Source organism: Pezoporus occidentalis, unplaced genomic scaffold (genome assembly GCF_034315485.1).
Source record: "Pezoporus occidentalis ecotype Australia unplaced genomic scaffold, CSIRO_AGI_Poc_V1 ctg196, whole genome shotgun sequence".
Taxonomy (NCBI): Eukaryota; Metazoa; Chordata; class Aves; order Psittaciformes; family Psittacidae; genus Pezoporus; species Pezoporus occidentalis.
The window spans coordinates 525836-670014 of record NW_026913811.1 but is presented as its reverse complement, the minus strand read 5'-3'; the positions used below and the strand labels follow the sequence as shown (position 1 = coordinate 670014).

The 144179-nt window shown below is 41.3% G+C and overlaps 1 protein-coding gene across 6 annotated transcripts; it reads right to left on the bottom strand.

Annotated features, from left to right (window-relative positions):
- Positions 1-34654: 34654 nt before the first annotated feature.
- Positions 34655-131212, bottom strand: ZNF462 (zinc finger protein 462). Of its 6 annotated transcripts, XM_062617427.1 has the most exons (14): positions 130319-131203; positions 88480-88731; positions 82412-87888; positions 81413-81577; positions 79601-79704; positions 76211-76329; positions 70467-70658; positions 56342-56603; positions 50970-51106; positions 46830-47053; positions 44322-44457; positions 41097-41177; positions 38667-38781; positions 34655-37466 (listed from the first exon to the last, which is right to left on the bottom strand). In XM_062617427.1, the coding sequence occupies exons 2-14, from the start codon at positions 88697-88699 to the stop codon at positions 37265-37267; spliced, it is 7434 nt and encodes a 2477-aa protein (XP_062473411.1). In that variant the 5' UTR covers positions 88700-88731; positions 130319-131203; the 3' UTR covers positions 34655-37264. The 6 variants fall into 6 exon arrangements, with proteins under 6 accessions (XP_062473411.1, XP_062473413.1, XP_062473409.1 ...); XM_062617429.1 differs by lacking the exon at positions 70467-70658 and having other exon boundaries at positions 130319-131204; XM_062617425.1 differs by lacking the exon at positions 41097-41177 and having other exon boundaries at positions 79601-79875.
- Positions 131213-144179: the final 12967 nt, after the last annotated feature.

Below are 144179 nucleotides of genomic sequence, written 5' to 3'. Positions count from 1 at the left end.
AAACACCCTGAGGTGGCCTCCCTGCATGTGTTCAGTTTAGTTACCAGTCTTCATTGGTAGAGGAACAGGAAACTTGGAAATGCATTTGTAAAATACCAGCAGGTTATTGGCTGATGTGTTCAAATTGATGTTTCGATCAATCAGTCCAATGATGAGGACAGGAACACATGAGCAGGTACTCAAAGGGTTAAATTTCCTGAGATTCATGTGTTTGGCAGGCAGCTTGGATAAAAGTAGGTTCCTTCTCCAAACAGATTTTTCCCAAGCTTTTACAGCCCACAGGTCAAAAAAAGAGTGAGTGGGATGAGGGAAGTGATGCAGCCTGAGCAGAGTAGAATAAAGAGGTGTAGGCTGGGAGGCTGCTGCTGAACTACCCTAAGCATCATCTTCCAGCTGTCAAGAGGATTTAGGGGAAAGGACTGGAAAATGCAGCATGACTATCCCCCAGTATTGGAAAGACAGGAGCTGCCACCCAGGCAGCACAGGCTGACCTGAGGGTTTTGAGTCTGGAGCTGAGTGAGTGCCTGATTCCCAGAAGGGAAGCTCCTGTACAGATGACACGAGCTGCAAGGACTCTGGTGACATTGCATGGAAACAGCAATGAAGCAAAGGGGACAGGGATTAAAACCAAGTAAACCAGAGATTCCCAGTACCCGAATCACGAGTTTAACATCCAAGTCTGCGTTGTTATTATTTTGTAAATCTCAGGCAGCAAGCCTTGGCCCAGATGGTGTTCCTCCTACCAGTCCCATTTGTACACTGGAATTAGAGGCTCAGAAAGCAGGACTGTCCTATTTCCTCCTCTATTCCCCAGGACACTGTTCCTACTGTGTAAGGAGGCCAGGTAGTGGACCTGAGGTTGTGGATGGAGCCAAGCCAGGGTGAGTCCAGGAAAGGCAGAGGTACAGATGTGGGGCCAATGTCGGGTGAGAAGTCATGCTGGACAACGGCCATGGGGACAAACACAAGAGCTGGCCCAGTGCTTTTCACACTCATTGATTCCAGAGAGAGGCAGGAAAAAATGCTTCAGGAAACTCTCTTCCCTGTAAGAGATTTTCTCCTACTGCTTCTCTCAGGATGGGACTTAATCCTGTCCTGCGCTAAGATCATCTACACAGATTGAAGAGGAAAGGATGAGCAACATAGCTTTTTAACTGACTGAAATAAAAACTGGTGAAGTTCAAGTGCATTCCACTTTCAGTCCGTTAGGAAAATGGATCCAAAGGAAGTGAATAGCAGACTTTCAAATGCCAGGAGTTTCAGCCTAACTTTGATCTCTCTGAAGTCAGCAAGAATTTTACTCCTGGTTAACAATGGGAACAGAACGAAGTTGGGGATGAGCAAACCCCATCCTTACAGAGCAGTAAATGTTCTTTCCCTGCAGAGCTGAGCAGAACCATGTTTCGGATCATCAGCAGGAAAGCCTGCATTTAATGTCAGCTGAAGGGGAGAAAGTGTTAGTATTAGAAACCTCATAGAAACCCTGGGATGTGGCAATGAAACAGGAGGCTGTGCTGAGCAAAGGATGAAAAGATAAACTGGGTGAAGATAATGTTCACACAGACTCTGACAAAGAAAGATGGAAGGAGGGAAAGAGGGAGCAGGAAAGCCTGGGGGACAAAGGACCAGACTCTGCTCTTACCTGATCTGAAACTAATCCTGCTGAAGTCTGTGATAAATGAATGTATCTCCCCTGGAGCAAATATGGGAAGGACAGAGCACTTGCCTTGTCTTCTGTTTGTCACAGGGGAGTGTATTTATCACCTATCAGGTGTCATAGCTGGGCCGCACAGATCTGGGTGCAGCAAATAACTGATCTCCTGGAAGGAAAAGAAAGTAAAACCCAAGAAGTGCCCATTACCAAACCAAGAGGATGACATTAGTAAGACCAAATCGCATACAACCTAAAAACACAATGACACTGACTTAACATCCACCACTATAAGGCATCCACAGCCATTTTACTTTATATAGTTGCTACTATCTAAAGTTACTACTTTTCAATACTGTCACTGATAAGGAATTAAAGAAAGTAAAATCCAGAGAAAGAAATGCATTGCTTGCCTCTTTCTTTGTAGTATTTGTAGTAGTGAATAGACCTCTAGTGGCAACAGTAAAAATATCCTATCAAGTATAAATAAGTTCTTAGTCAAGAGAACATGCTGATAAAAAACATCTGAACAGAAGTGAAGATGAGGAACAGGCACCTTGAGTAATCAAATATATGATTTTTGCTTGGAAATAACAATATCATAATTATGTTTTGTGTGCTATTAATTGCCCTGTGGTCTTTGCTAGAGCAAATAATAGTGTTAGTTGTGAAAAACAGTGGAAAGTGTATTCCTAATAGCTGTAATTCATTTTATGCCTCTTATAATGATTTTTGTGTGCAATTGCATTGAGATTAGATTTTGTTCTTGAAGCTGAAATTTATACCTTTAAAATATGAAAGTCTGAAACAGTACAGATTAGTGAAGATTTAACCCATATTCACAGCAGGAAGACAGCATTGTAGAGTTGCCCAGCTGAAAGTTTTGGAGTACTTTACAAGACGAATGAAGTGGGGAAAGGTTTACATAAAAATCTGAGTAAAAAGAATTCTGATTACTTCTTCTTGCCTCTCATTGCAGTAACACACGTGTTTCTCACTGGGAATAGCACTGGCCCATGGATTTATATCACTTAATGGTTCTTTGAAAACAGGCAGTTTCTGTGTCCTTTCCCAAAGAGAATTAGAAATTTAAAATCCTAAGTCTTAGTCATTTTCAATTGAGTGCTAAGTTCGCAAGAGGTTAAGTTAGCTTTGAAAGTTACAGTGAAGCACCTGAGATTCTGTGTTTAAACCTCCAACCATCAAAAGTCCCTGTTTTGCAACTAAAGAAGAAATGCAAGTATTAGAAGGATACTGCTACAGCAATGTGTGGACTAGGAAGGGGAGGCAGAATGAAAAGCAAATACACAGGGAAGATGGAAAAAGATAACCTAACAGAAATGTAAATACAACTATACATAAGTATACACGTACTCTAAATATTTAAAGTGTACCTTTGTGCCAATTTGGCAATATGCCAAGGGATATTGTCTAAATATGAATCACGGATTTCTGTTTGGCTTAAAACCAACATTTTAGGGTCAGGTTGTAAACCGCCCCACACACAGTCCAGAAGAATGCACAAGGCTGGCTGTTCCATGGTAGGTTGGTGTCTTCAGTAGTGACTTCAACTGGTCTCCCCACCCTACTTGTTAATGGTACTGCTGCAGGGTGGAGTAAAGGTAACCCAGGTCCTCAGGGCTTTGTGGACAACAATGCAGAGCATTTTGAGCCATGGGAGGGGTTGCATACTGTTCCTTCAGTTTTGCCTCCTGAAGGCCCCCAACTGGGTTTCTCAGAACTTCTTCAGTTTGGCTACAAAATCTTTGAATGTCAGAAGTTTTATTTCTGATATTGACCTCAAAAAACAAATCCCCACCTGAAATAATTCTCCTTTGTGCTACCAAAGCAGCAAAAAGCAGCCACCAAATAACAGAAGAATAGGCCAAGATTGTCTTTATCAGATTACTAATTGAGATGCTGTGAGAGATTCTGTTGCAACACGAACAAGTCTTGAAGAAACTGTAATGAGCCCAGCTCTGCATACTGCTACTGTGCTTCAATGGAAGGATCTGAATACATCATGCTCTTCATTTTCTTTTCATCAGAGGGGGGTAGTTGAAATATACCTTTTTTTCAGGTTTAGAACTGCTGCACCAAAGGACCAAACAACCCCATATGAAACACCCACAGGTGGAACAGAGAGCTGAGTTGGGGTGTTGGGTTTGCCCCCATCCACAAATGCCACTGTCCTTCCCAACTTGCAACCCAGCAAGAGCCAGAAGATGCGTCAGCTACCTGTGGTGTAAGCAACACCGCTCACATTGGGATTACGCAAGCACCCACAATTCCTTAAGTGAATAACTACTTGGCAAAATATTTGCTTGTTTGATTGCAGACACTGTCCTGCACAGTATCCTTTCACAGGAGGGGCTTTTATGGTGATGTCTCCAGCCATGCCTGATAAAGTGCATAAGTTGGATTTCTTTTGGTGTGGGAACCAACTCTGAAATGGGGCAAGTGTCTGGCTCTCTCAGTACTATTAGCTCAGTTCATCTGGCTGTAGACACAAGGAGTCAGTCTACACCTTCATCTTAGAGATGCCAAGTTGTCTCTGCAGCTAGAAAGCGCCAGAAGTCTTAATTCTTACTTTTTTCTCACAGGAGAATAAATCCAGACAGTGCAACCTTACCTTTTAAAATTTCCTTGTGCTTTTTTTTCTCATGTCTACTGGAAATTAATAATATCACACTTGTCATTTTCTCTGGTGTCTTCTCACACTTGTCTTCTTGCTGGTGATTAAGTATTGAGGTGGCAGAGCTAGCCGTAGCGAATAGCACACACCCCTGCTCAACTACAGTGAGTGGTTCAATATGTGCAACGACAGGCTGCTCTTCTCTTCAGCATGGCTTTCCCTTTTTACTACTCCCACAGCACAGAGGGGTGGGAATGGAGCATGGCTGCCCCATTAGTGACTCCTAAAGAATAGGAAGGTCTCTCAGCAGGTCTGTGACTGCCTTTGTGACAAGCTCCACATCTCTGTCCAAACTTGTGTCAGGACTGGCACTTTGCTTAACCCTGCTCCAGTCTTTACTGAATCTGGATACTTGTTTTATTGTTGGTCTCCGTTTTTTATTTCTGCTGAAGTTATCACAACAACAATAGGTTTCTATCCTCTCTCGTGTTGCATTTATTTGATTATGTGCTAGTGGATAACTGAAAGGGAAATAATAGTATATTCAAACTTAATTTTTATTTAAAGTTTGCTCTTTGACCTTGAGGGAGCCACATCACATGCATAGCTCTGCCAGCCAGAGAGCTACCACACTCTGAAGGCTGCTGTTCTTCATCTTATTTCTGACTGTTCTTCATCTTATTTCTGACTGTATCACTATTATCTAACTGTATCATTATTGATTAATCAATAAAGTAGCCCAGACAATCCTTAACCCAGGAACATGGCCTCCTCATGCTAGGCTCCACAAAAAGCACTCTTCTTCTCTGAATGAGCTTGAAGCAGAGGTGTGGGTGACAAATAAGCTTGATTTCAGGCTGAGAGCACTTCACAGAGCCACATGGAGAATAAAGTTTGGAGCTCACACCAGGTGTCCTAGTAGAGAGCTGGTGTGGCAAACCTCTCCTTTTACAAAGCAAAAAGAATAGGCCAGAACAAGAACAAGCCTTTTCCAACATCTTTTGCTAAGTTTCTTCATGGATAGGATCCCCAGCAAAATAAATCTTTCAGGAGCTAATTCTCTCCACTGTCAACCTCATGCAAACTAGGAATGCCGTCGGGCTGTAGTAGACAGTGGGGGCACACTGTGGAAGCACAGTTCCAGGTGGTGGTTAAATGATTCCCATCCATGATTATTTTCAAGACTTTCCTGGCGTGCCTTAGGTGATGTGGAACTGACATCATAGCTGTCCTTATCCAAACTCAGCATAGTCATTGAAGAGGAGGGACTGAGTGGACAGTCCCCCTCAGCCCCATGAAAAGCGAATCTGAGATGCGCTCCCCAGAGGGGGTGAGAAGCACACCTGGGCAGGTCTGAGGGAGCTCACACTGCTGCTGCCACTTTCGCTTTGTAGAGAGGATGTGTTTGACCAGTTTGAAGGATGTGGTGCAGATTGAATGCTCATTTCTCACCATCACAAAGTTATTGTTAGACAGTGTGCTCTAGCTGGGTGGATCTCATATCTCCCACCCAGTCACTGAAAATGCAAAACCTAGTCAGACAAAGAGTTTAGGCTGCAGCTCAAAGCAGCTTCAGATGCAACTCACCAGGAAGGAAATTTTTAGAAGGAGGAAAGGGAGAGCAAGCAAAATGGAGCCTACTTTTGATCCATTACTGCCTAAATATCATGTTTTGATGTCTCATGTCCAAATGACATCTGCTACCAAAACTCTTTCTGCTTATTTATTTGCTTTCAAAACTCAAGTCTCAAATGAAAATAAATGTTTTAATTCAAGACTAAACATTTGGTGTCTCTAAATCAGTTTTTCCCACTACTTCCTGTTTTATAAGGGAACAGTCTAACAAAAGTTTTGCGAATTGTCACATGGCCAGTAAAACTAAAATAAGTGTAAAGACCTATTTTTTTACAAAGTTTCAGGGTAATCAAATTCTAATATAGCTAAGACGCTGCAAGTTTCAGCATCTCTTGTCCTCTCCTTATCTTCAACCACATAGCTATTGTCATATGCTAAAATACACATGGAAGGTCTGCATATTCAACGGTGTCAAAGAGATGTAGAAGAAGCCCCATTAAAAAACAAACAAACAAAAAAAAAAACAAAAAAAGTGGGTATAAACCTGGATTTAAATCTGCAACTACCTGACTAAATGTTATTTATAAACCTTATGTGACCCTCCACTCTTTAGAGATGTAACAAAATGAAAAAACAACCCCTACTTTTCTCTTCATGCTGTCTGCCTTGCAGTCTATTCTATAAGACTGTGATGCATGTCAAACATCATTGTGGGGTTGGTGGTGTTAGAGACGTCACCGTATGTATCTCTAATACCCAAATAAGGCTTCTGAAATCTATTCAGGTTTCCAGCTTCTTCAGAGATGTTAGAAAGAAATATGCAGAGGTTGCCAGCCTCCTCACAGGAAACACCCTTTTTGGTATTAGTTTGCTGATAAAAGTTTACTGAATTCTCTAGTGTTAATAAGATATTAAAGTCTATATTTGCACTGTAATAATAGTTAAAATACCAACAATGGGAGTCTGTCTGTGTGTGAACAAGTCCTTGTATGACAATTAATGTAGTAGTGAGGTTTGCTCCTAGAAACAATTAGGATATGATTGGACGACTTGATCCAGAAGGCATACGGTTTATTTATAAGGAGGTGGAGGGGAAGAAGCACCTACTTTCAACATGCACAAATTAGAGCATGAGAACAGACTACATTATTGCACTGTAATTGATTGAACAGTTTAATGTCTATTTTTAATTTAGTTCTCATCACAGGGAGAAAATCACCTAATCATGAGATTTCACAGCCTCATTTTTACCTCTACAACTCCTTGTGCAGCCAAATGATGCCACCTTCAATGACATAACTAAAACAGCCCTCATTTGTTGCATGAAACACTGCCACCAATATCTCCCTTCTCCTTGTGGCTTCATTTGCGTGAGTCAGCTTCTCCTACCGCTGATAATAAGTTAATGCAAGGTACAACTCATCACATGGTGGTAGGAGTATAATTTGCGCACAAGAGAACCAGAGCTGTTGGAGATAATTTAAAAGATGCCCTGGGGACAGTCAGCTACTGGATTGCATGCTAAAGCTTCCTCCTCTCTGCCCAGCCAAAAGTTGTCTCAAAAAAGCCTACAGAAAGAATAGCCTGGGGATTAACCTGCTCTTCTGGGAGAGAGACACCAGTTCATGTCCTTTGCTATGCCACAGGCATCCCTCCTGACTGAGGGCTGGATTCACTGATTACCTTCTCCACTCTTTGTTGACTGTAAAGCAAGATGACCATGCTGGACTGTTAGAAATCCAAAGTTAGGGTAAGATCTATTCCATCTAGTTCCATTATGTGATTGTCTTATTTATGAACTAGAAGACAAAGCATTTGCATCTTCCCAACAGTTTCTGAGATTAAGAAATTGAAAGAAATCTTGTGATGCGCACAAACTCATAGTACTATAATAGGGGCTGTAAAGACACAAGCACAAGGAAGGTAGGTAAGGTCTCCAATATGTCTCAGATAATTTGCTTGAGGATTGCATATATCCTGAAGGGATGAGGAGGTCCAATGAACACCCATATTTCCAGTGCTAGGAGGTGACTGACATTGTGCAAAGACAGTACTAGATGTCTGAACGTGGCTGTGATGCGAAAAGTGTTGGTCTTAAAAGACCTGCTAAACTCCCTCCCACCTGTGCTTGGGCCTCTTGAACATAAGAGCAGTCTTTTCTTTTGGTCTTGGTGGTTACCCAAAATAAGGCAACACCATTGATACTGTAATTATACAGTATACTTGTAAGAGCACTCCTACTCTTGCAAGACAACAAGGAATCAAACAACACCCTAAATCCCACAGTCTGAAAATTAAAGGTAGCATTCACTGAGAAGAACAAGATGAGCTCAACCACCTGAAAGAATCTTTATGTTCATTATAGGCAGAAAATAACTGGATTCAAAGAAATTCCCTTCTCTTTGACATCCTCTCCTCACCAAGAAAATAAGCTTCTCAGGTACCATGAGAAATTAGGTCCGCACCACTGGTGTGGATCAGATCAGCTGAAGCCTGGTGGCCTCCACCCCAGTCATTAGATTTGGTTTGTGTCAACAGTGGATAAGGCTGGAAACTCCTGCAGGAGGCAAGCTACATTCACAGTGCGCTGATTTTAGCTGACTGGTATCTCCTGATACCTGACTTGGTATCAGAGCAGACTTGTGAACAGTAGTACATTTTGCCATTGGGCCCTTCAGCTACTAATTACTGAATCTAAAGCAACTCTCCCATGGAAAGTAGCACATACTACCCCAGTCCTTAGTAGAGCCTGAAGAAAATTTGTTATTACTGCAGACAAAATACTAGATAGACCCTGTATGTTCTTCATGTATTTTTAACTGATTCTGCCTGCTGCACTGGGTGTGATGTAAGGACGTTACGAAGAGTTAGTTATGCTGGCACCAAATGCTTTTCCCAAGCAATGATATCAGTTACAGCTTTGGTGTAGTTATCCAGCCTAAGTTTGAAAGGACAGAAATCTTACCTACATGCTTTCCAAGGGTGGTTATTTACGAGACCAGAGGAGACAAATTCCCGCAAACAACAAAAATGGAACTCTTGAAGCATATCTGGATGCCTGCGTGATATACTTAATTGAGTCAGAATCCCATGAGAAATCAAGCTTAGCTACTACTGCATCAGGAAAAAGTCCACGTTTTTCTATAATGAAATATGTACTTCAGAGCTGAATAAACAACATGATTTCAAACTGACAGGGTAAACTGGATCTTAGTGCATTCCATTAAAACAGTAGGTGCCACTGCTTAAAGAAGCTTGGAAATTGTGCAAACTGGTTCAAGTCCCGAAAAAGTTGGAGGTTTCTTACATAATGAAACATCAGCTAAAAGAATCAGTAATAAACTGGTGTCTTAGGCCATATCTTTGTCTGGTAGAATATGCAGACATATCCATTATCACCTTTTCTCTTTTTATATGAGCCCCTCCACCTCTGGCTCTTGCACTAAGAATGAATTCAAGAATCAAAGGAATTCATAGGAGCAGTGGGGAACAGAAAAACCTGTATTATTCATACAAAATACTCATGGTAACAGATAGTCTTAGGCAGTCTCTGTAATTACTAGTGAATATTACAGGACATTTTGGACCACTGTCAAGTACTAAAGAAAGAGAAGGAATGACACTTTAAATGTTTGTCACTTTTAAATGCTGAGTGAGTCACCATACTCTGGCAGTCTGTGAAAGTCACATTCCTGGTTATATGGCTTGGTGAGGAAGAGTTTCCTAATTTCTTTAACGATTTTGGTGAGACCCAAAGCCAGCATGAAACTTCAGCTATAAACCAGGTCTGCATCTAAACTCTGCCTCCTTTCCTTACACAAATCTCTGTTCCTGTGATCCATGTCTGAAACTGTCATTTTGCTGCATGGGGCAAACTTGAGACATATTTGTGTACTTCCTTTTAGGGAGACTATTCAGTGAAATGGAGATTACCTTGCATAATAAAAAGTCAATTTGCAACAACATTCATATAAACCTATGATCAACATTTCACTATTCAATATTTTAACTGACTTGAGAGACTTCAAAGTAGGTTCATCCATTTGTAGATAGTGAGAGGAGGGCCTGTGGGATTTGATAAACAGGCTGTGGATTCAAACTGATCTTCACTAAATAGAAAATTAATCTGGAAAATGATTTTTAAATTAACTTGTCTTAAAAATTAATAAAGAAAATCAGGCAGGAGTAATCAACACTACAAATACAAGATAAAAATACCTGGGGGTGGGTATAGCTGGCCACAAACTAAATGTAAGCCAAGAGTGACATAGAGAATATGTGCCTGAGTACAGGAATACAGCTGTTATGTCAAAGACATCTGGAGTCATCCCTCTACTTCTTCACACTAGAAAGACTTTATGTGTGTTTCCTCAATGGGGCATTTCAGGGCATTAAATTTCAAGAAAAATGAAAATCTATTGCAGTAAATGCAGAGGAGATGGAAAGGATGGAAATCACAGCCTGCAAAGACAGACTGGAAGCATCGGTGGTTGTTCAGCTGGGGGAGAGCAAAGGAAGGTATGAGAGCACTCCTCAGATATGTCCCAGGCTGCTCTGAGGAAGAATGGAATAACTTGTTTTCCATTTCCATTGCAGATGGAACACAAAATTACACTGTTAATTGCAGGAAAAGGTCTTTAGCTCCAGCTTCAGGAAACAAACATTCGAACATCAATAACAGCTGAGCCCTAGAGCATAGATGTCACGCCTCCAGCTTTGGAGAGCTCAAAGAAGTGACTAGACAAACATTCATCTTGGATAACTAGGGCAAGGCTGAAACAGCCTTGAGGCACAACAATAGAGTAGATACCTCTTCCAGACCTGTATTCTGTGGTTTCTTGATGACAAATTGAATTTTTAAATAAATCACCTTCATCAGAATATTCTTTTAGTCTTCACTGTATGAATGATGCTCAGATTCGATTCTCCATTTTTCTCAGGCGCATTTATACATTTCATATTCCAAGCAACCTGAGAGCAGACTTTCCTAGCTGTCTAATTACTGCAAGCATGTCCCTTGTTTGGCAACTGACACAGCTGAAGATGGTAGCATTAGAGATGTGAGGTGAAAGTATCCTGAAGTCTCCAACTACACGGTGATGTTACTTTTGCTGAATAAGTTGCTCAGTGTGAGCCTAACCCATAGCAAAATCAAAAGTGAGGGAAGAGATCTGCTGTCAGGAATCTGATCTGGCCAGCCTGACATCTCTGCTGGAACAAGCCTAGGGTGCTCAGCATGAGTTACCACAGCTCAGCTGGTACAGGGCACCTCCTCAAGCCATGGCTGGTTATGTGTTTGAGCCCTGACTATCCTGATGTTACCTTCCCCATTCTATTTACTCATGAAAAGCCTGAAAATCCTAGGGCAGTGGTGTTTGGAAAGACTCTACCCCTCTCAAAATTTTGGTGCTGGATGAGAGGCAGAGGCCTAGATTTCACTTATATTTGGTAGAGACTAATTTTAATTAATGAGCCTTTATTCCTCTCCCTAAATATCCTCATGATTCAACTCCTACTTCCAGTTCTTGTGAGTCTAGTAACTGGGAGTGCCCAACTGGGAAATTATGGTTTTGCTTGCCAACTGCAGGGGAATCAGTGTGAAATCAACAGTTTGAATCCTTGTGGATTGTGTTCCTGCGATGAATCATTTCCTCTGTGCTGGGCATTCAGATGCAAGATCACACACACTAATTTAGATAAGAAGAAACCCTGCAGAAGGGCCATGTGATAAAAAGATCCAGAAACCAGTGATGAGGGGACAAGGACAGAGTCAGAAGTAGAAAGGGGTAGGAGGAATTTCCTGTTGAGCATGGAGAAAGAGAGGAAAAAAAAAATAGCAGCCAGAAACCTACAAAACATATGGTTTACCCCAAAACTGATATTCATTTTTTACAATTCCTTAAGTGACAAGAGAGAGGGATGCATACATTGTATGGAGGATTGTCAAACCATTACCCTATCCAAAGCAATTTCTGTTAATGGAAAGACACCTATCCACATTAGTAGTTGTGGTGTTTTTAAGGGCTTGGTTTAATTTGTGGCAATTGTTGGGTAGGAAAATTTCTGTTCCATCCATCAGTCTGTGTGGATAAGGGCCCACATCCTTTAGCTGCTGTCCAAAAGCAGTGTAGCTCATGATCGTCTGTACAGATATGCTTCCCCAACACAAAGCTTAGCTGGCTGCCAGCAAAGTTCCCTCAGTCTAATTTTGGACTAAAGATAGGAGAAACATTCCCAACAGAGTTGCTGTGGCACTTGGATCAAAATGAGTGTTATCAGGGGAAGGGGGAGGAGGTATCAAACAGCTTTTTTCCTAGTATCTCTTCTTTCTCCTTATCTTTTTATCTCACAACCTGAAAAGTTGTAGCTAAAATATGGAGGATTTTTGGTAGTTGTTTTGTTGGGTGGTTGTTTGTTTGTTTGTTTTAAGAAAAAGGTAAGCAGGAAAAAAAAACCCTCCAAAACACTAGCTCAAAAACCCTAATAAATTTTCTGCTTTGGGACTTTCTTTAGAAAAAAATCCCCACTTTTAGGAAACCACCTTTTTTGGTTCAGAAAAACACCCAGCAACTCCTTCTTTCCCTCCAAATACAGCATTTCTCATGGTCAATTATTGTCATGTTTAAAGCAACTTGATAAATATAGTAAATATCAAGTACTACCCCAAAAGGGTTATTTCTTCTCAAGAATATCAAAGCTTTGAAGCTCTTCTTACACCACATTTGATACTATCAGTATTACTTCATTTCTCTGGCCATGGCACATAGCAACGTCAATCATTTTGGCAGCTCTTAAGCAAACATATAGGTTCATTTACACTTTTCTGCATGTCAGCCACTGAATCTTATTTTATTGTTGGGACTTATTTGCAAAGCAGGTTAGTGTTACTACCTACCTGCCTTTCAGACACCCTTGTCTCACCCAGGTCTCTCAGAGAGCTTCTCTCAGTATAAGCAAGCCAAGACTTGGTTGAATCTCTCTTCAAACTGTGATACTGCTTGATATAGGTTTTTTAGTTGCCTTTAGGCTGCCCCTTTTCAAAACTGAATGCACCAGTACAAATAGATCAGAAGAGCTCAAAGCTTTATAAGTGCTTGCTGAGCAGTATGTCATTTATATTCCCCTCACTTTTAGAAACCCTTCTCAGGGCTTTGTTTGCTTTTCAAATGCTGCCAAACATTGTCCAGATGGTCTTAATGTCACATCACTGTAGGCCTTTTATTTTCTAGTCTGTATTCTGTTTTGTCCTTCCTTCTAAGCTAATGTCTCTAGGACTATTTCTGGCCCCTTACTTCATTTCCTTTCCCTTCTGTACATCAAGCTGGGTGACTCACACTCATCCGTCCAGGAAGCCTCATATATTACCCCAATTGTTTTTGACTGAAAAGAGAAGAAGAGCAGACACCTCCAGACAATATCATTTACACTACCCCAAAGTAGCTCACCAAGGGTTTAGGTACTCAACACCAACTGCACACACACAAGGCTGTCCTAGGGTGTGAAACAGCACTGACTGCACCTCCGGGAATGTGCTTTGGAGAGGGAGCATCTTGCCAGGACCCTGCAGTTATCATGCTGCTGTATTTTTTAACAGTACCAGGAGATCCAATTCTCACCTAAACACACATGCAAAAGGTACCCATGGATGCCAGCAGAAGACAGTATACAAATGTCCAAGTGCAAGCATTCATCTGAGATTGCTGCAACGGCAGAGTAATAAGGAAAAGCGCACACAATTTTTGGATCTTAAACTCAAATTAGTGGACACTTTTCTCTAGCATTTTCCTTACCAACATGATCATCAGAAACCTTAATTTCCTCTTTCTTTTTAGTTTCTGTTCTGTATTACAAGCAGCTATCCACTTAAAGATAATTCCATCATAATGATCCATTTCCCATTCCTTTAGTCCCATTCCTATTGTCAGGGAAGAAAACTTTAATGCCTTCTACTTCTTACTTCCAAATTCTGAAATGCTGTTTTTTTAAGCCCATTGCTTTCATCATTGTCCTAGTTTTGATGCTGCCCTGTCTGCTCAGTTTTAAAACCAAATCACTTCCAGAACAGGCAGCTCATTCTCTGGGATGTTATCATCAATATCAGCAAACATGAAGGCAAAGAAGTTATTTAAGCCTCAATGAAAAGCTACTCCCACTCTTCAGAGGTGAAACAGAGGAGACTTGTGGCTTTTGAAAACAAGGCTGTGCACGGTGACAACCGAAAGTTGTAGATCCGTTTGCAACCCTAACTCATGAAGGCAGTGTCCTGGCTTGCTGTTAAAAGAGCAAGAAGGCCAGGTCTCTCACCTGTTTGCTATCAGGCTAATGTTGACACACTCTACCCAAGCCTCTAGTAACTGAAATGTCAGGTACAATGACTTGTACTCAGTCATCTGAACTTGTTCCTACTCTATAAATTCACGTATTGAGATGAAATGGCAGAAGGATGGTGCAGCTCTTCATTCAAAACAAATCAATACAGTGTGAAACAATACTCAGCACCTCAAGCGGTTCTATTTTGGTGACAAGGTGGGATGAAGCAGTGTATCTTCAGTGAAAGTCTGAAGTCTGCAAATTTAAACACTGGGAACATGAGGCTTATTGTGTAACTAGGTCTGAACTTGTCATCCGTCTTGCTGTTAGGTGGCCTACTGCACTCTGACCAGTTTTATGAGAGACATCAGGTTTGCTGACTCACCAGTTGGGTATCATTCAGAGACATTCAAACCGGTACCAACCAGCCTCACTCTGGCATCAGAATAACTCCATCAGTGTCATACCCAAGCTAACATAACTAATGGAGCTGAAAACATGTTGTAAATAGAATAGTTGATTGACATCACCTCAGGAATTCCTGTGTTGTGTTCAATTGCTGTCAGACTTTGTAAGACACCAAGCCAAATTCTCATATTACTTATCTGCCAGTCCAGATAAAATCCCCTCTAATTCCAGGTAAATTCATTTGGAGCCACGTACTGCTATGCTAGATAGTTCCCAATAGGAGAACTTGTTGTTTGCTCCATCACCCAGTTCCAGAACTACAAAATCAGCCCAGAAGCTCTGCAAAACTTTTAGTGGGAAAAAGCGTTTGTGTGCTTAATAACTTAAAACATGCAGCAAAACCTTCTGCAGCCAGCAAGCTAACAACGTGGCAAGCTGCTGAGGAATGCAAGACCTGCATACAGATTAATTTTGATAAGGAAAGAAGCTCTTTCATTTCAATCAAAAAAAAAGTTAAATCTACTTCACAGAAAACCCAGGCTGACCTGATTTTTAATGAAAGCACCCAATTCCCATAAATCAAAGGCACCTGCAATCATCCAACACGTCTCTGAAATCAGGACAAATCTTGGGCTTGTCTGATTTCCAAGAATAATATAATACAGCAAATGCAAACCAAAGGATCCCCCCCCATCTTACCTGGTAATCTCCTGAGAGCCATCCCATACATCCTATCACAATGCTGTCACCTGCCTGATGGGATCAAATAGCATCCAGGTTAAAACTGGTTCAACCTAGAGAACAACTGTTCCAAGCTCAGTGGGCTGGAAAGTGGAAGCTATGGTGTTCCTTTCTTTTTTTGTACATTCACAATGTGACCTTAGGCATAGTTTTCATGCTGAGAAAATGAGAGTGAAGCTCTCAAAGGTCAACCAGCACACTCCCTGCCCAGCAAGGAGATCTGGGACCTAACAGCTGGAGCCAAAGAGATGGCTACAGGAGCTAATCAAAGCCGTATTTAAATCAAAGATAGATTTTACAAAATTTAAAGGAATGCAAAAATATATCCTTTTTTCTTTTTTTAACCTTTCCAATCCCACTCCCTATTTCTCACCAGCTTCTGAGTGGCAGGGAACTACAATGATACTGGCTTGGGACTGCAGAAACCAAAAGCACAAAAGTTGGCTTTGGATTTATCAGTCCTTCATTTCTAGAAAGCAGAGACAGCAATCCTGACAACTGTTATAAGAACCCTAAACTCTAGAAATTGTACTGTGTTGTTCTATTGCATCTGGCCTGGCTCAGGATCCTGGATCCAGCCATCCTGGATCCTGTGCCAAGGTTGCAGATATAGCCCTCCGGAAGCAAGCATCAGCATTAGTGCAGGTGTTCAACATGAGAAAGGCATGTGTGGGTGAGGAAGAGTACAGAAACAACAAATCCATTGGTCAGTATAGGCCGCCAGCCGGTGCTCTCAGCACAATAGAAACCCAAACACTCTGAAGGGGGTTTTAGAAGATTCCATGGCAAAAAAATTTCAAGGAAGGATTTGGAGGGGAAGAGGGAGCAGCTTTGCAGGCAGTGCAGCAAATGGGGGAGGTATGGGAGTAAATATCAGGTGCCTGTTTAAAAGCCTCCCAAGCAGGAGCGTTGACTAAATGGGCTGATATGCAGAACCTGAGAGTCAGGGGAAGCAGCAGTCTTGTGTCTGATGCTGGGGAGAAAAAGTAGCTAATGAAAAGATGCAAAAACAATTAAATAGCTGCAAAAAACAATTAAGTAGGTAAACAGCAACTGCAGGGTGGTCTGGACAGAAATCAGTAAGGCAAAGTAGTGTTTGTTCAGGTCAGAGAAATGTTTTGGTAGTAATTGACATGCAAGAGTTTTATTTGCATGGGTGTGTAGAAAAGGTTGAGGTGTTATGCAGACTGAACAGGCTAAGTCAGAACATGGCCTGAATACACAAGTCTAGTGAGAATCCCAAATGAAAAATACTTATGAATGTTTTTCCCCCACCCTTATTATTGTTATTGTTATTATTACTGGTAATGGTGATTTTCATTGTTATTATTACTTAATCGATTCTAATGGTTACATTTATTCTCCATCTGCCAGGCAGCTGCTGCAGAGCAGGGATCCTCTGTGTATATGCATCTACTTTGGTGACCCAAGTAATTATAGAAGTGCCTCATAGCTTTTTTCTTCCTTAGGCATCCCTGAGGCAGCAGGGTAGGGGTTTGGTCTTTAACTGTGGGTCATCACTAAATTGTTTCCTGAGCTCCTGTCACTCCTCTGTAAAGATTAATGGGAGTGGAGTGAAAGGCAGTTTTCCTCTCAGACCTTTCACTTCTGTCGCTTACAAAGGAGGATGAACACATCCCACGTGGTCTCAGTACTTGAGGTAAAGCACAGACTGGGCAGGTGAGAAATAAGGAGCATGTCATTGCATGTTCAGGCGTGCTAGATGGGAAGGTCACCAGCAAACTGAGCACACAACTCCAGCATGCTTCTCCAGGCACTTCTGAGAACAGAGCTATACTTAAACAGGGCAAGGCTGAGACTTGGTCGGGGATATCTCTTTGTCAAGAAGTATGTATTTCTTGTTTTCAAACCACCAGAAGCAGAACACAATGCAGGTGCCACCATTCTCCTGCCACGAGTTGAATCCTTTGCATCAAGTAGCACTCAACCTCAGGCAGCAACACTTAGATGCAGTTGAGTCCATACTACTCATTCCACTTCACATACAGATACTCAGCACTATTACATGAAGCCACTTAGCTTAGCAGAAGCTCCAGCAGTGCTCTATGCTTTTGAAATGATGCATTCAGCAAGATCATGGAAGATCCTCAGTTTTTTACATTCCAGATACTAGGGGGAGCGACTCACAGACCTTCTCAGATTTATGAGCCACAATCCACTTCACTGCAATCACCGTTAGAAACATTTAAGAGCTAGATCTAGCTAGCTATTTATAGAGCGACATCTGAGCACCTTCCAAATCACTGAAAAATCTCCAGGCTGACTCATTTTGTCACTGGAACCAGAGGATGGAATTTCAAAGTACCTGACCATGCAAATCTGCCCCCTTGCATATCCAGCAGGATAGCAAAGGGTAGTGCGTGCCTCTGGGTAGATTCTTTGGGGGCACAAAGGGAAGTAAATCCATCAGAGTCAATGGAGAGGTGCTGATTTATATCAGTGGAAGAGCAGATGCCTCGGGGGAACTTTGCAAATGCTTTACTCACACATTCCAGTTCATCAGGAAATTTCTCTTGCAAAGACACTGCAAGATGCATGTGTGTGCATGTGTGAAGATAGCAAAGTTGTTTTTTTTTTCTGTCACTGGGTGGGAATAGCTTTTTCCAGGCTGCTTATGGACTGTATGCCAGCTATTCAAACACTAGGTCTTTCCCTACCTTCCTGTTCCATGCTCTGGTGTCCCCACCTTTCCATGCTCATGATCCTTATTAAGCCTGCACTTACTGGACCCCCACCTTTCTCATTTTTCCATGGCCAATGCATCTTCTTAACCTCGTGTTCTGCACCACCTACATACCACATCTCTGTCATCCAGCACTTGTCCTGGCAAAGTATCAGGCACCGCAGCACATGATATGGAACAAAAACTTAATGCCACAGCTGCCCACATTGGAGGTCAGCAGCTTCTCTGTCATTGCTGTAAGCTGGGAAATATTCAGGAGGTGTCCTTTCACTGCATTGTTCTTTCTCTTATTGTAAAACTCTCTCAGTAGTACTCAGGGATTTATTGTTTTTATTCAGTCCTCCTGGAGATAATTTGACAGAGCTCATAATCTTTTTGGGCACCATCACAGAGTATAGCAGGAGGTAAATGCTGACCAGCATGGGTGAGAAAGGAGATGCTGACAAAATTTCTGGGTGTTTGTGCAGTCTCCTTCACTGAGAGGAACAGGACACAGACATGCAGTTGAGCAAGGTATGTGAGGGAGCATTACAGTTCTGGGCATTGTGTGATCCTCATCACTTCCTGAACAAAGGAAACATCTGCATAACAAGAAAGAGTATTTAAGAAGACCAAGTCCACTGACTGTTGAAAACTGTTCATTGCCCTTGGTTATATCCCTGGCAAGGCACAGAGGAAGGAAAAAACTCCAGTTTTCAGGCAGGAGGTGGTGGTAGGAGACAACTGCTGTGGAATGCTTACATGACTTATAAGGCACGCTCCAGCTCTCTGACACCTTGGTATTTTTCTGCAGGATAGTGTGAAGTGCATGCACGTCTTCAGGATCCGGTGTTTGTGTGACTCCCTGGTACACTCTGGGCTTCAGAAGGTACAAAACTGAGCCTAGTGAGGTCATGGAAAAACACCAGGGAAACGATGCCTGACATGCTCTGCCTTTCCTCAGCCTGTGCTGTTTCTGTAATCCTGACCTCATCCATTTCTCTGGTGTCCAGACTGGATCCAGAGATGGTAACAGAAGCTTGTCATCTCAGTTTGCCTGCCACTTTACCAAGCTTCAGAGAAGTTGCCAGTGTGAAGGCACTGACTCCCTGCTTCCTCTGCTGATGTGGCTGAAACACCATCAACTTTAATGCTTCCTTCTCCCTGAGCCTCTGCTCCAGGTCCACAGCAATGAAATAATACGACTTTACTCCCTCCTATTTCCTCTGCTCCCATTAGACATCCACACTCTGTGTACTACCTCTAATAGAAATTGGAGAACATGGATTCCTATTGAAGAGCATCTGTTTCTCTTTAATTAAGTCTCCAGTTGTTAAAGGGTATCAAGTGTGCCCTGTGCTGAGACAGGCAGATTTGTGGGACTTGATGAAACAGGAATGCACAAAACTGGAGAGGTCTGTTAGGTTGGGGAGAGGCAAGAGTACCACCACCAAGCAGGGACTGTCAGAGGACCTGCTTAGATAAGACTCCCTGCTCCCTCTGCGGCTATGCTACACGCTGCAGGCTGTGGCACCTACAGGAGGGGAGAGCAGAATTTAGGGTCATATTTATCACACACACAAGGCAAAATGTGATCAGACTCTGCCAGCCTGTGTTGCCCCTCCTCATTGCTCCCCACAAAGGGAGGCAGAAGCCTCTACCCCCAGGCAGTGGGAAGAAACTGGAAGTCCACAAGCAATCCAAGAATGGGTGCCAAATCCCAGGGGAAGAGCAGTACCAGCTCTGCGGCAGATCGGAGCCATTGCTCCCCACCCAGGAGGTTGCCAGCGCAGGCAACTGGTGTGATATGCCTCACATCCACAGAGCAAATTGCTGGGACCCCTCCTAATCCTTCACCACCTTGAGATCCTCCTTTGGTTCCTCATACATGCTGACAAAGAGTTGGAACCATCAAAAAGGTGAGGGAGCCCTCCCAGAGAGGAGAAAGGAAATAGTGTGTTTAGGTAAAAAACTAAAATCTTCCATTTCAAATGGAACTATCAGCAGCTTATTGCCTACAAGCAAAGGCCTTCCCTTTCAGGACTTCCAACAACTTAAACCAATTGTTTTGACTCACAAGGAGATTCCAGCCAGAACAATGCTCTTGAATGGTAGGTTTTGCATTTGTTGAATCAGCATCTCACAGCAGAAAACTTTGCCTTTGGAAAGTTTCCAACCACCTCTGCTTTGAAAACAGTGCTTTAGGGCAAATCACACTGCCACATCAACACTGAATCATAGTTCAGATGGAGATAGAAACCTAGAGGATTTCCAGAGTAAGTTGTTTCACCACACCCTTGCTGAAAAATCTTTTTTCCACTTCCAGTTCTTGCAAAGGGCAACCAGCATTGTTTTAAGTGTTTACATGGTTGCTCTCTGTGAAATTAACATGATCATTCTCACCACCATAGGAGCTTCTAGGCAATGCAAATAACTTGCAAGGGAGAGTTTTAGAAGCACTAAAAGCAACCAGGATAAATGGTTAAATTTAGCTATAACCCCAAAGACAAACTCTATTCTAACAAACAAGCTTAAACTGTAGATTTTGTGGAAACACCAGAATATCAGCTATTTCCAAGTTTTGTAAAAGCAAGTTGCTTTGAGCACATATTCCGTTGCTCTTTTCTCTTTCATGCATCATTCTACGGTCTCTGTTCTATCAGAAGGTAGGTACTGAGAAGTAAGCAAAGAACTACCTAAAATTGTGAACCAGGCTTATACAGGGCATTTGATGATCATCTGCTTTTCAAAAGTCACCCTTTGCCAGCCTTGAACTTCCAAAGGAATTCACTTTCACCGTATCCCTGCTCCATAGGATAGCATTGTCTCCACTGACTTCACCGTGAACCATGGTGTGGTACAGAAGACTGAGCACAGTTCATCAGAATCTCAACTCCCAAACCTGAACTTTAAGACTGTTTTCTCTCTTTCAGTTGTGTGCAGCAAGTCTCAATATGTCATTGTCAGTGGGAAATATGTAACCGCACTGAGGGAGGAAAATAATGGGAGACATGAAAATAACTGAGACAATGCAGAACTGCCAGAACCATGGCTGCTGCTCAGGACAACTTTAAGGTTTGACATTATGCACAGACAGGTAAATTTTCATTTCTATATGCATTTTCATTTGGGCACAAGAAGTAGCTCAAATACACAAGCCACTCTTTTTATTATCATTTCGTGGAGAAAGTGTGAAAACTGCATTTCACTAGTGACTGTTTCTGGAAGAGGGAGAAAACTGGTGAAGTCCCCACCAAACTCTCTAAAATGGGTTAAATGAAGACACTCCGTCAAAAATATTGAATACACCATGATAATATAGGGAATTACACAAACCCTTAGCCTGCTGGAACCTCTTTTAAATTAGGTTTTTCAAACTTTTCTAAAAGCTTCTGTAGGCTTTCAACAAAAATAACAGAAGCCTAGACACAAAGTATTTTTTTTTTTTTCTCCATGCTGAAGAGTTTAAGGAAAAAACAAAACCAAAAATGAGACAAAATGGGGGAAGCAGTTTGAGCACCAAGGCTCTACCTGTTTCTGGGCAGCTAGCTCCTCATGCTCGTGCTTGGCCTGAGAGCCTCAGGGCTTCAGCAAAACTTTGGATCAGGCCTTAAACTCTGTCAAACAGGTTCTTGGCTAGTCTCAACCCATGCTCCTTTGTTAAGTCTTCAGCACCCCGTAGGAGAAAGAACTTTGCCTGTTGCCTTGTGCTGAGTGACTTCCTACCGCTTAGTTCAAGCTGGAGCAGCAAAGCCCTGAGCCTCTGCTGAAATACACAAAGCTGCCTAAGGGACTGAGTTTCCCAAGTCTTGTTAAAATCAATGTCTCAATATCCTCCAGGCTGCCTGAAAAGTTTTGGCGAAGCTTCATCAGTAACATAGGATGAAATATACCATTTTGCAATGGAAATATTAATTAGTTACTATTTCTGAAGTGGAAATCTTTCATGTTACTGTACCTCTGTCTTTTCTTATCTGCAGTATGGGCTTTCTAGCCCTCCTATCTACTCCAACCAATATTTAACATAAACCTGGAGTGCAAAGCCGGCACTGACATCTCAGAGGATGAGCCAAGTGACTATCATTCAAATATTTATTTCATGAGAAGTCAGAACATTTTGCACTTTCCTCCACAACTCTTTCAAAAGCAGCTCATTTCTTCTTCCTGGAAGAGTGCCCATTGTTCATTTGACGCTAAAGATAGGGCTTTGCTGTTTTCTTTTAAGTCAGCGATTGGAGGGTGGAGAGCAAAGAGGGAGTTAAGCTTTATTATGCTGCCTTGTCAAAAGGATACAACATTATGCAAAAGGAATGATGTGGAACAAAAAATTACTTTCTTTTCCATGCATTCTTGCTGGCATACAGATTTCAAACGATATTCTTCCTTTGCTTTGCCCGGTAGATTGGATTTCAGATGGCTGTGTCAATTAAATGGTAGGCACTTTGTGTGCCTTGCTGCCTCAGTCATTTAAGAAGCAGCAATCAGTTTTCTGTTGCCCTCAAAATTTCCAAATTAATGAGGCAGGAGGGTGGTGCTGTTTGTCTGATTTTAAATCTATCTTGAATATGCATTTCATCTCTTTAGTGTTGGAGTCTGGAATGAGCACTATTCCCTCAGAGTAAAGACATGCAGAGTGTTACATCCACAGAAGGGTAAGTGGGGCACAGAGGCACTGAGTGATTTGCCTGAGGTCACACTGTGATTGCATGAAGAAACAGGGAGTCAGGCTTACAGCTTCCTTATCTTTGAACTGGAGGCAAACACAGAGGGACTGTGTGATCTACCAAGAAAAAAGAGGACAGCTGTTTGCTTTTCTCTGTGGCTTCATAGGATAAACCAGAAGGCACTGAGTGATGCCCCTCCTGATTTGTGTTTTTCTTTTTTACAGAGTGTCCCTGCCTCCCAGCTGCTTGCCTCACTGCAGCACATTGTGCAGTGAAAGGTCTGAAGCACAAGTCTTATTGATAAGTGGCTGAGGGATATAGGGGTGTTTAGTCTGGACAAGAGAAGGCTCAGGGGGGACCTTATCGCTGTCTACAACAACCTGAAAGGAGGTTGTAGTGAGCTGGGGATCGGTCTCCTCTCACAAGTACCAAGCCATCGAACAAGAGGTAATGGCCCCAGGCTGCATGAGGGGAGGTTTAGATTGGATATTAGGAACAATTGCTTCAGTGAAAACACTGGAACAGGCTGCCCAGGGAAGTGATGGAGTCACCATCCCTGAAGGTATTTAAAGGATGTGTCGATGATATGGCTTAGTGGTGGACTTGTCAGTGCTAGCTATACAATTGAACTTGATGGTCTTTTCCAATCTAAATGATCCTATGGGTCTATAATAGCAAATAAAGTGTTTCCTTCTGTGTTTTCATCATCCTTCAAAGTGGAATCCCTTATGGCTGAACAAAGCTTGCACGGTGCACAGTGGGGAGTGCATGGCAGACTCCTAGTGAATTCCAGAGCTGAACATGATTAGCTTCCATGTAGCTCTGAGGAATTGTACCAGGAAATTACTAACACTGTAAATTGTCTCAAATATGCACTTACTAAAGCCTTTAAAGAGCAATTACTGTATGTTAACTGAACACCCATCAACTGTAAAAACAGCAGTTATGTGGGTTTAATAAGTATATAAAGGAGAAAATCTCACCGCCCTGCAATTAATTTTAAATCACATTCAAAGTGTAACTTGTACACTTATTGCTTATCAATACATAAAACATGTACAGCATGTTAAAACATTTAATTAGCATTTACACAGGCTAAAAGTTAAGTACCAAATTATCACTAAAATACTGTTGAGCTCTTCATTAACCATGTGAAACAACCCCCCCAACAAGCAATGCTCAAGTCGTTCCAGCAAGTAGGTGCTTTCAGCTACTCTTCAATGATTTTATATCAGCAGTGTCCCATGCTCTATCTTTAACAGTCATCTATTATCCAGTTTCCCTGTCTCCAGAATCACCTTTCTTGTAATACAGGACATTCCCAAGAAAGCCAGAAGGAAAAGAAAGGATAGAAGGATGAGATGCTCCTGAGCAAGGTCTTCGGCTCTCACCTCTGTTAAGCTGTATTTAAAATCTAACCAGTAAAAGCTATGTTTATAGCGATTCACAATGCGGAGGACTTTATCAGTAGCTATAAGCAGATCAGGAGAGAGAGGAGAGTAAATCTGCAGTGAAGGTCTGCACCTGAAAGAGAAGATTAGTGTAAATGATACCAGGAGGCAGGCCTGTGCCAGAGGCTAAGAGGGGAGCTGAAACTGGAGAGCTGGAGGCCAGCACTGAAAGGAGGAAACCGAGTGACTAGGTATCACCAGGATAAGAGTTTGAAGAAGTACAAAAAGGAGCTGAGGGGACCCCTTAGAATTGCAGTCAATATGGATCCTTACTAAGGATCCCAGAGGGAAGGAAAATAATTGCCAATATATGCCACTGGGAACTTCATCCAATCACCCAGTCTGTTGACAGAAGGAAACCACAACACAGAATTACCCTTTGTTTAGTCTAAATCAGCTGCCAGAATGCACATACACCACATGAAAGGCGAAACCTGAACATGTTCCCAGAATGTCTTCCTTAAAAAACCATCTGCTGCCCAAGCTAATGTTACCGTCCTCCCCATCACAATTAGTTTTGAAAGGATAAATTCCATTTTCCACGCAAGATAACATCCTCACCTCAGCAACTTGGCAGCCGTAAGCAGCATAGCTTAAGGCTGTCAAGTGCAGTCAAGAAACAGTTTTCTTTGCAGACGCTCTCAACTGTGCATACAGAGTCACAGGAGAAGCACAGGTGTAGAAGGGGTTTGCAGGCATCTAGCATGTCCCATCACTCTTCTGAGTCTGTGAAAGGTCATGGACTTGTACCACTGACCCAGAGAAAAGTAGGGATTGCTAATGGTCATCACAGAGCTGTCAGCAAGCTGGATGGGTTGTTGGAGAAAGACCTGTGCTGTTGTGCTTCTCCACTTGCAGAACGATGTGGTAGAGAAAGGACATCCACCCAGCCACCTGACTTCTATGGGACAGGTGTGTAAGTGCCTAGTAGAGGTGAAGATCCAACAAGAGAGGGTCATGTCTTGGCCTCATACACACAAATGCATGGCTGCTTCTCACTAGAGTGGATAGAAAAACCTCTCTTTCCTCAGAAGTGTCTTTTAACAGACCCCAAGGAGGTTGGCAGATCTCTTCCCCCTCAGAAAAAGGGTGTCTAGTCACTAATTTTTCCTGAATTCCTTGACTGCATTTGATTGCATTTTTACTCACCTTGATAGTAAATATGAATTTATGATACCCCACCAGCTTCAAAGATGATCATACAAAATTCAAAAAATTGTGTGCCTTTCATGCACAGAGGTTTAACTTAACACACTTCCCCCCTCTGATATAACAATACCTGTGCACTTTCTAATAATTCAGATTTAAATATGAGCAGTTGTGGGACAAAAAGGTGGGTAGCTCCTTGCAATGGGTTGACCTTGGCTAGTGACCCAGCTGCTCAATTGCTACCCCTGCTCAAAAGGACAGGGGGAGAAAATATGTCAGAGCTCATGGATCAATGTAAGTACAGGGAGATCACTTTCTGTCATGGGCAAAATGGACTCGTCTTGAGGAAATTCACTGGGGTCCCACCCATGGGAGACAGTCCTCTACAATCTTCTCCAGCATGGGTCCTTCCCACGGGGTGCAGTCCTTCACAAAGAAACTTATCCAGCATGAGTCCCGCACAGGGTCCTAGGTCCTGCCAGAAAACCTCCTCTCCATTGACCTCAGTACCTGTCAGGAGCTTGCTCAAGCATGGACTCCTTTCCATGGGCTGGAGCTTCCTTCATAGCACATCTCCCTGCTCTGGCACAGCCTGCATCACTCTGGCCTGCATCATGGGCTGCAGGGGAATCTCTGCTCCAGCGTCTGGAGCACCTCCTGCCATCCTTCTGCACCGACCTGGGGGTCTGCAGGGCTATTTCTCTCACATGTTCTTATTCCTTTCTCACAGCTGCTGTTGCACAGCATTGCTTACCCTTCCTTAAATGCTATCACAGGGGCACTGTCAATATCACTGATGGGCTCAGCTTTGGCCAGCAGCTTCCATCTTGGAGCCAGCTGGAGCTGGCTCTGTCTGACATGGAGACAGCTTCTTGTGTCTTCTTACAGAAGCTACACCCTCCACTACCCAGGCCTTGGCGCATAAACTCAATACACTCCCAATCCCTGGAAAATGATTCATGTCTTCAATAACCATCAGCAAAAGTACCAGCAATTCTGACAAAATCTAACTTGAAACATAACTAATTTGTGTCCTTACCAAGTGTTTGGACAATACAAAACTGCTCAAAGGAAACAAATAGTTTGGGTAAGGAATGCACTTCTCCTCTCTCCTGGATCTTGAAAGTCATTGGAGAAAAATCATACAATCACTGAACCACAGAACTGTTTGGGTTGGAAGGGACCTTAAAGCTCATTCAGTTCCAACCACTTGCTATGGACAGCGACACCTTCCACTAGACCAGGTTGCTCGAAGCCCCATCCAGCCTGGCCTTGAACACTGCCAGGGGTGGATGGAATTTTTAGTCTATGACACAGCAAGTCAGGTCTACATTCATTGTTCAGGGAGTGTTATCCTTGCCCTGGCATGTGTTGCCAAGTTCTGAGGTGGGTTTAATGTCCTTCTATGCACAAGAGCAGAGTTCAGTGCATTTTTCAGGGCTGCACCAGTTTTACAGTTAGCTTCATCTGGCAGGATCTAGCTCTATCATGCAGACAGTCCCTTCTGGTTCTACATTCTTATGTGAAAGAGAAGGGAAGGTCTTCAGGCTAAGACCATGGACAAGGATCCTACTTTGCAGAATTCCCAGTTATGATAGGCCTCCCCAAGACAAAATAATTTCCCTTTCTTCCTATACCAGCTCTTCATCTAGAAAATGAAGATATTAAAACCTCCTTCTGCTCTGACAGTAAGCCACCACTCGTTTGTCCTTTAGATGGTAAGAAGGTAAAGAGTGAAGTGTTTGTGCTCTGTTCATACTGCAAGCTCTTCAGGCACTACAAAAATACTTGTGTGACATGATTTCTTTATGCTGTTGTCATGTACAAAAGATTAGTGCCTTGTTCCATTTTTTTATTCCATTCTCTAACTCTAAATTACTCTTTTTGAGAGAGCGTTAGTGACAAAGGGTACTAGCACAAAATACTTACAGGCTCTTGCTCAAATTATGACTACCATTAGTGAAAAGAAACATAAGAATTAAAATAATTGAGATACTTCATTAACAACGGAAGCTTTCCTAGAGCTATGGATCCTAGCACAAAATACTTATGGGCTCTTCCTCAAATTATGACTGCCATTAGTAAAAAGAAACATTAGAATTAAAATAATTGAGGTACTTCATTAACAACAGAAGCCTTCCTAGTGCTATGTATCCTCCATGAAGGGGACCTTGAAATGGTTGTAAGAGACATTTATTTTATTAAGCCTTTGTCCATCACTGGCATATAAACAAGAATTAAGGTTTAGGAATTTTGAGTGGAAGTTTCTACAACTCTTCCTGCTTTGAGAGGACTCAAAATGTAAATATTATAGATATAATGAATGTTATTTGTGACACAGAAAAGTTAGTCAAGAGAGGACTATCACTACCTTTAAAAGAAAGAAATCCCAGCCTGAAATTGGACACAATTGGGACTAACTAATGCTGTGCTGAAAATCTGTTGTTGAAGAAGCAAACAGGATTCCTCTCTGCTCTGAAACAGCTAAAGATGTCTAGAAAACTAAACAGAACAAAGCAGGACAGCAATAAAACAGCTGCACAGAGAGGTTATTTAGGAATCATCAATTTAGATGTTCAGATTAGAGATGGATGTGAGCCACAAAATTTTGATCAGGATTCAGACATGGTGTAAGTAAGTTTTCAGTCTGACACGACCTACCAGGGCTGGGCAGTATTCAGCTGCTGACTTTTCCAAAACTTATTTACAGTTCGGATCTGAGAGGATAGCTTGCACCAAGCTCCAGCTCCAGGAGATCAGACATGTCAGTACTGAAAAAAAAATACTTGCCTTGTACCTCACTTCATCCTCTGCTTTGAGGTCTGTGAGAAAAAACAGTATGTCAGTATGGATGGTAGTAACAGATAACCCCATGGACAAGAAAAAAAAAAGGAAGAAATCATATACCCTGGCTCTCTGGTTTTGCATTTTCTGATTTAGATCATCAGCTTTCAGATGACAATAGAGATCTGGAAAAGAGAAGCATAATGGCCAACTTTGAGATACTTCAGTCATCTTGATAAAAAGACAAACCAAATACATGTGCATTAGAACCAGCCATGAAATTGAGAAAGAATGACTAAACCACAGTAAACTCTCATAAAGCAGAAACTCAGCTAAGTGCTGGAGAACAGCTCATCTGTATGACATCCTTGTGGTTTCATTTACAGCCTTTGCTAGTGTTCATATCAGGATGGAGCTCTCTGAAATTGAATCTGAACATTTTAATTGAGAAATCCTGAAGGCTTATCTTAATCAAAGTTCCCCTTTTGCATGAAAATAGAAACTATTGGCTCTTTCCTGAACAGATTAACCACTGTGAGTACAGCACTTTGCGTTCTTGACTGATGGTGGTACCTGATCATGCTTCTACTTGAATGCAGTGTGTAATCACAGAGTTTGCTCTCAAGGATGAAACTGAGAAGAATGTCTACTTTTTTCCCTAGGCAAAGACCAAAAGATCTGCAGCAGGTGACTGAAGTTCTCTGTTGCAGGTGAATGAAGACATCCCATGAGACTTTTCCATGTCTGAGATTACAAAGAAGTGCCAGGAGATTCTGTTGGTCACCAGCACACCTATAATAATAACTCCAATATTAAGTCCTAAATCCATACCTTGTGCAATAGAAAGCATGATTTTCAGATGTTCTCAAAAACACTGAGGTGCTAAAGGGTGCCAATGGGCCCCCTGAGACTTCCAAAAATCCCACACTGCCATTATGATTGTTGAAAGGCAAGGAGGCCACCAAGGAATTAATGATGTGTTTTCTTACTTTTGCTATTATGTGTGTAAATACCATATTAGTTTGGAGAATTTTATCCTTTTTCCCTCTTCTATATCTCACTCTAATGCTTTGCCAAACTGCACAGTGTCCTTGTGAACAGCCCACTCACTCAGGGACAACATTCATTTGATATAAATTAATGAGAAAAGTGAATCTTTTAGTCAGCTTTCTGGTAATTACATGGAAAGAAATCTAAGTTGCAGCATGAATCCCTGCAGAATAAGGTCCTAATTGCTAAACATGTACATTGAATGGATTAAATAACAACATACACTTAATCTGATGATAAAAACGTAATTATACTTTTGTTGCTGTTGTTAGTTGAGTTAATTATATGGGATATGGTATCTACATCTGATAGCCTGTCCTTCCTGCTTTTGGTGAACAAGACAGAAGACCAACCAGTTCCTCAGAGAAGGATCAGGAACATTTCAAGCTTTTTTCTGTGACTGAGCAAAAGAAATACACATCCATTTTACGCCTCCCTTCCAGAACAGATCATAAGAACTGATGAAGGCAAGCACAAAGATACTGTTTTGATCGCCAGACAGATTATGTCTTGTCCCAACCAAAGCCTAGCAGACAGCTCTGTTTTCTTGACTTGCTGTGTGGTCTTCTCTTCCAGGAAGGGACAGGCTCAATCTTGCATGTACTGAGCTTCCTCTAGCACCAACAACCATGATATTGTTCTCAGTCTACTAAACACAATAGCCCAACTCCTACCAGATCCAGCATGGCCAGAGTTTTTCATCTGGTTACTGCAAGTAATCCTACAAAGGAAGGTGGAAGAGGTGATTACAGGAGCAGCTAAGGAATAGGGGAAGCAAACATCAGTTTCTAACATGTTTTCCAGAAGGAGACTCCTATAGTAATAATAGCAAGAAATACACCGCAGCTGCAGCAAAGTTTCTCAAAGACCTTACTTCTTTGTGCAGGCAACATGCTTTTAGTGCTGTATATTTATTGACCTATGAGAAACCAGATCTTTTCTATTTTTGAATGACTATTTTTACCTGAATGATGCGGTTTCAAAAATCACATACCTGAGGTCCTGAAGAGTCTAAGCAGAGGAAAACATTTTCTCTGGGAAGAACAGATCAAAGACTCATTGCTTCATGGAGCTTGCCTTCTAATTGTCTACTGGTTCATACAGATCAAATCTGCCACTCTTTTTACCACAGCATCTCTGATAGGAGTCTTTGGTGACTTAGGTCCAAATGATTCCACAAAGACTGAAGCATCTTTGGCCCCGTGGCTTAAAATTATTTCCTTCAGTTGCAGGGAAATTTAAAATTTCAGTCCAACATTTTCAACACAAGCTAAATTAATTTGAGGCATGGCTGGTAAATACATTTCTCTCTTTAAACACTACTGAGAGCAGAACAGAACAGCTGCAAAGAGACACATTTCACTTAGATTTGGAAGTCATGCATGTACAGTTGGCTAGACTGAACTAAGCTCTTCATTAATAAAAGTGTAAACTCAATAGAGAATTCAAGAATCAAGCTGAGGCATATTTGCTTTTACACCAACTATTCAAAGAAGCAAATTATTTGAGAAGAGAAACATGTCTTCTCCCATTCCAGAAGCTGACTTCATTTTTTCCTAATCATCGTAGCTGAAATGAGTCAATTTGAAATCTCGACAGATTATTTTATGTACATAAAAATGTGTTTTACAAACAACATCAGAATTAGAGAGATCATGCAAATAACTGTTGAGAAGCATTTTTTGAAGGATAATAAAATATCAGCTTTTTTTTAACACAAATATATTTTACCTTCCAGTTCTCTTCAGAGAAACCAAGAGTTCAGCAAAATTTAGAATAGAATCAGTAGCAAAAGTGCGGTAACTTACATTACTATAACACAAAATGAATGTGAGAGAGGTAGGATTTATGCTGCTTCTGTGCATAAAGCTATTGTCAAAACAGATTGAGACTTTCAATAGGGACAGAGTATTCTCTCTCTGCTCATCATGGGATTTCCTTTTTGCTTCAGGAGTCAAGACATTGAAGTAGATAGGGAACAGACCTGATCTGATCAATTCCAACATTCTGCTAGAACAAAATGGATCTCACAGTAAAAGAAAAACAAATAGTGCTACCTGCCATTTGGTTACATACTCCATCTGTTGCTACACAATGGAGTGCATTTCATAAGAAGTTATTTAATTTTGCTTACTTTCTGTGCTGTTTTCCTCATTTATTTCCATGTTGACAGAATTTTGGATTGGATTCCACCAGTTGTAACAAGCTAGAATATTGGCTCAATCACAAAAGCAAAACAAAACCAAAACCCCACCACACTGACACTATTCTGTTGGGTATTTCACTTGATTTGTAGCATATTGTGGGAGTACTGGAGAAAAGGAATTGTAGGATTCAAGTAATAACTAATTAAATAGTTTGGGCCAAGATAAAATGCAGAAATACAGATCAGTATCTTCCCTTACATGATAGTTATTTTCTACATCTAAGAGCTGCTTGGTGCAGTCCTCTGCTAATGGTGCATATAAACCCATAAAGAAAGTCTGGTAAAACTTGCTTTGATCCTGCTAAGAGATCATTGCTTTAGGAACATTATGTCACTGAGCATACATTTAGATGGAAGGCATGCCTCTTGGTCAAAAATGATTTGACATAGGACAGACAGAAATGCTGCTCAGGGAAGAGTCTATGAGTCAGTGAGCACTTAAAGTGCTTACGGTAACTCATACTTTACCAAAAACATGGGCTAGCACAAAGTCAGAGGTAAGTTGGAGAAACTGAAAGTTAAGAGAACACCAAAGAAATAACAAAATAGGAAACTGAAATAGGAAATGGGCCTGGGAGGGAGTTCTGGACATCTCTGGTCCAATCACTTGCCAGAAGCAGGATTATTGACCACAGTAGGCAAGGTCAGTCATGTAAGCACATGTATACTTTGTCTCCATGAGTCAAAAAACCCACCAGCAGTGAAGATATCATACAGTCATGGGTTGACCTGCCCAGTGCTGCACCATGCTTCAAGTAAAAAAAAGCTATCGTTTAGTATCCTTTCCAGTAGAAAAGTTATCCTACTCAGGTTGTTCTACCTGAATGCTTTTTTCCTTTACAGCCTTATATGCCTATGTCCTGATGTCTGATGTATCAGGCTTCCTTCTCTCCCTCTACCCTTACATTCCCACAGACAGGAAAATAACTGCAAATGCAGCAGGAAAGACAATGCCTTCAGCTAGGCTCCCCAGACGCCAGTTGATTCCAATAGGCATCAGCCTTCTACACCAAGACTTTGGCCAGGATCACTCTTTGACTTATGCCACCCAGCCCCACCTTTGGTTCAGAGGGTATCTGCACCCACTCGTTCATTTGAGGACAGTTTGGTATGTGACAGATGAGAAGACAATAAAAACTTTTCAAATGGCATCCTGGAAAGACTGTAGCCTTCAAGGCTAAACTTTGTACTACAGACTGCTCAAACTGAAATCCCTGTTTCCAGCAGTGGTTGGTGTGGGGACATGGAACTAACTGTGCTACAAGCAGAGAGATTTCTCTAAGATCTTAAGCTTATCTTGGACTAAAACATTCCCTTTTCCAAAACCTTCTGACCCAGAATCTTTCCTGTATCAGTAATCTTTTTGCTTTGGAGCCAGACAGCTGGCTTTCATGGTGTAAAAGTCCTGTATTATCAGAAAAATACTGAAGAAAGACTTCAGGGTGAGGAAGAGTGAAGAAACTTGGGGCAGTTTTCATTGAAATGTGCTGAACATCTGCAGTGGTATTTAGATATTTTCTTGGAGACTGGAGACTGACTTCTGCTGTTTAAGCTCACATTAAGTCTTTTGTGTGACGCCAGTTTCCAAGATAACTGGGCCACAAGTATCAATGTTTCACCTAGTCCCTACCACTTCACAATGTGAAGACTTTCCACCGGAAACCCTACAGTTTCAGACCTACAATTCTTACTGTGACCCTGCCAATCCTTGGTGTTTGTCCCCAAGTCACAGGGTAACCCCAACTGCTCAGCTCTTCTCCAGGGAAGCTGGGTGTTTGCAAGGGAGGGAGACAGCAGTTTCCCTTCCCATAGCAACTCCTGCAAAGCCTTTGCACCAGCGTGAATACGAAGGCAAAATCTTTGCATGGGGAGCATTCAGGCAATGCACTTCTAGGCCAAAAGAAAATGCCAGCAGTCAGCTAGCAATAATGTGGCAAACATTTACCCAGACTTCTTAAGAAAAGGAAGGATAATGACCCTGGGAATACAGTGTGTGCAAAACACCAGTTGTCCCACGGCACAAATGCTTCATGTGGTGCCCGGGGCTCCCAGTTACGAGAAAGGGAATTGACTGGCAAGGCAGAGAAGTCATGTGAGTAAAGGATCACGTCAGCAACTATTTCCTTTGCCTCTTCCCTTCCACCCCCTTGTATTTCAATTCAGCACAGGAATATCAAGGCAGATGGTCCAGTCTCAGTCTGAAACCAAAAACTGAGGTGAATGGGGTAATGCAACTGTAATGCTCCACAAATCATCCCAAGGTCTTTCATTATATCAGTTACATAATTCCTGTTAGTGATGTACCACTGAGCAACCCTTTCTCTTTTTAAATTGGTGGAAGTGCAGGTTAGCTCTGGGCTATAACATATAACGCGCAAATGATTTTTAGGTCTCTCTTATGAGCAAGTATTTCCAGAGACCACTGAAAAAGGGCAACATCTAACATCCTAAATCACATTCTTTTTTTCCTCTGTAAACACAGGATAAATAATTGAGTATTTTAACAGAGAAATATTTTGACTCCTATGGTGCAAAGTGGAAGCATGTAAAGCTATCAGGTGATCAAAGCTTTCATGCTGTTTAACATCATACACATTCAGTTGAGATCCAGTTCCAGTACAACCAAAAAACTACTTAAACTGGAAACAGGATCTGAGTAAAACATACCCAGAAAAACACCTCTGACATCTTCTGAATGAGCATTTATAAATATATTTAACAAATAAAGATACCAAGACAGCACCATATACACCATTTTAAATTTTCAATTGAGAGAAAGTAAAAAAATAGTGCCTTGTGCTCCATCTTACTGGATGTATGCTTGACTCCAGTTAACAACTGGATGTATGTTCAACTCCACCAACAACCAGATCCTGCACAACTCCAGTGCAGGATCCAGCAAGCCATCAGACACTGAAGTATACAGTATCCCTACTCATGAAGTGACTTACGAGTTGATAATCCAAGTATCAGCCTGTCTCCATCTATTTTGATCTTTCAAGACAGCCTGCAAAATTCCTTCATTTCTATGTCTGGGTTCAGGAGTCAGCAGACCTTGGCAGTATGCCCTTGACCTCTAATGGATGTTGGGCTGGTGGATATTCAAGGCATTCTTTTGTAGACCTGAGACCTATGTGAGCTAAAGGAATTCACTCCTTCCACTCCACTGCCCCCTTTTACTCTCCCTGCCTCGTAAATCTGAAATTCCTTGTAAAATAGGGGAGGAAAGGGTGCAGAATAGAAAATGTGCGCTTTGCTCCCTCCCAGAGCTGCTGATTGCAGCACCCGACACTTGTACAAAACTACCATCAGAGCACCCAATACAAAACCACACACACATGAGCGCACACTCTTAAAAAGTTTTTATTAATTTTCATTGTTTTTTTTTTTTTTAAAAAAAACAAACCCGTCAGTGCAACAGTTCAGTATCCCCTTCCTATCCCCCATCAGTAAGCAGTAATTTTAAAATGAGGAAATACCGAGTGCTGAAGCCAATGGGTTAGCATTTTGCTATTATTTCCTTCTGTCAAACTCTGAAAAAGTCCTCTGTATAAATTAAACAATGAAAAAAAAATGTTATTTTCAATTCTATGTCATTACAGTCAACAGAATCATAACAATGCATCTAAAATGTGTGACCACAATATATCAGGTATACATTTTTGGGAAAAGAAAAAAGGAAAAAAAAAAATATGACATTCTAGACTTGTTAAAATGATAATGGTCCCATATTTTTTATTAACAGGTTAGCAAAACAAAATCCAATGGATTACAATATTTACATGTTATTTGAAAAATTAAGTAGTGATAAAAGCATGTCACAATCATTATTTCTTTTTTTTTTTTTTTTTTTTTTTCTTTTTTTTTTTTTTTCCCATTTTTGGTAACCATTACAACCAACCAATCCAGGTATGGAACTGTTTAAATACATTTGAAATGAGGCCAATTAAAAAACAAATACAGACACAAAATGTGTATTTATACTTGCCCCTCCAATGTTTTTCCATGACCTTCCCTCCCTACTTTGAAAAATAAAACAAAAAAACCCCAACAAAAAAAATTCAAAAGTATCCCCCTAACACACAACTGATGAATCCCCAAAAGCAAAACACCATGCTTCTCAAGTAGCACTTATTCCACAAATGCAACATTTTTGCCATCAATTTTATGTGAAGCTCTCTAGGACACCCATTCCTCAGCAGCTTCCTATTTTCCCCCCTCCCCCTCCCCCAGATCCCCCCAAAACAAAAAAAACAAACAAAGACACATGCATTTCTAAAACTAGGTTTCAGTCAAGTACTTTCTACTTTTTGGAAAGAAACTCTTTTTTTTTGTTTTTTGTTTTTTTTTGTTTTGTTTTGTTCCCGTTTTTTTTTTGTTGTTTTTTTTTTTTTTGTTTTTGTTCACAACCAGAACATACCACAGGCACCAGATCCTGTATTCATTGCTCAGGCAAAATTCCTGTTAAGCTTGGTAGGCTTTCCACCCAAGAAGTGGTGCAGGATCCGCCATTTAGGTATGCAGGTACCTATCCATTCTACGCTGCTCCCCTCACGCTAAAAGCTAAGGAGGAGGGGAAAAACTTAGCAACTCCATCTTGAATTGAGTAAAAGTAGTTCTTCAGGCTCAATGTCATATGTAACTATTTCACCTCCGCTTGCAAAAAGATGTGTTAACAGACACCCCTCCCTCCCACCACATCAGAACAAAAAGAAAACACACACACCACAGACGGAAGAAAAAAAGGCAGCCAATCTTAACGAAAAGTTACTGGTGTGAGACTGATAGATGTTAATATGACAAGCAACAGAATGGTTATGAGGACCTATGTGTTTGGCCCGCGAGCTGCATAGCTGTGCCGTAAGTTTGGTTCTTTAGTTTTTTTAAAAAAAAGTTAAAACTTCTTTGTTATTTCCATGTTTAAAATTAACAACACAACAACAACAACAAAAAGTTCTATTTGCAAGATCTAGTCTCCTTTCCCTGTCCCCCCCCCCTCAAAAAAGAAATACTTGTTTAACATGAGAAACTTAATTGTGCTGTATTTGTAACACCTCAAAGACTGATAGAAAATAAACGTGGCAAACAAAACTGCACAATCAGTCACATGAAATCTATCAAATCCTAAAATTATAACTGAATACTAACAAACAGCTTACCTGGAATAAAGGATGACAATTCACAAACAGTTATCTAGGAATTAAAGTCTCTCTTTTTTTTTTGTTTTTTTTTTTACTAAAATAATTAAAAAAATCACAGTATTTTAAGAAATAAAACCCACACTGGGATTTTAAGCACAATTTGTTTTGCTTTCTTTAAAACTTTTTTTCTTCCTCCATTCACCAACTTGCCCAGCAGTCTCTCTACATTTAACCACAACAACAACAGGTAGTACTGACAAATGCAGAGATCTCCCTTGGTTAATTCTGAGGTACTAGGAAACAGGTGACTGTTTTAAGCAAAGCAGTTTCTGTTTTGTTTTTGTTCTTTTTTTTTTTTCTCTTTTTTTTTTTTTTTATTTTCTAAAGCAGTTGCATTTCAGTCTGGAAAAGCGTTATGTATTAAAACTAGAAAAACGCACACAAATTTGTGTGTTGAAGAGTTGTCCCCCTCCCACTTCTTCCATGCTCACGACGCTTCCATTCACAAACAATCCAAGTCTCCACTGCAAAGCATGATGTGTAATGTAGGAATACCGGGAGTTGCTTCATTAGTCCAAGATGAATGTAACTTCCCATCGTCATAATCCAGGAGAAGAGATGCAGTGATGTAATGGAGCCACTTATTCCATCACTTAAATAACTTTAATATACACACACTCACACGGGTACCAGTGCTTTGAAAATAGATCATTCAGTCCTAAAAGCAGCTTTATTTCTTCCTTCTGCCCACCCCACCCACCCACCTCACCCCATTCATCACTGTTCAAGTACGTTGAATAGAATCACACCAAATGCTTATTCGTTTTTGGCCTCTGAGTTGTCTTGGAGAGGTTTGTCAGCAGCTACCATGCTGACTGCTGTTTCACTGTTGTGGGAATAGTCCACCACCATTTTCTCAATGCCTTCTTTCTCTTCTGGCAGTGTGCTAACGGTTTCTTCTATGTCCTCCTTTGGCTGGCTGTCCTCACTGGTCCTGTGCTTGTTTTCGTTTAGTGCCCTGGAAAGCCAAACGGCAGAAAACAAACACAGTCAAAGTGGAGAACAGCAAAGCCAATCTGTGCATATCACACAAGAGAGAAAAACAGCTCGCTTCCTAAAAACGTAGATGCAAGCAGCCCCACCACTGCCACCTCACTCAAAAAGGAGAGGCAGTGGAATGCAAGTACCAGTGGGACCTATAATATCCTAGCTTTGAAATCAAATCTTTGCTTTTTCTATAATGGGACTGATATGAGACAAGAGGGAAGAACCCCAACTGTGACTTTTAAAAATGCATTCCCCTTTCCCCAGTCCCTTGTAACCAATCAAAGGCACAGGAAGAGAGTACTTTTCCCAAAGAGTTAGTAATCCAATAGAATATTGTATAAGTTGAAACATTTCAAGCAGTCATATTTAGGAAAACAAGATTAAGGAAAATATAAGTAGTATTTCCCATCCCATCACAGTTGTATTTGACTGTCTTCCACATGTCAGGAACCTTAAATGAAATCTACTCTTTGAAGAACAACCCTGGCCAGCAAAAAAGATCTCTGCTACCAATGAGATCTTCATCAAAAAAGGAAAATTATTTCTTCAGAGATGTCTATCTTATCTGTGACGCGTAGCATCCCACACTACAAACTTCTATACAAAGGCAAAGATTTTCTCTATAAAGATGAAGTAGTGAAGTTCACTATGCACATTTTAGGAGGAGTGCATTTTTTTTCGTCCCTTGAAGATTTTCTTCCCTTGATGACATTTCTCTGCACATAATTCTTTTCACTGTTATGCAAGTTTAGGTGCGAGCATGAGATATAACAATAAAGGGGGAAAAAAAAAACAAACAGTTCCTTCCTAGAACATCCCATGCAATTTTCTGCCATTTTTATGCTGCTCTGCTGGCTGGCAGAGACACTTAGGTAAAAGCTAATCCTGGCCAAGTGGTATTAACCTTGGGACGATCTCAAGTTTTAGAATCAGTTAAACCCTACAATCTACAGCTACCCCAGGCAGCAGTGCTAAAAAGGATGAATAGGAACTTCCCATGCAGAAACATCTGATGACTGTGTCCACACCTGTGATAACAGAATTGTTCTTTATAGAATTGTGTTTGCCTTCATCACAGGGCTTTTTGGGAGGTAAGGAATAGGGTGGGGAGAATGCAGAGTGATCTACTGTTACCTTTGGTTGTCTTTCACAGGAATGCAAGCCAACTTACATGCCATGTCTCAGCACATGTCGCTCCCACTCAGAGCCTTCTGTAAATGATCGGCCACAGAACTCACACGGGAAGCGTTTCTCTGGAGCACCACTCTCAGGAAACATCATGGGATCTGGAAAAAAAGACAACATAGCCCATGAATCCAGAAGAGGCAGGGCAAGAAGGAACCACTATGATCCTACTCTGATCCCCTCTGCTGCACCTTCTCATCCCTGAGAAACAAAAGGACTTACCTATCAAATAACTGTGTGTAAAAACGTAACTCCCCCAAAGCAAAGCAACAGAGCAAGTAACAAATCACAGGATCATAGAATCACAGACTGGTTTGGGTTGGAAGGAACCTTAAAGTTCACCCAGTTGCAACCCCTGCCAAGGGCAGGGACACCTCCCACTAGGCCAGGTTGCTCAAAGCCCCCTCCAACCTGGCCTTGAACACTGCCAGGGATGGGGCAGCCACAGCTTCTCTGGGCAACCTGTGCCAGTGCCTCACCACCATCTCAGTAAAGAATTTCTTCCTAATGTCTAACCTAAATCTACCCTCCTTCATTTTAAAGCCATTCCTCCTTGCCCTATCATTACTTGCTCTTACAAAAAGTTCTTCCCCACCTTTCTTGTAGGCCCCCTTTCTGAAGTCTTAAAACATATCTGCAAATAAGGGCAACAAGTTTCTACTCCCTGTTTCTGTATTTCAACAAATGGCGTGATTGTGGAGTTTTAGTTCATCAAACCTGGTAAGTTTAGGGCTAAAATGCCTTGAAAGCAAAATAAAAACACCAAGCCTTTCTATAATTTTTAAATTGGCAGTAAAATTTTAGGAAACAAAGTCTTCCTATATTTAACATGTGTTCCTTATAATACACAGATATTCCTTCATCACAAAGTCTCATGGGTTAAGTTCTAAATCTTAATTGCATAGGTGTTTCAACCCGTCCTAATCTTTTATACAAAGTGCTTGGGGCCTCACTTGTAGAAGTCTCAAGCACCTAGTAATACAAGTGAAGTCACTGGCAGCTCTGGGAGCGGTATTTCTGAAAACCAAGCTCTATGTGAATGCAGCCAGCTTTAACAAAAGATGAAACATTTTCTCACAAATTAAGAAGATCACCACACAAGCCATTAAAAATAATTGCATGGACTATCTCACTTGATTCTTTTGCTGGAAATGAGACAGCACCATCTGCTCAGAGCATTAATTCCTTAGCAGGGATTATCTTGAGCAAGAAATCAACAGAGTGTCTTTCTGACTCCTCCCAAACTACATAATAAAAGGGATTTTGCTTCATTTTGGTTTTGATCTCCACTCACTTGATTTCTTCACTCTCAGATGTAATCTGTTCAAGATCAGCCTATGAGCTTAAAATGCCCACACATTCCCTATTATCTGTATGAAAGTGCTGCAAATGTATTTTTGGGACACACTTCTCGTTAGTTAACCTTTACTAATGTTCTATATGAAATGATTCTTATAATGTTTTCTTTGCCTCTTCCCCCTGAAAGAAAAAGGAAAAACAACCCTTTGTATTTCTTTCTGTCAGTGATTTATTATGTGGTTATCACAAAGCAAGGTGCTGTGTCAAGAAGACCAGAAAGTAAGTTCAGTTTACATATGCATTTTAATACCTTATGTGTGATGTAAATTTATAAACACACTGCAACACACAGACTAGTCATGGTACGGGGACAAATATTTATGGAGGGTCAAAGTTTTAAAGGCAAATGCTGTTGTTCTGTATAAGAATAGTATGGTAAACAATAAAAAGTTTATTCTGGATCTCTGTAGGAAGCTGATACGCAACATAGAAGCTGCTCTGCTCAAACAGGCAGCTGGGGTTGGTCAGCCTGAAGAAGAGAAGGCTCTGGGGAGACCTTGTTGTGGCCTTTCAGTTCTAAGAGGGGCTTCTAGGAAAGATAGACTTTTTATCAGAGTCTCTAGTGACAGGACAAGGGCTAATGGTTTTAAAGTGAAAGCGAGTAGATTTAGATTGGACACAGTGAAGAAATTTTCTACTATGAGGGTGCTGAGGTACTGGAACAGGTTCCACAGATAATGTGTGGATGTCCCATCAATAGATAGTCAGATTGGATGAGTCTTTCAGCAACTGGATCTAGTGAAAGATGGCTTTGCCCATGTCAGGGGGATTGATCTTTAAAGGCCACTTCCAACCAAAACCAGTCCCTGATTTATACTTGCAATTCCCATTAAGATTAGCAAGTGCTACTCTAGTAAATCCATCTCTTCAGAAAACACTGTTCACCCTACTTCCCAATCAGTGTTCATAGAATCATAGAATGCTTTGGGTTGGAAAGGACCTTAAGATCATCTAGTTCCAACCCCACTGCCATGGGAAGGGATGCCTCACACTCGACCATGTCGCCCAAGGCTCTGTGCAACCTGGCCTTGAACACTGCCAGGGATGGAGCACTTACCACTTCCTTGGGCAACCTGTTCCAGTGTCTCACCACCATCACAGTAGAGAACTTCTTCCTTACATCCAGTCTGAACTTCCCCTGTTTAAGTTTAAAAACAGTGCTTTAGTTTTGTTTCTAGGGATGTGAATTTCTGCTGCTTCTCTGGAGGACTATCAGAACTGCTCTTCTCTGGAGCATGCAGAAGAGAGGTAACAGATTGCTCAGACACCTAACCTCTCTGCAGTTTTCCTGCATCACACACACAAGCACTCATGGACATTTATTTTTGTCTACTATGGAAAAACACCTCTCGATTCCACTTTCTGCCAAGACCAAGACATAAAGGTCAGTAAAGACAAACAGTCCCTCTAGGCTTCAGTTCTACCCGGAAGAGCTGTTCTTTCCATGCTGTATGCCAGACACTCTCTTTCCCCTCCCCCCCCCCCATTTTCTTCCACCCTAGTCAATATATTTTCTACTATCCTTTATTAACAGACAACAACTCCCTTCCTTTCCCATCCAAGACAGCAGTTCAGCTCTGCTGAACTCTGTTGTTCACATGGGCAACAGCCCTTCTTTGGTTCACTGTCCAACAGCCCATTTGGAGAAGCAATACATTCTTCTTTGCACCTTCAGTACTGCACATACCAGCCTGAAGTCAAAGTGCAGAATCTAGGCAGCTGCTTGACTCATGGGAAGAAATCCTGGTTCTGACAGTCACAGACTTCAGAGAGGTCAGACAGTATTTGCTTCCAAATACTCAGAGCACACAGAGGCACTCTCAGCAAATCCCACTTCCTGCTAACACCACAAAGGCTAGAATTGCCAAAAGCACCCAAGTGGCATACAGGATTACACATTTTGATGTGGTTTGAAAGCTGTGAAAGCATTAGCCACTGTGACAGGCTATATTTAAAACCATAGTTCTGGTCCTCTGCTAACAGGGCAAACCATTTCTGTGTTAAATCCATCTTCCTAAAATCCACAGGGAGACGTCAGCATACAAATCAGCATTCAGCAACAACCACACCTTCAGTTCCTGTCTCGCTGGGACATTGTTTGAAAGTGTACCTTGCATCTTGCACCTTTAGTAGTAATCCATAATTTCTCTAGAAAAATACAGTCAATACATCTGGATATTTTCTAAATATTCTTATTGTAGCAGAGAGAAAGGCTTTCTGTGTTTTCTACCTATTTTAGTGCAATGTATTGCACATGGTAACAAATTAAAAGTAACAATCGTGAAACACTGACCCTACAGGCCCGTCAGGCAAGAGTATCTGCAGATCAATATGGAAATACACATGATTTTTTTAGGCTGATCATTAGAACAAGCATGCAGAAATCATTTTAGCCAGTTACAGATCAAAAAAGCACAGACACAGGTGGAAAAAGTACAGAATAAAAATTAGCATTAAGACACTATCCCTTCCTTAATTATTGACCATATGAAACAGGGGGATAACAATTAGCTATTATCCTTGCAAATTTAAATGTCTAGCATAGAAAGTGGTATTTTTATTATTTCACAGTGTAACCTAAAGGAAATTTAAACACCAAACTTCACCTTGGGCTGTCCCACCCCCCATGGTGCATTTTACAGGGATTTGCAAGGCTTGGCAGATAGCACCTTCTTCCCCTTGATCTAGATACCATGGCTTCCAAGGTCACTTCAGCACCTGTGCTTGTATGTAATGCTAAGGTAATCCTCACAAGGACAGCTTGACTCTTCATCCCCTGCTAGCTGTGGGTCTATACAAAACATTAATCAGCCTGATACACCTGCAGCTAAGGTCCTTTAGTCATACCATTACACAATCACTGTTCAGATCATGAAGCAATGGGGGCCAAAGCTGTCCCTGAACAGACACCCAAGAATTTTTCCGCAAGAGTTACTAATGTTGAACTTTGAAATGCGTATAGAATAAACACTCCTTTAGGTCTTTCTCTGATTTTTCTACTGTTCCACCTAAGATCTTGTGAAGGATATTTTTCATAGAAACATAAACTGTTGCCTACCCAACTCACTTCCTTTCTCATTTAAGTAAAAGCTATCACTAACCACCCTTGAAGTCAAGTGCTAGTGATAAGTGCAGACTGAATTTATGCCACAGGGATGCTAAACAAAAGCCAAGATGCTGGGGTCTTGCTATTAAAAGGGAAGAAGCATGACCTGATCCCCTCCTATTCTGTAAACAACCTGTGAATTCAGAAATGTCAATTCTTCAACATCTGAAAAGACGTAGGGAGATAAATTTTCTTTTGTCAGCTTGAAAGCTGAAAATTCAGGAGGAAAAAGATAAACACGGTAGAATACCTTTAGTTAAAATACATAGAACATGGCTAACTGCATGCATCAGAATCGAGAGAGTGAGTGACTCCAGTAACCTGACATTCAGACATCACAGGGCTAAAGATGTTAAAGACTTGTGAGCACGTTGCATTTAACTGATGAACTGTGTTTAACTGATGAATTGTGCACCAGAGCAGGCTAGAAAACACACAGTTATATAGATACTGCAATAACCTGGTTTTCAAGGGGGAAGGTTGTTGGAAGGGGAAATCAAGAAACCCTCAGTTCAAAAAGATTCAATTTACAGAGAACTTTTCCCCTGCTAATCCAACTTTGACCAAACCAAAAGCATTAGCAAGCACATGGTCTACCCTTGCTGAAGTCAGGGTGATTAGTCTTAGGTGTGAACTTAGGCACATATTTGAACACACAATGGTATAGGGCATGCATGGAAGTGCCCTGGCTCCAGATCTGCTAACTGCAGCAACTGCAACAGGACTGACTCTGACAAGGAATGCTGGGCACAGTTAATAACAGCCCATAAAAAAGTTTGGCATGACCCCTTCCAAACTTCACTTGAACAATGCTGAGTGAAAACCTGACAATTTGTTACCAAAACAGAAAATCTGACAGACCAGTAAAATACTCCACTTTCGTAGTTTTCCAGGCTCTTATAGATGTTAATCTGCATGGGCAGATAAATCACAGATGCTATCTGTGTTTTCTCATAGTACATATTTTCTTAAGAGACAGATAACTTGTAATAAGGATTAGAAACATGAGAGGAGCAGTGTCTTCACAAAAGCCCCATTCTCCTCCTGCTGCCATGCCTGCATGGCTCTACAGGAATGTGTTGTAGAGTCAACAGCTGACCTTGCTTGCTGAGACTGGTAGGGCATGTTGAAGTGAAAAAAAAACAAAAAAGCCAAACCACAAAAAGGTGCACTGACCTCTCTCTTCAGTCTTGGGGCTTAACTCTTCTTCTTCTTTTTCTTCTTCATCACTGCTGGAGCTCTCTATTTTCCCCTTCATTTGTTCCAACTGGTCCAAGTTAACACGTCCAACCAGCTCAAAATTACGACTCACCTTTGAAAGATACACTTTTTTCAGCAATCAGCACAATCCTCAGCTATTCAGAAAAATCACCACATATGTAAAACAAAACAGAGTACACCCCAAAGCCTGCTCAGTTAGGGGTGACATGCAGTCACCTGCTCAAATTAACATTCTTTTTTTTTCTTCTTCTTCTTTTGCTGCTGCTTATCCTGCATTTCTCATTTTTGGTTTTCAAAAATCAATGACATTCAGCAAACCTCCCCCCCCCCCCCCCCCCCCATTTTTTCCTGGTTGCGACGCATTAAAACAAAATAAAATTCAAGAAATGCAAAACACTTTTAAGTGTCACCCCCTTTTTATGGCATCATTCAACCACTGTGATCAAACACTACTATTGTACATCCACACTGAAGGAAAATTCTTTGTGACTGGTTCATTCAGCTTCATTCATGAGAAAGATGGGTCTTTTACTAAGCGCATGGCTGCTGTGTGCCACATACACTTTCACTCATTAATAACAGATTAATTTTCGTTACGAAGGGCTGCAAAGTGCTTTGCGAACTGATACACAGGCTATAATGGGAACACTTCACCCAGCAGTCAAATTCAGCTAACCCTAGGGTGAAACGCATCGGCTACTTAACAGCTCACAGCAGCAGCATGAAAGGAGCAGCTTAGGGCTCGGAAGTCAGGAACTCCACCACATCCAAGAGAAACAGCAGAGGAGCAGTCGAGATTTACAGCAGAGGCAGAGAGCATGGAGCATGACCAGGACACTAGGGCTAATAATTGTTGGATGACAAGCGCCCTCTGAGCTCATTGATCACTGCTGGGAAGGATTTTGGATTCATGTTTCATGCAAAGAGACAGCACTCCAGCAGCACAGGCACTGAGCCACAGAGGCAGACAGGATGGAAATGGAGTGCAGTACAACACCTCTTGCAAGATGCTGAATGAAATATCAACACTCACTGCCCATTTTTTATCCCTCTGTGGGAAAGCGAATGTGAATGAACATAAGGACCATGTGAATCAGACTGTAGTATTTCTCCAAACAGCAAACTATCCTGGTGTGCAGATTCCTAGTACTACTCCATACAGGCAGCTGTGATGAGGTTCTCTTGACTTACAACATTACCCACTGAGATATAAACAAACAAGACCACATGCAAGGCACTTAATTCAAACCAGCTCATCCACAGGAACTCTTTAAAGTGCAATATATCACTTGGGTATCTAAGCCCAGAATTAGTGTGATATAAATTACCAAAGAGAAATCGGGAAAAGATATCCTGAACTACAAAACTCCATCACTGCACATTCAGATTGGAAGGGAGAGCCAAGTAAGGGAATAATTTTCCTAGCCTGATGTACTGTGTCAAAAGAATGAGGAATAGTGCCTCCTGGATATGCCAGGTGCCTTACTGTGGTGACTAGGAGGCGTGGAACATCTCATGTTAATTGCAGAAGACTCTCCAGAAGTAGTAAAGATGAGGGCAGATAAGGACAGCAGGTCAACATAAGTTTACAGAGCTCATTTTTATAAGACAGCCAAATACTTTTTAAGCATTACAAGTTTTGCTGGGAATTCTGATGCTAATTATGCCAATATAAATGTATTTGGCTGTGTCATTCAAGTCAATGAAATAGGAGTGAGTTTTTAGGGAGGACGTGGGCAGCTCAGCTCCCTCCAACAGGTGGAAATATGACAAGGAAGCAATCTAACAAATACTCCAAAACACATTTCAGTTCTATAATTTAAGTGTTTCTCAGCTAAACAGCTCACAGCTACAGGAATTCAAAGCTAACAATCTGTGGAAAGCCTCTAAGGACTTCTCACACTGTACCAGGTTTGAATTCAGGCACCCCACAAAAACTCCAAAGCAGCCTTGACTTAGGACCTGGTTTTACTTGCTGTTTATCTTTCCCTTGTTAAATGTAAACAGGGATGTATTCACCTCTTTGTTATTAAAATATGCATGGCATGTCACTGCTGCTGCAGTTGCCAGAGCAATCTTATGTTTGGAATCTCCTGCCTTTTAGAGAGGCTGAATCACACAGCCATAATACTGTTTCACAACCTTTTTTTTTTTTCCCCTCTTTAAATAAACGTAGCATACACAAGAGCCTTTTCCAGATAATCATACTCTGCATACAACACTCTGCTAATTCTGATCAATCTGAACAGCTTTAGAAATCCTGAATTTTGAGTTTCTAAAGAAAAAGAAAGAAATAATAGAAAACAGAGGAAGTGAAGCCCAACATGGAACTAGTTCCCAGATTTAGGGAGGTATAAGGAAAAAAATGCAGTGTCAAGTTGGCTACTCAAAAGTTTACATGCAAGTAAACTAATAGAGCATTTGCAAAGAGACTGCTAGAAGTGAAAACTATCTGGATGTTACCTTGTGCTCATCTCGAAGATGAGCATCCAGCTCCTCTGTGTGTTTGGTCTCATAGTAGCAGAGTTGGCATTTGTAAGGTTTCAGTTCATTGTGCTTCTCTATGTGCTGCTGCAAGCTCTCATCACTGGAGCAGGTAAAAGTACACTTGTCACAGCGGAAAACAACTCCCTGCAAGTACTTCGACAGTTTGGAACGGCAGACTTCAATGGGAACAACCCGCTCTTCTGTAGGGACAGGACAACATTCACTTAACAAACCTTATGAAATACCACCTGTCAACAGTTTGGCAACTACCACCAACCCAAAGAGGAAGATCTGCTGTATGGATATGCAAGACATCTACAAAGGAATGGCAACTAAGCTGGATCAACACAAAAAAAAAAACCAAAATACAACAATTCTTTCTTCAATGACAAAGGTAATCCTCCAAGGCTACAGATGCAGGTATCCTCATAAATGTAACTGCTTATGGGGTGAAGAGGTTAGGAATGCAGTTCTGGGGGCAAATGAGGCTCCATCTGTGAGTCAGAGTAGCAAAGCCTGGGAATACAAAACCAGTCATAAATCAGCCAGACCAAAAGTCCATTTTGGTTCAGTACTTGACAGCAGCAAGGAATGGCTGCTAGAAATGTAATAAACAGGGAAGCTGCAGGATGCTTCCCAATGCATCACCCTGCTGGCTCTATAAAAATCAAAGCTGGTATCCTCACCATCACACCTAAATCACCTCTGAAGTCTCTGAGGAAAGAGAAGGTAAGCAAGGCAGCACCTTTTCCTGGAAGAGGCTGTGCAGTTCAGGCAGGGGCAGAAACCTCCCTACACACCCACAGCTTTCAGAAGGCTCTGATTCAAAATTGGCAGGCATGATGCACTGAAAAAGCTCTTGCTGAGTTTTCAAACTCCCCACTTCTCAAACAAAGCACTGACACTTAACAGAGCACCAATTAACTTCAGTCATTTGATAGAGCCAGAATCCGATGTGCATAACACTTACACACTACAGTTCCCCCAGCTGTACGCACAAGAGAAACCCCAAATTTGATCCTTCAGCTAAGGGTCACCAGAAAATCCTCATTTATGGCCTTCTGTTACTCAACTGACCTTTTGAACTAGAACACTGAAATTTAGTATTGTTGCTCCTTACGGACTGCAGATTAAAGGAGGAGTTTGATCCCCCTCATGCAGGTTCATCCCTAACAGCAGATTAAAACAAACAAATGAAAAAAACAGGCCTGAATCCCAGACATGGAGGCTAGTGGAATGTGAGACACAGCAATCCACATATGGATCTGAGTCAGTGGGCTCTCATCTTTAGTGAGGAGGGTAGTATCATATCTAAGGACAACTACAGAAATACAAACTTCTTTAGGGTTTCTAGAAGGTGGCAAAAGCTCCATTGTTCATTCACTTTCGGCCAATTCACCTGTCACCACTGCTCACAAGACTTTTACTACAGCCGAACAAAATAGTCCATCTTGCTCAACTTCTCCTGAACACAAAAGCTGTCCTATCTTGTAACTTCCTCCTTGGCTGCTTCAAAAAGTGGAATTTTTCCCCCAAAGCTATGCCTTTGAAAAAACTGTGGAGTTGTAATTCTTTTCTAAACCAACAACAGTTTCTCTAGCCATAAAGACACCAAGTTGTGGCTGTTCAGGGTGGTAAAACAGGAGGGGAGAATACGGTCTAAGAGACAACAGAATTTAAAGCTATTATTCTGAGGTCATAAGGAGACTTTTTGCGAGGTTTTTGCAGCTGTGTGCTTTTGAACTCACTGAAATAAGTGACACGCTGGCTTCAAAAGTGAAAAACTCAAGTGAAGTTTTCAAAAAGAGAAATACTAATTAATATATTTGAAAATTCACTTTAGCACCTGGCACTGATTAAAAAACCTAAAACATGAGAAAGTACAAACCTTTTTATCTACCAGTCTGGAGTAATGCAACATTCCTTAATTCAGATTACCAAAACCTATTATCTCACACTCACACCAACACTCCCCAAATCAAAGGCAGCACAATAACACAAGAAAAGCAAAGTAAACATAACCAAAAATTCTAACCTGACGGTGGCTTCTGTAGCCACTTATTAAGAGGGAAATATATACTCTCCATTTCAAGCACATGCTGTTTCACCAAGGGTTAGGGGTGTAACAACTTGGAAGTAATGTAAGAGTCACATATCCGTAAACATGTCTTTTTTACATAGGAGGAATGTTAACTATGAATGGATCAAATCCTTCACTATTTTATACACTGCATCACTCCATCTATGTCAAAACTAATGTTCCTGGACAACAGCTCAGGGCTCTGCCCTTGTTTTACCAATGTAATGGCTATAAAAAAAGGCAGGCTATCTCAGACTACATTCACCATCCCACAGCGTTTCTTTCAGTGTATGTTAAATCTTGCCAAAATTGTCTGCTTCAGCTGTCACACACTTAAACACAATGGTAGAGCGGTTTTTAGCTAGATATATGCACTAGAAAGGACTTTGAGGATGGACCCTATTTCTTTTATTACCTGGAAGCTTGATGCCAGAGAAAATCGTTGTCCTTCCCGCAGTTACCTTTGAGATTATCAGCTTTACATTAAAACCTCTTTTACTCTGTTTTACCTCTCCATTATGTCCTTTGCTATCAGCTTTGTTTCAGCAGTACAAAGGCTTGAGATTTGGTTTGTGCAACTGAAGCAACAGCTCTACAAAAGAACAGATCCACAGTTTCACTTACCCAGGAGGTTAAGCACCTCCTTGAAATTGGTCAGAAACATCTCTGTACAGGCAGTACAGTTGCCTGAGCTCATGAAGTGGTCTTCACTTCTGCAACTGGACATTTCCAAAGTCAATTCTAGGCATGATGGAAAAGACCCGTACTAGGCCCATCCAGTTCTCCCTCAGCCTGTCTATAGGTATTTTAAAGGTCTGTCAGTTTCCACAGGAGCCCTGGCACAGCCACAAAACAGAGCACACCTCAGCAGCACTTGGAACTGCATGGTCCCCTGCACAGGGGTTAACTAAATCCTCCACTCCTCTGAAGTGAGCTAATTCTGGAGTATTAGTCTGAAGCTGGGCAAAACTGACACAGCAACACCTTCAAAGACAGGAAGCAAAAGCTAAAGCATCTGCCAAACTCTTACAACCAAATAAGGCAGCTTTGTAATGTGCTTTCTGAATCACTGACAGGTCATTTTTCCCAGATGTTCCCTCAGAATAGCCCTGCTAGCAGATAGAAACTTAGATGATCTCTGCCAACCTCACTGCTTTGGTACATGAAGGACTTGAAGCTACCAACACTGGAAAGCGGTATGTTACACGGAATTATGATAGTGCTTGTCACACCAGGATCTCCTCCAGGAAAAAGATGGCATGCAAAACTTGTGTTTGCTCACCACCAATACCCTACTGTGAAACTCTGCCCAACCTGCGAGCAGGCAGAGTGCCATCCCAACACATGGGTTTGGATTTCGGCAGCCAACAGACCATCTACAAGCATCAAGTGTGATAGCTATGGGCAAGAATCCCAGCCCAGAGAGACCAAACAGCTGTCTCTTCTGAGCTAGCAAGCCTGCAGTTAATAGAACACAGAAATTCCTAATCCTACTTCTAGCTGTCTTTAAAATCAAGACAGGAAAGGTAAAGATAGAAAAGGTGCCTTAAAGGAAAACAAAAATATTTTAATTCTTGTTTTGACCCTAAGAATACTAAAGAGAAAAAATTCAAGCAAGTAATCAAGGGATATTTTGAGGCCTCTATGTTTACTGATATAAACTGTCACAGAGTTTATGATAGCAAGGCCTTTACTGTAACAAGAACATAAGCAGGAAACAACTCTGCACTAATTCAGAGCTGCAGCTTTGGGCAACTTTTGCTAAACAGGTGTTTGATGACTTCTCTAGAGAAAAAGCTTAAAAACCATTTTCAAGCTGCTCTGTTTCAGCACTGGCTAACTCTGAATTTTACAGTAAATAAATAAGATGCATCATTTAGAAATTAAACAAAAGATACTCAAGGGCTGATGACTTGATTCAACATACTTGTCCTTGTGTACAGAGAGATGAAAATTTAATTAAACCAGTCTGAAAGACAAAGGTGTTGTTCAGCAGTCCCCTCATCAGATACAGACACATACGCAGATATTGTTACCTCTGTGCAGTACTATATGGTCAATCATGTTGCATTTGTATTTGGTGTGATATAGGCAAAGAGGACAGCGAAGGTCTTTGGGTCCTTCCTCAGGAACTGCTGAATGCCCAGCTTCCACGTGCATAGTAAAAGCAGATCTGTGAAACAGGAGGGAGAGATGGAAGCAGTCAGAAGAGGTGTGCAGGGAACGATGAAGTGTCATAGCTCTATAAAGGACGTGTTGTGTAAAATGGTACAGATAGCACTCAGCCTTATCTTCACAGTGCCACATGGTATTTCAGTGGGGCTACTCACATGAGTAACACATGAGCAGAGGTATTTGCAGGCTTGTATCCTCAAGTAACAAACACTGATTCTGACAAGATATTATTTTGCATGAGTTGCTCTATAGTCACATTGCTATAGTTAAGATAGCAAAAGAATTCCCATCTGTCATGCTCATTATTAGTCTTTAGGCTGAAATATTCAGTGTACTTTCTCTGGCAAAGATTAAATTTTTAGCAAGTTGAACAAAACCTATCAACTATTCTGGACTTGCATGGGAGAGGACAGACTTATTTCTGGAGGCAGGTAACATCCTTAACCACCTCTGTCTTTGTAGAAAAAGTCCAAAATCAGTTAAAATGTTAAAATCCAGGTTACAAAACAGACTTAGGTTCACAGTAAGTTTGGTTCTGAGTAGTTAAGTTTTAAAGCATCACATATAAGGATCTGAAAACCCAAGACTAAGAATATTGTACTTATTAATGTGGAGGAATGAATGAATACTCCATAGTATTTTTACACATGCAAAAAAAAATCATGCTGGCATTACACTGGCTTCACACTTAAAAGCTTCAAGAGACATGCAAACAGAGGAAATTAACTGTACACCTATAACCACAAGCTCAACAGTGAAAGGAGAGGTGTCTGTGAACTTGGTCATTTTTTTTCTAAAGCAGTGGTAAAGCTTGCAAAAGCTAAGGACCTCACCACAATGAACTAGAGTAGTTAGTCTCTTTGAAGTTCTTCAAGACTCTTAGCTTGAACACAAAGCACTTGAACACAACTGGCTCTGGGCCCAACCCAATGATCACTGAATTCTACAGGTGTATTTCTACCAACTTCAGTGAATCCTTCCATGCAGTTAAGTTTCTATGGTGAGTTGAAGAGGGGACTGGTATGTGGCTTTTTGCTCCCCTCCCCCTTCTTAAAGACAGAAAACACACTGTGCTTCTCTAAAAAAAACAAGACTTAATTCCTGAATGAAACATCACCTGAAAGAACACTTCTCCCTTACGCAACTATGAATGCTTTTAAATATTGCTTGATTTAAGATTATTTTATTTCATCAAGGTAGAAGAAAATGGCATTTGCCAGATACGAACAGATTAAATGGACCTGGCAATTTCTAGATAAATAGCAACCACGACTGTCTTGGGTTCAGCAGCAGCAGTCATTTTACTGTTACAATAGCAAATTTTACCATTAGGGTAGCAAGGCAGCAAGAGAGGCTAGAGAAATGTAACTACAGGTTCCTCTTCTGTAGATTCTCTCAGTTTGTGCTCAACATTCTGTTCAACAGAACCACTCCCCTTTATCCAGCCTTACTGCTTACCATCACCGGTCTCCTAAAAACTTAAGAGACCTCAAATGTCAGCTGAGGGTGTTGTGCCTGGGGGTCCAGCATATCAGGAGGAAATGAGGAACAGCACATGCATATTTTTCCCTTACTGAACAGCAGCTAAAAACATGCACACACACAAACACAGCAGTGTTTTTAAACTTTGCACATCCAATTGAATTTTCTGAAATGTCTCTATATGTCATCAAATATGCCAGAGAATACTTTGCATTTAACCTAGATAGTTAGTGGGAGAAATAAAATTACATAAGAGAGGTTTCTTCAGAGAGGTGATGTAAACTCTCCTGTCTCCCTAGAACACCTGATTATCCCATGCTTCACACTGGTTGCACCAGGAAATGACCTTATTTTTGCAGAGAAATTTTCACACTTGAGGATAAGGACAGCACTCTTACTGTCTCTGGTGAGGAAAAAGTACTACCTATACCATTTCCTTCAGCAAGTAACTTGGTGCCCTGCTGGACCTGCTGTTCACAGAGATGGACCTGGGTAATGTGATGGTTGGAAGCTGTCTGGGGCACAGCGGTCATGAAATGATTGGTGTTCAGTTCTGGGGGAAGTAAGGAGAGGGATCAGCAGAACTCTTGCTTTGGGACTTCCAGAGGGCAGACTTTGGCCTGCTCAGGAGACTGGCTGACAGAGTTCTTTGGGAGGCAGCCCTGAAGCACAAAGGAGTCTCGGAAGGCTGGACATTCCTCAAGAAGGAATGCTTAAAAGCACAGCAGCAGGCATCCCCATGTGCCAAAAGATGAGCCAGCAGGAAAAAGACCAGCCTGCCTGAACAGGGACCTTTGGTTGGGACTCAGGGAGAAAAAACAGGGTTTGTGACCTTTGGAACAAGGAGCAGGAAACTCAGGAGCGCCACAAGGATGTTGTGAGGTTATGCAGGGGGAAAATTAGACAGGCCACAGCCCAACTAGAACTAAATGTGCTTACTGCCATAAAACACAATAGAAATGTTTCTATAAATGTATTAGAAAAAAAAGGACTAAGGAGAACATCCATCCTTCACTTGACACAGGTAGAAATACAATGATATGGATGAGGAAAAGGCTGAGGTATTTAACACCTTCTTTGCCCCAGTCTTCAATAGGAAGACTAGCTGTTTTCTGTGTACCCGGCCCCTGAGCTGGTAGACAGGAATGGGAAGGAGAATGAAGGCCCCATAATCCAAGGCAAAATGGTCAGTGACCTTCTACACCTTAAACACACACAAGTATAAGGGATCAAATGGGATCCACCCAAAAGTACTGAGGGGACTTTGCACCATTTATCAGCTGTGCTGGCTAAACAGGGAGGTCCCAGTTGACTGGGGGCAGAAAAGGTTATAGAGCAGATCATCTGGAGTACCAACAGGCAGCACATCCAGGACAACCAGTTGATCAGGCCCAGTCAGCATGGGTTTGAGAAAGGCAGGTCCTGCTTGACCAACCTGATCTCCATCTATGACAAAGTGACCTGCTTAGCAGATGAGGGAAAGGCTGTGGATATTGTCTATCCAGACCTTAGAAAAGCCTCTGACACCTGCAGCATTCTCCTGGAGAAACTGGCTGCTCATGGCTTGGACGGGTGTGCTGTTTGCTGAGTAAAAAACAGGAACCGATGCTGGGGCCCAGAAAGTGGTGGTGAAGGGAGTTAAATCCATTTGGCAGATGGGCACAAGTGGTGTTCCCCAGGACCCAGTACTGGGGCCAGTTCTGTTTAGTGTCTTTATCAATGATCTGGATAACGGAATTGAGCGCACCCTCAGTCAGTTTGCAGACAACACCAAGCTGGGTGGGAGTGCTGATCTGCTGCAGAGTAGGAAGGCTCTGCAGAGGAATCTGGACTGGCTGGATCCATGGGCTAAAGCCAGTTGTGTGAGTTGTTTCAACAAGTCAAAGTGCTGGGTCCTATGTTTGGGGCATTACTAATTCCATGCAATTCTACAGGCTTGTTCGGTTGATATGCTGGAGGGAAGGAATGACATCCAGAGGGATCCTTACACGCTTGTGAGGTGGGCTGATACCAACCTTATGAAGTTTAACCATTCCAAGTGCAAGGTCCTACACTTGGGTCGGAGCAATCCCAGGCACAGCTACAGGCTGGGCAGAGAAGAGATTCAGAGCAGCCCTGTGGAGAAGGACTTGGGGGTGTTGGTTGATGAGAAAATGAACATGAGCTGGCTTCAGTGTGCGCTCCCAGCCCAGAAAGCCAACCGTATCCTGGACTGCATCAAAAGGAGCGTGATCAGCAGGTCAAAGGAAGTGATCCTGCCCCTCTACTCTGCTCTCGTGAGACCTCACCTGGAGTATTGTGTGCAGTTCTGGTGTCCTCAACATAAAAAGGACATGGAACTGTTGGAACAAGTCCAGAGAAGGGCCACGAGGACGATCAGGGGGCTGGAGCACCTCCCATATGAAGACAGGCTGAGAAAGTTGGGGCTGTTCAGCCTGGAGAAGAGAAGGCTGTGTGGAGACCTCATAGCAGCCTTCCAGTATCTGAAGGGGGCCTACAAGGATGCTGGGGAGGGACTCTTCATTAGGGACTGTAGTGATAGGAGAAGGGGTAATGGGTTAAAACTTAAACAGGGGAAGTTTACATTGGATATAAGGAAGAAATTCTTTCCTGTAAGGATGGTGAGGCACTGGAATGGGTTGCCCAGGGAAGCTGTGAATGCTCCATCACTGGTGGTGTTCAAGGCCAGGTTGGACAGAACCGTGGCTTAGTGTGAGGTGTCCCTGCCCATGGCAGGGGGGTTGGAACTGGATGATCTTAAGTTGCTTTCCAACCCTAAATATTCTAAGATTCTGTTCTACAATTCTAACAGTGGCTGTAAAGCTGCTCAGTGGAAAAGAACCCAGGGTGCTGATTGATGGAGCTGAACATGAGCCAGCTTGTGCCCAGGCAGCCAAGAAGGCCAATGGCATCCTGGCCTGTATCAGAAATAGTGTGGCCAGCAGGGCCAGAGCAGTGATCATCCCCCTGTACTTGCACTGGTGAGGCTGCACCTTGAATCCTGTGTGCAGTTCTGGGCCCCTCACTACAAGAGAGACATTGAGGAGCTGGAGTCTGTCCAGGAAAGAGCAACAAAGCTGGTGAAGGGTCTGGAACACAAGTGTGATGAAGATCAGCTGAGGGAACTGAGGTTGTTTAGTCTGGAGGAAAGGAGGATCAGTGAAGACCTTATGAGCTCTCTGCAGCTACCTGAAAGGACGTTGCAGTGAGGTGGGGGTCAGTCTCTTCTCCCAAGTAACAAGAGATATTATGAAATAAAATGGCCTCAAGCTGCACCAGAGAAGATTTGAGATTGAATATTAGGAAAAATTTCTTCACCAAAAGGATTGTCATGCATTGGAACAGGTTGCCCAGGAAAGTGGTTGAGTCACCATCCCTGGAGGTATTTAAAAGATGTGTAGATGTGGTGCTTAGGGACATAGACTTGGCAATGATAAGCTAACAGTTGGAGTTTACGATCTTAAAGGTCTTTTTCAACCTAAATGATTCTATTTCAGTGATTCTAAATCCTACTGCAAGGACTTACTCTGCTTTCGTCTGCAGCAGATGGTACCAGCTGTTGTAGGAGAGAGGAAAATGGATTACATGGATGCTGCTGTGATCTGGCATGGCATTTCCTATGTTTCTCTCCCTGGTCTGCAGTGGCCATGTTACTGTTACAGCTATAGCCAGCTCTCAAAGACCTCAGAAGTCTTTTCAAGTGCTAAAAAACCCTTTCGAGTTCAGTTTATCTGTTTTGCACAGTACTTACTTAAAGCCTGTATAAAAGGAACAATCCTTGCACTTGAAGAGTTTTTTCCCTCCATGCTTGTCACGGTAGTGACGCCGAATGCTCTGTATATAACCCGAGGAGAATTCACAAAATTCACAGTTAAGGATGGCTTCTGTTTTGTCCAATCCTGCAGCACTCCCAGAAAGTGGGATTGGGCTGATGTTGTTGTTCCTGGCCAAAGCTGCAGACTGGTAGTGGTTCAACTGCTGCTGAACATCAGGAGGCTCAGAATATGAAGAGTCTGTAGAGAAACAGAAGGAATTTGTTATTCCAGGTGGATCAACAAAACTAAAAAGATTTAAGGCCTGCTCCAGCACCTACTGGCTTTTAGAAGGAGTTGATGAAGATGTTGGTTATTAAATCTGCCAAAAGCTTTCTGAAGGGATTAAGAAAAAGAGGAGTGGCACTCCTTAATCTTATCTGATCTGTATTCTACAATTTAAATTGTGATGAGTATAAATTATGCTTTTTAGATCTGATTTGGAGAGGAAAGGAATGACAGACCTAAATTAAGAGTCTAAAAAGAAGTCTGGGTTTAAGACACTTTTAATTTGTGAAGGTAAAGCATGTTAATCATGCTGCCAGGTATTTATGTGTTTGGTACATAAATTAGACCAGAGATAAAAAAAAAAAGGTACTCTTCCCTACTCATTCATGCAATTATTTAAGAATCCCACATCAAAAATTAACTTTAGAGAAATTATACAATTTTACTGTATCACATTTGAAGAACCTACAAAAGGCAAATTCGAGTTCTACTAACTGATGATGTTTGAAATGAAGTCATTATTGGGAAAAAAATATTTAATCATAAAATCTCATAAAGCAAACTTCTAAACCACATTTCCCTAGAAGATGGTAATTTTTGCCATACTGAGAATGAGATCCCTTTACATAGATGTGTCTGTATAGATGTACCCCTTCTACAACGCAGCAAAACTGTCACACCACTTTAATGGCATGTAGAGAAGCACACTCCAGGGATGTCTCAGTACTAAAACTGAAAGCTATAATATTTAAGTTGGATCCCCCCCCAAAAAAGGAGGGGGGAGGGTGGTGTTGAACCTTTCCCAACACATTGCTTGAATGTGGAGGTTAGGAATTCATCTGCTTTGTCCTATAAAACCCACAGCTGCCGATGAATGGCACAAATGAAAGCAGACAAATAAAGCACAGATAAATTTCAGTGTAACTTTCCTGAAAAGAAGACAAAAGGCTCTTTTCTTAAGCTTTCTGGAAGAAAGTGGGGGGTGGGTGGAACAAGGGGAGTCTGGGGGAGTTGGGATACAAACTGTACAAGCCACCTCCTGCTTTGATGGGTACTACATTTTCCAAAGCTTAATTCCCCAAAGCTAGATATGTAGGAATTCTCTAGAAGACATACTTGTGGGAACTTAACACCATCCATTCTAACCAATTAGTACAGAGACACAAAAGGCAACCAGGGCTATATAACACTCAGTGTGGGACTTCTCCACCTGTCTTCATGAGTAAAATACTTTCATTCTTTTCTCACCACCACAGAAAGGGGCTATACATGACTGAAAAATGGAAAACAAACTAAAAACAACAACAACAACGACAAAAACAACAACAAAAAAACAAAACCAAACATATAAACAAAACTCAGGCAGGAGATAAATGTCTCTGGGCTCCCCTGGCTTTATCACCTGGTGCGACGAAGCAAAGACAAAGGCAGAGACATGAAAGATTTTGATAAAATAAATGAAATAGATTTTGTTTTTTCCTATAAACTGAGGCTGGATTACAATGCAGCATTTATCACCTCTTGAGCATCACTCCTACAGCAGGTTTGCTCACCATGAGGGCTCACAGTGAGCTCCACCTATTCAAACGTCAAAGCTTTCTTTGCCTTGTGTTTGAAACAAGATCCCCACTTACTTTACTTTGGCACTGGACAGGCCTGAGGAGATGCAGAAGTCTCTTCTCCCTCTAAGGCAGCAACTGTGCATTCACCCTCTTTTAGAACAGGACCTTGAAGCCTAAATGATGCATGGTTCGGAGCAGATTTGCTGACATGTATGTCTGCAGCCTGATGTCTGGGCTACCAGGTTCCATGCTTCTAAAAGCTCAAAACACTGTCAGATTTCCTGACAAGGACAGGACAACCTAAAAGAAGCTCATAGCAACAGAAACAGTATGTTTTGTATGTGTACTAGTAAAATTTCTTTGGGGCACTGATTAAAGTTTACTTTGTAGCTGTTTGTTTTCTTAGGAAGAAGGGATCAAAAATTTCCATCATATCATCAAGGTTCCTAGCCAAAACTTCAGTGATGCCCACTGCTAAGAAAGTTACAGGTCTAAAAAATGTTATTTTCAGAACAAGTAGGTTTACCTGCTGTTTGGAAGATCTACTATACTTCAGGTTTTCTCACTTTTCCTGTTACCTGGTGTTTATTATTCCAGCTTTCAAACATTCAGATATTTACACACCTCTATGGAAACAATATGTGAAAATTGCAAAAGGAGATAGCTACATGCCTGTTCCCACAGACAAAAACAAAACACACAAAGTAGCTTTCCTTGTCATCAGGAATAGACAGAAGCAAATTCTACCTTTAATATTTGAACTCTTACTTTCTTTCAACCAGGATTCATGCTGGTTACCTTAGAATTTTTAGTACATTTCTCCATTACAATTAAGATAGTTAAATTTGAAAAGCCATCTGAAGAGCTTATACAGAAAGTCTTACACTCAAACAATGGTTGCATGCATGTCCCTACTTCTGCCTGTGTATTCTTCCCCTTTTCCTCTGCCAAATGCTTTCATTATTTTGCAATCCTTCTGGAGTGCAAGATTTAGCACTTCCTGAAGAAAACCACCCGGGATTAACACATGTGTATAGGGCTTCTGTTGGTTTCTGGGAATCAGTTTGCCAGACAGCTATCCTAATACGCAGGTGAAACCCAGCTTCACCAGGAATACTTCGGACAGAATCCAAAGCTGACTAAAGGCATAGGAGGTTTTCCACCGACTTCTGTGAACCACACTTTTTCATGGCCCCTCTAAAACCAGTGAAGGCAGTGGAAAGATAGCTACTGACTTGAGTTTGCATCCAAATGTGCATTTCAGCACACAGCACAGAATGCGCTGCCAGCAAATAAGAAACAGATGATGGGGTTGACATTTTGGAGTTTTTATTTTTCAAAAGCAGTACCTAAGAGAAGGACTAGGGAGACAAATCCACAGCCAAGGAGCAACAGTGCTGCCTTAAACTGGCAGAGTACTTCTACATGGGCACTTCCCTGTTCTGTTGAAAGAGCAGGCTGAAGTTTCAAATGGCTCTGCACATACTTCAGTGCTAGGCTGAGTTTGTATGTTGCTGTTGATTGAGTATTTTAAGAGCCTTGGCACTTATGCAAACCTTGAGCTGCTGTGCACCAAACTGCTGAACACCTTTTGGTGGTGTTGCTGTTAACAAGAGGATACCTGAATGTAAGAGTAGAAAAGGAGGATGAAGAGAGCAGACCTTTCCGCTCAGAACTGATCAACAACTGAGTCACGGCTGTACACAATGCAAGTTCTAGCTCAGTCTTTTTCCTGCACCCCAAGCACAGACAGTTGGGAGCATTCTAGGAAAGTGTCAGCAACCTTTGCCTGGAGTAGGAATGGGGTCTAACTCTCCATGTCTGAAAAATGTAAAATGGCCTTAGAAGCCTACTTCAAAATAAGAAATCAGAAGAAAGACTTTAAAATAAGCAAAGGGAAGAGTTAAGAGAATTTATGTCAAGTAATGTAAAACAAGAAAACACCAAGGTGAAGAAAATTAAGAAAAAATGAAACACCAGGAAGTACTGATTACATGTTAAGAAAAAAATTTGCATTTTTTTAACAGTCTTGAGATACCACAAGAAAAAAAAGTATGTTCATAAATGCAAGTAAAAAAATCAGAATACTTATCCCTGACTGATTTAAAACAAAACAACAGCAAAAAAAAAACAAAAAGAAAAGCCCACACCAGAAAGACCAAGATCCATTTTTAGAAGTAATTTTATCCAAAATGAATGGAAAGACTTTGCTGTTCAAAAGCAAGGTAATAAATGATCTCATACAAGAGGCAGGACACCTACAGTCATGCTAAGAGGCAAAAATTAACAGTAACTGATGTAGTAAAGCCTGGAATAACAGCATCGACGCTGCAAATCTCAATTTTGGGATTTCACATGAAATGTCTACCTACAGACTACCTGCAGAGGAAGAATAACAAGGCTAGCAATTAGCAATATCTGCCATCACCTATGGATCTAAAAAAACCACAGAATCTATGCTCAATATACAACAGCATTCTCATATCCAAAGTCAGGAATGGAGATGCTTGGCTCCTAAGATTAGAAGAAGACAAAGATAATATAAAAATAAAATAATAAAAAAAACCCTAAAGCTTAAAAATGCCTTGGTGGGGAGAAGGGAATATAGTAACCATACAGGCCTAAGACATTATGAATCTGTGAGAAAAAGAGGAGACTAGTTAAGAAAATATTTGGAATTATATTTAATTTTCTCCTAATTCATTCACATAAAGAGAAGATTTATATAAAGAATGACAGAAAATTTTCAAGGAATTAAGAAAAGAAGCAGATAAATTGTTTCCTCTGGAGAGAAACAAATTTGTAAAACCAAATCAAGATGCAATACTATACTAAAAAATATCATCAAACACAAAATATATGGCCAAAACCACAGAGGAATGTACTAATAATTATTATTATTTTTAAAGACGTAAGATAAGACTAAGAGTGGAATCTATGATATCTAGGAACATAATCGCTTCTCAAATTCAATGGGACTCAAAATTATCAGCTCATTGAGTTTAGGATAGCATACAGTCATGAATGGCAACAGCTTGAAAAGTGGGAAGGTGGCAAAGCAGGGTGTCATACAAAGATTGTCAAGACTATACACATTTGTTCACTTTATGCCATGCAGCACTGACCTGGAAGGAAGATATTATGTGGGAGGGTGAAATGTTCTGGCAATAAATTAAGCTGAGGGGAGGGGAAGACAGAATAAGCTAGGATTCAGAGGGATGAAACAAAACGCTCATGAAGAAGCTTAGGGAAAGACACAGTACAAGGAAGTTTTATTTGTTGCATGTTTAAAAACAGAATATGAACCTACTCCTCTACTTAAATTCTGATTTCTACTAAAGAACCTTTAGATTGCTAGGACATTGTGAATAAGATGCAACTGAAATAAACTTAGTGCCCTTGTTCACACACTCCAAAAGACAAAAGAGTAATCACAGAAGAAATAAAGTCCTAGAATAAAACTGCCATTTAAAGGATCAACCAACCAACTAACCAACCAATCAATCCCAAAATCTAAAAACCTTGCTGGAGGAATTTATTTCAGCATTATCTGTAAAGGCCACTTTTTAGATCATTTTAGACTAGCTTTCGTAAGACAAATGTTACATATATGCCTAAGGCTCAGAAGAGGGCAACCAGAAAGATATATGGATTATGCAATCTTGTTTATTCAAAAGAGGTGAGAAACTATATTCATGTTTTTTAATAACTTTGAATTCCCTTTTGAGTTATGTGCACACCTACCTCTGAATGGAACTGACACAGGATGTCATTTCCACTGTGCAGCTTTTTCATAGAATCATAGAACGGTTTGGGTTTGAAGGGATGTTAAAAATCATCTAGTTTCACCCCTCCTGCCATGGACAGGAACACCTCATACTAGACAAGGTTGCTCAAATCCCTGTCCAACCTGGCTTTGAACAATGCCAGGGATGGGACAGCCACAGCTTCTCTGGGCAGCCTGTGCCAGTGCCTCATCACTCTCACAGCACTAAGTACTTAGTACTTTCATACTAGTATCAACACTAATTTCAAAGCTACATAAATTTCATTGAAGAAGAAAATAATAATTAATTTTATCATCTTAATTCCATTACACAGAGAAAGTCTCATACTGATGCCTACTGAAGAATCTTCACAGCTGAGATCAAGGAGTGGCTATAATACTCTCTAAGATGATGCAAAGGAAATCAGTATGAATTGTATAAGACTTAGGAAGAAGTGACATAACTGGTGAAATAAGTTATACTATATTATCTCTATCAGAAGTATCAGTCCAAGAGCTTCCCATCCCTTCCTGGTTTTGAGTATCTAACACTACCAGGAATTTTTATTAGCATTAGCTTTCAAGACAGGAAAACATGGTCATGAACACTGCCCAATTACCCTGCTCTGCTAATACTGTGATTTGGAAGTGTTGGTTTTTTAGGGTCGAGAAACACTACATCAATAGCCATTTAATTTTTAGTTACCCCTTCTTTTCATCTGTCCTCCCCACAATAAATTTTTTGCCTGCCTTAAACTCAATTTAGCCTTCCTGAATTTCTTTAGGTGACTGGGCCACTTATTAGTCATGTTTAGACTGCACACAACCCTCAACAGTATAAACTAGGCTCTTTCAGTAGCTGCTCTACAACTTGCAGCCTTTGCAACATCAATGCCAAGCCACCAAAGGTTTCTAACCCCACAGCTTGCTTTGCCCATTGCTGTTTTTCCTTACAATACAGAGATGATGCATGGAAGTGCATCATGGTCCCCTGGCTCTGGCATTCACGTTATTTCACCTCTGTTTACCCACTGCCTTCTGTGATATTGCAAGCTGTTAATCTGCTGCCATGCTCCCTGATTTCCTTCACATTTTTAAGGGCAGTTAATTTTTCGGGAGCACTCCACATTTCTTTCTCTATTGCTCCAGCCTTTGACATATTTTGTATTAATGAACACACAGAGCCACAAATACGCTGCTGTCACTGAAATGCTCACTTGCCTCTAAGCTTGAAATGAATAGGGAAAATAAATACAGCTTTTATCAAGTGCTACGTTTTTGCATTCTGCTTCAAAACTGGCCCTAAAATTTCAGTGACGATATGGGTACTGAGGATCCATTCTAATCATAGAGCTCAGGAACCTGCAGTTTGTTCTGGAGATATCCAGCATTCACCTTGACATCATCCTTCTCTTCCTTCTCCTCCTCCTTTCCCTTCTTCTTATTACCACTGACAACAGAAAGACCTCATCTCTATTGCCAGCTCTGAACTCAGATCAATTTGGGCAGTATTTTTAAGCACTGGTACCAAAATGTAGTAACAATGTCCCTTAAAGAAGAAATAAAACCAGCTACTTAAACATCAAACTTTGGGCCATCAACTATGATGATGACGTATGTCCATTTCAACAGGGCTAAAATGAGCAAAGAAATTTTACCTCTTCATCAAGCACCAAATCCCTCTAGCAGGTTTTAAGATCAGTAGAAAGTAACTGGAGTCCCAGGGGACAGGGAGAATATCAGTTAGCTGACATAAGAAGGCTACTGACATGTGGGAACGATAGCCTGTAGAAATGCTCTCTTGCACAACACTGGTCAAGCCCTACTGTGTATCCCTTTACAGCAACAGAATCCTTTTTATCTGTATAGAGTGATCACAAATTCCAGGGACAACAGTAGTACGTGACAGCTAAGAGAGCATCACTACCACTTCAACCCCTACACTGCACACGAAAATCAGAGCCCAAAGTAAACACCTCAGGTAAAAAATCAACAGGAATCTAGATATGCTTCTTTCCTTCCCCTGTGGATGCAATCAGATCATTCCCATCTGTCCAGGAGGAATCCAGAAGGTGTTTCTTCCTTCATTTATTACTTGATCTACCAAATAACTTATCCTGTCTTCTCTCCACCCTAGGCAAGTCTTTCAGTATCACAGCAATCCCATCAGAGCAGGCTGGCCAAATCCATACAAAGACTGACAGCAACCTTCTCCCAGCTGCATGAGTTCCTGTCTCCATCCTGTTGAACCTCAATTTTGCGTTCACCCATTCAGTTCAAGCACAAAGAACTCGGGAGCAGAAGAAAGCACAATGAACAGCAAGCTGACACCCCCCTCCACCCCTCCCCACCCTAGCACAGCCAATGACAGAATAAACATCTCCTTCTGTTCCACTAGCCACAAAACTCTTCTCAACTTGCTGCAGGAAAAGGCCAGAAGCCAAACAAGTATACACCAGTGGAAGACTGCTGCAGAGAACAAGGTCATTCCCAGTGCCCTAGGTCCTTGAAACAGTGGGGAGTTTGTTCAGTAAACTTGGAGGTGAACAAGCCCTGCACTTGTTCCACCAGTCCCTGCCAATCTGATGCAGGAGAAAAGTTCCCATCTGATCCAACATCTGATAATTAGCTTAACACTGACCACAAGAAGTAAGACACACCAGCAAATACCGGAGAGTTTTAAACAACCACTGGCAGGCAGTCTGGCCACTGTGATAAGGAAAGATTGGCAAAATCTGAGGGAAAGCAGAAACTTGGTCTAGGTTAAAGAAAGAAGGCACACAGGTGGGGAAAAAAAAAAGCAGCCTGCAAGGAAGAAGGGTTAATCTGATGCTTCAAAGTGAGCATGCAGCATCTCTACTATGGGGCACAAAAACAGGAAAACAGGCAGGACAAGTAGACAGCTTTTGCAGGCTGACTGTAACTACAAAAGCAGAAGCATCTTTTGTTCTTCAGTATGCAGACCACAGTTTTGCATCCTTCCAACTCACCTTGCAATTAAAGCAACTAGTGACTGAAGGTTTGCCTGAATTTGCCCTGCAGTCCCTACTTTGCCTCCCCAATTAGAAACCAGCCAAACAAAAGGGTCTCAAACTTCAGAAGAGTGGGGTCCAAACCCCATTCCCTGAAAAAAGCTCAAACCCCAAACTAAATATATTCTGCTCCAATGCAAGATTTCTGAACTGTGAGGATTCTGACCCCTGTGGTCTTCCCCAAACATTAGCAGTCGTAACACACTAAGACACAGTAGCAATAGTAAGAGAGAACCAGCACCAAAGGTGGAGAGGACAGCCTTAGGAATTTTCTGCCCTGATTAGGTGGTTAGAAACATATCCCTTAATCAAGAACAACAGTGTAGATGAACAGAAATAAACAATTCAGCCACAAACTATGGTATGGATTAAAAATAAATAAATCAGGGGTAGTGTGTCTGAGCATATGGAAAGCTTGATTCTCTTCTGAAAGGCAGAAGGAAGAGGAAGATGTGTGGATCACTTTAACAATCCTGCCTCATTGGCATCAGCTGAGAAGATTTTGTTGAAAAGGCTCATTGCATCTCTCTGTTCTCATCTCATTCTGCTACTACATGGAATTGCTTTAGCAACCCTGCTAAAGGCCCTCTGTACCCCTCAGAATTTCATCTGTCAAGCAGTACAGAAGACACACATTCCAATTATGCATTATCCACTTTGAAAAAGTGTACAGAAATGGGAAGGGATTTACAGTTCTTCAACAACAGTCCCAGAAAACAAGACTTAATCAAGCAGTTTTGTACCCAGCCTGACTCTGGCAAAGCAAGCAGATATATTTATATTTCAGCCTCTACATGAGGCAAAGTTCTTTTCCACTGGCAAAGGCTAAAGTTCAGAAAAAGCTGGAACAGGGCAATGGGTGTTTCACTTAGCAGTTTTCAAAACACTTGCTGCTGCAAGTAATTAAATTTAATGAGGATGTTGACATACCATGTACAGGGAAACTCAAGAAATCTTCTAGTTCTGACCCTGCATGTGTTTTGTGATGTGTGCTGGTATTAATAATAGATCCCATTTGGTTTGCACAACAGTGAAAAGCATTATTGAGCTTCAAGGGCACACACAAAGTGTGCTGCTTTCTACATTTCAGGAACTGGTTACCACTAAAAAGAAATGAACTTGTACAATAGCAGCATGACTGAGAAGGCATTAAAAGCCACATCCAGGTCTGTCTAATCTATCACTCGCACTTTACTGTTTTGACAATTCAATAATCTTAATCAGTAACATTAAAAAACTATTATTTTGAATTACTGCACACAGTCATGATCAAACAGTTTTATGAGGCTTCAAATCTGCCAGCCATATGACTAAAGAATAGTACTTTGCTCTACAATACAGTTAGGCCAAAGGGATTACTTTCACAAAATAAAGAGTGACTCAAAAAAAAAGCAGTAGTACTAGCCATAGTAGTTTAGGGCAAGTATTTTACACACTTCCAAGATGTTTTTGCTAAGGGTGAATTCATAACATTAAACAGTTAATCTACTGAGTCGTTCTGCTTCATGGTCTATATGATGACAGGCTGCACTCATAGATTTCTAAGTTTACAAGAGGAAGGCAGTCCACCACCTCCACAGGCCTTGAATACAAGCAAACATGTAACACCAAGAATTACACAAACACAGTGTCTGTGGCCATGTGCTTTCTCCTTAGCTGATTACTTTGCAGGTAATGACTGTTTCTTCTATTCCTGTTTTCTAGTGTTCAGTCATGTAAGTTTTGTGTCTTCACTTTGCTTCCAACTCCTCCTTGCTAGAAGAGACAGTAGTCTTCTTATGTTATGCCCGGACAATGGACTGTGGGATTCCACTGCCTTGCACTCAAGTCATCAGGAACAGAGCTGACCCTGCACAGCCCAACACTGGAAACCCTTATCTGTGACACATACTGGCCCACAGAATGATAGTATCATCAGTAAATCCATAAAGCCTTTCTGGGCAGAGATTAACATGAATGTAAGTTCTGATTCTCATAAAGACTGTGAAAGGACATCTTGTTAAGGGATTCACCCAATCCTTCTAGCAGTTTGTGATATTTCAATTTACACTGTATTTTTACTGTATAAGTAAATTATCAAAAGTGTTAAGCCACATTCCAATGTAAATGGAAAATAAGTAAGTAAATCCAAACAGACAAACAAGCCAACCACACAAACGTTAATAAATAGTCAAACCACCATTTTTTTCTTGCAATACCTGCAAGCTATTGGGACAGAAAAAGAACATTTTGCCACAATGACAGCCTTATCATTTCAACAGTTGAACACCACAAAACATTCAGTGCCTTGTGATATGCAAAACAGAGAAAAGTTGCATTTGTGATTAACATTCACTGGTTTATGTGGCTGTTTGTAAAACACCCCCCAAAAAAGACATCATTATCACCCCCTCAAAAAACAAGTGCTTTGCCTCTAATTATGTTAGGATACAGGCCCCTAATTACAACAGGATACTGAAAATGGGTTCCTTACTTGCCAAATATCACCTAACATTCAAAGAGAGGTATGATACAAAAAGCAGCATTTTCCAATGATGTCTCTGGAAGAAGGCTTTCTCTGCTGACTCACAGAGACCAACACAAATACCTTACACTACTGTGCTGACAGAGTATCGTGGTGAACCCAGGACAGAGAGGCATACATACAAGCACTGAAGTAGGTATGTTGCTTTCTAACAACAATGTAGGTGCCAGGGATAGGCCCACCTAAATGCTCAGCACCCACTCCTCTTTAACTTCACTTCCATGAAAAGTATATCAAGCAACCAAAACATCTCCAGGATACACAGTTGAAAACTTCAGATATGCTTGCTGCTACCAACACAGAATGAAAAGAGATGACTCACAGAAATTTAAATGTATTCACATCTTTTAACAAATGGATCAATCTAAAAGAACAAAAGAAATATTCTAAGAAAGGCCCCTTAGGAAACATTTTCTGCAGGAAAAAAAAGCATCAGCAGACGTTCCACTGGGCTGTTGTGCCAGAACAGTTCTATTCAGACATTCACTCCCTATTACAATTCAGTACCCTTTTCTCTTTTCTCCCTTTTTACAGGGCTCGACAATTGGCAAGATGAGTTCTAGCTCCTCAAAACTCCCCCAAGTCATCCTGCTCTATTTCCTCCTCCAACCACAATATTCATCCACAGACAAGAACAGAACCCCTATGCAACCATTTCAGTTACACTAGCCTGCTGCATACTTACCAACCTAAAAATCAAATTCAGAACAATATAACACCACCATCTGTCTGTCTTTCACCACAGCCCTAATTCAATTTTGCATCCCCAGTGAATTAACTTGATCACAGCCCTTGCTGAAGGTTATCTGTACACACCAACACATGCAAAAACCAACCACACTACATTGTGAGCTCCACTTATTATTGCCTCCAGGCTAGACATAATAGTGCTCATCACACAAACCTGCATTTTCTGTTATTGAGACCAGTTTTTTATCTAGTCCTACACATCACCTGTACTTGCACACCTAAGCCAGAGAGACATTGATTTATTCCCTTCTAAAACCCAAAAATAAGTAATGTCACAAGAGCACCAATCATTAACTTCACTTATGGCCAACTTCCTAATGTAAAATAATTACTTAAAAAAGGTTATTACTTCCTTAAGTAAGGCTGAAAATGTTAACACAATTATCATAACACCTGTACTCTTCTGACTAGCTCCCCAGTGGGTGGCTTCTATTATTGTCAAAGTGACTTAACCATTAACCCTGTTTAAAGATGATCAAGCTAACTGGGACAATTTCTGCCTTGGTTTCTTGGTTGCAATACAGATCTAGGTAACAGAGTCAATCTCATGAAACGTTTTTGTTAACAGTCATTATTTTATGTATTTTTAGGAAGAGTTCCTTAAAGGCTGTAAAATTATCTTCTATAGAGATCTGCACTTGAATTTTAACTCTATTAACCATGACTTTGAGCTTCTGGGATAACCAAAAGAAAAAAAGTACCTTTTAACAAATTATTGGTGTTAAAAGATTGCCAACATTCAGAAAGACTAGGACAGCCCTTGAGAATTATTCTCTACTTCTGAGCCAATAATGGAGTGTTTTTTAAAGAAAAAAAGCCATTTAAAAAAGCAGCAAAATGCATCACAAGAGGTACTGTGCTTGCTGGATTAGTTAAAGCTAGCATTAGCAAAAATAAAAGCTCAGTTAGTAAGTCTTCATTGTACTGTTCCAGACAACCCTTTGACAAAAGGTGATGTGAGAGCAGCTGGTCAAAATCTTTTCATAAGATTCTAATTCTGACCCCAGAAATGACTTGCTAAACCACAAAATTATTATTCACGTCTCTTTTTCTTCAATAAAGTATTTCTATGCTGACTTTTTTGCCTTTAAATTCCTTCCTGCTATTTTCTAAACTTATTTCTTATCTTTCACTCTTTCTCAATTCACACATTTTCTGGTGAGAAGGGAAAGAAAGGAAGATGAGAGACCAAAAATGCTACAAAATGATTACTGATAGTTTTTACCTCCCCCATTCTCAGTTTGCCAGTAACCTAAGCAAAATAGCAGCAATAAAAAAACTTAAGAACCTTCCAAAGTTCAAGGAAAAAGGTATTTCTTTTCCTTCTTGTAATATGTCCTCCATCCATCCCAGTGTCTTGAACATCTGCAGGTCTGAACCTTTTATTTATAGTCACCTACATTCTCCTCCTATGTCACTGCAACTCATCCAGGAAGTTTCTTCCCCAAAGACTAGCTCTTTTCTTAACTGGCAGAAAACGCCACCTAAAATATGTCTAATAAGTTACCACTTAAAAATGCTTAAAGCTTGCTGTGATACCATGCAACACCTTTTCTATGAGTCTGCATTTTCACTGTTAACAGTGTCCCTTCCTCCTGCTGTGTTCCAAGTATCTTCTGCATAACCCACCAGAACAAGGAGATTAACTGCTTTCAAAGAAAGCATGGAAAAGAAAATGGTTTTGAGATTCTCCTTCCTGCAGATGCAGCTTAATATCTGAAGGCACTTTTGGTGTCCTCTGTGGCAAGGACAAGGAGAATGATTACTTTTACTGTCATTACAGGTTAACATTTTTAGCTTAATCATGTGGTTTCATTGAAGTACTCTACTAACAAAATAAAGGGGTGTTTTTCAGGAACATGGACGGAATTAGATGATCCCTTTCCCACTGGCTATTCTGCCTTTGAAAATTTTCTATAATTTAAATCTCTGCCAAGAAGCAGAGCCAGCACTGATATATTTCAAAGTCAACTGGTGACAGGCCAAGTTGACAAGCAGAATGAACTAGTGAGGTTCTAAAGAAGGTCACTTCCTACAATACCATGTTTACTCTTGGTTTTGATGCAACTTCTCTTTTTTCTTGATGATCAAATTAATTTGTTTTTTTCAGCAAGCTGCCTGCTGCATTATATTTTTTTTTGGTAATAAAAGTATTAAGTGGCACCTAAGACAATTAAATTCTTGCTTTGAGGCACCTCTTACCATTAGAGTCCTCCACTTCTTCAGCTGGAGTGTGGTTCTTGGAGGAGTGATGGGCGTGTGAGGCTGCAAGGTTGACAATGCGGGGTCTTGGAAGGGTCAGTGCTTTCCCATGCACTTTCAAGGAGTGCTCTTTCAGCTGGCTGATTGTCATGGTGGAAAATGAGCAGGAGGAACATTTGTAGGCATGTTCACCTGGGTGAGCGAAATACAGGCAAGTCATCAGCTCACAAAAGAAACAAAATGGGGCCCCCATACTTCTCTTACTGAGCTCGGCAGTAAAATTCCCATGGATTCTTCAGCAAAAGATTGAAACCAAAGAGAACAAGCTATGTGCATTTCCTTGTTCCACCATTCTGGAGTACATGGGTAGACACCTGCTTTGGACTGAAGTATCACTGACAGCTGCATATCCTTGTAAAGTGACTGATGCCAAAAAACAGAGGCCAGATTCTTAGCATGACTGCATTGAATGGTATGAGAAGAAAACAGACTTTGGGATGAAAATGGAGTCACTTAACTATAGCACTTCCAAATTTCTTTGGGAGCATAGCAACTAGAGGGGGTGAAGTCATCAGTTTCTGCATGCAGCACATCCAACGTCATAATTAATGAAGCATGGACACTACAAAATGCTAACAAAGGTCCCTATGAAAAAAAAAGGGGGGGGGGGGTGGGGGTGCTGAAATTTACATTTGGGTAGGTTGCATTTTCCTAATAAAAAACCTGACATTAGGCAGCAGCAATCTTAGCAGTAATCTTCAAAAAACTGGTAGTCAAGTCAAGGTTGGTTTACTACAAGAAGTAAACACGCAATACCAAGAACAGTGCATATCTGTAAGGCTATTTGAAAGTGTGTTATGAAAAAGCACTAAAGGAAGTGAAAGAACAGAAGTAATGAAAAGTAGTGAACTTAATTTTGAACACATTCAGAGCCAGAGACAGCAAACGAGAGGAAACAAATCCTGAGACAAGATTTGTTTTGTGTTAAGCATGGAGGCAACTGGAACATCAAGTGAAACCATCCCAACACAAACAGTGTGATATTATACAGGTGCCAAGTTATTGTTTTGGAAGTGCCACTTCCATGGACAAGAGTAACACTGGCCACGTATGAGTCATACGTAAAGTGCCAAAACTAATACAGGAGTGAAATATTCATGAGTAGTAACAGAAGAACAAGAGTTCTGGTAGTGAATGAGGCAGAACATGTTTTCCATGTCTCAACAAATTCAACAAGTTTCTCGAACAGCATTGTTTTCCAACACCAGAAATAAGTGAACAAAAAGAGAATGTGAAAATACATGTATTGTAGCAAGTCAGAGTAAGCATACCTGAAAAGATTAACTATCTAATTGCAATCCTTCATAAAAGTAATTCCTGCCCCTTCTTCCAAAAAAACTATACCAATAAAGGAGACAAAATACAACCTCTTAAAAACCTTCTTTTGCTACATTTGAAAAAGTACAGGTCAGTTAATCTGAAACGATGAAACAAGAAATTGACCCGTGTTCTTTCAATGGCATTCCTCACCTGCATATCAGTTATATATTAACTTTTTACAAATAGAAAGAAAACAGTTTTTGTATATAACATAAGTGGCTCAATAGGACAGGATTATTAAGGACAAAAGAAACTCCAAAGTATAAGATACCCATGAGATACAGATCTAGACAAACCGTCATGGTTTGTCAGTACAAGAGTACTGGTGTCTACAACAGTAGACACCAACTGTTAACTTTAAAGCACCATAAGACATTAGAGCAAATAGAGGATGATTACATTTTAAGCAGTCTACATACAACTAATAAATATGCCCACTATTCAGCCATAACAGTTTAGGTGGACATCGTCATGACAAGATGTGTTTGATTGCAGACGAAAGGCTACAGTTTGGCTTAACAGAAGCCTTCTGTGCTTTTTTGACTGTTAGTTTTGCATTTTATAGAATGGTTAAATAAAAACATATAAATAAATCTAAACATATAAATAAATCTATATAAAAACATATAAATAAATCTAAAAAATTGTACATAGTTATGTCTCAACACCCAATATGTACTCAAAGCATTATGTTCCAGATTACACAGAAACAGAGCAGGGCTCTGTTTTTACAGTCATCCATTTGTGCATGCAGTGAATCACAGAATCATAGAATAGTGAGGGTTGGAAAGGACCTTAAGATCATCTAGTTCCAACTCCCTTGCCATGGGCAAGGACACCTCACGCTAAATCATATCACCCAAGGCTCTATCCAACCTGGCCTTGAACACAGCCAGAGATGGAACATTCACAACTTCCCTGGGCAACCCATTCCAGTGCCTCACCACCCTCACAGTAAAGAACTCCTTCCTTATATCCAATCTAAACTTCCCCTGGTTAAGTTTTAACCCATTACCCCTTCTCCTATCACTACAGTCCCTAATGAAGAGTCCCTCCCCAGCATCCCTATAGGCCCCCTTCAGATACTGGAAGGCTGCTATGAGGTCTCCACGCAGCCTTCTCTTCTCCAGGCTGAACAGCCCCAACTTCCTCAGCCTATCTTTATACAGGAGGTGCTCCAGTCCCCTGATCATCCTTGTGGCCCTTCTCTAGACTTGTTCCAACAGTTCCATGTCCTTTTTATGCTGAGGACACCAGAACTGCACACAATACTCCAAGTGAGGTCTCACGAGAGCAGAGTAGAGGGGCAGGTTCACCTCCTTTGACCTGCTGGTCATGCTCCTTTTGATGCAGCCCAGGATACGGTTGGCTTTCTGGGCTGCAAGTGCACACTGAAGCCGGCACATGTTCAGTTTCTCATTAACCAACACCCCCAAGTCCTTCTCCACAGGGCTGCTCTCAATCTCTTCTCTGCCCAACCTGCAGCTGTGCCTGGGATTGCTCTGACCCAAGTGTAGGACCTTGCACTTGGCTTAGTTGGACTTGGGCATTGGCCCATCTCACAAGCGTGTTAAGGTCCCTCTGCATGGCATTTCTTCCCTCCAGTGTATCAACCAAACCACACAGCTTGGTGCCATCGGCAAACTTGCTGAGGGCGCACTCAATCCCACTGCCCATGTCAAAGACAAAGATGATGAATAAGACCGGTCCCAACACCGATCCCAGAGGGACACCACTCGTTACTGGTCTCCAGCTGGATATTGAGCTGTTGACCACAACTCTTTTGTGTGCGGCCATCCAGCCAGTTCTTTATCCACCAAGTGGTCCACCTATCAAATTGATGTCTCTTCAATTTAGAGACAAGGATGTCATGCGGGACAGTGTCAAACACTTTGCATAAATCCAGGTAGATGACGTCAACTGCTCTACCCCTGTTCATCAGTTCTGTAGCCTCATTATAGAAGGCCACCAAATTGGTCAGGCAGGATTTCCCCTTAGTGAAGCCATGCCACCAACCACTTCATTGTTTTTCATGTGCCTTAGCATGCTTTCAGTGCATCCAGTGTCATTACTAATGAAGCAAGGATACTAGAAAATCCTAACAAAAGTCCTGTGAAATATATATATATATATATATATATATATATATATAAAAGGTAAAAAATTTTAGATTAAAACAACATGTAGCCCATTTAGAGATACTGTAAACCCTTCTGATTCATGCCAAAGGAGATGGCACATACTGGATGAAAAACAAATGCCAGAAACACTGAGTAGTACCAGCTGTTAAGCAAGAATGCATTTTACAGTATACTGAATTTTCATCCATCCCCAGAAAATAAGGGAAAGGCAGACTGAGTAAAGTATTTCAGGATTCTGTATTTTACTGAATTTTATAGATCTCCTGGAGATTTCAGAAAAATTCTACTTTAAAATAAACTGATAATCAGATGATTGACAAGAGACCAAAAATTGGTCACAAAAGAGGTTCAGAGAATCACTATTATTGAAAAACTGGGGAGGCTGAGGGAAAGTCTTCATAACATGTTTATTCACTAGTATGTATTTCTGAAGGAGTGATCTGAAACACAGCAAAGCAAAGCTTTGCCTGAAAAATACACAATCAACTTGTCTGTGATGTGAAATAGTAGAAATGGACTGAGGCAGAAACAGGTCATAAGCCTTCAGAAAACTTGTTATACAACTAATTGTGCAAGCACTATCTAGAAAACCACTGTGTTCTTGCACATTGCAAAACATGGTCCCTTGAGGAATGTCCAATAATCAAGTTCAAGAGCATGAATTCATAATAAATAAATCAAAGACTTACATGAAGAGGAGTGTGAAGTAAATATTAGCTGCATGCTAACTTGACTCTAAAATTCTGGAAGGTTCAAACAAGGTAACACGAAGTAGCCCAACTGCACATTAGCATAAAGAAAACATTATCTTATGGTTGCCAAAGATAAAGAACCATGTCACCTCTGTAGAGGATGTGGAACTGTAAACTGGAACTGCTGCATACAGTTGGATTTCCTAGAAGGGATAGAAAGCCATGGGCCCCAGTACAACAGGAGACTGGCAAAAATTAAGCTAATCCAAAATACCCATCTAAGTACAGAAAAAGGTCCTGGCACAATCTCTGTGAAATCTGAAATCAGTACAGGAAACAAAGTACAAGCGAGCATCAATCCTCAATCCCTCCTACATTTTTGTATATGAGAAGTGCCTTTGGATCAATGGTGACAATTACTTTTCTTCTTTTTCGGGTTTTTTTTTTTATTCCCCACAGCAGACACACATAAATTCTGCTGCCTTTTCTCTCCATTTTCCCATCTTCCTTCTCCACCCCAACCTGTGTATATGACGTAGTGTAAACAAATAATAAACAAAGGAACATACTTCTAGCCCTTTTGTCATCTGTTCCAGGAGTTTCTCTGTGCAACTTTTTAACAACCCGGCTAGTTTGCAGGTGTTTAGATAGGTCAATATTCTGTTATTTGCATCAGAGTTCATGTTCTGCCTGTGGTCTGAGGGTTGTTTTTTTTTGTCCTTTTAACCACAAAGATGGAACTGTGTCAGCTGCATCTTTGTGGAGCCAATGACTCAATCTTCTGATAACCTTTCAACACATGATGCATGATAATGCCAAGAGCCTAGGGCCATGGAATAAAGCTGAGGAAATTCTGATTCCTGCACTTTTTAATAAAAATCAAAGGTGCAACACTTTGAGACAACCTGTCCTGTATGACAGATCACCCTCCCAATTCTGTTTAGCAGAAGCATGTCTATTTGTCTTGCAATACAGACATTTGCAAGAAAAATTTCCGTGTACGATAATGGAATCATGCCATTCTCAGTCTGCTGCAGACAGACCTGACCCCCAAAGTTTGCAGTGTTTGGTTTTAACATGAAAGCCAGAGTAAGACTCTACCAAAACCAAGGTGTAATCCACAGTCCTTTCCCCAGAGTCACCTAAAGCACAAACATAAAACCAAACATAATGGAGCAAAGCTCACTACCAATCTGTTGAGACACCGATGGTACAAGCGAATGGATTAAATTCTTTTGGAAACAAGCCAAAATAATAAGAAAAAAAAATCCACGTTCACATGGAAGAAAATAGAAAAATTAAGTTCTTGAAGTATTCATCACCATTTTAAATTCTTGTCCTTCCAAAAACATTATCCAAACTGCCACTGATTCCAACAGGTGAGTAGGCTGGCCGACAACTGACTTGACTTTGGAAAGCTTACCCAACTTCGGTGACAAAACACGTGGCTGAAATCAGCATCTCTGACAAGCAACAAGAATACATGGGCCATTTCAGCTGCTGCTCTGCAAAACTGACAGATAAAACTTACCAGCATGAGCCTTGAGTATATGTGTTTTCAGGCGACTATTGTAAGATGACTTGAATGGGCACAATTTGCAACGGAACGGCTTATGGTGTCCATGATGGGTCTGCATATGACGATCCAGACTTGAAAAGAGAAACACAGAAAAAGGGAAACACAAAAGAGTAAATAATTTCAACTATTCCTTCAGATGCAAAGCAAAACACTTAACAGCAATAATAAATTAAATAAGAGGCAGACCAGAGTCAACTACCATTTCTCATACTCTATCTTAAAATTTAATAGGTCTGCTTACAGAATAAAGTAGAATCTAATCTGAGGAAAAGGAGCAGAGCTCACACCAATTCTGTTATGCATAAAACACGCCACTTAAATAAACTTATAGCATAAGAATAGTATCAATTAAATTGTACTTGATCCAGACTCAAAGGACCAGTTGAAGAAACAAGAAACAGTCAAGAACAGTAAAATTGTCATTACAGAAATCTTCTCCTGGCAAACATTTTTATAAAAATAGATCCCCTTTTGTCCTGTTGATGGGGCGGGGGAAGAGTATTTTTGACCAGCTTTAGTGAGGAAGCCTTCTTTGGGTTACAGCAGCAAAAGCAGATTAGAGATCATGCTCTGGGGAGGGTGCCAACAGGCTGCAGTTGATGAGTTCCAGAATTAAAAGGCAGCAGAGTTTCAGAAGTAACAGTGTGGGAGATTCTGCATGAATCTCAACAAGAGATGGAGAAGTGGCAAAGACCAGCCTCCACTTTCTTCAGGGAAAATGGAAGCTACCAACAGCCTGAATACTGGGGGATAATCAGAACCTGCTCTCTCTCCATAGTTTCTTGTCACAGCTCAGTAAAGGGAAGGGAAAAAGGGATATTTTTCACATTTTCTAACAGAAGATCAAATTCATTCTGAGCGAGTCCTGCAGAGCTCTGCTGTTCCTACACTATGGCTGACAGCCATGAATTCAGAGTCTCCAGGTGGCAGGCAGGTAGTTGTAAACATTTCCAGTACAGCCTCTTCTTCAAGATCTAGTATTAGTTTGAGTAATCTTGTACATGGTGATGGAACAAAAGCAGGAGAGATACATCATAGTGGAGGAGTGGCAGTTTGCCAAAACAACCCCCCACCTGACACCTTAATTCCAGATGCATTTCATGCATATTTCCTTTTATTTTCCCTAAATTGTCCTGTTCTTTTTTTACTGAATATCAGCACGTAGATCAAGTGGCAATTGTTCCAGCCCTCTCATACTACAAAAGATACTCATGGGATCTTTAGTCCCACACTGACAAGAGCTTGAGCCAGAAAACACTTGTTTATGAGAGCTAATACTGAAGTCTGTGTATTTAAAGATCCAATGACAGAAAAATAATAAAAAATTATTTTGCATCACCTCACAGGGCCACTTCATACAAATATAATTTAATAGAGACCTGGGATGGAGTTTGTGGCAAGGTCAGATGTACAGCTTTTTGAGATATATGAGATAAAAGGTCCCCTAAATAAGTAAGACATTGAACACTTGTAGTGAATACTTCATAGAACAAAACCTATGAAAAAGCTGAAAAAGTGCGCGCTTACTTAGGAATTAAAGCAGACTGCTAAAGACGTATATAATACATATCAAGCTATTCTAACATATACCTTAAGGTATTCTACACGATAACAATGAAAACTATATTCACATCCACATACTTTGCCAGAAAAATTCTTCCAAAGGCAGGTTTTAAAGTCTTGTTCAGATGCAGGAGAACAGTGTGCTACTTAAATATTTGGTTTTGTTTCTTTCACAGACTTTACTTTCCAAAGAGTAATTGCATCAGACACAAACACAAAATATGAAGCAGACAATTTCAGCAAGTAACAACATCTATTATCAAGTTAGGTGATACCTCTAGAGTTCTTCCTTGCAATCCACCACTTTCTGACTTACCCATCCTTCTACCTGCAGGATATGACTTTATTCACTTCCCAAGTAGGAAATAGAGTGACTAGGGACCAAACTTAATGGCAAGTCTGATTTTGGAAGCATTTACTAGGCAAGTAGAAGGTTTGTAAGCTATGAGAGGGAGGGACATCCTCAACTGTCAGACTTGCCAAAGGGTGGGATACTCCCAGTAGTGCCAGTCCTTCTTCCAGTCCCTTTCTTAGTGTTGGCTGCTTAACTCCATTGCCCTTTTCAACAAGTCAGACCAAGCTGTGGCATCAATTTGCAATGATGCTACAAAAATCAGCAGGAATCTCACTTCTTAATATGAGTAAAACATGCCTTTTACCATGCTTTCTCTCCCACATGCCTTTGACTGCAATCCAGTGACATCTTCACCAAATTTAGGAGAGCTACTGAGAGTGCTATGAATGCCTACATAAAATGAGCACCTGGATCTCTCTTTTATTAAAACAGTAAATAAGATGTTCTCTCCCCACAGAATCAAAAAAAACAATATACCTGTGACTCAGTCCAAGATGCTAATAGAAAGTATCCCACAAACTCTATTGGGGGGGGGGGGGGATGCCATATATATGATTATGATTTAAATAATTTTTAAAACTCCCAATCTTAAGGCAAAGCCAGTCTTGAGACAACAAACCACAAAAAACACAACCATTCATGATAACTGTGTATTTTCCATGCGCTGTATCAGACAAGAAAACAGGCTTAGGGAGTCATCATCCCTGGCAGTGTTCAAGACCAGGTTGGACAAGGCCTTGGGTGATATGATTCAGTGGGAGGTGTCCCTGCCCATGGCAGGGGGGTTGGAACTAGATGATCTTAAGGTCCTTTCCAACCCTAACTATTCTATGATTCTATGATTAGTATACCACACTGCTGTGAACTTCAAATATTTGTAGACTGAAATTGCACATCATAGTTAAGAAATTTTTATTAAAAAAATCTAATTTTAAGGTAAGTTTATGACAGTTACTTAATATTAGAAATGAAAACTCAATCATCAAAGAGTTACAGTAATTATAAACAAGGTAGTTATGTGCAGCAGAAGTTCCTTAAACATGAAAGATTAAGAAGAAAAATACTTTCCTCTTCTTCTTAAAAACTTGTTAAGTCTCATACATTTGACAAGGTTGCATAAGTGGTGGGCTTCACTGTTTGCCTACTGAAAGAGGTCTTACTCTTTTGCTTGCATGCTTTTACCCTACACGCAAAAAAAAAAAACAAAAAAAACAACGGCTTAAATAAATTCAAGAAGATACAAAGATGCAACCTTTTATAAACAGCCACTCATAATGGCCAAAGATTTTGCAGCATGGAAAATACCTAAATGCTGAGAAAAGTGCTGCTCAAGATCAAGTTGACTGCTCTCCTCTTCAGTGTCAACCTGCAAAACAGCAGTGCTAGTCTGTACTTCTTCTGAAAAGAAAATTAAAACAACTTACTTGTGCCTGAAAGCAGAGACAAAGGAGCAATACTGGCAGCTGTACTTGTCTTCCCGGGTAAACATGGCCAGAGCCAAGTGACTCCTCTCGTGAGATCGTAGACCCTGCATAGACATCAAAACCCGGTCACACTGGCTGCAGTGGTAGCCCCCAGGCCTGGTTTCATCTTCCAAGGATGCTCCAAATTCAGCTTCTGTAAATTCCATAATGCCAGGGTCTTTGGCTCCCTCAAAACCCTCCATCAAAGTTGTGTTTGAAGAATCTTCAGCTTCCTGCTAAAAAACACATACCCCCCCAAAGCCATCAATTCTCTCTCCCTTCTTCCCCTCGGTCTTTTCCTATGTGCTCACTATAATGCCTAGCTTTCCCACTGCATTATTTTTCTAACTATATCCCTACACAAACTCCACACCAATGGCTTTCTGGAAAAAAAGTTTACTTTTGGGAGGGAAAAATGTTATTATATCTACTATATACACACATGCAGATGTAAACAAAAAAAGTCTCACTCGATCAAATTTGAGTCAGGTTATGAAAAAATACAAGAAACTGAATCAACTTTCAACAGTCCTGATACAAACCTTCTGAACTTGAACAGATAAACATCAGTAAGGTATAGAGCAAGTTAATTTTAGTTTATTTTGCTCTAGCTTACAGTGTAGGTACTCTGCAGACTAACACTGTAGTTTACAGTAGACTTTGTCCATCAGTATCAAACAATAAAAACATCAGTACTCTAAGACCGTAGTTTCTCTTTAAAAATAAAAAGCAAACAGAACAAGTCTGTTTTTTACTGGTTTTCCTAAGTTTCCTTCCCTTTTCTAACCTGAACATACATTTTTGCAGCAACTTTAACAGCCTACAAGAGTATTTCCATCATATTCTTTTAGCCATGGATTTCAGCTTCTGTTTCCTGCTGCAAAACTATTTACTCAAAAGAATGCATTGACCCTATGTAAACTTCACTTGAGACGCAAGAAGTGTAAATCGTCTGTTAGGAGAGAAGTGTCTGAATCTGTCAGTAGTACTGGGTAAAGTAAAGAAAGGTCAGTGACAGGGCAATAGGTTTCTCAGGTAGGAGAAGTAAAGCCATAAGGACTTGGCTTCCTCACAACAAGCAGACGCTGTTGCCAAAGAAGCACTTTTTAGTCAGGCAGCAGGAGTCTTTGCCAAGAGCCCACTGCAGAATGAGGAGGAACATACAGCTAGTTCTGACAGCCTTGCTGCACTTCCACTACCCCTGCTAATATCCTGGAAAGAAGGCTGTGGAGAATGGCCTGTCCTTGAGATCTCCTAGAAGTCATTCCCTTCCACATGGAGAAAAGAACAACACACGTACACCAGATCACCTGAATAGGACCACTGGCTCAGCTGACCACTGAATGTTTTGTTTGAAGCCAGTGTGCAAATTTCATGTGGAAAGGTGTACTGTAAGCAAGTCCACACATTTCCATATACACACTTCCCACGCTTCCAAAAGTTGCCCAGCATAGATGAAAGAGAGAAAGCCTCCTGCTCATAAACCAAGTCTTTCGGTCATCAACGACATCAACTCCTTTGTGGCTGAGAAGAAATGAGAATTAAATAGTCTTCATTCCCCTGGATCAAGAGTGGAAAAAAGTTAAAACATCTTTAAATAAACCAAATGCACTTCAGAAACTTAGTGTTGAATTAAAACATCATGCTGAACTGGAATACCCAGTTCAAAACTCATTTAACTCACAAGAGCCCTTCGCAGGTTTTCAACAAACCCTTTATTTTAACAGTGAAAGAAGCTGCAGTCACCTTCAGTCACCTTTTTACAATTCTTACCTTTACCGTAGCTGACACAGAAGAGACATTCCCATACTGGACATGCTTGCGAAGGTGATTACAGATAGCTCGAAGTGTTGGATGGACTTCCACACAGAATTTGCATTTGTAGCCAACCACCTTCCTCTCCTTAAGTTTTGAAACCTCTTCCAAGTGTCCAAAAGCCTGTTTGAGGACACAAGCATAAGTCACTGAAGCGTGCTTTGCTACCTCATTTTTAGGAACACAAGCCAGGTTTTACACCTGAAGGGATATTACACTTAATGTACATATGCCCTGTTTTCCAGAACTGCAAAGGTTGATTTTTGTTGACATCTTTAAATGCCTCCAAAATAAACACACAGTTTCTGCCTAACAGGGGTCCCCCAGAAGACTGTTCACTTTAACTCGAAACTGCTCTTCCATTACCCTACAACTTCCCCAACAGCTCTGCAGAGCTTTTCTACAGCAAGTATACTTCAAACTGAAGCAGAAACAGGTAAGCAGGCAAGAAAAAGAGCACAATTTGGTCCTCTGCTTATGAGGCACCTGCCCAAATTTTCAGTCACCAGATAGATTCATGTCAATACTGAGTGCTTAATCAGAGAAACTACTGAGAAAGAGAGATGACTGAGAAGGCAACTGATGCATTTTTCAGAAGCATGCTGAAGAGGGGAAAGCCACATTTTGCAAAGAATTTGCAACAAAATACACAGCAGCCTTCCCACAAAAGAACAAGTTAACTGTCTGATACAGATGGCCTTCCAGAAGGCTGGGAGGAAGGAAAGAAGGTAAAGAAAATACTGAAGGAAGCAGCAGGGCAGAACCTCAGGAAATGAGGAGGATGAATAAGGAAATTAAGGCAGAATGTGTAATTGACTTATGGAGCTCACTGGCATGCTGAGTCATTCATTAGCTTGTGGTCATTTGGCTGTCAAAAAGAACATGCAAGTGGGCAGTAGTGAGCTCCCTGGCAGAGAGCTGGGAGCAGGGAAAGAGACCAGACACATAGATCCTTACCCTTTCTTGTTTAAAATCTGCAAAAGCACCATCTGCATATTTCTGCTTGCTCAAAAGCTGCTTCCTCCTCTCCTGACGTTTGGCACGCTTCTGGAATTCCTCGTTGTGACCATTCAAGTGTGTGGTCAGCTCTGCTGTGCTATGCAACTTCATATCACAGTGCTTGCACTGGTAGACAGGGTTCTGGGAGCGTGTGCCACCTCCCAGTATGGTAAAGTCCCTCTTCAAATCCTTGCTGTGGTGGTCAGTGTAATGCATGCACAGCAATTCCGCTGTGCTGAAGGACAGCTTGAAACATTTTATGCACCTGAAGGGAAGCCACTCAATTTCCTGAGCCTCAGTCTCCACCTCAGGCTTTTCAAAGTCACTCCTCTCCTCAATTGGGGTTGGCTTTTCATGCTCATCAGCATAGACAGCAGTGAAGTAACCCCCCAGCTTGCTCGCATGCTGCTTCTTAGGGAAGACACCTGGGTGACGCTTCATGTAGTGGGACACAATACCTTTTTTGCTGAAGGACTGGAAGGAACAAAGTGAGCATTTCTTCTTCTCTACAGCCCTCCTCAGCTCCTCACTTAACTGAGGAGTGTCATCCTTGGGAGGAGATGGAATGATCACTTTATTGGGTTTGTCACTAACTGTCCTGGAGGCTGCTAAGCAGTGAGTGTAGTAAGCATCAATGTCATGTCTTTTCTGGTAGTGTGCTGCAAGCCCTTTGCGGATAGGGTTGGTGTACGAACATAAGGCACATTTGAAGAGGTTATTTTTGCCCTCTGGCTGTGCCCGGACATTGTTATGTTTAATGCGGTAGTGCCTAGCTATCCCCTTTCTGGTAGAACAGAAGTATTTGCAGAGCTGACACCGAAAAACTGTGTGAGACACCAAATGAGAACTGGAGAAATGAGGTCCTGACATAGATACTTCTCCAAGATCCTCAGCAGCAATTTCTGGAGAGGCCTTGATTTCAGTCACCAGGTCTGGCTCCACTGAGGCAGACACCTTTGGTGGTGACTGCGCAAAAACATCAAACTCAGGCTGATTGTGGTATTTCTCATAGTGAATTTTCAGCTTCTCAAGTGTTCCATGGGTGTAAGGGCAGAGTTTGCACCGATAAGCACCATAGCCTTGCTTGAAAATCCTACTTGTCTCTTCCACATCATTCTGAGCAATATCAGTTGACTGCTCCACATCATGCACAAAGTCTTCAGCAGTGACCTTTATTGATGGATGTCGTTTCTGGTAGTGTGTGAGAACGCCATGAATACGTGTATTGATGTATGGGCAATGTCTGCATTTATATACAGCCCCTGGGTTAATGTCTATATCCTGAGCAAAGTCCGCAGCTTTCACTTTCATGCCAGGATGCTTTTTGCCATAATGTGTCAGGAGGCCATGCAAGTTGTTGTACTCAGACTGGCAAACTGTACACTGATACGGAGTGGAGGAGATAGCAGGGTTTGCAGAAGCCAGCTGGACAGTTTTTTCCTGGGAAAGGCTGGGATCCTCTGCACACTCTGCATCCTGATCAATCTGTGATGCTGTTATCTGGTCTTCAGCATCCATCCTGACCCCGCCTTCGTCAAGCTGTGGGATGCATTTCTCAGCAGCATCTTTCTCCTTAATGATATCCAACAACACAGATTCATCTCCATTCATGGCCCAAGGGTGAAATGCTTGGTAGTGATTAGTAATATCCCAAATGGAAGATGCTTCAAAAATGCAGTCTCTGCATTTATAGGTCTTTATCTCTGTTGGCATCACTAGAGCAGGAGGAGAAGGATCAGGACCTGCCCAGAGTTTAGTTGCCATATATGTATAGTCAACATAATGCTCGGGATGTCTCCTTTGGTAATGCACAAGTAAGCCACTTGGCTCTGTGTGTGAATAAATGCACCATTCACAGTGATAACCAGCTTCTATCAAGCCATCTAAAAATGCCCATCTCAGAATGGATGTGACTGTGGCCTTCAGAGTTGGGTGGTCTTTTTTAATATGCTTCCTCAGTGCGTAGAAGTAAGGTGTTGTGTAGCTACACTGCCTGCATTTGAGGGCTCTCAGCTTTGACTTGTCCCGTTCAGTGCTGGAGGTGTGAGCAGGCATGCTGCCAGGTGATTTCTTCTGGCTGCGATCGCAAAGGCTTCTTATGGTGGCTGTATGCTGCCTAATCACGTCTGCATTAGCTTTGAAGTCACGGTGCTTCTTTTGGTAATGAATGAGCACGCCTTTCACTGTCCGATTTCCATAATCACAGTGCTGGCAAAAGAACATTTCATTCTCAGGAGGATTCACAGGGGTCTCAGTTCCACCCCGGCTCAACTGCTGCATTGACATAGGTGGCCTCTGAATACCAGGTGGCAATTCACCAGCCCTCATCATGGCTGCAGTGGGGGGTGCCTGCCTGATATATTTGGCAGTGACCTTTATCTCTGGGTGCCTTTTCTGGTAGTGGACAAGAACCCCTACAACTGAACGGTTGCTGTATGAACAGTGTTTGCAATAGTAGAGTTCAGTAGAGAGGTCTGGTGGTGGTGGTGGAGAACCCAAGTTGGACAATTTTGGGGAAATGGGTGTTCCCAGCTCAAAAGACATCTGAGCCAGGGCAGAGCCCCTCTCAACAGAGACTACACGCATAGTCTTCTGAATTCTGAAATATGATGCTTTTTCTTCAGGGTGCTTTTTCTGGTAATGCACCAGAACTGAATGCATGTTAGGGCTTGCAAATGAACACACGTCACAGTCATAAACAACCACGCTATTGACTGAAAGTTCCTTCTGGTTTTCACATTCAGGACTAAAACTCTTGGTGGCACTTTTGTTAAAACCAGCTGGCACACCAGCCCCGCGAGCCACGGGGGTGGAAGTTGCCATAGTTTTTGGAGCAGAATTCAAGATCTCCCTCAGTGTCTGAGACTCTGTGTTCAGCCCCTCTTGCTGCTCAACAACGTAGCTTGAAAATATCATTGCATTGTTAATTTTCACTGTGGGATGCATTCTTTGGTAATGTGGCATCAGGCTTCTAACATTGGGGCTTGTATAAGAGCAGAAGCGGCACCGGTAGATCAGATCAGAATGATCAAAGTTCAGTACATTCATAGCTTCAGGATGATGCTCTCCATAATGCTGTTGCAGATCTTCAAAATTTGTGTAGTCAATGTAGCACTCAAGACACCGGTATACTGCGCTGTGATCATTGGGATCCAGGATATACCTAAAGCTGAATTTAATATAGGGATGCATTCGCTGGTAGTGGGTGCTAACACTCCTGGCAGATTTGTTGCTGAAATCACAGTGTTTACAATAGTAAAGTCTGCCAGAGTCATTAAACTCTGAATTCTCATTGTTCTGATCAGTACCATATATGTTCGACTGGCTCCCCAGAACAGAGGCATTAGGGCTCTGATGGTCCTTCATGCTGACAGAAGAATAATAGTCTTCCTCATCTTCAGATAAAGTGAGCTCAATCTCTGCTCCATTGGTGGAATTGTAGTCATGTTGCATGGTTCTAAAGTTTGTTTCCTTCTGGGAATCATTAGGCTCTCTGCCCCACATTTGTTGGGGTGCATAAGTACTGGAAACATCTACCATTGGCTCTGTTTGTTCTTCTTCTCTGTCTAACTCCACTTCTATCTCCACCTCATTGTCCTCCTCCTCTTCCTCATCATCCTCTACATTAATCACAGCATCTTCTTGCTGTTTGTTTTGGCTGATTTTGCTCTGCAGGTTGCTCGCTATTTCATCAATTCTAGTTCTCTTTTTCACTGGTGAGAGATCTAAAGGGAAGTCATTTGACACTTTCCGCGGGGCTTTTGCCACAAAGTTATTTTTAGATGAGAGACCAAGGATGGAGGTCTGGCTCTTCTTCACTGTGCTGGCAGAGGGGTGAGCATCTGCCTCACTTTCTTGTGGTGTATTTGATGGCGGCCCATCATATTTTGGCAAGTTGTCACAGAATGAATGCTTGTGCTGCTGATGAACTCTGAGGCCTTTCAAAGTCGTGGTGGAATAGTTGCACATTGTGCACTTGTATGGATGCTGTGAATGGGGCTGGGGTGATTGCTGTTGTTGCTGTTGCTGCTGTGGCTGCACTGGTTCCATCATTCCAGCTGACTTCCTGCCATTTATATTTCCACTCTCGTAAGACACTGTGCTGTCGTTCAAAGAAGAGGCGATGCTGTCAGCCTGAGAGTTCATAGTGTCCCAGTCTGATGTTGTTCCTGTGTGACACTGCTTGTGGGCACCAAGCTTTAATGAACTCTTACAGGTGAAAGGGCATTCATCACACTTGTACACAGCTGTCTTACCAGACAGGTGGATATTCTCAATGTGACGGGATATGCTGCGGCGGTGCATCGTCAGGAAAGGGCAAAAAGGACACTGGAACCTGTTCATATACCTTCTAAAGGGAATTCCCTTTGTTTCCAATAGTTTATTGCCATCAGATCCCATCAGCTGCTCTGCAGACATTCCTGAGGTCTGGTGATCCATGGAGTTCAAGCCATTCTCACTGTCCATTTCATTTAGTTCTTCATCCGAGCTGGAGTCATTCAGCATACTGCTTGTTTCCAGGTCAGCAGAAGAATTTGTCATATCAGCAATTCCATAGCGGGATCTGTCAGATAAATTAACCATGCCCGAGTTGTGAGGTGACTTCGGCTTCATTTGAGGGTAAGACACAGAAGAAAACTTAGAAGATGTAGAAGAGTTGGGCCTGATAAGGGAATTGCCCATAGAGCTCCTGAAGTTTGAGACATTGGCATTCAACATCTCACGTCCTGTTGTATTCATGGACATATAATTAGAGTTTGGGGAGGCATTCTGGGCACTCTTACTCTGCACGTCAGGTGCACTGGTTCCATCCTGTTGCTGCCTCAGGCTTGATAGTATTTTTACCATGCTACGATGCTTCTTCATCATGTGGTCACACCAGCGCTCCCTTCGAGGTGTCTGGTAGCTGCACCATTCACAGCAAAAGTTGCCCCTAGACTTTGTCAGGGGCTTAACCATGGATTCCAAAATGCTCCGCTCCACCACTTCTGCAGGCAGCTCCTTGCAGGGTTCCTGCACTGGCACAGAAGCAGATGTTGATTCAGACACAGCAGCAGCAGCAGCAGGAGGAGTTGAAGTCTCTTTCAGGTTGTTTTTGTGATACATTTTCTGGTGTTTAATAATCCTCGCACGCCTGGGTGACTTGTAGGTACAGAACTGGCAACTGAAAACTTTGCCAAACCCTTCATGCATCATGATGCTGTAATTTAGGGAACTAGCCGTTGGTGGGCCTGCTGAGCTCCCCCCAGCCTGTGCTCCATGAACCTTGCGTGTGTGCTCTATGAGGAGATTTTTGGAACGGAAGTAACGCACACAGAACTTGCACTGGAAAAACTTGTTGGTTGGTTTAGGATTTGGAGCCACATGCTGACCATAATAAGTCTGGCTCTGGCTATAGTAACTTCCAGTCCCCATCTGACTTGCTGCATTTTGCCCTAAAATGAGAATTAAGGTATGTATGTTAATAAACTAAACCAAGTAATAAGGTTTCTTCTCCACCCACCCTGTATGCGTAAGAATGCAACCACATCCTCAATAGATGATAATTACACTAGCATTCCCTCACTTACTTATGGTGAGATCTACATATTTGGCAATGATCATAAAAATTACTATTACGCATAATTTGTACATATACATGACTGAGGTATATAGTTTGATACAGATAATTTCCAAACTAATCTTCTTGAGGAAAAAATAAACCCAGTACACTAACAAACTTGAAAATTTTGAGGTGTTTCACAGTAATGAAGAACAACCCAAAACTCTAAAACAAAAAGCAGTATTAAGAACTACATGAAAAGCAGCTGGGAAATAAAACCATCCTCCATGCTTGCATTTATAGAAAAAGCCACGGTCAGAACCAATACGGCTCTGAAGCTAGACATCTGTTTTGCTGATATAGCAATAAAGATGAGTTTTTCAAACTAAACTAAGACATACTGAAATAAGACACATGTAAAATAAATAGAGAGTTAAGAGTTGAGATCTTAACAGTTGATGTCAGCCTTTGAGTTGAGACTTACCTGCTATTTCATCTGCGATTGCAAATTCATCCTTTACAGAAGAAAATTCAACCTCAGTCTGGTTGCTAGCATTCATGGAACCAGACCTTGGCTGGCTAGGACTTTCCTCAGAGACATCAGTTGGCTGCAGAAAGGCAGTGTGAACATCCTGAATGTGAGCTTTTAGGTCTTCATAAGATGGAGCTCGAAAATCGCAGCCATCACACTGCAGCACCTCCATGGTTCAGGGATGATCTTTTACATTAGAAAATCCTGCAAAAAAAAACAGGGAAAGAAGAAGGAGATATATTCTACACCAATGCCGTTACAAGAAATCCTGAAAATAGGTAATACGGTAATACCAAACCTATAATGAGACTGTCATTTCCAGAGATTCCGCAAATACTGTGGTGTAAAACTCAACCTTTACTTACCATATTAAGAGACATAAATTCAGATTCACATGAAGTCCTGCCTAGGTAGCTCACAAGTTGCTGACTCAACTCTAGAATCAACTTTCTGACAAGTGGCTATTGATTTCAGTCTTTGCCCTCTTGGCTTTTCCATTAGAGAGGATATGTCTGTTGTTCGGAATTTTGTGTCATTTAAGACCATAACCCATATGCTACAGAAGGAGCCCATTACTCCCAGCCATACACTGAAATTTACAACCTTATGAGACCAACCCAGCCCTCTTGGAAGTTGACAAGTCCTGCCTGGTTTACTACCATAGACCAACTGCCTTTACAGGAAGAAACCTGCCTTTCTTCTCAACACCCTATCAGTCCTGATGTTGGTGGAAAACCTACTTAACAGCAAGGTGAGATGCAGCTACACAAGACCAAGGTAGAATGCTTTGCTCTGCCCTACTTTCCCCAAGCTTTGTAGGGACATTTCTATTCATTGTTAAAATGTTTACAATTTCATTTTATTCTGGGGAAACGACCTTAGCAGTCTGGGGGACAGAGAGGGCTGAAGGAAGAAAAAGACAGCAATGAGAACAGGAATGCTGAAAAAGTATAATGAAAACAGGAGTTATAAAGACTTAGGAGACATCATGACTTCTTCGATTTATCCCACAGCCTCGCATACCTTGAAGAACAAAGCAACATAAGATATGGTAAGATGAACTGTGGTGGTTCAGCTTGCGGCCAGTGAATGTTTATGCACTGCCATGAAGAAGAGGAGAAACAAAGCACAAGCAAGAAAAAAGACTGACACCCTTGCACTGTGCACTATTTAGGCATGAGAGCAACCTTCCTATGTTAATACAAGATTACTTGGTTAAGATTCCATGTGCTGTGCTGGGAAAGGATGACAAACTGAACATTCAGACTTCCAAGACAAAAGGGCAGCCTAAAATACAAAAAAAAAAAAAAAAAATCCATGTGTTTATTGTACGTGGAGTATGAACCTACTTCCACATCAAGGAGAATGCTCCAAAACATTAGGGCACTGAAGCGAGACAGGGTAATACATCAGGATTTTTATATGAAAGAATGCTTCTTCAGATAGCCTGCTAAAATAAACTTCCAGCAGGTCAAATTCTGGACAGTTTGAGCACAGAGGCTCTCCACATATTTACCTACATTACTTTGCAGGCTGCACTGCGTCCTTTCTCTCCCACCAACAATCAAGAAGACGAATGCTGCAGAAGCTCTTTTCAGCTAACAAAGTTATAATAATCGAGATACTCCAGCTTTTATGTGCAAGCACCAGACCAAATTGTGTGGAAGAGGTTGCTATCTGCTGTGGATCAAATTACAGCAGTGAGTGAAGCCCCACCCCACGTCTCCTTTAGCACAGTCCATTAGACCTGAAAACAAATTTTTCCATGGAGCAGACGACTCCTACATTTAGAGCACTTCACAGAAAAGCAGATCATCCAGTTTTCACTACCCATCCCCCAAGCTTAGTCCTTTCATCTCAGCCAAACAAGCCACAGCTCTGCTGAATGTGTTTATCACACTTTCAAGAGATATGAGCCCCTGCGTCACTGAAGCTTTAAGACTCACTAAGCTGCCCTAGTCCTCTGAGCTTTGGGAGCAGCCATTTTAGCTCAGACAACTCCTGCACTGCGAGGCTCAGAGCTTCTTGCCTGTGCACAACATGGCCTCACTCATCTCAGCTTCATCTCAAGCACACCAGCCTTTTCCTTCTCCCCCCCCCCCCCCCCTTTCTCATCCTCCTTCTTCATAGGTGATGTTTGAAAAATCAGCATCCCTAGAACACATCTCCACTTCTCCTGCATGACTTGTCCCCCAGATTGTGTCCCCCTGCACTGCCCAAGCAGCACCTTCTTTCCCTGAGCACATCGCCTGCAACCATCTCCTCGGGTTGGCTCCCCTGTCCCATGGATGACAGATGTGATGGTTTGTTCCAGAAACACAGCATAACAGCATCAAGACACTGGCCCAAGCTGTCCTACAGACAGAGGCAAGCACACAGCTGAGCCTCCCAGAAGGAGGGGAGGGGGGAGTGGTAGGCGGGGGGCCTCCCGCCTGCCCTGTCCCTGGAGAGCCCTTCTGCTTGGCGCAGAAGACACACCACCCCACTCCCCTGCCAGATTCCAAAGTCTAATGACCTTTGTTAATCACCAGCCAGCCTGTCTGCATCAGCAAACCCTGCCAGCAGACACACCCTTCACACAAAGGCTGTAGCTATGCCTTTTAAGAGACGTTCTCTGAAAGCTCCATTGTGTAGAAGAGAGGAAAAACAACACACGCACAAATCTGCTCTTCCCCCCTTACGCTCCACCCCACCCCCCCGGAAAACTTCAGACCCTTTAGAAACACCACCGCAAAATGCTTTCAACCCTGTCCCTTTTGGAAACTTGAGGCCAGCTTACAAAGTAGAAAACCAGGAGGAAGAGCAAACCTGAGGTTCTGAACGAAGATAATCCTGGCAGCTTCAAGAGCTGCCAGGATTATCAACCACCAAGCACCACCATCTCCAGCAGTCATGATACACTGATGCTTGGAGAAGGTATCTCAAAGATACTGGACACTGTCTAGACAACCTTAAACCAATAGTACCCTTCTGCTACAGATCAGAAGGAAGAGTTGAAAGATCATTAATAGCTGCTGATTACAAAAACTGATGGAGACTTTCTAGTGGGTTCCAGCTTGAGTATCAGCAGGGTCTGTATCACAAAGGCAGCAGTAAGTCAGAAAAGAGGTTAATTTTACTGCAGCTATGAGGAACAAACATCAGGTACAGCTGAATGGTCTTCAATTAGATGTTTTCACCATGCATTACATTGAAAACAGGATGAGGCATTCTGCAAAGAATTCTGCTTTACCATTTCCACATTTTTCTTTAAAATTTAGGCATCGGACAAAGGCAGAGAAAAGCAAACTGCTATTTTGAGCTCAAATACAAACTAATACAAACAAAAACCAAATAAATAAAAATCCCCACCAACCAACCACACAAAACCTCTGAAACACAATGTATGTCTTCCTTCTTTTTGGTCTGCATGGTACACAAAACAAGAGAGACCCACCTACCCAGCAGGAAAGAGCATTTAGAGTGCAGATGTTAACACACTGGGAAGAAACACACCCCAAGCACAGAAGACAATTTGCACGTTTCCATCATGACCAGCTAAGACAGCACATTCTCAGGCTCTCTGCTACAAGCTCAGGTGTTGCATTCCAACTAGAAGGAAGTGCAGCAGGAGGGCCAGGAGACCTCCTTGGATGAATAAGGAGCTCCTGAGGAAAATTCTGATGAAAAAAGAGGCTTATAATAAGTGGAAGCAAGGACAGGTGGCATGGGAAGAGTACAGGGTTGTTGCCCGGGAGGCTAGGCACCAGGTTAGGAAAGCTAAGGCCCAGTTAGAATTAAACTTAGCTAGAGGTATTAAAGATAACAGGAAGGGATTCTACAGGTACATAGCAAATAAAAAACGGACTAGGGAGAATGTAGGCCCCCTCAGGAAGCTCTCAGGAGAACTGGCTACACAGGATTTGGAGAAGGCTGAGGTTCTGAACGACTTCTTTGCCTCTGTCTTCACTGGCAAAGGCTCTGACCAAACCACCCAAGTCTTGGAAGGCAGACGCAGGGACTGTGAGAATGAAGACCTTGCATCCACTGTAGGAGAGGAACTAGTTCAAGACCATCTTAAAAATCTGAACATGCACAAGTCCATGGGTCCTGATGAAATCCATCCGTGGGTCCTGAAGGAGCTGGCAAATGAAGTTGTGAAGCTGCTGGCCATCATATTTGAGAAATCGTGGCAGTCAGGTGAAGTTCCTGACGACTGCAAAAAGGGAAATATAACCCCCATTTTCAAGAAGGGGAAAATGGATGACCCAGGGAATTACAGACCAGTCAGTCTCACCTCTGTGCCTGGCAAAATCTTGGAGCAGATTCTCCTGGAAGGCATGCCAAGGCACATGAAAATCAACAAGGTGCTTGGTGACAGCCAGCATGGCTTCACTAAGGGGAAATCCTGCCTGACCAATTTGGTGGCCTTCTATGATGGGGCTACGGAACCTATGGACAGGGGTAGAGCAGTTGATGTCATCTACCTGGACTTGTCTAAAGCGTTCGACACCATCCCACACAACATCCTTGTCTCTAAATTGGAGAGACATCAATATGATGGATGGACCACTTGGTGGATAAAGAACTGGCTGGATGGCCACACACAAAGAGTTGTGGTCAATGGCTCAATGTCCGGCTGGAGACCAGTAACGAGTGGTGTCCCTCAGGGATCGGTGTTGGGACCGGTCTTGTTCAACATCTTTGTCGCTGACATGGACAGTGGGATTGAGTACGCCCTCAGCAAGTTTGCCGATGACACCAAGCTGTGTGGGTCGGTTGATACCCTGGAGGGAAGGAATGCCATCCAGAGGGACCTTGACACGCTGTGAGGTGGGCTGATGCCAACCTCATGAAGTTTAACCATGCCAAGTGCAAGGTCCTACACCTGGGTCGGAGCAATCCCAGGCACAGCTACAGGTTGGGCAGAGAAGAGATTCAGAGCAGCCCTGTGGAGAAGGACTTGGGGGTGTTGGTTGATGAGAAAATGAACATGAGCCAGCTTCAGTGTGCGCTTGCAGGCCAGAAAGCCAGTCGTATCCTGGGCTGCATCAAAAGGAGCATGACCAGCAGGTCAAAGGAGGTGATCCTGCCCCTCTACTCTGCTCTCGTGAGACCTCACCTGGAGTATTGTGTGCAGTTCTGGTGTCCTCAACATAAGAAGAACATGGAACTGTTGGAACAAGTCCAGAGAAGGGGCCACGAGGATGATCACCTCCTGTATGAAGACAGGCTGAGGAAGTTGGGGCTGTTCAGCCTGGAGAAGAGAAGGCTGCGTGGAGACCTCATAGCAGCCTTCCAGTATCTGAAGGGGGCCTATAGGGATGCTGGGGATGGACTCTTCATTAGGGACTGTAGTGACAGGACAAGGGGTAACGGGTTAAAACTTAACCAGGGGAAGTTTAGGTTGGATATAAGGAGGAAATTCTTTCCTGTTAGGGTGGTGAGGCACTGGAATGGGTTGCCCAGGGAGGTTGTGAATGCTCCATCCCTGGCAGTGTTCAAGACCAGGTTGGACGAGGCCTTGGGTGATATGATTTAGCGTGAGGTGTTCCCTGCCCATGGCAGGGGGGTTGGAACTAGATGATCTTAAGGTCCTTTCCAACCCTAACTATTCTGTGATTCTATGATTCCATAATCCTTCAAAATTTCAAACAACACAATAAGCAAATTTAGAGGAGAATGGAGGTGGAGTGAGAGTTACCAAATCCACCAACTCAACAGCAGAACAGGAAGTCTGGAGGAAAAAAAAAAGAAAAAAAAAAACAGGAAAAACAAAACACCATGAAATGTATCCATAAATCCCACAAGCTCTTTAACATACTTGCAATCAATCTTTTGAGACCGCATTGCCTACAGATGATGTGGCTTCTGAAACACCCTTACTAATGGGATGCTAACCTCACCAAACAGATTATTAAAATGCCATTGTCTGACTAATTTGCATTTACAACCTCTGTTTAAAAGATATGGTTTTCATGTTTAATATGGATGTATTCTTGTTTTTCTTTGAGCAGAAAGCTTCCAAAATGCTGGGTAAAAGAGATTCTCAAAGCCACAGTTTTAAAGACCCAAGGTGAAGTCTAAAATTGTATTTGACATCCTCTTCTACACTCATAAATGCATGAGAACATCAGATACACAGTTGCATTAGATTTCTAGGTTTTTAAAAATCCAAAACAAAAGATAATTATGCTTGTTGAACAACAGTCATTACAGGACTTGGCAGCAGTCAAAGTAGTACAAATCATTATGTTTAAGTTTGGTTTTAAAGCTTCAAAATACACAATTAATTGTGAAGCCCAAGGCAGTGACCTCAAAATTGAGCTTCTGTGGTTTGACTACCCATCCGTTATACTTTGAGATGGAGTCAGCAGAGCTTCTAGAAGTTAAGAATATGCACATGCACAACCACAACTGAAAAGGTCAGTCAGACCACACACAGTATGTGAACTTCCAGATTAGCATTAGTAACATTGTAAAACAAAGAAATCACTACCTCTGAAAGCCTTCCTCTGGTACATGATCAGAGGCATCCTCACCCCTGCCTCATACACACAGGCTGCACACACAGCTTTCATTTTACTCTGCGCCAAGGTGGAGCTGAAAGAAGTTTCTTCACTGAAAGAATTATCAAGCACTAGAACAGGTTGCCTGGGGAAGTGGTTCAGTCACCATACCTGGAGGCATTTAAAAGATGAGATGTAAATATGGCAGTTAGGCACATGGTTAGCGGTGTACTTGGCAGTGGTTAGGTTTATGGTTGGACTCCCTCTTCCTGAATGGCCCTCCTGGGGCTCCCCCATAGCCCAGGACACCATTTCACCCCTTGGCACCATCAGACCCCACCCAGTGCCGCCAGCCTGACCAGGGCTGTGCTGAGCCATATTCATGGCCTGGATGGTGCCCAGGGAGGTTCCCAGTGCCTGGGGCTGAAGCTGTCCCTGGCCTGCCCTGCTCCCTGCTAGGGCTGTGGGATGGTCCCAGGCTGCCAGGCCCTTACCTCCCTCTTCATGGGGAGCCTGGGCAGCTCCTACATAGCATGTTGGGTCAAAGCAGATCAGCATGAACAAAATGTCTTAGCAGAGGCTGGCATCGTGCACCACAGTCATCTTTTTCCTTCAAAGCATGCAGGAAGCTTCATTATTGGTCTGGTCTCCCCAGTACCCTTGCTTTGGGAGATCAAGCTACCAGAAATAAACTACCGAACACTACCACAATGTGATTCACAAGCAACTCATTACAGACACGTGAGGTTTTCAAAATTCCCATGAGTAACACCACAGGCATTTTTCCCTGTCAGAGAAACCTGGGGTTTACAGGACACCAGTGCCTACAGCTGCAGTGAAGACCTTCCAGACATGCCGTGTGGGCTCCTGACTAGGTTCAGCTCACATATGACAGAGATGCTGGAAGCTCCTCTCACAACAGGGAGAACAAGGACTAAACAAGTAAAATAATGAGTAAAATCATGGGAACAGTGCACAGATTCGTACGTTTTGAGAAACTGGAAACCTGATGACTATTCTAACTGGAGGAAGCCAGCCTCATCTTTCATTAATGAAACAAAGCTTAATTAATGAGGAATTCAAAGAGTAAGTTCAGCTCTCAACTACAGTCAGGCAAATCTACTCAACCCTGGGTCTTTCCCAATGACTAAATTCCAGTCAAGCTACTGGGAATCTTGGTCCTTTGAAGGCTGTCTTTGGAGTTACTCCTCCAAGATGGTATCAAAACAAACTAAAATGAAATACCATTTCTTCTTTCACTTTTTATTTTAAATTCATAGAACTGGATTTTGATAGAACTCCATGGGTTGGGTGGCAACTGTCCACTCCCATATACTTATTTTGTGGTTCGTATTTTCACGGAAAGGACTTGTGGTAAAATGTTATCACCCATAACAGCTTTTATTATCAAGATCTCCGTATTAATGTCCAGTTTTGGGTCATGCATTACATTTTGATACTCAACAGTTACGCCCATGCTGGTACCTGTGATCCTGTCACCCATTTCTTTCAGTAAATATTTCTGTTGACCTACCTGGAAATATGCATTACAATATTTATATTCAGGAAAGAATGTGTATTAGAAATGCTTTACAGCTCAACAGTAAAAAAACAATTATCTAAATAGAGCAGAGACAGACACATTTTTTTCCTAAAATGTACTTTTCCAGCCATCTGAAAAGCAGTTTGAACCTGAAGTGGGCTCCAGGTCTGATTCCACAACAGGAGGTCTTCCTACTACACATTCATTGTACATTAGATTCCAAACTTTCCAGAAATCTCCCAGTCACAGAAAACAGGACGACCAACTTTCTTGATCCCTATACAGTTACTATTTACTTATGCTCCTGAATACATGCATTCATTTAACATACCTGATACCATACTATGTATCACTGTAAAGTACCGCATAGCTAGCAAAATCTTCTACATTTTAAAGGCAATATAAACCACATTACTCTTAAAGCTTGTGGAAGAGAGACTACAAGAGGCATAGGTGGGTTTTTCAGTTCAAGAGGAGAATAAGGATTCACAGAACCTCTGGTTATTTTTCTTTTGGGGAACTTAAAACAAAAACACGTAACTGACCTGAAATGAGTCCAAATAGTGAATACTGCTATAGGTTCAACTGGTTCTCCAAGACTATGACTTTTCAAAAAATGGAAAAAAAAAACAACCAACCAATAAAACTGCAACAAACACACAACTCTCCCACCTCCCCAAAAAACCCAACTAACCAATCAAATCAAACAAAACAAAACTAAACTAACCCTCCCCCCCCAAATAATAAACAAAAAGACAACAAACATGGGTACTTAACATAAATTCCTGTTAGCCACCTCACTGTAAGACCCTAGCAGAAGAAAAACCACAGATTTTACAAGCAAGTATGAAAGAAAAGAGATTCACAGATAAGAGCACAATGTCATATTCTGAGAGCTACCTTGAGGAAAAGACTGCAGTCCGCAGCTTCAAGCAAGCTGTAATAGTTGTCTCACTGCAGAAAACACAAACTTACTAGCAAGAAAAAAGTCCAAGGTAGAATACTTCATCTTACACCCAAGTGATATTTGCAAGGAAATCAAATCAACAAAGACAATTCAGATATAAGTAACCAAACTACAAAGAGCATCAGGCTGGGGCTTTACTGATTCAAGCAACCGGAATGTTGATCACTCTTTTTCTAGTTCTCACAAATTATGTCTTTTCTGCTTTCTTTGGGCTTCTGGTGTCTTTAAAAAAATAAATAAATAAAATAAATAAATAAATAAATGAAAAACCAAACATGAAGAGGTTATCCAAATGCCTGAAGGATACTTTCAAACTTCAAACTTTTAAAATAAAACCAAGGGTGGGGGGGAAGCACCACAACTTAATTAGAACACAAATTGAGAGTGCGATTCTGACATTTTTTTTCTCTTTCATTCCTGAAGGTTAGCTGTGAGGCATTACATGGTACAAAGCATGGGCAACTGAGTCTTCGAATAAAGAGCTTCACCTATGAGAATGCTCTCGAATATTAAATACTCTTGCTCCAAGCAAGACTAGGATGGGTTTTTCTGATCTTCTGAATTACTTTCTTGGCAAGTTATTAATCCCTAAAGGATTCAAAAAGACACTAAATGTGTGTAAGAATCTGAACAAGTAAACGGTCAGCGTACGACTTCTTCCCATATTAAGTATGTCAGGTATTTAATGCACAAAAGTAGTTGTGGAGGTGCAAATACAGACATACAGACAATTTTGTCAAGTTCTCCTGTAGTTCACCAGAGTCAATGAACGGAATACTGCCTCAGCCATGTGTAAGAAGATGCAACAATAATTCTACTACAAAGGGGGGGAATTTTGATCAGATCTTCACCCATTCTTATAGAATAAACTTAGCTTCCTTTCCTACCAGAAGGTGAAGAAGAGGAAGAAAACACAGATTAAAAGCATTAAATCATTTTTCAAGTCAAAACACCTTCAAATAAAATATGTCTAAATCCTCCCAAGATTTAAGAGGAAGATGTTACAGCAGAGGGCAAAACTCTAGAGTAGAAATGTGGTCTTCTTGATTTCTTTACTACATAGTCACATGAAATGTGCAAGTTATTCACCTCACTGACACAGCTCAACCTCTCAACACCCTCTGGAATAGACGTACATGTTCAAGAGGCAAGTGGGCTGATCCAACCTAGGAAAACAGATACCAGGGCCAAGCAACTTCACTTTTGTACCCTGCTCCTTAGTGTTCTCTATATGGCATAATGCAACTGAAAGCAGTGGGTCTGAGGTTTCTAATTTCCAGCCAAAAGCATTTTATTAATTACTCAAGGAGTCCAGTTTCTGTGAGTTAAGAGAAGTGCACTGCCCCTTGTACATGGACGTGGGAGAGGACGATGTCAGCAGATGGTGCTCAAGAGCACGACTGCACTCTGCCCGGGTGCTCCAGAAACAACACAATTCCTTCTCATGCATTGCAAATAACAACTTCTGGAGGCTCTTTACACAAAGGATGAATTACCAGCCTCACCCTGGAAGGAGCAGGGGGAGGGGCAGGCTCCTCAGCCTGGCGTAATTCCAGAAAAGATCTTTTTCTTGCCAAGAAAAGTCAGAGCTGTTATAAAGGGGGTCCTGCCAGTAGCGAATTGGGTATGACAAACTCAGTTACATACCCTGCTAGACCATGAACTGAAGCGGGAAAGAGCAAAGCCGTGACTGAAGACAGGAAAGGTTATGTCCTGATGGCCATCTGCCCTTAAAACAGACAGTGCCTCTAGATAATCTTACCTTCGGAAGGAATCAACTCAGAAGTACATGATCCATTCCATTCCATGGTCATTTGCAGAGATGTAGCTGGTGAGTTGCAAAGATGCTTTAGAGAAGACCAATGTTAGCTTGCAAGGAGCACTGTGTTTTTGCAGAGGCTAAATACAGCTTATAAACTGGTGGCAGCCAAACCATGGGGACCCATAAACTGCTGCAATATTCTAGGGACCACAGAATCTTCATTTTAAGAGATCCAAGATTATACCAGTTAACACAGCTAGTTTAAAACACAAGGAGGGACTCCCAGTGTACTAACAGAGGTGGAAATCAAGTCACTAGCACTTAGAAACCACAAATATCAAGCCCCCAGTTTGGTAGACATTCGAGATTCTCCAAGTAAGAGACATTCACTGGGTGTCTGAGAACCAACAAAATGTTGTGTGGATCAAATCCAAGTGAGCCAAAGCCAATCACCTGCCTTTCACACCATAAGAGCTCAGCTTTATAAGGACCCTAGGGATGATGCAGCTCTCTCCTGCAGCCCATCCTGAGATCTTACATGCACCAGAGCTACTTCTTTAAAGGGTTAACCCTGTGCAGAGAGCATGTGGAGAGGATGAAAAAGGGCATTCAGAGGAACGGGTTTAACCCTATAAAACCAAAGCATCAGAAGTCATGTTCTGTAACAGCAAGCAAAGCTGAGTAGAACAGCACATCACCTCATGCAGACCCGTGCTTCATGCACAACTCTATAAAGAAGCACGATCCGTGGCTGAAACCCTATTGGAGGACAAGAAAACACTGATGAACAGTGTCTAAAGATCATTCTACTTTCCCAATCTACTCCTCAGAAACACTTCATTTGAGGAGCTCCACTGACATTCTAGCTATTTTAACGCTGCCTTTGTCTCCAGCTATCCCTCTCCTTCCCCCAAGCTTCCTGCTATATTTGACATTTGCTGGGCAGTAAGCAGAAGCCTCTCTCTCAGCCAGTTCATTTCCTCAGGTAATACACATCCATCACTGACCCATTTATAATGCCAGGCAGCATACACTTTTATTTGCCCACTGCCTCATTTGCAGTATGGCAGCCAGCATCTAAGCCCCAGGTAGAAGAATATATACTTTTTCAGTATCTTGACAGATCTCAGACTAGCGATTACTACATGGCTGCCACCCTTCTGACAACCCCCCCTAAAGATCTTCTCCACCTGTGCAAGTGAAGATCCTCTGTCTTTTGGGGCTGGTGGCAGCAAGATGTCAGTCCTATCACTGATATGATACTACTGAAGAGGAGGAACAAATTGCAGCTAACACCCAGGAGAACCTGCTTCTGTTACTCCCCCATCAACATCCATCTCCATCCACCTGGTCCTTCCAGGATGGAAATTTTTGCAGTTGGTGTAATATATAAAGCCCAAGTACAAAATAATTAAAATAGCATACTGGCTCAATTTATGGTGATACACAGACAGCAGACAGTCTCTAGAGTAAGTGGAACATCTACAGTGCATTCCAGAGTGAGAGAGGTGGTGCAGAAAAATTCTGCGTGATCCTAGGACTATGGATCACAGTATCTATGAATTAGTAAGTAAGTTTAATGGAAGTTCTCCAGGCAGGAAGTGTTTGGGTCAAAAAGGCATTAGAAACTATTACATTAAACCAGGAGAAAGGTGATATTCCCTGACTATAAAGAGAAACATACTTTGTTATGCAGGTAATAAAGAATGATCTCCCTACAAAAAGAAAAAAAACAACTTCTTTTTAGCCTTATTTCTCATTTTTCCAATAATAAGCAGTCCTTTCCCCTGACTACTTTGTACACACTCAAATTAAGGAGAAAACTATTATTAAAAGTGAGTTGAATCAAAAGTGGTAAGATGATGAAGCTCCTAATGGAGTTCTTCTGTCCTAGTTTAATCCATTTTGCTTTAAGTAAGGTGTTTGAGGGTCAGACGCTAAGACCCAATTTCTTTTTCTTCCTCGTAAGAAATACCCAAACAGGAAATGGACTATAAAGAACAAAAAATAACGAAGCCTTTCTTTGTAATTAAGGCCCATGGCTGAGAAGGGCTGAGATTATAACCAAACGCTACAATCCTTGCAAACATGTAGACATTGCAGAACTATTGTGGCTTTTTTCTTTTCTTCAAGTCTATTACACAACACCTTGGTTTTTTCTCCTGTTGTAAATGCTTTACATTTAATCATTTAAAACTGAAAAATTATCAAGCATTTTAAATAACAAGGAAGGTAACAAAATTCAATTTTAGAGTAAGATAATCAGTTCTTATTCTCATAAGATTACTCTCATTTTGAAGAAAATGAAACTATTCTTTCTTTACCCTAAAGGTAGAGGTAAGAGCTGATAAAAAAGAAACTTGTTGCCAAAACTTTATCCCAGAGTATCTAAACAATTCTTAAATTACATATAAAATATGTCTCTTGTTGTAAGGACAGTTTAGTTCAAGACCAGTTCATCAACATAAAAAGTATCTCTTTGGAAAAAAAAAAAGGAGACTATGAACACCCTGTTCTTGTATTTTCCAGCCACCCAATTCTTCTATTTAACCCAGTGAATAAAACTAACAGCTTCTCTTAATTTAGAAATAGTTCATTAGAGATTTTAGCTACCTCAGGTTATTACAAATTTGAAACTTGGCCACCATGTTTTAGTCAAACACTCTGAAAGAAGATGGCATATCTTCATTATGGAATAAGGTAACAGTCCACTCCAGAGAGAAGGGATAAATTAGTTTCCTTAACCTTTGAAAATATGTGTAACCTGTAAACTGAACCCAAATGCTTGATTTCTGTAAGAGGCTGGACACAGAAATCTCAACACGTCTCCAAAGAGCACTCTGTCTAAAGCAAGATGAAGAGTGGAAGAGATTTTCAATTTTCCTGGCCTAAAAGAAGAGACTTCTTGGGTAAAATCAAAGCAGAAGGACTTTTTAAGAAGTCCTCATGTGTACGCCTAGTCAAACATGGGGCCTTCTCCAAATAGGAAAAAAATACCCTGATTGCAAATGCAGGCATGTAATTGAAAATTCAGGGGACAGTGGCTCTTCAGGACAGATATTCCTTTTGGCTACATGCTTTTGGCTACAACCAGAAGCCCATCCACACTTGGCTCTTGGAAACCAGTCTGGCCAAGAGTGGTACACTTAGCCATTGGTACACTTAGCCATTGCTTTGCCTGCAGAGAGCATAACTGCTCCAGGGAATATTAGCTCTCTGGAATGGAGGGGACAGACCAGCTTGACTGCCAACAGATCCACAAACAAAACAGAAATACAATCAGGTCATTGTGTATCTGCATATGGAGCAGATCCATTTTATTCTGAAGGCCCCTCTTAGTGTTACAGTTCTCACAAGAAAGCCCTCTGCAACTGACCTTAGCATGTCTTCCTACGAACACTTTCATCAAGCCTCCTGGTCATCCTGCGTGTCACACACCAAGCTATGTGTGTGAGAAGAACCAGAAGTGAGGGTGCACCCACACTTGGGATGTGCTTTTGGACTTAAGGAAGGTTCTCTGAAAATGCAGTACCTCTGTTTAAAGTAACTGTATGGGTAGAAAAACCTGGACATTTACTCTGCACGGAAAGTAGATGCAAGTGGATAAGAACATTTTTAGTTAACATTTTTTGTGAATTAAAAAAAAATATGCAAAAGAACACAAGAAGATTCAACCCCTGGTGGTTGAAAACACCCAACAGAATTTTCAACCTGATGAGATGCACATGCTGTTTTCTACAGCTCCAAAGCAAAGGAGTACATAATTGCAATTGGTTTTACTAATGATTACAGAACCACTTAAAAAAGGAACCAAAGTTTGACTTAAAGGGAAGAAACTTACAAACTTCCCAACTTACTGCTTTTCCAGGAGGTATACGTAAATACTGTCAGCAGATCAAGTGTCACTGAATCCTCCAGCTCAGGAGGTTTTAAAATAAACCAGGATTACTTCAAAGCAGAACCATATAAAGAAATTCCTTTTTCTTTTTTCTTCTTCTTACTAAAGTAACAAAGATGGAAACAAGCAAGAGGGGAAGAAAAAAAAAACACAAAAAAAACCCACAAAAAAAAAACCAAACAAACAAAAAAACAAAACCACAACCCGAAAAAAACCCAAACAAACAAAACAAAAAGACCCATAAAGTTGATAGATGCAACTGTTACAAAATTGTGTGTCCTCAGATTTGTCCTGGTTGAAAGAACAGGATGCATCTTTTCAACTACTCATGGAGAAGAGACATAAAAAATACGTCTCTTTTTAGTATGGGACCAGGTAAGTGAACAGTCCTTCAGACACAGGATTCAGCAAGACCACTTGTCAGTCAGGTGAATCTTCTCCCTTTTTTTTTCATCCCCAAAAGAGGCATACATGAACCTTATGAGTCCAAAACCATACTGACAGTGTTTTGAGATACTTCATTTATGTTTGCAAACATCGCTTTATGCTATGGAAGAGAAAAAAAAAAAGCAAAAATGGACTGTAGTTTGTAATCCACTGTAGACTTTGTTTTCCTTTAAAACTTATTTGAATAAAGGGCATTTGTACTTTTTTATTCGTTTCTTGCACAAGCATTCAAGCGTGGGTTCTTGTTTGCAGGAATGTACGCAGAGTGGAAGTTTCACATTAATTTAGGACTTCATTGACAAAAGAGTCTATGCCAAAAGTATACAACCCCTCCTGCAGAAAATTCATTTTTCCTTTTGCTGTTTATGGAACACCAAAGCAGACAAAAAATAATATATATTTCAGATTTCCATGTATTTAACAAGTCATTTAACTGCGCAGAAGTGACTTGCTCTCAGGGAGAGAAAAGACTGAATTATTCCCCTGGTTTTCAAACAGGTTCAAATCATTGAAAAAAATCTGAAGATTCACAACCTCTAGGTAACATGTAAGGAACAAAAAGACACAATTAAGTACATCAAGTAATGCTGACACTCAATTCCATGCAGTTACCACCTATTTATGTGACTCATGCAACCTCAGACCACACAACATTGTTGTAGGCTCCCTGTGTGTGAAAACCAAGGTTAGTGAGTCTGCACCATGGAGAACCTTCTTCCTTTACCTGGTAATGGAGAAGCACAGGGAAGTGAAGTAGCCTGGTTCCAGGTCACACAGCTAGTCTATGGAACAGCCAGCAGCAGAAAGTGGGTTTCCAGACTCCAGCCCTTCCCCGTTACACCACATTACCTTTCTGTGCCACTGTCCCTGAAATTCCAGTGCTAACTTCCCACAACTACAAATGGAAGGTTCTCCAGTACACCAGAAGTTCAAACTTCAGAAGCAGGGGTAAATCATACACCACACACAAGGATATAAATAACTGATGCTCTTTATTTATCTCTTTATTTACTTCTTAACTGGAGTTTCCATTTCCAGCTTTCTGCACAGAATCGAGGCTTTTTGCTGAAGAATTTAGGTCACCTCAGCAAAATGTCTGCACAGTTGAGGAGCAGAATCCCAGGGGAAACAGAGATTAGGGATGGTGAACATGTTCTAGCCCTCATATTACTTGATATCACAGTGGAAGGAGGGACATGGAAAAAAGGGTGTCATCCAAAAAAAGGGACCTTTTTGTGGGGGTGAGGAAGGATTTTTTTTTATTTTTTTTTATTATTTTTTTTTGAAGGATTGACAGAAAAACAAATTCTTATAAAAGTCTGAGAGGCTTTCTTCTTAATAAGATCTTGCCCAAACTGCTGAATCCTTCTACTATCTTCCCAAACTCTTGTAAATAACAGGTGACAATTCTTTTGTCTAGCAAATATCTGGGAAAAAACTGTCAAAACTTACTGGAAGTCATCATACACAATCTTCTTAATGGCACACCTTTCTAAAAATACCTGCAAAAAGGTACACTCTAGGTCTTCCTGAATGTCTTCTGTAAGCATTCTTCATGACCAAAAAAGAGGAAGTTTGATTTAATCAAACCTCTCTTTCACAGATGCTAGCTGGAGCCACAAAGGATGTGCACATTTCCACTCCACTGGCTAACAAAATTTATGAGAACAAACCAAGCAATTAGTTTTCACATGCTGACAGTTGCACCTACCCTTCATTGTTAGGACATCACCACAAACAAGACCCAGATATTTTACAGATTTTTTAAAAGGTGTTTGGATTGCAAAGAATCAAGCCTACAAAACCTTTAAGCTACAGCATCACCTTCAGTGGACGTTCAACCAGTATGCAATGCTAGGATGTGTCTTCTGAAAAGCTTCAATAAAGTAAGTGTTCCATTTTGAGAGACTGGCTGCCTAAGAAAACCTAACTTTCCAAAAAAGGTGATCAGTCTGTGCTCAGAGCCATGCACAGCCTACCAAAGACTCCTGATTCCATTTAATGCGAACCCAAACTCTGCAGAAGGAGCTCACAGACACAGAGCAGTCTGTGTAATAATCCAAAACACTGCTGGCATTCCTGCTGAAGGAAGCATACTGAGCATGCTTCATCCTATGTCTGTAGAGCAGAACCAGCCTGAGCTCTGCCAAAAGCCTAGTCTGTCATGGGCAGCTGTGACTGTTACTTCGCTTGGGCAGAGATATGAAGTGGTTAACACCTCTTCTTTGTTTTCTGGTGGTGTTTGTTTTTTTTTTCCCTGTAGCTGTCAAAGGAGATATAAAACATGTTTGCTGCAGCTGGAAGAAGCCTAGCCAAAAACCCAGTTTACCTTTGCTATGGAGTACACCCATGGATTGAGGTGGGTGGGTTCTGGAAACTACATCTGCCCACTCCATGCAGTCAGAAGTGTAGGCTCCAGGTTTTTAGCACACTAGCTTGAGGCAGCATACAAGCAGATAAGACTGCACAGCTTCTACCTGCACAGTTTCTGTCACATCACCTGAAAGAAGCACACTCCCTGCTGTTTCACACTGAGCCACTGGAGAAACCCTGACTTCCTACCCTTGTCAGCCCAGATCACAGTCATCAAGCAAAGTTGATATGACATCAGCCTTTTCGAGAAGCAGGCAAAAAAAAAGTTAAAAAACTTTCACATTCTTCATCCCTCTCTATGTTCATAAGTGATCAAGAACTGTATCTTTCACTTTTCTTTGACTAAGTAATGTCGCCTTTTCTTTAAAAAGATACTCCTTTCTAACATAATTTACCTCACCTGCTAAGCTGTATTCCTGTCATTAAACACTAATTTTTGGCTTTTCTGCTGTAAATAATTCTTCCTTGTCTATCTATTACCTCCTCTGTAAGCCTGTCCTTCTCCAGGTCTTTTAGCTATCATCTGCTATTCCCACAGCCTAACACAGAATGATGCTCATGATGTGTATCTTTAAGGTAGCTCTGAAGACAAAGGAGTCAGTCTTTCATTTCTTCTGAAGATGTCTGGTGTGCTAGTCACTCAGCACTCAGTATGAAATAAAAACCACTGGTTTTATCTCTTAAGAAGAAAAGAAATGGTCAAAAAAGACCACTCTGCCCAGAACCATTACTCAGTAGGGCAGAGAAAATGAGGAAGAGGAAACGTAAGGCTGGAAAGGGACTACAGCAGACACTACCAGGAATGACTTGACAGTCATCTGGTCTTACAGTCTCTCAACCCTGCTGCTCATGAGGTTCCCATGCACTCCAGAAACTGGTATTTGAGGCTGCAGAGGTCTTACATTTCTTCCTCTTTCTTTTTGAGGAACAAGTCTGTCCTTTTGGTTGTCATTGTCTGTTGCTCTGAGCTCAGTAACCGATATAACTCAGTAACTGATGGTCAGTCAAGACATTGTGTATGTGTGTGCGTGTATGTATGCTATGTCTGGATCCTCAGGAAGGCAGCCTGGTATTTTATTTTTAAACTTTGGCTCTTGTTGCACAGGCCCACATATAATGGCTCCACTCCTGAAGGTTGGATAGTCTTCTGCTATCAGTTTTCAAAGAAAAACAAAGCCAGGCAAGCCAATACCACCAAGAGAACAGGAGGAAAGTCCTCTCCTAAAGGTTTTCATTCTCAAAAAGAAAAAAAAAAAGAAAAAAAAACCAAAACAGGAGATCACAGAAAGATTAAGCCCTCAGGGTCATTCCAATTTCCTGCTGCTGTATTTTTACAAGCTGCAAAATATTGTGTAAGTCCCAGTAACTGCTGTGGGTTTAGAGATGTCTCCATATTTTTATTTCTATAAATTTGCTGAAGTTCTGCAAATTTTCCTCAGCTGAGGACCAGACCTTTATGTGGATCACTACTTACTACAGCCTTTGATTATATGAAGTGGCGGGTCAAAATACGACCAAGTTTCCCTTCACCTGGAAACAGAACCTGCAATGGATCTTCAGGGTCTCAGAAGCTGAAGGAGGCAGAGCCAGACTTACTAATCATAGGACTGGTGCTATGATTCACCCTTCCTGAAGACCCTGCACTTCAGATGTGTTGCAAAGCTGACAAACTAACTTACATCATATACCTCTACCCACCTGCAGTACAAAATCATTTTGGCAGGGAAGCATCACTGTCAAAAAAAAAACAACCCAAAAATGAGTGCTTCCTTTTCAGCTGAGCACACAGGGGCTTTATCTGTAGGTCTGATTACTAGAAGAAAAGAAATGTTCAAGTTAAAGACAAGAAGACTCGTTTGCACCTATCTCTGGGAGAAAAGATTTTACTCAGAATATGGGAGAGAGATGAAGAGGGAACAGGTTGCCAAAAAGAAGTGATTTTCTTATCTTTACTTGCATTTTATGATGGAAGACAGCCACTAATCTCATCATTACTTACAGGTTAAAATAATCACTCATTCCAAAACCAAGAAACAGAGGAAACAGCTCAGACCTCTTTCTCCTTCATTCCTGAACTCCTTTGTTTTCCCATTGTCTTCTAACACCTCCAGAGAGACTACTGCATTAGAAAGTTCTGAATCTTGAAAGCAGTCTTCAAAAAGTGAAACTACAAATTAAGAACTGAAAACAATTTGTCAATTAGGAAATGAAAACTGTCCTTCATTCTACTGTAGTAACTGGTTTATAAGGTTAAAAAAAGCATTTACAGTGAGGCCTCAACTGCAACATGATCTTCAAAACCAAGCTAATGTACCATTTTTCACAGAAACTGACTTGTTGTGCATTAATTATCAAGATGATCTAATGATAGTGCTTATTCTTAAAACCTTTGATTAGCACAGAAGACAAAAAGAGTTAGTTTCTAAGTTTCCTAAATTTGTCATCCCTAACAAATCAAAGTCTAAGATTTTGAGAGGTATCTAATAAAAAAGTGAAACACATTACTCCTGAAAGGGTAATCTACTGAATCTACAGAAATGCTTTCATAACTGATGGGATATCTCTAATAGGTTACTATAGGAAACTGACGTTGACAAATTCAGACTGGGTTTTCATGCCACATGTAGTGGTAACTACAGGACCAAAGTCTCTAGTTCCTGTCTGTAAAACCAGGACTAAGGTTCTGGATGACTGAAGTGCTGGGTTGAGAGTCCACAGGAAACCAAAGGTCTTCTCTCTGGGGAATTTACTGATCTTTTTGTTGAAACCATGATGTGAAAGTCTATAGTAGCTCTGTCAGGACTACAGAAAGCATGTTCCATTTCTTTTCTACTGAGACAGCAAAAACATACATCAAATTTTTTAGAGGATGGCAGCTTCCACCAACTTTGTGCATAGATTCCCCTTCAAGAACAAAATGCAAGTAATTTGTCCACAGTTTTAAACCTAGAATTCAGAAATGGACGAAAACCTGCTACAGATAATCAAGCCTAAACTGATAACTACAAATCTGCAGCCAGCCTAATTGTTTCACTTAATTTGGTTATTTGCTTCCCGTTTCTTTGCCTGGTGAGAAAGAGTCTTCTTGCACCTTCTGGTAAAACTCAAAGCTCCTCTTTAGACTCCCTACATCTCCAAGTTATAGCATTCCCATCAGCTGTTCTTTAAGACAATTAATCTCCAACCTGAGATAATGGCAGTGGGAGTCCTCTTGCTGAAAGATGGCCTTTTACAACTAGACAGTTGTCCACATCCAACAAAATGGTAACAGTCTAAAGCCTGTCTCTCACTACAGCACCAGAAGAGAAACTACACTTAGACTTGACGTTTTAGGACTTTCTTCAGAGTCCATTAGTTATCCCAACAGCTCTTTTTTCCACTATTATATTAGAAATAAAGAACTATTTATGTAGCAAACATTTTTAGTCTTACATTCCAATCACTGCATCTTGTTACAGCTTGGTACAGGTTCCAGATTCCTATAATATTTGACATAGCCTGTCAGATGAACTGCTTTAGTCCTCTAAATGTCATTTTGAAAGGGAAGAATGGACTACCTGAAAGCAGTCACTGTGAAGCACAGTTTTCCAGACTTTAAATCATGACTGTCCCCACTATTTTCACACTCATCTTTACAGGCATGCCAACATCAGGAATGGATTCAGTATTCCAAGAGTGGTACTTGCGCAGATCAGTAAAGAGATGACAGTGTCTCCTGTGTGTAATACATCTAAATACCATCCTAGTCCACTTAGCTATTCTTACTATTTTGAATGGTATCTGCTACTTTTCAGGATCACTCTTTTCTCATTCAAAAGGAAGACAGGACTCTTAAAATCCACATAGGCTACAAAGCCGAGACATTTCTTCAGTGAGTCACAGAGCATTTCCTATTCCACGTTTTCTATCCATTGCAGATATAAACTGAATGAGGAGCTTTTAGGTTTGATGTATTTTTAAATATAAATTATTGGTGTAGAGAACAGAAGGAAAAAGGAAAAGACTCTTTAAATCCTGTCAGACACCCTTCTTGTCTAACCCGTGGGATGCTTGTTTGCAATGGAATGGGTCCAAAATGAAAAGGAAAACTCTTGCTTTTCTCTTTGGGATCAAGGGCTCTCAAAGACACAGCGCTGGTGTTACTTGTTTGATATATCAAAGCAAGGTCATTATTTGCTTTGGTCATAAAGCCACAATAGTCTTTTCTGATACACTAGAAAAGCCAATGGCCAATGAGACCTATGATTCTTCTGCTCTTTCTGCATCAGGTTTTCTCATCCCACAGTCCTGTTCTCCCAGAGCTGCAAAAGCAGCTGGATGATCACTGAGGAACTAAACCAATTCTCAACCCCTTTTACTTGGAAAAAATAAAGCACAGAAGGTGTCAGACTTAGATCTAAAGACTGTGCATATAGATGTTTTGATGATTTCCCTCTTCAGCCTGACTGCTTTGAGAACATTGAACTACAGCCCAAAAATTTGCTGTTGCCTTTTAAGAATAATGGGGAAATTTAAAAATTCAGCATTTGGCCACAGGAATTTCTAACATCCACCTTGCTTGATCTGATGGATGACTAAGAAATGAAGCACAATTACTCTTGTTCAAAGTTTCAGGCCAGCTAACCTTTCATGGTTCCTCTTTTATCTAGGCCATGATATAGCCTTTTTTTTTTGTGAGACAGCGCGCTGACTTTTCTGAAAACAGTGATTGGTCCAACTGTCTTGTATCTCAAGAAGTTCTATTATTAAGAAAATAATAAAAACATCCCACAACACACAGATAAGATCTGCTTAATAAAAAGTTGGGAAATACAATAGCTTCAAAGGATGCTTTCCTGAAGATCTCCAAAACTAGTCAAGATCCTCTGTTGTGCCTCCCATTTCCTGAAGAGGTGAGAAAGCAGAAGATAATAAGAAATTCTTTTGCAGCCTTATCTCTCCTTTAGCACCAGAGAGCACTCGCTTTCAGACCCAAATCTTTATGACCTGGAAGACTGCTCCTTGATCTACTTGTGAGATTTATGTCCAACCTGGAGATTTTTCTTCTTGTCCTCACTCTCAGGTATTGTTTGAAAGCTCACTGAACTCTTTTCCATTAGACATTTTTAGAGTATATGCATTTTTTATCACCCTAAGTAACAGAGATTTAGCTTAGAGACACGGTGTAACTGTGGTTGAATAAAGGAGACAAAGCAGCTCTTATCACTATTTCCTCTCCCCAGCAGTACTTCCTCCAGGTCAAAGCAGCAGCAAACCCATACTGAAGGTTCTGTTGGGTCAAATTCAGCATCGCACATTCTCTGGGAAGGGTTTTAACCCTCTCCTAAGAATTTCGCAATTTCTTTTGGACACTAAACATGCAGTCATGGCACCCCAGTCATCACATATTTAAAAGTTTTAACACAGACTCAAGGAGTCTGATGACTGCGTGATGTGCTTTTTTAAGTGGGCTCCTAAAGCAGCATCTTCATCCCCACTGCACACTAGTGATAGACTGCCAGCGTCCTGTGGAACTAAATGCTTCTCTTTTGAATTCACGTGACCTTCTAGACAATATATGGGAGAACAAATGGTGAAAGGGATCTCATAGATCACCAAGACTGGTTCTGTTATCACAAACATAAATTTAACCTCCATTAACTTGAAAAAATAAAGATAGCATGCTTGCTAAAGAAATGACAGCTACGGGACCCTGAGTCAAGACAAGTTTCAGTTTAAAGAAACTAAGTACCATATGAAAATCTCCTGATCATGAAAAGCCTAACTGATAGCAATTTTGAGTCTCAGTGACCATGCAAACAGTAATACAGAGAGATCTAACCAGTTCTGATACTGTTAGAACTTCTACACCCCTACCTCTAAAGGATTCATTTCTCAATTGAAATCCCTCTTGAGGCTGGAAGTAAATATTAGAGTTCTAAAATGTGAAATAACCTTCTGTTCTGCACAGCTTTTCAAAAATCCCTGTCCTGTTCCACCTCCTCTCACATTTCCTTGGCCTCATTATACCTTTAAAAGAGGTGCTTGCCACTAAAATCACATTTAGGTTAATTTGGCTCTGACAGCTTGACAGCTGGAGCAAGAGAAACAGAAGGATTCTCCCAAGCAGAAGATCCTGATTGTCCCCCTAACTTGATTAGCCCAGCTCTTTCTATGTAAAAATCACATCAGGAACATAACTGAGAGGTATCCCAGAAGACACAGATGCGTTATTCAGGGGAGACAGGAGTATAAAAAGGGAAAAAGGAAAAGAGAGAAGAAAAGAAAAGGTAGGGAGAAAAGAGAAAAAGGGAGAAGAAAAAAGGAAAACAGAAAAAAAAAAGAGTAAAAAAGGAAAAGAGAAAAACTAAGTGAAAAAAAATTATTTCCTCATGTACAGAAAAAGTCTCAAATCATTCTTCACTAGGAGGTCAGAGTTAATTTGATTTATACCCACTGAGCTTCCTTCAAGGTAGTCTTGGTACCGTATTCTGGTGTGGAACATTTCATCAGCTTCCTGGTAATGGTTATGTTTTCTAGGCAGGCTACAGAAGAGAAAGTAGTCTTTCAATACCAGTAGTGCATTGCCACACTTTCCAATCACAAGCTTGTCAGCCTGCCAATGCAGAGAATTTCTAGAACTCCTGCTTGCTCTCTTCCCACAGAACACAAAGCAGCATATTCCTTCAGAAGCTCTATTCAACCTCCCTTTCTTCTCTATGAGCCTGCATCTTTGAGACAATGGATAAGAGGAGGCGGACCACTTCTTCCATTCATTTGCTTAGCCTGCTGAAAAGTCAGATCTGTCTGATCTTGCAGCAGAAGCATTATCCTTTGTTCTGATCAGGTTGCACAAATAGCTGTGCTTGTGTCTGTCCCCAGAGCAGAGATTTTTTTCATGACCAGTATGATTACAGCTCACACAACACACTGTGTCCTACTAAAAATGTTGCAGCTTGTTTTCCACCAGACCCAGTTCTCCTACAAATATACACAGTAAGGAAGAAGGGGGAAACGTGCAATGCTGTCTCTACACATACCCTAGCCAAAAAAAGCCAAAATATTCGTAGCCTCACTAAATAAGCCCAAAGTCATGAGAACATGAAGGGCCTTGAGTTGAATGAGTTACATGGGTACAAGATGTTTATGATTCCCAAGATACCCCACTACTTCTCTGTAGGTTAGGCGCTCCCCATGCTGATCAGCAACAGCTGCCTTTACAGGTCCTGACAGCTTACTTCTTCCCACACAGACAAACTGGCCTGGCCCCAGCCACCCCCACCACTGTGGTGACATACCTTTGCCCAGAATTCACACCTGGACTGCTTGCAAGCCATCTGCAACTGAAGAGACACAGGTTAGCCACTGCCAGATCTTATGAATATTCAAAGCGGTATGTCTGGTAAGCAGTTCAGTTTCCCACACTGACAGAAGAATAATAAATCACCCCATTTGACGATAAGAGTCATGAGCTCCCAAAAGATTACAAAGCATGGCTTTAATTTTCCCTTCCCCCTGTTCTACCATAATACATACTACTTATAAAATCAGTTGTTATCGCACATCCTTCCTTTTCCTAGGGCAGAAAATCAAATTAGCCAGAAAACACAGCCTATAGGTTCTTCAGAACTTCAGCTTGTCGGAAAGCACTCACTCAGGTTGGAAGTTGAACTTCATCTAGTACTTTCAAATTTCTTACATTTTTGCCTAAGTGTAAGTATGTATGCCATGTCATCTCTCATACCAGGTAAAAGCTTGAATCCCCATTTCTGGCTTCCTGCCAGGATTTAAAGAGTAAAAAAGGATTGCTAATCCATGGTTTGCAATGAAACAAACACCTACCATGGGGGAAAAAATCATCCTGCCTTTAGCCAACTCTAATCTAATCTTTCCTCACAACTATAATATCACTGAATACTTCACTCCCTAACTTCAGCTTCACATACGGAGCACAGGGTATTACTGATACAAACCTTTAGTACAAGGCCAGTCTGAAAAAAATACGTAAGGGGGTCTGATTAACGCTCCTGAGTTTGCAATCAGAAATCAATACAATTCTATGAAGATAATGCCATTTTTAGTAACTAAAATACCCTCAAAAATGCAACAGCATCATATGATTTCTGTTTCATAGAGACTTTGACTTTCCTTCTATTATCCTTGTCTTGCTTTAGCACATATTTTATATTAGAATGCATTCCAGGAGGCATATGGCAATAGAACTAGGTCAACCATTAACCAAATAACAGGAAGCTGCTCTGCAGAGCACACCCTTCAAAGCTTACTTAATGAGCTAGCTCTTCAGAATGTGTCCTTCAGTAAGGTTGAAACTAACAGTTCCACAGGATTTTCTTTAAAGCCACATGGTCACCCACATTAGGCAGCCTCTGGACATGACATACTCTGAAGAGCCATCCCAAAGTGTTAAGGCATCTAGGTCAGATGTTATGAGATGAAGAACACTCCACAATCATACATGGGTCACTGAACATCAGGAACCAGTTCAATTTCAATTTCTTCATCTTATCTGCAAGCAGAACCTATCCCATCATTAATCTACTCCCACAATTTCAGCAAGGAACAAAGGAATTTACCTTTGTAGAGCCTGTGGGGAAGGATATTGTCACTAGATAAAGAGTTACCATCTCTCTGCCTCTTTACGTGTTTTCATTTCAGAGGATGGCAAATTACTTCGCCAATGAATGTCAACTCCAAACACTTTTGGATTTTGAAAAAAAGAGCTGATATTAAGGTTTGCAAGGCAGTGTCTGACGACATTCTTCATTTCCCCCTTGATCTTGTTGAGATACATACAAGATTTAACATGATCTGCCAAATCAGGGAGAAAAGAATTCCAACACCATTCTTGATACCTTCATTTGCAGCACCTCAAACTTACCAATTGTTTCCACTAAATATTTTAGTCAACCATAAATGCGCAGGCTTGAAATATAAGTTATTAGGATTCTGATAAGCATCAGGTGCCAACAAACAGAATATACAAGTAACACGGAGGTTAGAAAAAGTTCTGATTCATGTTACACATCAACAAAGCAGTAGAGATGGCCTGATCAAACTGTTTCTAAACAAATAAACATGAACACTTGCCAGCACTCTACTTGAAGTTTGCATATAACAGCCACTGATAGCTATCGCACAACAGTTGCAATAACATGGTAACTCAGCAGCCATGTACCACAAAGCGGTATCAACATTTCAAACTCAAAAAAGTCACCATCAAGATATATGACTACAGTCACATCTTGACACTAAGCATATATTATTAGTTTATTATTAGTTTATTCATATTAGTTTTTTCACTACCCCCAGAAAAATGGATACAGCCTCTTATTTCTTTATCACAGTCTTTCTTTTGGATGGTATTTCTACAAAACAAAGCATCCAGATATCTTGAAGTCATTATTTACCCCAAGAATGTCAACACCAAAAAAAAAATCCTCTCTACACCACCACCACTTATGTTTCTCTATAATCTCATAACAGGAGATTGTGCTGTAACTACGCATCTCTCAAGAGTTTCCCAGTAGCTCACATCTACCCTTGTGACATCAAAAATAAAACAACAAAAAAACCAAAGCGATGTCCAACAGACATTCTTCTAGTGCCTTCATAACTGAGAGCTAGCCTGTAACCTGATGTTTATGAGATATGAACTCAAGCCCATCTTTCTGGTGCTAGGTCCTGCTGGTCTACCAGACAATAATTCCAATTCCTGATTATCAGACACAGGAAATGATGAGGCATCCATGATGACAGAGAAAACAGTCAGTATGTGTGATCATATGTCCCTGCAGATTGCTTTGTATCTTAAGCGACAGCTCCTTGCTGAAACAGGCTAATTCAGTGGAAGACTGCCAAGCATGCTGTGGTGAGATTATCATCTTAGTAGTTATTTATAATAAACTATCTAAAGCAAGTATCACCTTTTTTGGAAGGAAAAGTCAAGGACAATGTATTTTCTTTGCAGTATAGAGATGTTCTATGAGAAAAGGTACAGACAAAAATCTAGAAGCATTATTCATTTGCATATGCAGAAACACTTCTGATAAATGTTCTCCAGTATTGTGTTTCCAAGAACTGTTCAACATCGCTAGAAAAAAGCCCCTACAAAATTAAAGCATCTAAAAAATACAACCTATAGGGGAAATCGTGTGGACTGACATGACAGAGAGACCATACCTCAGAAAAAGTCTCTCGATTTGCCTACATCCTTAATACTTCTGATGCTTAGCACAACATGTTCTAAACATGTTCTGTACTTAGCACAACATGGACTTATCTATGGAACCAAGAAAAAGTTCTGCCCCGAGAGATGGGGTTTGAGTTTCACACAATTCTGCAGTGCCATTTCTTTGCAAGTGCTCCATGCAGAAGTGCTAGACTCCCATAACTTCCACCAAAAAATCTCCTGAATGGGGCCAAAGGAACAAGGAGGATGAAGTTACTGCAGAACTGAACAAACAGTCTTCACACACAAGCCATGTTTTATATGCACCCCCTCCTCCCATCACCAAATTGCAACTGGGAAAACATACCTGTGGGTTGACTACTCCCACACTCCCACTCCAGTTCTTAGGAACATATGAAGAAAGTTGTAAGTTTGCAGGGCTACCACAGAACAGCATCTAAGACAAGGATTCATTCAAGGGGAGCTGTAATACTATTCTCTGAAAATCCTGCTGAACAGGCAATAGAAATCATGAGAATTCTGTTTATGGAGTTCAGCTCTGCCATGCCCATCAGGAAGCAAGCTCTGATATTCTAGAGCTTCCCAGGCTGCAGCCGCAAGAAATCATCTTCAAATGTTTTTTTGGGAAAACCCAACAATAAAAAACCCCAACCAGCTGTCCAGTCTGTGACTGAGCTGACAGCAGACATATCACTAGATATGTCTACATATATGATACTAGATATGTCTACATTATGATACTAGATATGTCTACATATATATCTACACTAGATATGTATACGTATCTAGTAAGTCCTAATCTTTGTAAGTCCACAGAAAGCTTAGCAAGCTTACTTAGAAATTATTTTTCTGAAGATTTAGATGGTCATATAACAGCATCTGGCTCTTAAAAAAGAAAAAAAAAAAAAGAAAAAAGAAAGAAAAAAAAGGAAAAGGTAACATGGCAATTTGCCACGAGCTTTAACCAAATCAGAAATTCTAATAGGACATTCTTGATACAAAGAAAGCAGAAGCAATTACTATAGCTTTCTACAGGTTCTTAATAATTACAGAGTTTTAAAGTCTACACAGTATCACTTGCAGTATTTCATACCTTTCTGTATTTTGCAGCTGCAGTACAATGTTCTCAAATGTTACAGCTTTGAACAAACTGTCTTTGCACTGAAGCCGAAAGGATCTACAATGAAACTTCATCTGAAGCTCAGGACTTTCACATGACTGAGCTCTTGTCTTTCTCCAGATCTGCTTAGCCCTTCAGCCTCCCCCCAGCCTCTTTTGTAATCCATCAGAAATGCTTTTGGAGTGCACTTCACTTGTTTTTTAAAAAAAAAAAAAAAAAAAAAGGAAAAGAAAACCAGCAAACAGGTTCAAAAAAAAAGAAAGAAATGAAGCCCTGCTGGGATGAAGTTTTCAGATGACAAAGCAGAAGGTAATCTTTTAATACCAAGCATGAAAGCAGCATAAAAGGACAAGATGCAGAGGGGAAAAAAAAAATCTATTTAGGCTTCCTGCACTGGCATGAAATGGCTGCTTTCCTTCTTACTGCCAGCTCCCATGCTTCATGTTGACATTACACATCCTGTACTGTAGATCCACCCCCATGCTGATGCTTGCCCAACAGAATTATCTCCTGCGTCACAGCAGTGGTAACAGAACTGCTGGCTCTGCAAATCTGAAAGCACCATTTCAATGCTTGATACATGCAGCAACTGGACACACTACCAGCTATTCTGGGTTGGTTTGTGGCACTGTATTACTTGGTCTAACCTTCTGTTAACCAGATGGTCTGTTCTCCCCTTGGGACCAAACCATTAAACTTTATTTTATTAATTTCTACCAAAACGCAGGGACAATTTACAGCACTTGTGTCTGGTTTATCTCCAACAGGGCTGCTAAGATGAAAATGACCTAAAAATAACTGGAAATTTGCTTCACACCAACAGAGAACAAGGTCTTTTGGAGTAAATATTTAAATGATCTGCCAGATGAATTGCCATGGCAGTATGAACCACATGGATAGTAACTTGTATTATTTACACATATGCAAAGGTTCACCCTTCTGTCATCATAAAGAGCCTAGGTTGCATTTTCCCTGATTCAAAGCACCTCTCTTTTGAACAGACAATTACCATATTAGTATCTACTCAAACCAATCCCTTTATCCCAAAAATAAAAAGGAAGTGTGAAAAAAAAATGGCTTCCAAACCCACCACAGTTAGTGATGGGACTCCAGAAGGCATGAACATCACCTACAGACAGCACAGTAATATGAATGTTGTGACTAGAACACACTAAAGCTCATATGAAGTCTTATTTTAGGGACATGCCACCATTAGTTGAAGTCAAAGTTGAGTATTTATAACATATGTCTTCCCCCTGCCAAAATACAAAGTGAGAATGAAAGGAAAGGAGCATATGAACGAAAGTGAAAGAATTATCTAATGAATAAGCTCCTGCTGGCTCTTGCAAATCAGCTACAACCAGGCCCTCACATGCAACCACAAATGAACATCTCATGTATGTAGGCAGTAGTTATTACGAAGCAACATAAGCTAAGGGCATCTTCTATTCAAGATGTATATTTCCTATACCTCCCTGAAAACTCCACAAGAATTTGTCTGTGCAGCTGAGGATTTGATCTTCAAATATTTACTCACATGAGCAGCTGCAGTGAAATTCAAAATCAGATCGCCTCAACAATTCACATGAATAGGCTTTTACAATACAAGGGTTTTAGCCCGTCTTCTATTATCTGCCAAATGTACTACAGTATCAAGAAAATGCAATGGTGGCTGAGGTCTGACCTATTAAAAAAGCCTTTGTTAATGTTCCTAACAGTAGCAGTGAGGATTTATTAAATAAATAAATAAAGTGTACATGACTGCACACAAAACAAAATCCTAGGAATGCTAGGATTTTGCAAAATGCAAAATCCTGTAAAAGTTGCAGTTTTACTACCTTCCAAAGAAAATAGGAAGCCAATCCACATAAAATCTAACCATAATAAAACACTAAAATTTGTTCCTTATGGCTACCACTATAGTGCAGTGCTTCCAAAGTAAGGCTGGATTCATTCTTCAGATTGCTGCATGCATGCAATTTATATGGGGCAGTCTTCTCAACCTAAAGCTCCAATTCTATGCAGGCTGGGGTGTCAAGTATGTTTACATAGGACATCACTGCTATTATCCAGCTTCCCACATGTGACTAACTTCTGATATGGAAGATCACAAATCATCTTCTTCACACCCCCTGGGCAATCAAAACACTCTTTTGGTCACCCATTACTAAAATTCTTACTCAGACATGAATAAGCCTCCAATCTGGATGGCAACAGATCAGTAGGCATTGCCTTCAGCTCTTAAGCAGACTGCTTATTTCACCTGTAAAGAGGATTAGATGTCTTCAGGACATCAAGGAAACAAGCATGAGAACAGAGTGTGTGGCATTTTAGCTCCATCTATCTTTAAAATTTATCCAAAGAGTAACATTTTTTTTTTCAATGTCCCATTTAAGTTACTAACTCATCCTCATATGACTGGCCTCCATTGCCATGACATACAAAACTTCAGTATATGGTGACAGGCCCCCCAGAAACTCATTCCACAACCTGAAACATCATCTACCCTTCAAACACACTAAAAATAGATTCCTCACCCCCTTGAGGTCTCAGCAGCCCATCTGATATTACAGTACTGTATTAACAAACCTATGTAGACATGAATTCTTAAAATAAATATCTTCAGAGATAAGACCAGAATACCAGCAGCAAATTCTAGTCCTGTACACCACTGAAGTAACATGGGTGAACTTGTGGAAGCACTGAAGAACCATGGAGGGCAATGAGCATTTCATGTTCGTTTTGCAAGAGCACACCACATGCAACCTTTGGTCAATCTCTCTGTCACCTTGCCAAGCAACTTCTGACTGAAGGCTTTTGGTCTGCAAGACATTTTCTGAGTGCGACCTCAGCAGTTTTCATGTGGTTTCTTGGGACACCAACACACTGAAAATCTTGTGTTCCCCTCTCGGCTCCACAGTGGAAGGAAGGCAGCACATTTATAGAGGGCGTGGAATGGAAAATTCATTGTAGTATATTATCACCTCTGCAATCTGATAATTTAAAAATAATTCAGGTTTACTCATTTATTCATGCAGCTGGGAGACCCAAATATATTGACTCACTCTCTTTCAGCAGCTCCAGTGAGTAATACAGTTATTACCTTGAAGCCAGGGATTTCAGAAGGTCTCACACATGTATGAATAACTAGTAGGAGAAATCTGCATGTTCTTGACAAACAACAGTTTCTTTCAACCTACCAGGTAGAAATACACCAGGAGCCAGCACCACCAAAGAGTTAAATATACAAATGCTGCAAGCCTCAGTTCAGAGTCATCATATATACTGATTCACAACATGGCCTTCAGTCATATCTACCTCCAGAAGGTCAGATAAAGTCCTCTTCTACAGAGTCCTGGTACACAGTCGCACACTGGGCTGGTTTTACACCACATGCTTGATCAGAGACAAGAGAACTTGACCTCTATATGACCTGACATAGCTGAAAACTGATATTCTTTCTCCCCACTGCCCTCCCCCAAAGAAGATAAAAGGTCATTTAGACCAAAAGGAACCAGTCCACAAGGACTTCAAGTTACATGAATTCAACTTCGGGGATGCACTCCTGGCCAGGAACCCAAACCCTTTCTCACAGAGCTGCAAGCCACAGCCATGAGAGGGCAGGAACAATTCAGCAGTCAAGAAGCTAATTAACCAGGTTGAGTGCTGTCTGGCTGCTCTCAATTTTCCATCAGCCATTTGTTAACATTTTTACACTTGTCAAGTTATTTAGCTGAGCATGACAGAAGCACAGTTTCAGAGCCCACCAGTGCTGGAGGTTCTAAATCCTGCAGCCAGAGCCACCCAGATGTAGACAAGGAAGGGAAAAACTAAAAAGCTTCAGAGCTTCCAATTGAATAAGGAAAGAAATCATTCCAAGTTTGTTCATATTGACATTTATTTATTTTTCTGACAGTTGCACTTGTCACATAACACAGAAGAAAACATGATGACTCCTTATGGCCACTGCCTTCCAAACTTTGTTGCATTACCAACTAAACTAATTAGATATAGTATATGTATCTAGTATACATAGTTGTTCTATACTCACCACAAGCAGCAATGCACCTGAGAACACATTATCGGTCAGAATGGCTGCAGTGACAGAAACAAAGTGGCAGGTAGCTCTAGTTCACATATCTCAAGTGCTTGCAAACAGCAGAGCAAGTCTGCTCCAGTCTCACGCATCAGCACTACTCCCAAAAGGAGATTTTTCTTTTCTTATCTACATACTAGTTTATTTCAACACATGCAACACCAGAATCCAGCACCAAAATCTTGTTTTCCCATATCCTGCTAAATTCCAATTATGTCTGTTTTACTGGGTTAGAGGGATGGATCCTTGAAGGAGTTTTAAAAAAATAAGACAAAAATTTCAAAGGCTGAACACTAATTCTTTGGTCTCTTCAGTTTTTTGTCAGAGGCCTAAAACTCCAAGAATCCAGGTCTGTGTTAAATAAATATTACAGGGCCTTCTTAAGTTTTCTCTAGAAGCAGTTTTCTCACTAGAGATGAACAATCATGCCTTATTCACTGCATCCACTTCTAGAGCAACACTCCTCCATGCTGCCTCACATGTTTAGTCCAGACTGGAGAGTGCACTGGGAAGTGAAGGGAAGGAGCACAGAAGGGAAGGGAAGAGGAAGGAAGGAACACGTAAGGGAAGGGAAGGAAAGAGAAGAGAAGGGGAAGGGAAAGGGAGGAGAAAAGGAGAATGGAAGGGAAGAGAGGGGAAGGAGCATGGAAGAGAAAAGGGAAGGGAAGGAGCACAGAAGGGAAAGGGAAGGAACACAGAAGGGAAAGTTTGTTAAGTAAACATCACCAGCATAAGCCACCTTGAACAATCACTCTAGAACTTCTAATCTAGGATCTATTCAAACTGTCAATTTAAGATCAACGACACAGAGGCAGAAAGGAAAAAAAAAAAAAACAAACAACAAAACACTTTTCAGCATCATTAGACAGCTAAATTCTGTCATTTGGACCATAGCAAGGCCTTTATTGATGATCCCTTTCCCAGCTAGACACTAAATTAAAGTCTTCAGCAAGGCAACATCATTGGAAGTTAAATGCACCACCCTGCACGTCACACTCATGCTGGACCAAAATCTTCCAGCATACGTAGATGTTTATTTGACAAATATTTCTTACCCTGTTTAGTTGATAAATAAGTATGGGCTGCTGGAGCACAGGATCTCTGTGTCACAATTCCCCATTCTGCTCTTTTCTTTGCCAGCAATGAAAGAGGTCTAGGGACAACGTGTGGAGGAATGTGTTTGCCTGGCTCCTATGATAAGTAGCTTTTGTATTTTCAATCCATTTACATGACAAAAGTCCAATGCAGTATGATCAATCTTCTTTCCCAAAGGAACATCCTGTGATGCCGTCTTTCCACAGCTACCGATACCTCCCTGAAGCAGTACTATTTGAACCTTAAGAGCTGCAGGCGGGAAGGAAGAGTTTGCTAATTCACCCAATGCAAAGAAGCCCCCATTGTCCTACAAGGCCACGGAAATAGTGACCACATGAACATTAGCAGATTCCATTTTTAGCATCTTTCAAAACGAAGTCTTCTCTTTCACATTATCACAAGCACACCGAATCCCCAGTCTTCCTATATCATTCTCTGCAATGTCTGCTTTGTTTTGTCTTGAAAAATCATTCTCCTGCCTCTCTACCCCACGCAATTGCTCTATTAGCAGCAAGTTTCCACTACACATAATTATGGCATGCCTTAGCCTACTTTTCTGTTTGCTGAATAGCTCTGCCTATTTTCTACTTGTGCTGATGCTACCATTTACTTTTCCTGACACTCTAATCCTTGTATCCTTTGAAGGCCTGACTTCCTCACCACGACAGCAGCTGGGGTTCTCAGGCCCCTTTCCAGAGCTTTTTAATAGAACAGTAATGCCATCACTGAACATCCCACTTCTTAATCTTCAGGTCAGCATAAGTCTAGCCTGTACCTGTAACAAGTGGTGTAAATACGATACATTGTCCAGTGCTGCTGACCAACCATTATGACTAGTAAATAATTAATTGCATATTCCTGGCATTGAAAGAAGAAAAAACACAAGCACACCATGCAAACACTTAGCTTCTTCTCCCAAAGGCATGAAGTATCTCTCTATTTTTCTGCTTAATCCAAATTTGATTATTTTATCTTCCACCAAGAAGTAACAGGAAACATGCTTTAACAACTGAATTCTTATTTTAACTAGTTCAAAATTAATAGAGCAGTCCAGTGAATCAAATGTTTTCTCAGAATTATTTGTCTTCAACACACTGGCCTTGCAATGATTGCTACCCTGATAAGCTCTCAGTAAGTCCTTCCTAATCACTCGTGACATTGATGCTGTGCCTACCGCTCTTTATGCTGACATTATTAAACATGTATTCTTAAAGAGACTGTATTTGACTCCATTCAAGAATGATCACACCACCTGAGATGTCTCATCTCCATTTTCTTTAAATTACCAAATAAACATAAACTGATTGCTTTTCTTGAGGGATCTTTCCATCTACTACCCAAAAAGCTGCTTTTAGCAAAAGCCAAAAACCTACTGTATTCTCTCTAGACAGCTGGTGTGGAGGTCCATAATTGTATCACAAAGTCTAGCCAAAACCAAAGAGACTTTCAGATCAACTGGAAATAAAATGCATAGCACTGTTATTAGGTCTGGGACTGATGTTCTGATAACTTATGTGTTTCAAAAGTGACTACAAAGCAATCACAACCAGTACTGAGTGAAGGTTCTTTTCCAAACACTGCTTAAAGAAAAGTTCTTTCCATTAGTGAGTGATCAGGCAAGCATATTTTGAGTTACTGCAGTAACATATCCTGCCTCAAGCTGAACAAAACAACTATAGCAAGATCTTCAGCTCCTGAGGAGCTGAAGAGTACACACACACACACACACACACACACACAAATTGTACATAAGACCCTGTGTTTCAAATATATGACACCAGAAGTAGACTCCCCTTTTCCCATCTGAACCCCCCTTTCAAATCTCTTCAGAATTGTGTTTGTACTGCAACATCTGGCACAGCCTCATAAAACTCGAGATGAGGAGCAGACTTCAGATCTTTGGTATTGTTTTAAAGTTAAAAGAACAAGATGGAACAAAACCCAAAACAACCTCATGTGACTTTTTATTTACCTATGAGTTCAATTTCCCAAACACAAGTTGAAAGCAGAAGAATACTTCCAAAACTCAGGACACAAATGAAGACTGCAGTCTATTAAATCTAGTCCTCTCATTTGGAAACTTCTACTAAAGCCTTTTCGCTACAACCAACAAGACAATTATCATAAGTTGAGCTATCTCCCTTCCTCCCCCCTTTTCTTCTTTCAGCACTGGCATATAAACCATGCTATTTTAACTTCTTTCCTGTTCTCCCAGTTCTTCTGGAACATTTTATTTTCAACAGTCAACTCATTTGGAGAAGTGCCATGCTGAAGTTCAACCGTTTACAATGTTAAAACTGTGTCTCTGCCAGCAGCTGAAGACTTGCATCACACCACCTTCTCCAGCACCTCTTGATTAAATAATTGAAGTTCCTCTCTCTGAAAGGTTAGCAGATGTTTAAGCAACCTTCATTCTCATCATACTCTTTGTTTTCCTTCAAAGCTATTCTTACTCTTTTTAGAGTAACATGGAATTTCTCATGCCCTCCTCAATCAACATTTCACAAACCTCCTGTTCACCTCCTATGGGCCCATGTTCTATTTTAACACTACCTGTATTAAAGATTTCCATTAAACGCACTCCTTTGGATAGACTATTTAGTACTTTAGAAGAAACAACTGTTCGAAAACTCTAGAATGAGACAACTGTTTGAAAAGCAAACAAGCATTTAGACCGATGAAGTTCAGCATTTTTAGTGGAGCCAGCAATTTAGAAGCTCACACTTGATCACATTTTGATCAGGTATACAAGTTAAGCAAATCATAAATTTCTGGCACTAGCAGCAGACTCTTTTCATCCAGAACAAGTTCACAAAATACATTATTTAATTTTGAAATAGAGAAATATTAGTGAAGAGAGCACTTATATTATTTTACAATGGATTGGAAGTACAACAACGGGCGAGGGAACAAAATACCTGAAAAGACACAATGACATACTGGCCTTCGTAGGCTTTTCCTGATCTGTCAAAACAGGATCTCCTTTGTGTATCAACATGCTTCTTCAAATCACTCCTTTTTTCACTATTTCACTGGAGGTTTGGGGATACTACAGGTTTTGTCCCTAAGTTAGCTTCATAGGAGGGCAGTGTTGGTTAATTAATACTACACAGCTGTTCACCAGTTTCACTCTTTTAAGTCCTTTTTATGCAGTTTTTTACAACAAAGCAGTGTTCTTCTGCTCAATCTAAGAAATCATCCACAGCACCACACAGAGAAAGTGTTAACATCAAACTGGAGCAATCTCAATTTATATTGTAACTCTTCATATGTTGTTTAGAATAATTGGAAAACTCAATAGGAAAAATTCATTTAGACATGTTTCTGGGAGTACCAGATTTCAAGAGACATCTTTGGGCTTTTCTGAAGTAACTTTCCTCAAACTGTAAGTTGTACTATTATAAGACTTTAGTTCTTCCCATTTCCTTTTTAAGTCTAAAATTAAACTTGTCCATTCCTTGGGGCCCAGAGTAACATCTGCCAGATGTCCAGACATGCATGTTGAACACAGTTTTTCTCCAACAATTATCAACTTATCAACTCTCTTTTCAGTCACTCATGTCTTTATAGTCAATCCTCCTTCAAGTCAAAGTTCACAACACTAAAGAATTTGTTATAAACTTTACTGAATTGATCCTTTTCTTTTTTCCCCTTCTTCTACTTGCATTTGTTCTACTTTCCATTTCCAGCATCAATTATGCACTCATGTTCTTCACAGTCTAAGCATATACAACATATTTTTAGGTTTCCTCTTGTAACAAAATAATTCTTTAAAATTATGGAAGGAAATTATAAACATGACATTTTAAATTTCTCAACAATGTAATCCACTATGAACCTAGTAAAACTGCATGCATAACAAAATCAAACCATTGCTTAAACCTATTTAAAGCAGTGGTCCATAGACTGCATCTAATGGGGTTGAGAGAAGTCATTAAAAACCCCAAGTTTACATACTGAAGAATAAGCTATGAATACAGTTTCTGTTAGAGCTTGCACCCTGAGGAAGTTCTGGGTGCCCACAAATCAAAAGCAATTGAAAGCCATAGTCCAAATGAAGAAACTTGTGCCTGACTACAAGAAACATTCAGGTCACCAGCATCTCCTGAATTAAGATTTTGTTTCTAGACCTTTAAAAATCAGTTTTGACTTGTAGGGAGAGGTGCTGTTGTGGTGGTGTTTGGTTGGTTCTATTTCTTTTGTTCATTGGTTTGTTTTTGGGTTGATTGGTTGGATGGGTTTTACTGGCTTTGTTTTTAAAAATGAAGTAAGTTCCCCTTACTAAGTAAGCTAGTACTTTAACAGCAAGGTAAACTTCAGTCTGTCTGGGCAGAGCTACAGCAAGAAACATCATTGAAAAGAATATCATTCTCTAAAGTTGGTTTTGTCTTACAGTAAAGAAACTCCCCATACAAATAGCACCATTCAAACTATTGCAATGATGTTTGGTTTTCTAGGGCAAGAAAGGGGCAAGAGGCCCTCCCACAAGGATCCTCATCTTAAATCTTCTCAAACTTGTTCTTGGATTGCACAGGCTATGTTTGAGAACAATGTATCTGCAGGGCACATTGTAGTGCAAGCACTGAGTTGACCTCTCAAGGAGTAAGAGGAGATTCACAGTTCTGAACTGTGAAATACAAGCAGATACCCAAGAAGACTGCATACAGTCATCTCACATGGGTATGGATATTTAGGATCTGACCCAAACAAATAAAGGTCAGTGGAGACTTGTTCTGTTTCTTCAGTGGCTGTTCATTTAGACCAGTGCAGAGATCACAAAATGCGTCAGAGAACACCACCTCAGGCGAAAAAAAAAAAACAAACCAAACCAAACCCATACAAAAACACCACCCAAAACCCAAATCAAGACAGTTATCCTGCCTCTTTGTCAAAATGTCAGATTAAACATACCTGAAATAGTATGTTCCATGGCCCAGTTTGAAAGATGGAGACAACCACAGTATCTCAGTACTTTGGGTGACATATCAGCAACCAGAACTCAAGAAATGCACAGCTGATAATGCTATATCCTTCCCAAGTATATTAGATTACATATTAAACCATTTCTTCCATAGCAAAAATTCAGCAAGGGCACTGATGTTAACTGTGCAACCGCTGGATCTCAAGTTCATCCCCAGTCACTGCAATCCTCAAATCTTTCTGTTCTTTTTGCACATCTGGGAGCGTGTTCCAACTCAGATTCACTGGCTCCCTAACTCATCACTAACACCTCCCGCATGTAACACACTCCTTCTTAAACTCTTCAGAGTAACTTATGCATGAACAGTATTGATACAACTTTATGGAGCTGTGTCTTCAAGCTCAGTAGCACTGCACTTCAGTATACCCCTCATGTGTTTCAGCATTTAGCTTGAATTTTTTGAGGAACTGCATCTACTATGCAACCAATGTGCAAATTTAGGTTGGTGGAAAAAGAGTGGAGTCTGTTTTGAGTCTACTAAAAATGAATTCAGATTAAAAGGTGGGTTAGAAAAAAAGTACACAGATTCCTGTTCAACTCCTATCTCACTTTAAAGATCTTAGGTTTCCATAATGACATTAAAATTATAACAAGAATGTTGACATAAGTTTTCAGTGAAAAGATAATTTAAAGACACCAAAAAGACAGCTGTAAAAATTGTTTGGGTTTTTTTCCCGAGAGAAATTAGGTGTTATGATGCTCTGAGGAACCTACTAAAAGCTTGCCAATATCATTTTAATGCAACCTTGTGAGTAGGGAGAAATATTCCATCTTAATTTAAAATACATCCAAAAGAAGGAATGCTCTTGAAAATCAGATGTTAAAAATCCCCAAAATCAGGCATCACCATCATCACCTAGAAAAAAAAATGACATTTCATGATGTTCTGTGGAAGAACCTGAGCAGCCTCAAGCTGTGAGCACTTACCTCCAAATGCTTTTAAACATCTACTAATACATGTATATACACACTATTTCTTTGGCCAACTGATCAACCTTCTAAATTCTGTGGTCTTTAACCAAAGAAAAATATCTATAAAGGTGACCTCCGCATGGAAGTATAAGCAAAAAGCCTGAGGATGTGTTTCTCTGTGTGAAGGAGAATCTGAGCAATTTCCTCCAATCCTCATTTCCTGATAGCATGAAGTCAGAGAGAAGACCCATCACAATCTTGTACATTGAAAAAACTGAAAGAAACCTTAGGGGAAAAAAATCATGATTAAGCCAGCTACTGCCAGCAAAGCTTCAAAACATGGAGAGACATCCACGATGTTAGGAGCACTTCCCATCTCAGCTTTGTCTACTCTCTCTCTCCTCCATTTTCTGGTGGAGCTAGAGAACATGACATGGCTTACCTGACTCAGATCACAGCTCTCTGCCAAACTAGTCACTTCCTCTTAGACATGCAAGCAGCTTCATGAGACAAATAGACCCCCACAGACACACACACAAAAGCAGCACCAGAAAGCACTCAAAAACTTGATGGTCTCTCTCCTTCCAAACACCAGAAAAACGAATAAAACTTTTTCCTTTTCTCCCCCAAAAGAGGGAGGTGGGGGGGGAGGGGGGGAGAAATCCTATCACATCACAACTACATGAACCTCCAGGAGGATCTGTGTGGAGAATAGAAACCACAATGCTAAGAGGAGCGGCGGGGGGGTTGGGGGAGGGAGAAGAAGGTTACTCCAGAAGACATAAAGAGCCTGTAGACTCTGTGTGTGCATGTGTGCGAGAGCGAGGAGAAGCTTTGTGTTGTGGAGCCTGGACTGGAACCAAAGCAGACAGCTTGCAAATGGAGGACAGGGAGATAAAGAAAGGGAAAGAAGGGGAGAGATAGAGAGCAAGCTACTCCGGGTGCTTGAGAAAGGGGCAGGGGAGAAAGCGCCTTCTCCCTCGCCTGGTTTAAAGGTAGGGACATCGGGGAACTGAGCAAGAAGAAGTGGGCTCCTTCCCTCTCCTTTCTTCCCTTCTCACTCTCTTTTTCTCAAAGGAGAGCACAAGCGTGTGTAATGGCTCCTGCTCTCCAGCTGAACGCTGTCCTCCTCCAAGCAACCTCCTGCGGGCACCACCAGCCCCCCCAGCCCCGACGCTGCTGGGGACCCCCGCATCCCAACTCCAGGAGAGCCGCGGTGGGGGCACCACCAACCGGGGTGAGGGACCAGCCTCACCAACGGAGAGGAGAAGGAGGGCAGCGAGGGGATGAGGAGAAAGAGAAGGAAAGGGGAAGAGAGAGGAAGAAAGAAAGAAGGAAAGAAAGAAGGAAAGAAAGAAAGAAAACGAAAGAAAGGAAGAAAGAGGTCACCCGATTGCCTGGGTCGTGCCAGCACGGAGCTTTTCTCTTCTCCGTGTCTCTCCCGTATCTGATCCAAGTCCACACGCACAGCACCATCCAGACCTCGCACACACACATATCCTCCCGGGCACCCCCCACCCCGAAAGCTCGGCTGATATCTCACTTATCTCCCCATATGCCCCCCCCCCCCCCGCCTTAATGCAACAACAAAAAATTAATTAACCGCCTTCCTCCTCCTCCCACCACCACCACCACCACCACCAGCACCTCCTCCTCTTCTCCTCCTCCATGCAAGACTTCTCCCTCAAACAAAACACCCCGCTCTTGCTCCCCTCTCCTCTTCCCCCCCCCCCCTTTTTTTTTTCCTTCCTTTCTTTCCTCCTCCTTCCTCCGTTGACCGAATGAATGGATTCAGGGGAAGGTGGTGGGAAGAAAGAAAGCCAGAAAAGACCAAACAAATAAATATATATGCACACACACACACGAGAGATGATCTCTCCAATGCCAAACCGGAGATGGGTTTTAATTGCAAGAACTTACGGGAGCGTCCCGGCGCTGCTGCTCTTGCTGCTGCCTCCTCTCCTCTTCCTCTCTGCCTAGCTCTTCTTCTTGTTATTGTTGTGGAAGTTGTTTTGTGAGTCTCATGTGCTCCTTGCCAGGTCTCAGCAATGGAGGATCGCCATCTTTCCCTGCTTTTCCCCCCCTCTCCCTCTCTCCCTCTCCCTCTCTCTCTCTCCTTCACTGGTTTGCTGCAGCTGCAGATGACCTGAGATATCCGTCTCTCTCTCTCTCTCTCTCACTCACCCTCTGTGTCTCTCTCTGAATAATGAGCAACCAGAGGGAGAGAGAGAAAGAAGACAATCTCCTTTCCTACCACACAAAACGCAAGAGCACCAGGGGGTGCAAGAATCCTTTCTAACAACAACAACAACGTGTAGGGGAAGAGGAGGAAAAAGAGAAAGAAAAGAGAAGAAAAGAAAGGAGGAAAAGGCAAGAAGAAAGAGGGAGGGAGGTGGAAGAGGAGGGGGAAAAGCAAGCAAACAAGAGAGAGATCCAGGAGGCAGACAGATGGAGGAGAAGATGGTAGTGATAGAGGAGGAGGTGTTGAAGATGAAGGAGATTAAGATAGGAAGGTGGAAACAAAAAGTTAAGGTTTGGGACACCGAATCACTCACTGGCCAGGGAGGAGGAGAAGAAGGGGTAAAGATCTGAAGAGCTTCCCCTTCCAAGCTGTTGCCTTCACAAAGCTTCCTGTGCAGGATCGCTCAGCAGCTCCTGCGATGCTCGGGCAGCCGCTGGGATAGAGTGCTCTGTTAGGTCATAGCTCTCCTCCAGTCATGGCAAAAACCGGTTTCTGCATGCAGATCTGCCCCTGAGGTGATCCCTCAGACACATCCATCTAGAGGCTAATCTTCCCTGAGCAGGGTAAAGAACATAAATGGAGCTGGAGGTTGCAAAGTATAAAACCAGATCTACCACGTGGTTGGTTTTTAATCCCCCTTCCAGCTCTCATTTGATGTGGAGAAAGGACACTCGAATTGTCCATTTCTGGCACGTATTTTGAAGTCTACTCCCGGAAATAAAGACAGTCATCTCCAGGTTTTTTATTTCTCACAAGCATTTAAGAGAAAAGAGAGCTTCTACTACTGATCACCAAAAGCACTTCCTATGTTGGTGAAACGTTTTTGGCTGCAAAATAAAGATTTCTACTTAAAATAACTTTTGTGTCTTCCAACACCTAGTTGTTTGCTCCTTTGTGACTGATTATTTAAACCATGGAAACTAACGATCAAGGCTCACAAAGAAAGGTATCTTGGTGATGGAGGCAAGCAGGCAAAGACAAAGCAGCTGTAGCCTGCATTTTTATTTGGTCTCGTTTTTATTAAGCACTGTGCTCAGCTACTTCTTTTGCTCCATACACCACCCCCTCTCTTCAGTCTTCCTACAGCACCAGGTCAGATTCTTTCTAGGGTTATGTCTCGCACTGAAAGGGGGAGGAGGGGGGAAGTGGGAGAGGAGGATTAGGGGTTACGTGCAGACTCAGTAAATCAATACATGGGAGTGAGGCAAAATCAGTTTGAGCACAAGGGCATGACAGGTATTGGAACATCACTGGGCTTTCCTGAGCCCTCAAGCAGTTTGCATGGGTGAAAGAGAGACTAGAACCACAAAGTCTGTGGTTCAGATGAAGTGGGAGATCCGTCCCATGATCTGAGGAAGTTTTATGTGAGCAGTGAAGCTGAGATGCTCTTCTTAAAAGAGTCCAGGTTTAGTGGCTCTGGGAGAGGTTAGGCATGTTAGAACTTCATTGTCTGAACTCTCCCAGCTCAGCTGAAGACCAAATGCAGAAATGTTAACAACAGCAATGGAATAAAATGACCAAAATTGGTTGCCCAGGTACTAGTCAAATGTTAAAGCCATGCATTCTCTGATATTCCCATCCACAGGACTGCTGCGAGTACAAAGCATGCAGACAGGATCTCTCCCATTAAATCTTCTCTTTCTTTGAGCTGTGCAAGTTAATCACTAAATAGGAGAAAGATCTTCTCCCTCCTCTCTCCCCTTTTTTTGCTCCCCCCCTCCTCGCCCCAAACAAGTGCTGTGAGAAACAGGAGGAAGAATAAAATCTGTGCAGGAGCACTGTTGGATTTAGAGAATCCTTCTTAAGGAAAAGGGGAAAAAACATCAGAATTTGGGATTCCTACTAAGACTACTGGTTTCATGCAGACAAACGAAGCGGACACCTCCTAAGAAGCTGATAAAAGAACATTAAGGAAAAGGGAGGGACTGTCTTTACGGCTGCCAGAATGTGCATGTGTTCTGCCTGCAATTTTCTATAAATCATCCTCTTCGCAGGAAGAGAGCGCCTGGGCTTTGCGATCTTTGACATACCATCAACGCCAAGGCAGATAATTTACCTCTTTGTCTCTCAGCATTACTTCTTTTTCTTTTTTTTTTTTTAAAAAAAAAAAAAAAAAAAAGGAAGGAAAGGATAATAGAGCAACCCCAAAACCGTAAACCCTAAAACACCTGAGTGGTGATCAGCCTTCTTCCAAGAAAAAACAGTCACATCTCAAAATGTAGGCTTTTGGAAGCAAGGGGTATCAAACCTTGGGGGATGGGGAGAGAGATAGAAAGCAAGAAAGGGAAAGAAAAGCAAGAAAGAAAGGGATAGAAAGAAAGAAGGAAAAAGAAGGAATTATGGAAGCGGAAGGGAAGGGAAGGGAAGGGAAGGGAAGGGAAGGGAAGGGAAGGGAAGGGAAGGGAAGGGAAGGGAAGGGAAGGGAAGGGAAGGGAAGGGAAGGGAAGGGAAGGGAAGGGAAGGGAAGGGAAGGGAAGGGGGGGAGGGGAGGGGAGGGGAGGGGAGGGGAGAGGAGAGGAGAGGAGAGGAGAGGAGAGGAGAGGAGAGGAGAGGAGAGGAGAGGAGAGGAGAGGAGAGGAGAGGAGAGGAGAGGAGAGGAGAGGAGAGGAGAGGAGAGGAGAGGAGAGGAGAGGAGAGGAGAGGAATAAAGAAAGAATGAAAAGAGAAAAGAGAAACAAATGAAAGAAAAATAAATTAAAAGTAAAATAAAATGAAAGAATAAGAAAGAAAAAAAAGAAAAAAAACAAAAAGGAAGGAAGAAAAAGAAAGAGGAAAGGAAAAAAGACAAAAGAAGAAAAAGAAATAAAAAGAAAAAACAAAAAAGAGAAGAAAAGAAGAAAAGTAAAGAAAAGAAAAGAGAATGAAAAGAAAAAGGGAAAGAGAAAGAAAAGAATAAAAGGAAAAGAAAAAAGAGAAAAATAAAAAGAAGGTAATAAAAAAAGAAAAAAGAAGGAAAAAGAGGAAAAATTTAAAAAATTAAAGAAAAATAAGAAAAAAAAGTAAGAAAAAAGGAAAGAAAATACGAAAAAAAAGAAAAGTAAAGAAAATAAAAGAAAGAAAAAAAAAGAAGAAAAAGAAAAGAATAAAGAAAAAGTTACAAAAAAGAAAATGGAAGAAAAAAGAAAAAAGCAATAAGGTCAAAGGAAAAGGAAAAAAAAAGAAAAAGGAAAAAGCAAAGAGAGGGGAAGGGAAAGGAAGAGTAAGGGAGGGGAGGGGAGGAAGGGAGGGAGGGAGGGAGGGAAGGAGGGAAGGAAGGAAGGGAAGGAGGGAGAGAGGATAGGGAAGGACGGGAGGATGGAAGGAAGGGAGGAGGGAGGGAGGGAGGGAAAGAAGGAGGGAGGATAGGGAAGGCTAAGGGAGGAGGGAAGGAAGGGAGGAGGGATGAAAGGGAGGGAGGGAGGAAAGGAGGAAAGGAAGGAGGGAAGGAAGGGAGGAAGGAAGGAGGGAAGAAAGGGAGGGAGAAAGGAAGGGAGGGAGGGAGGATAGGAGGAAAGGAAGGAGGGAAGGAAGGGAGGAAGGAAGGAGGGAAGAAAGGGAGGGAGAAAGGAAGGGAGGGAGCAAGGAAGGGAGGGAGAGAAGGAAGGATGAAAGGAAGGGAGGAAGGAAGGGAGGGAGCAAGGAAGGAAGGAAGGGAAGGAAGGATGAAAGGAAGGAGGGAAGGAAGGGAGGAAGGAAGGGAGGAAGGAAGGGGGGAAGGAAGGCAGGGGGGAAGGAAGGAAGGAGGGAAGAAAGGGAGGGAGCAAGGAAGGGAGGGAGCAAGGAAGGGAGGGAGAGAAGAAAGGATGAAAGGAAGGAGGGAAGGAAGGAGGGAAGGGAGGGAGGAAGGAAGGAGGGAAGGGAGGGAGGAAGGAAGGAGGGAAGGGAGGGAGGAAGGAAGGAAGGAAGGAGGGAAGGAAGGGGGGAAGGAAGGGAGGGAAAGGAGAGGGAGGGAGGAAGGAGGGATAAGGAAGGAAGTATAGGGAAGGATAAGGAAGGATAGGGAAGGAAGGATAGGAAAGGATAAGGAAGGATAGGGAAGGATAAGGAAGGATAAGGAAGGAAGGATAGGAAAGGATAAGGAAGGATAGGGAAGGAAGGAAAGATAAGGAAGGATAGGAAAGGATAGGGAAGGAAGGAAAGATAAGGATAGGAAAAGATAGGGAAGATAAGGAAGGAAGGATAGGAAAGGATAAGGAAGGATAGGGAAGGAAGGAAGGATAGGAAAGGATAAGGAAAGTTAGGGAAGGAAGGGTAGGGAAGGAAGGAAAGATAAGGAAGGAAGGATAGGAAAGGATAAGGAAAGTTAGGGAAGGAAGGATAGGGAAGGATAAGGAAAGATAAGGAAGGAAGGAAAGATAAGGAAGCAAAGATAAGGAAGGAAGGATAGGGAAGGATAACGAAGCAAAGATAAGGGTAAGGAAGCTAGGATAGGGAAGGAAGGAAAGATAAGGAAGAAAGGATAGGGAAGGAAGGATAAGCAAGGAAGGATAAGAAAGGAACAGAAAAAAAGAAAATAAATTTAAAAAAAAAAAAAAAAAGAGAAAAAGAAAAAATCTCCATAAAAGTAACCTGAAGATGTTTTTTCACCCTATCCCGCTTTCTTTGGCGCATAGAGGCCGAGGGAAAGCTTGTCCCTTGGGGTATCCCCGTTTTCCGCTGGGGAGCGCCGGTGTCCGGCTGGTGCCGGGGCAGATGCCGGGCGTACAGAGGCACCCCGGCGCTGGAGAGCAGCGCGGGGGCCCAGATCTGGAGCCTTGTCCAGCCGCGGCGAGCAGGGCAGGTCCGGGGGATTCAGGACCCTCCGCGGTGGTGGCCGCCGGGGGAGGGCTTTCGCTACCTTGCCCAGCAGTGAAAGGGTTAGCTGAAAGGGTTAGCAGTGCTGACAGACCCCTGGTTCTAATTACCCCGGCATGTTAATGGCCCCATTAAGGCCAATGAACATAGTTTGCACCTCTCTGAGTGCTGGCATTTGGGTCGGCGGGGAAGCTGGAGTGTAGACAAAGGCTCCGATACCGTCTCTGTCCTGGCAGCCCGCCTGCGGGACGGCAGTGGGGAAGATGGCCAGAGCTTACGGTGACTCTCGTAACTCCCCGATCGCCACCCGGAGTTGGCGGGGTACAGGGAGGTGGGGCGCGGAGAGGGGGGATTTCGGATTCTGCCCATCTTCCCAGCAGCGGTTGTGTCCCACCGCGGCGTTGGCTGAAGGCACAGGAACGGGATGTTCTTGGTTTTAAATGAAAACCCGAATACTTCCCCGTCGACCATGGGTAGACGAACGATTTTCCACCAGGTAGGCAGCGGAAGGAGGGGATGGGGTGAGGGAAAACACATTTTCTAGTCTTTTGCACTGGTTACACCCGGGCCCAAGTATTTCATCCGCAGGCCAGGTCTTTGCTTATACGCAGTGATACAGCTTTGCATGGCCCTGGCTGACACCTGCATCCTGCTCCTGTAGCCACTGGAAGTCCAGTGGTGGGCTGCACGGTGCGCCCCATGGCAGCAAGGCCAGAGGCAGAGGGGTGAGCAAACTGCAGAAAGCTCAAGATGGTGCTATTCTGCCTTCCCTTTTTTTTTTTTTCCGGCCAAACCCATTTCTCCATGACCTCTAATTATCTAATTCTCAGGATAGGAAACTGATACATTTAGCATGGATAGTGAACACAGCCTTAGTTAGCAGGAGACATGAGGAAAGCAATGTGGAAAATAAGATACTGAAAGCACACTTCTTTATACACAATTAACAGTGAGGCAGTGTTTTTAATGGCCTCTCACTGAAAGAAAGTGGCTTCTTTTATTCCTTCCCAGATTTGGAGGAGTTTCTTCCTTTTCGTGCAACAAGTTAGAATGAACTTGTTATTTATTCTCCACATCTTTGTGGTTATTTTATCCTACCAGAGCAAGGTTTCGCAGACCTTATGCAAGAGGAAGCTTTGTATCAGGTCACTGAAGAACTAAATATCACTCTTTCTCTAGAATATTATTGTCTGCAGCTATTGAAAGAATTTCACTTTCCTATCTAAGAAGATTAGAATTGTGCTGTCCTGACCTTTACCCTGGCAACTCACTTATTTCTTTAACCTCCAAGGATTTCCTTGTTGTGGAGGACTTTGAGGAGAAACTAGTTGGTTGGAAGCAGAATGTAGTGCACATGTTGCAGACCCATAGAAAGATAAATTTTTATGTTGTTTTTAAAAGAAGTATACTGGTGAGGACCAGTTTGGGTGCTGGAAATCACTTCCTTATCTGACAGATGTATAGATTTCAGGTGTTAGAAATTGTTTGATTCTTCAGCACTCAGTTATTTGGGTAAACTCATGGTTATGTTGTATACCTGTCCCCAGGATTCCTCAGAAACTCTACACCAGGATCAGGAGTCAAGAAGTCACTTTACAAAGAGAAGTAGTCCTGCTCCAAAACCTTTTGTGTGTGAATCAAAAGTAATAGATACACGGTGTTGGAAGGCTGTGGTACACTTCAGGGTTGATTTGGTGAATATCACAGGTCATCACTTCTCTAACCTAAGAACACGTCTATGTAGTGCAGGCAGCAGAAAACCTAGTGTTAGAGTCCAGTCAAACTCCCAGTAGAATTAACAGAAAAAAGAAATGACTGGGCTGGAAGTGAACAGAGCACATCCATAGTAGCTGAAACATGAAGCAGAAATGGCCCTAGATCTTTAACGAGTAATTCATCGTATATATCCTCTTTTCAATGATCAACTAGATTCAACAAAAGAGCAAGATGTAGTCTAGTCAAAGGGGTGTTTTATCCATCATCAGAAGGCAGATAACAAACTGATCTTGGGAAAATCCATAATTGCCACAACAAGGGTTTGTTAAGCAACTAAAGGCGCATCCTGACTTCACACCTTACTGTTAACAAACAGTGACCATGCAGCTTAATTAAATTCAGTTTGCACTTTTGAAATCTTTAGAAGCAAAATATTCTTTGCAGTAAGTGCAAATTAAGTTTTATGAAATTCAGTCCTTCCAAAGACAGCTGGATTTCATTTAACCTCTGTGTGGTTTTAGATGAAGTCAATGAGGTTGAAACTGCAGTCACTTTACAACATCTGACCTTCTGGATCATGACAACCGTTTGCTGGTTAATACAGGAACATTATATTCCAACATTATATTGTACTTGCTACTAAGAAGACACCAAGAGAGAAACAGTTTGATTTTGTCTTCAAAAGAGAGAGGTACTGAGTGATTTGTGAAATAGTTTTGAATTTATTGGTCAGATACAAATTGTTTCTGGCTATATTTACTGGTCATTTTTCAGTAGTTGTTGTGTCATGTATCCCCCCCCCCCACCCCCCCCATTTTACTAGATTTATGCAATTCAATGCAAAGCTATCCTTACATGTAACCTTTGAAAAATGTATATTTTCCTTTTTTTTTTTCTTTTTTTTTTTTTTTAAGGCTCTAATGCAACACTTGCATCTCTTCATCTCTCTCCCCAGCACTCCAGGGTTTTTTTGAAACTTAAGCTTTCAAATGCCAGTCAAATAATTTTGATTCTGTATGTCCTAATCGACCCATGTAATATACAGCCTCTGATAGATTTCAGTTCTATTCCTAGCCAGTTTTTCTGGTATCTAATTTTTCTACACCCACCATAAAATTGAACAAGGCCATCTCTGGCTTTGTAGGGAAGTGCCTGGTACTGCTGAATAATCTGTCTGGTATATGCAGTTTGATGACATTTTTATTGATACATCACAAATTTAGCCCAAGTTTCATTTTTTGAAGCAAATCCAGTAGGTATTTTCATTTCCCGTGGAAGCATTTCAGGCGTAGCTGATTTCCCATCTTGCATGTCTTTGAAGATATAAAAAGGAAACAATGCATTTTATCTCCTATTTTTGAACTACTTCAGCTTACAGTTTATTTCCTAATGAAGTTGTTTCTTCTTCAGCTTTTGGTGAAGTCCCACTTGTGTATGTGGGTCAATTTCAGTTCAGTTTCCCTGTGAGCATTGGGATGCTCACTGCAGAAAGTTGAACACTGCTGAAGCGCATGCCAAACACTATTCAAACACTATTCTCCTAATAATGTCATTTGTTTTGGGCACCTTTCCTATCTGTGAGCTTTTCGCTGCTGCTGATAATCTGGAGGTGTTTGAACAAATATTGTCGAAGACTTTTCTCACGATCTTAAGTTTGTGACCAACACAAAGCTAAGGTCTTCACCATTCATCTGCTGTCCATTTATCTCCTCTTAAAGATTGATTTTTTATTATTTTTTTTCTGCTCCTGTGTAGTTACGGCACTTTTTTTTTTCCTTCTTTTTTTTTTTCTTCCTTTTTTTTTTTTCTTTTTACATTCCACCTCTCTACATGATCATCCAAAACCTCAGCTGACGTAATTTGGCGGGCTTCATTGACTCCAATGGATATACTGCTAATTTAAACCTTCTGCCAGGCTCATTCTTTCATCTAATTGGGTTAATAATCTTTGCCAATTACTTTCAGTAGTTTAGATAGTTCTCTTTTTACTTGTAGGTGTTAGGTATTGAAATCACGTGGTTTTCTCCATTGATGTTCTCACTATGATACATTGATCTCTTAATGTGTTACTCTGTTTTTAAAATTTACATTTGTTTTCCGCTACCCTTTCTTATCTCCTCAAAGTTGTTCAGTTTCCTAACGCCCACCTTGATTCCCTGCTTTTTAAATTGTAGGATTTTGCTGAGTTTCTCTCTTGATTAATTTATTTCAATGTGCTGTATTTGAAATGACCCTTTCTTCTGTAATCTCACTAATACATTGTTTCCAGGTTTCAATTTACAGCTAGCCCTTGTGTTCCCTAGAGTTGAAGCGCCATGATTTGTAATGTGAATTCCTATTTACAATGCCCATTAGATACTGATCTAGTCAGAGGTGGGCAGTGATATTGTCATGAAAGATAACTGCATATATAAGAAGGCAGGCACTATAGTGTAGACTTCAAAATATAGTTCATAACCTATGGCCATTCTTATCTGACTTGATATTGTTCCTAATGAAGTTTCTAACACATGGAAACGGCTTGGTGTGCTTTGCTTCCTTTTTGGCAGCACCATTTCAGTATTTTCAGAATTTCCAAGTTCTTTTATGGAAATCCAGGATACATTTCAGCCTTCAAGGTGACTGGGTGGATCCTGCTAACAGGGAGAAGGTAGGACAAAAGGAAGATGCAAAGAAGAATACAAAAGGAAGTCCATAAATACTACCTGTACACTTGGAAAAAATCCTCACCTATAATTACAGAAACGTTTCAGTATCCCATTCTGTCTTCATAAAGGTAACAATTATTTATACATATCAGTCTCCATGTAAATGCCACCTGTCCAATCAATATATTAATATTTGAATTAGTTTCAAAAGAAGATGGCAGAAAAAAAAGCCATCATTTCCTCAGTAATGAACTAATTTATCTGAAAATCCGACAACTGCAAGTGGGTGGTACTCTTTTTTGTGTAGTCTTACAAAAGGTATTGCTGCAATCAAGCTGGTACTTACTATTCTAATAGTAAAACATGATGAGCATCAAAACTTGACACGGAATGTAATAAGAAGTGATATGATTGAGCAGAGATTTAACAGATATGCTACTTATATTATGTTAGCATGATTTCTGCTCTCAGTCTTGAAATCCTTCACACACACACAAACACACAACAAACACATGAGTGAGATGATGATGAGTGAGACAATTTCTTGTGGAAAGTGTGCCTTAATGAAAGGCTTGGAAGATAAAAGAAAGAAAATACGGTGAATGTAGAGAGAATGTTCTGATTTTAAGTAGCCACATAGGAGAGTCTGACATATATACAGTGCCCAGTTCTACAGGATTCAGTTACACTTTGCTGGCCCTTCTGGTAATGTACTGCAAGCAATAGTGAGGAGTTCACCAATGTCATCCAGTCCTTAAAAATAAGGGAGGGGAAGCATACAACTGCCAAAAAAAAAGCAAGGTGCTATTTAAAGGGGAAGAGGAAAGGGAAGGGGAAGAGGAAAAGGAAGAAAAAGGGAAAAGGGAAGAGTAAGGCAAAGGGAAAAGTAGACAGGAAAAGGAAAAGAAGGGAAAGGAAGGAGAAAGGGAAAATGGAAGAATAAGGGGAAGAGTAAAGGGAAAGGAAAGGGGAAAGGAGAAAGGGGGAGGAAGAGAAGGAAAGGGGAGGAGAAAAGGAAGGAGAACAGAAAGGAAGGAGAATGGAAGGGAAGTGAAGAGAATAGAAGGAACACAGAAGGGAAGGAGAGAAGGAGGAGTAGGAGGGGAAGAAAAGAGAAAGGAGAAGTTAAGCAACCACCACCAGCTCTTCAATATAAAAAAAACAAAAAGTGGATTACATATGCAGGGAATATAGTTAGGTTTATGGTGTGGCCAGTTAGATCCATTTCAGTTGAATTTGCACTCAGAATTGCTCCCTGACTCTATGTTGGACCATAACACCTGTCACTCCTTGCCTGTTCTCTTCTCAGGTGGTGATTTGTGCTGCAGGTGCTGTTGCCTATGGAGGCTTCTCTCTGATGCCCAGTTGTTCTCCAAGGTCCAAGTGTGCATGTTGTGAAATGTATTTCAAGTCATTGTGATTGCAAAGGAAATTCTGATAAATGTACCTCAAACACCAGCTGATGCTGGCACTTCTGAGTCTGCAGAGAGCCTGGAGCAATAGCTCCAAGAGGTCTGAATCTTCTCATTCATCTCAATATGTTCTTAAATTGTCATTCTTCACCTTCTAACTTAATCATCAGCTTTAGAGCTGGCCCCACATGTTTAACTGTTTCTCTTTTGATCATTTCACAGAAGCCCTCTGAAGTTTTTATTTCCTAATTTCAAAGCGTTTCTTGTGCCCCCCGGGTGAGAAATTCTAGAGCTGCAATTTTCACTCTTGACAACTTCCAAGCTGCAGATGGGGATTGCCAGTGCAAGAACCCATGGCATACTAGAAAAAACATAGGGACTCCCATAAATTAATTGGTTTTCCTACCTACTTAATTGTCCCTGGGATTAATGTACTGAATGATTAAATGCCTTCATAGCCAGTTAATCACGGATTTCAATATCTTCAGTGTAAAATCAAGCTGCCGTATAATTTCACAGCAAAAAAAAATCCTTTGGCATACCAATTCAGGTGTGGTTTGCTAGTGAGAAGGAATGGAGCTCTAAATCTCTTTCTCAGTCTTGGCCTTACGCTCTCTGGTTTAGAGGGCTGGTGTTAACCATTTTTGTCCCATTGAATGCTACTTAATTGCACTGACCAAACACCAATTCACATAACTTTAGTATTCTACGAATTTATTCAAACTCTCCTCTCCCTTTAAGTTAAATAATTGCTCTTCATCCCTTGGCCATGGGGACTGGAGAACACAAGAGGAAGTATAAGTCACAGGAGATGGACACCACCATTCCTGTGAAATATGCAGCTCTTGTCTCTGTATTCACAACGAGGACTCAATTTTCCTAGCTAACATGTCCATCTGTCAGAAGTGGCTTTCCTTGGTCTTCTCTAACAAACAGGACTGAAAGCCATCTTTGGCTAACCAGCTCTGAGATAGCCACAGTTTAGACTGATGGATAAATCTATCCAACCTTGTGCCTTTCCTCTCTGATAATGATTTCTTTGCCTTGCTAAGGACTTGTTTACACTGGGAAACAGACCAGCCAAGCTATAGCAGAATCATTATTTCAATGAAACCAGTCCATTTCCTGTGTAGACAAACTCTTAGACTAATCTTCTTGCCTGACCCATGGCCCCAGTTGCAGAGATCTTGGAACATGTTTTGGAGTCTTATTCCACTCCTAGATTATGAAGCCTGCCAAACCTTTTAATTTTGTTCAAGGCTTCCTGCCATTTCGGCCCTCTAACCCATCTGATTCAAGATGTTTTGCCCATCAGCCAAGACTCTTCAGCCAAGCCACGTACATCCTGCCACCAGGATGCTTCTGGTTTTGCCAAGCTCAAAATCCTTCTTTGTTCTTCTGTCCATGGGCTAACCTTGTTCAAACATGAACAAACAGAGCAACGGACAGCTTGAGGCCAGAATGCATATTTGAACAGGTCTATTCCTTTCCCTCATTGCTAGCTTTCAAATAGATGAACGTAGAGGTCTCTGTTCCTGACAGAGTTGAGTAATAGAAAGTCATCAATAACTCCACTGTCTCTAATGTTACCTGTGAAAACAAGAAATTCCATCATTCCTCTTCAATTTTTCTCATAGTTTAGGCACCAGACACTGATTTCATTGACTTACCTCTGTGAAAACAGCAAAGATGACATTATTTTTACTGCACTTTATTCCATGGTTTTCTACATCACATGATTTTTTCTTTAGGCTATTTTGCACATTATCACATTACATTTAAAAAAACCCACCAAAACCACCATAATACCTACCAGATTTGCAGTGATGCAGATAGATGTGTTTTATGAAGACACCTAAATGCAAGTACGCATCACAGACTGAGTGGCCTTTTATTTTCATTGGCATAGTGTAATTCTAAGTTTTAGTTAATCCCACACAGTATCCCTAATTTTTACTTTTTCTTGTTAGATTCACAGGCAGAATAGCAAGAGCAAGCTTAATGGAGATGTTAGCATTTTGGACATGCATTATATAAAGAAGATTGTAATAGACACATAAGCTCCACTGTATACTAGTAATTCTTCTTGCTGTGCAAAATTCATCAGAGAAAGCAACTGCTTAAATGCTGCCAGGTAGTAAGTGTAGTAACTCCTGCAACCTGCTAGGCTGCCCTTTCAGTGCATAAAAAATACAGCCACATCAAGATCACAGCCCACGCTATTTTCCTTACAATTTCAATCTTACTTCTACCAAGAAATACAAAGCTATAGTGTTGTCATGGCCTTTCACTACATTCCCCAAGGTGGTCTAAAGCTCCGCCATTGACTACCACCAGACTTACACCTGCCAGCCAGATTTTTCCTCTCTCATTTCTGCCAGGCTCTGGCGACCATACTAACAAGCAGCATCCACTTGTCCTTCATAAGCATCTCTTTTTAAACAGGGTTCACTAGCCCCACAGCCTGAGAGGGGCCCACTTACTCTCCATTTAACGTCAAGAAAGGGATGGCTCCTTCCTTCCAATGATGTCTTTCATCCTGCTAAGCCATCTATTCTTTGGCCTTCTTCTCTGGTCTTGGGAACATAAATTATTCTCTGTTCTTTCCTTAGAAACACAAGAGAGCAAGATGCAATGGCTTTCCATTGATCTTCCTGAGAAAAATTGGTACATTGGGTCACTTCAGCCATACAATGAAACCGAATTAAGAATACTCTAAAGGCTAGAAAAACAACACAAAAGGCCACCAATGAATTTTGGTACTTCTTAGTTCAGGTTTCCTTTCTTAAATCATAGAAGAGTAGAATACCAGGTTGGAAGGGACCTCAAGGATCACCTGGTCCAACCTTTCTTGGCAGAGCACAGTCTAGATAAGATGTCCCAGCACCCTGTCCAGCTGAATCTTAAAAGTGTCCAATGCTGGAGAATCCACTGCTTCCCTGGGCAAGTGATTCCAATGTCTGATTGTTCTTGTCATGAAAAATCTTCCT

What these genes read in the sequence shown, in the direction of transcription:
- ZNF462 (XM_062617425.1), bottom strand. Translation starts at nt 88,699, where the DNA reads ATGGAGGTGCTGCAGTGTGATGGCTGCGATTTTCGAGCTCCATCTTAT. An exon ending in CAGATTTTAAACAAGAAAGG is followed by an intron (nt 81,578 to 82,411) that starts GTAAGGATCTAT and finishes GTCCTCAAACAG; the next exon opens with GCTTTTGGACACTTGGAAGA. An exon ending in CATGTGCTGAGACATGGCAT is followed by an intron (nt 37,467 to 38,666) that starts GTAAGTTGGCTT and finishes TTGGCTTTCCAG; the next exon opens with GGCACTAAACGAAAACAAGC.